We start from the raw sequence: 122,572 nt of genomic DNA, 5'->3' as shown, positions 1-122,572 counted from the left end.
AGAGTTTATGTCTGGATGAAAAATGATGATGAACCCAGGAGGAAAATGGTCAAAAGAAACTAGTGTTAGCAGAAAAAGGTGCACAATTGTCCAGAAAACAAATGACACAATTGTACAGCCTCACTCATAATTAAATAAATGCAAATAACCAAAACTACAATGACAAAGAGATAAGTTTTTTTTTTACTGATCTGATTGGCAGATAGAGATGTTTGATGACATCTAGTACCACCAGCCTGAGGGGAAAATGAGCAATCTCATAAATCACTGGTGGAAATGGACATTGGTGCATTCTTTCTGGAGGATGATTTGACAATATCTGTCAGAATTTAAAATATCCATCTCCTTTCACTAGTAATCCCTCTACCAGGAATTTATCCAATACATATAGTTGCAAATGTTTAGCAACATGTATGCACAAGGAGATTTATTGCTGCCTTGTTTTGCAGTAGCAAAAGGCTGGAAACATCCATCCTTCAAAAGAAGGGGACAAGTTAACCAACTTACTGTAAATCCATGTGGTGGAATAAGGATGACTCTGTGAGAAGAATAAGGTAGTTCTGTGTCCTCAAAAGCAAAAGAAGAAGTAGCAGTACTGTGTAACATCTTTACAAGAACCAATAAGTAGATGCATATATTGCGTGAATATATGTATTAAAACGCTTTTTCCTGGAATGAATTACAGGAAACTGTTATCAGTGGGATGGGAGATGCTGTGAAGAAAAGGAAAGCAGCTCTGACTTTCGTTTGTATCTTTTACTCATTAAATTTTTCATCTTATACATGTTTCATATGTGACATTTAAAAAACTGTCAGCTTTAGTTTCCTTTTCTCTACTTCCCCTGACTGCAATGCCCAGAGATACTTTTTACTCTGTTTTTTTTTCTATATGTATATAAGAAAGATGCAAATCTGCATCTTTGCATATGTACAGTTATAATTTTGGTTGTTCAAAAATGGGATTATATATAGTTATACAATTTTCTATTCTTTTGTATATTGTTCACATATTTCTATGTAAAGACATACTGCATAAAATTTCACACTAAGAATATACTATAACTTATTTACCCATTCTTCTATTAGGTTCCTTCCCCCCCCCCTTTTTTTTTTGCCTCTGCAGTGAATCCTACAGTGACCATCATTTTGCATAATTTACTTGTGTACGTGTGTATTTCTATAGGATCAGTTCCCCGAAGTGGAAACCTAGGTAAAAAGAACAGGAACACAGGAGGTCAAGCCAAACCATGCAAGTCATTTAAAGCCTGTGCTCCCATCACATCTTTTAACTTTCCATTGGACAAAGGCAAGTCCCATGGCCAGCCCAAAGTCAATAGCGTGGGAGAATTACACTCTGCCCACCATTCAGCCATGATAAGGATGAAGAAGGAAGGAAGACTTTCAGATATGTATATAACCTGACTTAGCTGACAGATAACTTAGAAAGGATGTCTGGTTTTGGTTTTGTCATTTTCTTTAATGATATTAATTTCTTTAGCAGATATTATTCAATGCCCCATTTATAATCCCCTTAACATTCACTTCTACGAGACAAAGTGCGGATTCTGAGCATCCACAACTCTGCCTGCGGACTTGTCTTCAGCCCAGCAAGGAGGACAAGCAGGAAGTGCTGGAATGTTAATCCCCTGGAAGCAGCTCAACCAAAAATGCAAAGGGAATCGAGGGGTCAACACTCTAGATTGCTTATGTCTCAATTGGGATGATGCAGGAATTCCTAGACAGTCTCCCAGAATCTCCCATCAGGACTGAGTGCCCATAGCAGGAAATGGTAACAGACCTGACAGTGCACTCTTTTTTTTTTTTTTTTAATTGAAGTATAGTCGATTTACAATGCTGTGTTAATTTCTGGTTTGTGGTATATATAGATATATATAGTGTATATATATACACACACACCATAGAGTACTTCTCAGCCATAAAAAAAGAATACAATAATGCCATTTGCAGCGACATGGATGGACCTGGAGATTATCATACTCAGTGAAGTAAGCCAGAAAGAGAAAGAAAAATACCATATGATACCACTCATATGTGGAATCTACAAAAAGGACAGTGCACTCCTACTGGCTTCCTTTCTCACCATCTCACTTCCCACTCCCCTGCCAGTGTTTTCCTAGGACCACCTCTCCAGCAAAGCACTTGTCCTCAAATTCTTATTGCAGGGTGTGCTTCTTGGGGAACCCAAACCTGCTCTACTCCAAATGTTCACAAATTAATCTCGTGTGGTTTGAGAATTGAGTGTAAAATTACCTAGAGCCTGTCTGTGGGAGTTCTAATTTAGTAGATCAAGGAGAAGGCACCAAAGCAGTACTTTAAAAAATATCCCAGATGATTCTGATATACTTGACCTAAAAGTCCTTTTGGAGATGACTAACTTCAAGAGAATCCTTAGCTTGCCTTGTAAGCTTGTAACGTCTTTATTTTCATTGATTATATTCATTTCATTGATTTCATTGATTGTAACTTCTGATTTTCACACTACACTATAAAAACCAACTCTTAACAAAAGACTTGGGGTAAAATGAACCAAATATCAGATGGTTCTTCTGTAGAAAAAAGACATAAAGTTCACCCTTTACCTTCCTGCCTGGCTCGCGTCCTTATGAACTCTGATCCAAGCTCACTTCTACTTCTTGCCAGTTATTTTCCAGGAATATAAATTTTATTCCCACACTATTTTGGGGAGGATTAGAAGGCTATCCAATAACTGAATCCCTTATAATAGGGTCTCTGAGTCTACCAATAATAGGAAATCTTTACCACTCCTAGGATGAAAGGGACAAGAGAGGGAATAATGTGTCCAGGGAGAATCAGAACATCTCTGCTTCATATGTCTCTGCTTTTACCAAAGGCATGACATCAGGACAGGTGTAAGGAGTTAAACTGTGGCCCCCAAAAGATATTTCAAGTCCTGATCCTTGATACCTAAAAATGTGACCTTATTCGGAAAAAGTCTTTGCAAATGTCTTCAAGGATCTCAAGATGAGATCATTCTGGATTTAGGGTGGATGCCAATGACTGGTGTCCTTAAAAGAGATCAGAGAAGGAGATTTGAAACACAGAAACACACAGGGGAAAGAGCCATGTGAAAATGGAGGCAGAGATTGGAGTGATGTGTCTACAAGTCAAGAAATTCCAAGGATCACCAGCAGTCACCAGAAGCCAGGAGAGGGGCATGAAATGCATTCTCCCTAAAAGCCTCCAAAAAGAACTAATCCTTTGACACCTTGACTTCAGACATCTAGCCTCCAGGACTGTGAGAGGGAATACATTTCTACTGTTTGAATCCACACAGGTTGTAGTAATTTTTTATGAGAGCTTTAAGAAACCGATATAGAAGGGAAGGAATGTGCTCTCCCTTCTGTTCTCTGATCTCTACCAGTGCTTCCCATTGGCCACACTCAAGTGACAAGGGGGACACAGAAGACGCAGTCTGCAGAAGAGGGCATAAAGTGTCATTTCATCTTGGGTTGGGTAGGGGTGAGGGCAAATTGAGAGTATGAGCACCGTACATGAAATAAAAACGATTATAAGCAATAATACTTTTTTTTTTTTAACGAAGTGACGAATGGAAACATAGCAGGGAGAGCTGGTAAATTGCTTCATCGTCAAAGACAGAGACCATGAAAGCTAAAGTGCATCCTTTACTGTTGGGCTGTATTAAATCACAATGGGAAAAGAGCGGAGAGCTCACCTGACCCAAGGATTTACTCATTCTGTTCGCAAAGAACCAGCCTCCCAGGCTTGCCCATCTTCACACAGTCAGCAAGTGAAAGATCGGGACCTGAATCTAGGTCAGCCAAATCCCGCTCAGCTCTCTATGTGCTGGTGGAATGTTCGCCTCATCGAGAGGTTTCTTTCAATCGAGAACCCCCACCTGGTGCTTTCATCTTCCCTGAGATTTTCACATATGTGCAGAAATAGCAGCTCTCTTTTTCAGATGGCCTCGCAAGCAGAACTCAGCACAATACCTGGGAAGCAATTGTCCCATCTTCTCAGGAGAAAGTACCGCTCCTTTCCCAGAGGACTGTGCTGTGAGGTGTCCAGAGCTACAGCTTCGGTCAGGCCTGTTTCAGGGCAGCTCCGTAGCTGCCCACGCTCTGGTTCACTGAATGAGCACATGTGCTTTAAGCATCCCATAGATACCAGGCCGTGGGGATGCAACACTGAATCAAACACAGCTCCTGCCCTTAAGGTGCTGGAAGCCTAAACAGGAGATGAGCACATTAGTGCAGGGGAAGGGGTGGTCAGTGCAGTGAGTACCTACCTCACCCAATAGAAGATTCAGGGAGGCCTCTGAGCCTCGGAGAGTGTAGAAGGCTGCTTTTTCCTCAAGCACCACAGAAGCTCATGCACAGAATTTTCCTCATTCTCCAGTGTTGTTTTTTTTTTAACAGACTTTATTTCTTAGAGCAGTTTTAGCTGATAGCAAAATTAAGCAGAAGATAGAGAGAATTCCCATATACCCTTTGTCCCTGTACATACATTACCTCTGCCACTGTCAACATCTTGCATTAGACTAGTGCATTTGTTCCAATCTAAGAACTTACAGTGACTCGTTTCTGGTACCCAACGCCCATTGTTTTCATTAGGGTTCATTCTTGGTGTATGTTCTATGGATTTTGACAAATACATAAAGGATATGCATCCATCATTATAGTATCATATAGAATAATTTCACTGCCATAAAAAACCTCTGTGCTCTGCCTGTTGACCCCTCCCTACCCCTTAACCCCTGACAACCACGGATCTTTTTACTGTTTCCACAGTTTTGCCTTTTCCCAAATGTTATGTGTTTGGGATCATTCAGGATGTTGTGTTTTCAGATTGCCTTCTTTCACTTAGTAACATGCACTTAATATCCCTCCATGTCTTTTCATGGCTTGATAGCTCATTTCTTTTTAGTGCTGTATAATATTCCATTTGTATGGATGTGCCACAGTTTATTTATCCATTCACCTGCTGATGGGCATCCTGCTTGCCTCCCAGTTTTGGCAATTATGAATAAAGCTGCTCCAAACATCCATGTGCAGATTCTTGTGTGTATATAAGTTTTCAGCTCCTTTTGGTAGATATCAAGGAATGTGATTGCTGGAATGTGTGATCAGACTGTTTAGTTTTGTAAGAAACTACCAAACTTCAAAAGTCACTATACTATGGTATATTTTTTAAATGACTGAATCTGCAGTCCAGCAATACCTATCTGAGGTCTGCTGTTAAAGACTCCAGGAAACTTCCCTGATCAGCCTCTAGTCGGAAGATGCTTCTCCTTCTGTCCTTATGTTTCATCTTTTTAGTTTGAGTCTTTGAAGCCTGTGAAAATGCAAACCCCTGTACAATTGGTAACAATCTTCATTGTCATTAATTATGTATACCTTGAATAGGAACAGACGTTCTAAGAGTGCTTTGATTAAGCAAAATGTAGTGAAGGTTAAGGGGAAGAACAACACTATGTGTAACTAACTGGTCTGTATGCTTCCTCTCCTACGAGTACTTGCTGTATCCCAGGAGAGAGATCTGTCCAGTTTAATAAGTGATAAAGCAGCCAACAGTCGGCAGGCACTAAACTGGAACTGGGCATCCAAAGGTGAAGAGGAACAGTCTGTGTCCTTGAAGAGCTCACCACCCAGGCATGTACAAACACAATTTCAGTATAACATGATAAACACTATAATCGCCAAAACCATTTATCCTTGATTTTCAAATAATCTGCCTAGTTGTCAGTGGATGTGTCAAATCATGTGTTGCAATCATTGACGCAGAAAATATGGTTTGCTCAAATAGAGGCATTAAAGCACCACAGAAGCTCAGCGGTGAGCATGACTGACTCAGCCTGGAGGGTCTGATAAGTCTTCACAGAGGAGGCAAACATTGGGGTTTAATACTCAGCAACATATGTGACCTTTCCTGGCACAGGGGAGAGACAGAAGTTTTCATGCAGACCGATCAATGTGTGCAAAGGTGTGAAGTGGGTAAGAGCAGGGTCTGTTTTGGGGACAAGCAAGTGGTTCATTGTGGCCAGAGGAAGAGGTGCCTGTGCTGGGGCAGGAGGGATGGGTGGGAAGAGACAGGATGGGCAGGCAGGAGGCAGCATGGGAAGGACTTTTACATCACGGGCAGGAAGCTGACCTTGTACAGTAGGTTCAGTAAGACAGCCATGAACCATATATGAGTTCACGAAATGAGTACCTGAAATGTGGCCAGTGCAAGTGAGGGGCAGAATTTTTTGTTTTATTTCATTTTATTCATGTAAATTAAAAAATGAAAGTAGTCTAAAGTAGAGAGAGGGAGTGATAGAGAGATGGATAGGTCAATAGATAGATAGATAGACAGACAGACTGATAGATTTTTTTATCTGATAATCTGCCTGCATGACTCTAACCCTTTCCACCTCTTTTTCTGGGTGGGGAGGGCACAACTGTGAACCTTTGCAGGTGAAGTTTGTCTTATCACTCATGCATAATATAACATGATGAGAGTTCATGTTTTTAAACGCCAAAGACATTTTTTTTTCCCCAACAAATATCTGAGCACCTAGGATGTGCTTAGTGTTAAGGAGATAAAGATGAAAAAGCGTGGTTGTTTACAGTCTGAAGGAATTCAGACACACGTTCACCAAATTCTTTTGATCACATGACTGTGTGTAAATTGTCATTGAGGAGGTAACCTAATATAAATCCATCTTAGTGATGACAGGGTTAATATATTCAAGATGAGTCATGAGTCTCTGCTGTCTTCTCGAGAGTTTGTCCATAGAGGAAATTGGATTTTAGAAAATCAAATATTTTGTCATTTTTGACTTTTAAATTGATGCCAAACATTTAGATTTTTAAAGCATTTTTCATATCCTGTCATTCAATGTGTATATTTCATGTATGTGTACGTTATTTTATATGTACATATATTCGTATTTTATGTATACATATACATATTTTATGTATATTTATTTTACATCATACATTTTATATATATAAGCTTTTCCCTACACAACCTCCTTTCTCCTTGCTTCTGTGAATATGGACATGTGGTTTAGGGAAAAAGGAAGAATTATTTGGGGACAAACACCATGAAAGCAGGATGCAAACAGATTGGTGGGAGTTCCAAAGACGGCCACTTAGGTCAAAGGACAACTCAAGGACTGGCTCTATTCCCTTGCTACTCTGGACCTTTCAAAACCTGGCAACATCAACATGACCTGGGAGCCTGTTAGAAATGCAAGATCTCAGGTCCCAACAAGACCTCCTGAATCTACCTTTTGAACAAGATACCCAGGTTATAGAATAGAGAGCCCAGAAATGAACCCACAAAATTTTCGACAAAGGAGGCAAGAATATACAATGGAATAAAGACAGTCTCTTCAGCAATGATGTTGGGAAAACTGGACAGCAGCATGTAAAGCAATGAAGCTGGAACACTCCCTTACACCATACACAAAAATAAACTAAAAATGGATCAAAGACTTAAACATAAGACAAGATACAATAAACCTCCTAGAAGAAAATACAGGTAAAACATTATCTGACATACATCTCAAAAATGTTCTCCTAGGGCAGTCTACCCAAGCAATAGAAATAAAAGCAAGAATAAACAAATGGGACCTAATGAAACTTACAAGCTTCTGCACAGCAAAGGAAGCCATAAGTAAAACAAAATGACAACCTACAGAATGGGAGATTTTTCCAAATGATGAAACCGACAAAGGCTTGATCTCCAGAATATATAAGCAGCTCATACACCTTAATAAGAAAAAAACAACCCAATCCTAAAATAGGCAGATGACCTAAACAAGCAATTTTCCAAGGAAGAAATACAAATGATCAATAGGCACATGAAAAAATGCTCTATATCACTAATTATCAGAGAAATGCAAATCAAAACTACAATGAGGTTCACCTCACACCAGGCAGAATGGCCATCATTCAAAAGTCCACAAATGACAAATGCTGGGGAGACTGTGAAGAAAAGGGAACCCTCCTACACTGCTGGTGGGAATGCAGTTTGGTGCAGCCACTGTGGAGAACAGTATGGAGATTCCTCAAAAGACTAGGAATAGATTTACCATATGACCCAGGAATCCCACTCCTGGGCATATACCAGAAGGAACCCTGCTTCAAAATGACACCTGCACCCCAATGTTCATAGCAGCACTATTTACAATAGCCAAGACATGGAAACAGCCTAAATGTCCATCAACAGATGACTGGATAAAGAAGATGTGGTATATTTATACAATGGAATACTATTCAGCCATAAAAATGACAACATAACGCCTTTTGCAGCAACATGGATGTCCCTGGAGAATGTCATTCTAAGTGAAGTAAGCCAGAAAGAGAAAGAAAAATACCATATGAGATTGCTCATATGTGGAATCTAAAAAAAAAAAAAATGAATGAACATAAATACAAAGCAGAAACAGACTCATAGACATAGAATACAAACTTGTAGTTGCCAAGGGGGCGGGGGGTGGGAAGGGACAGACTGGGAGTTCAAAATTTGTAGATACTGACCAGCATATGCAGAATAGATAAACAAGATTATACTGTATAGCACAGGGAAATATATACAAGATCTTGTGGTAGCTCACAGCAGAAAAAAAATGTGACTATGAATATACATATGTTCATGTATAACTGAAAAATTGTGCTCTACACTGGAATTTGACACAACATTGTAAAATGATTATAACTCAATAAAAAATGTTTCAAAAAAAAGAAACAAAATAATATTGGCATGAGTTGGTAAATGTTGAAACTGGGTGATGGTACGTGGATATACACTATCTACTTTTGCATTGTCTTAAAATTTCCAAAATAAAAAGTTAAAGCAAAAAAAAAAAAAAGAATATAGACATATTTGTTGAGGGGAGTTGGGGCGGGTAGCCACCATTCAATCCACTGCAGACCCTAATAAGCTGTATGGCTCTGGACAGCTGTCTATAAAATGAGAGAAGACTCAAATTTCTCATCTATCAAATGACATCTCTATTAATAATAGTGTTAATATTTTCTGACTCGGAGTCTTTTACTTGAGTGCTCTATCCCTAGGCAGAATAGGACAATGAAAGGAAAAACTATCAAGTGTGTTTTCTGTTTTTTTTTTTTTAAGTATCATCATCTTTATGGTCCACTGCCTTTATATTAATTCTCCCAGCAAATATTTGTCCAGGACACAATTCCCAGCGGAGTGTTGGACTACAGTAATAAAGGAACACTCCTATCCTCAGAGAGCTTACATTCCATGTAAGCTTATGGCCTCCCCTATTGAGGAAGAGATGCAATAAAGAAGTAACAAATGCATACTCAACCTAATTAGATAATAAGGTGATGGATGGAGGCACCTGATAGACTGACTGGGAAGGCTTCCCCAAAGATAGAACATTTATTAACATTAAGATATTAAAAATGAAGAGGAGCCAAGAATAAGGTGGTTGAAAAAACTGAAAGGAGGCTCATATGATGGGAATAGAATTTTCGAAGACTTAATGTGAAAAATGAATTATGGAGAAAAAAACTAAGAGCACACGTGAAAAAGCTGGAAGGGTTTTAGTTGACAAGATGTCATAGTGTGATGTGCGAGCCACTGAAGTCCTTATGGCCTTGGACAGCATTGGTCTCCAGCTCGGGGAAGGTGTTGGTTCTGCACTGCCCTGTGCTGCTCAGAGTGTTCCGTCTGACCACTATGTGTGGTCCAAGTAAAACTAGGTCAATTAAAGACCATCTTTGGACTGTGTCTAGTTAAAAAAGAAATCCAAATCTGACTCCTAACGACTTGAATAATGTAGATCTTTATTCTAAGTTTTCTTGAAGTTACAATACAGATGTGAATAGGGAGCATCACAGAGAAAAATTCTTCAAAATTCTCTTTAGACATCTTTTCCACACTCGTGCCAGCCTCTCAGCTTCTCTTCTCTCGACTGCTGTCCTTTCATACCATCTACCCCGATGTGAACCTTACCCCGTCACCCCCTCCAAAAAGCCAGAGCTGTCCATGTCCCCCTCCCCTCTTCCCACAGGGAGTGTATTTCCCCCTCTGACTTCTCCTCTCGTGACAAGCAGCCTACCCACCACAGGTAAACCCTCCATCTCACTGCACGTACTTTCAGATGGCCATGGAGATATCTGACAGGTCCCGTCAGCAGGACTCAGTAGCTGATTGGCTCATCACAACATACATTTATTTCATTCTCACTCTGTGTCCCAGCCTGCGCCACTCTGTGAAGCAGGCAGTGTTCTTATCCTCATTCAAAACTGGGGAAACCAAGGCTCAGAAAGCCTACATCGCTCGCCTAAATCCCCAGAGCTGGAAAAATAGCAAAGACGGGATTTGAGCCCAAGAAGTCTGACCCTGGGAACTGGACATTTCACCCCTGTGCTGGCGTGAGAGGGCGAGGGAAGTCTGTGATGATCTCCTGCGTCTCAGGTTGACTTACCGGGACTGGGTGGTGAGGCCACCAGCACAGGCAGGAAAAGTAGGTGAAAGCATGGCCTTTGGTTTTGGAGGTGGCGGGGGTAGTTGCTCCTAATTACTGTTACTCCTGTGTTAAAACTCCCCGTTTGTTTCTAAGGGCAACGTAAAAACTGCTTCTTTTCTATTTTCCTACCTTCTTTATTCTGCCTTCGTGGTAACTGTTAACTCTGACCTTTAGAAGGCAATATACCAAACTCTTCCAGAAGAAACACAAAATGATTGGCAGAGCACGCCCAAAGCAGACTCAAAATCAGAAAAGAAGCGCTGATAGCTTTATGGCTTTGCCAGGTCTATTTGGCCATTTTCCATCCTTAGCAATTAGAGTTGATGGCATGGGGGGGGGGGGTCCAATCTGGGGTTAACTGGGGTTCAGACTCTACTTGTCCAATGCGGTCTATTTGGGTAGTGCCCGCGTGCTCATGTTCCTTGAGTTTGTTAGGCTCTTGGCAGCCTCACCTATGATGGGGAGTAACCCCTGCTCCCTTCCTCTTGTGGGGAACACATGGTCCCAACCCACATCAAAATGACAATCATTGGATATTCCCCGGCTATCACAAAGGTTAACCAGGAACTTCTCCAAACAGCGCCTCTCCATGGCCAACTGTGAGCAGCTTTTGAACAAGTTTCTTATTCACAGAATCACAAGCAAGAAGGCTGCCTGCCCAGAATCAGTCTCCCCAGAGAGCAGATGCCCCTTTTGATACCACATCATCCTTGCTGGTTCTCTCCCCTGACCTCCCTCGACCTGGACCAAGGCTGCTTGTGCCCCTTATGGCACAATCACAGTTTGTTTTTCACATTCAAGTCCTGGTTTCTGAAAATACCAGAGGCCTGACTCACAAAAGAGAGACAGTTTTAGAGTCTTTTATGATCATTCTCCAGACCAAAAAAAACTGGGTTTCTGAGACACAGAAACTGAGGACCAGAAACTGAGGATTGGTGTCTTCTGCTCTGGCTCTTCCCCAAGGCTGCTTGGACTCACCAGTCTCAGACGGCAGATCTGTGTCATCAAAATAAAGTCACTGATAGTCGCATTACATCATCCGTGTAGCAGTTTTACTCTGTGGGTCCTTTGATGCTAGAAGGGGCCTCCCCTTTTGATGCCAGAGAGACTTTAGCTCTAGTTTGCTTTCTTCTGATGGATGCAAAACTCTCTCCTCCTCTGTCTACTAAGGCTGCGCTTAACATCTCTCCCACTTCACAGATGGGGAGAAAGAAACAAAGAGCCAAAGCTCGCAAACAAGGTCTTACTCAGCCCTTCCTCCTGCCTTTTCCAACAGAACTTGATGTTTCTCAGGTGTCACCCACTACTCTCCATGCATCAATCATGACTCGAGGATAGTGGCTCCAACTCTGGTCCTTATTCATTTAAGCCATCAGATCATGGTACAGCTAAGTCAGCAAATTCAGGTTGGCAGAAAGGACTTGTACCATATGCTTAGACTTGGGAGTGCCTTGTCTCTCCGTTCCTGTTGAGTGTGGGCAGAGAAACACATTGCCCCAGTTGCTGACCCCAAAGGGAATTAGCTTTAAGATGACGCTTAAACTTGATTGGCAAAGAGGCCGTTGATAACATACATAGGCCGTTGATAACATACATAAATCGTTGAAATAACCAACCATTACGGCCTATTCTACCTTTTGTAGGCTAATAAATTTGCTTATTGTTTTTGCCAGTTTATGTCAAGTTTCCTGTATTTTTTTTGCAGTCAAAGCATCCTGTACTTTAATCCTCTCCACCTCAGGAAATCCTGTCAGTCCATCATTTATTCAAGTCAGAGACTTAGGAATCATAATTTGTTTTTCCTTTTCCTGCACCATCTCCAAAATTTAGTAAGTCAGCAAGCCTACTTGTTCTAACCTCCAAAATATATTCATAACCCATCCTATACTTCCACTTCCAGTGCCTCCATCTTATTCCGTTGTCTCTCACATAAAATCTGCAATTAGCTTCTAACTCTTGTCCCATCTCCCACTCTGGCCTTCCTGCAATCTGTTATCCATGCAGAAGTCAGAATGATCTTTTTAAAACATAAGTCATGTTATTCATTGTTTGAAACTTTCTAATGGTTTCTCACTTTGAAAAAAAAACACAAATATCTCATTGATTTAGTTACAGTAAAGACTACATCACTGTAATAAAGATCTCAAAATATAGTGACTTAAAAAAGATAAAAGTTTATTTCTCTTTCACATAAGAGTCAAGGCTGGCAGGACAATTCTGCTCCACAAGGTCCTTTGAAGACCCAGGTTCGTTCCAGCTTTATGCTCCGCCCTCCCTCAAGCTAGAGTGTTGTCCTTATTTGCATGGTTGGTCTCTTGAGGGAAGGGAAAAGAGAAGAAGTTGAAGACAAGCATTTTCCCTTCAGTCAAGTGGGGTGGGTGTTGCACACACCTTGTCTGCTTATATTCCATATATTCCATTGGCAATAACTTTGGTGGCATGGCCACACCTCACAACAAAGAAGGCTCAGGAGCTCCGTGTCTGGCTAGGTGTCCAGATTAAAGTCTTTTACCAAGGAGGAAAAGGAGACTAGATTTTGGGAGGATGCCTGGCAGTGTGGCATACTTATTGTCTCCTTCAAAGCCCAAATAACCTAGTCCCTGCAGCCCTTTCATTGTCATCTCCGGCATCCTTCTTAGTTCACTCATGAGGAGCCACAGTGACTTCCTTTCTGTTTTGCAAACATCTCATCCTGAAGTCATTCCTACCTCCAGCTCCTTGCACTTGCTTTTCCTGTGCCTGGAACAGCTCAGTGCCCAGTAAGCCTCACAGTCTGAGTTCCTTCTTATCCTCCAGGATTTCATTCTGTTGATTGAAAATGTCTCCTCCTCAGAGAGCCCTTCTCTGACCACCTTTCTCATATTGTCTTACCTCTTAGTACTGGCTGTCTCTCTCCCTGGAGTCTGAGCTCCAGGAGGACCGGGGCTTATTTGTCTGACTCTCGTTTATAGACGTTACTTGGTCAAGAACATCATATAGACACGATGAACCCTTTTGAGAATAAAAGGATAAAAGGATCCTAAACAATGTCTCCCCATCTCATCCTGTGCAATTATCGCTCAGATCAAAATGTAAGACATTGCATTTGTTCCTCTTAATTTTATTCTGTTAGACATGGCCCGTTGCCCCAGCTGTAGATCTTCCTTGGGATCTGATTCTAGACCTGTTCACGGCAAGTTGGCTGCCAGCCTCCAGCACTGTGTTAATGCTCAGCGTTCCCAGCTTTAATTCATGCTGCCCTTCCGCCGCCCTGCCCCTTTCATGTGTGCTCCCACAATCTTGGCGCTTGTTTGCAAAGCAAGAACTAAGTGTCATGGGGATTAAGGAACCAGGATTCAGGAGATCTGGGTGCTAGTTCCAGTTCCTGTGGTCTTTTTAAAAATCACATCAAGAAAGTCATTCCCGTCTTTGGGGTCTCATTTTCCCATCTGTATAATAGAGCAACAATGCCTGTTATGTGTTCCTCGCAGGTTTGTTATGAATCAGATAACAGTGTACATAAACACGCCGTGGAACAATCTAAAATTGTATTGAAATGGGAGGGAGTGTTCCGGGACACAGGGCGTAAGGACAGGCGTCAGGGAGAGGCCATGAAACGAGGGACAATGGTGGGGTCAGAGGCTGTTCTCTGGAGCTCATCTCCAAAACCATCAGGCTCCCCCTCTACTTACACAATAGGGCATCTCGTCCTTTCTTCCCCTAGTTTTCATGCCAAGCATGGGGACACCTCAAAGAAGCCACCAAAAAAAAAAAAAAAATCCCTTTGTGCTAGATGACAAAATGGAGGCCTTGCTAAGAAGGAAGACTTTTTAAATTCCGTTATAACCAGTTTAACCCAAGGTCCCATCTTGGCACATATTAAAGTTCCTCAGAAATGCCAGAGAGGATTTCATTCATAACAATAAAATAAAATAAAATAAAATCTTTAAAGTATTCTTTTCATATTTCCCTCAAGATCTTACACCCCAAATCTACCTTTTGCCCCCTCTCTAAAGTCTCCTAGCTCATCTCCCCTACCTTTTTTTAATAGAGGTACTGGGGATTGAACCCAGGACCTTATGCACGCTAAGCACAAGCTCTACCACTGGGCTATACCTCCCGCCTCCTAGCTCACCTTGACCATTATCTTTTACCCTCTTCTATCCCACACTCTGTCCATTCCATGTGAATCCACCAAGCCAGACCAGGATCCTCTGGGTTCTGCCCTTGCTCATCACCTTGTTTTATATCACAAATTGCAGGCGCTGAGCTTGCTGTTCAGAATTTGATGTACACTGAAAGAAAAAGAGGTTAAGGGGTACTCAAGGGGTCCTCATAACACTTGATATTTTCTACATATCCCACTGACTTGTTGCCTTTTAGATGAAAAGAAATTGAGGCTCAGATATGGTGGAGAGGAAGGGAGCAGAGGGGACGGTCAGAGACTGAGTAGATGTCTCTAGTAACTCAGTGCCTCATCTTCCCCACCACCTGGACAGGGTGTTTTCCAGCACCCCCCACCACCGTGTTGTCCAGTCCTGATGTCTCTGTCTTATACACGTAGCTTATCATCTTTCATGGTTCTCATGAGCTTGGGGATAGGAAAGGCTAGGCTAGGTGCTGATGGAAACACACACAGCATGTGGTCCAGGGACTGGCTGCTTCCTCATGTCTCAGCCACAGCATCATCAAAAACCTCTATGGCTATAAATCCTCAGTTGGTGTGAACAGCAGAGGTTGGTGGCCAGTGGAGGGCGTCAGGTGATTCTACCTCCAAAATCTTTGGCCTCTCACCCACCACATGTAAGTGAAAACAGTCCTCATCTCCTGCCCTCCAACCACCACCCCCTGAGGCTGACATGTCACTGAGAAAGGGACCGATTTCTTGGCAAGTCCCTTCCAGAAGTTTTCCAACCTCTGCTTCAGCATTTGGCTCAGAGAAAGGCCTCAAGGAGACTGAGATCATCTGTCCTGGCTAAGCTGTGACCTGGAGACAGAAGGGTTTGGGCATATTCCACCAGCGTGGGAGTGACTGCTCTCCAGTCCTCCTGTGATCAGAGCTTTCAGCATATCGTAATCTGATCGCACTTTGGTTTAGTCAAGCCAAGATCAGAGAACTTACTGTGTACCCCGCAACCACAGTGATCTGAAGGAGACAAAAAAAAGCATACTTTCAAAGAACTTGCATTCCAGTGGGTGGACAGACACAGAAAGAGATCGTTTTGAATTAATGTGTTGAGCGCAGATACAGGATGAACACTGCCGTGGAAACATGGAACTGGGGCTCTTAGCTCAGCCTGGTGGGAGCAGGGATTCCTAGAGGATGTGACGCCCGAACTGAATCTTAAAATATGCGTGAGAAAGTGCCCAAAGGGGAGGAAGGCATTCTGCAGTAAAGGCACAGAGATGCAGAACAACGCTGTATTCAAGGGCCACACATGGTCCTGCATATGGAAGCACAGCAAAGAAACAGAAAAAAACAGAAGACAAAGTGGAAACCAGCAGTGAGGCTGCAAGAACAGGAAGGGGTTGAGCCCCACAGAGCCTGGTGTCCGTTCTAAAACACTTGACTTTGTGTCAAGGAGACTGTGGAGAGCCAGGACTGTTTTAAGCAGGGAGTGATAAAGTCAGACATCAGTCTTGCCAGGTTTCTTAATTTCAATGGAACTGTTTATTTGAGTTTTCCAATTAGGAAATATTGGCACATCTGGAATTTTACAACTGAGGGTCATCACCAAGGTGTGAAAATGGCTTGTGTGAGAGTGTCCAGGCCTCCCTCTTGGAGGAACTCTGTGTCGCTGATTTTCTTTGCCTGGATCCAGGGGCTCGGGCACCCATCCAGTTCACAGCACCCAGCCCAGTGCCCCGACGCCCTGTCCTCTGTTCAGGTCCGCGCTGCCTGCTGCCAGGCTGCCTTCTCCCACAAGCCAGAGTTAATTAAGTAGCTCCTTCTCATCCCTTACAATTCTTACAACGAGTCTCTAGGTAGACTTTTTTCTTTTTCATACTGTGAGGAGTATTTGGAGCTTTAGAAAAAAAAAAAAAAACACTGGGTCTCCTTAAGTCAAGAATTTAAAACATTTTATTTGGTTTCAGATTTCCTTGAGAGGAAAAACAAAAACACTGTGTTGATAAGTTTCTTGGCATGAGAGATGCATTTGTTTGCCAGCTCTTGAAGACTTTTCCCTCTGAAGCCCTGAGCATAGACACAAGAGCCCTCAACTAGCCTGGAGAAGAGGTTTCCTTTTGAAAATGCCCCACGGCCTGTGCTGAGTGGCAGGGATTTGGATCCTTGCGAAAATCCACCTTCGTAGTGTCGTTATTTAAATCTAAAGAATCTCTGTGGGCTGAGGAGTGCTTTCCAAGTTCTCCTCGCAGGGAGGCCTTGGACATGGTGTTCGCTTCTCTTGAGGGAACATTTCTTAATAAATGAATTTTTTTCCCCACAAGAATCTGCTGCTCTAAATTTGTTAAAATTTGCTCAATATATATATATATATTTAATTTCTGTGTCAAATGCTGGAATGAGCTCATACAACTCAATAACAGAAAAACAAACAGCCCAATCAAAAAATGGGCAGAAGACCTAAACAGACATTTCTCTGATGAAGACTTACAGGTGGCCAATGGGCACAGGAGGAGATTCTCAGCGTCCCTAATTATCAGAGTGTAAATCTGTGGCCAGATAAGTGTGAGATATTGGTTGCTGGGAAGCAATTAATACATTTTTTTGAAAAAAATATATTTAAAAAGTCATGGAATATAGTGTAAAAATGATATGTATAGATAGATACATCAGTAAACTTTCCATAGCTTGTACAAATATTTTTTGGTCAATAAATGTCCTGCCAAGCATTAGGGCTTTGAGGTGGTACAGCCCGGTTCTCCCATGACCACTGCCACATACATGTCCATACGAAGATTACAAGTCAACTGAGGGCTCTAAGGAACAAATAACTCCCTAACTGTATGATTTCCAGTAACTATGTAAGAGAACGCAGCTGGTCTGAGGCTGAGATGCCTAGTGATGGGTCTACCCAAGTGCGCCCTCCCGTGAGGGTAGGAAGCACAGGGGTGCTGGCCATCCTGAAAGCAGGAAATGAAAGAGGATGTGGGACCAGAAAAGAGACGGCGCAGTGCGTGAACACTCATCTCTACACGTGCAACTTTACAGTTGAGCTTCAGGGATGCTCAGGAATCCAATTACCTCTCCTCTCCCGCTTGTACAGAACAGAATGAAGAGGTGGGCAGGGAAGCAAAAAGTCCCCCGTTCTGTGGAACTTGGAGAGGAAAGGAGAAGACACTTTGCCCAGCATCAGGTACTTCTCTTGAAACTCTCCAGAACTTCTGACAACAAAGTAGATGGTGGGTTATCAGGGGACAGCACCGGAGGTGGGAGAGAAGAAAGAGGGGTATTAGGATAACCCAGGAAAGAGATGAAAAGTCTTAATGAAGGCAGTGTCACAGAGACAGGTTTCTGAATTTAGAATGAGCGGAGTGTAACCAAGGAGACACACGGGTATGTGGAAGGCTCTGGTGGGATTATTCACTGAATTATACAGAAAACAGCCTCCTTAGTGCCCCGGATAGGGTATTACATCGGAGGGGTGTTTAAGGCTCCATGACTATGGGAGAAGAACCCTTTAGGGTGCAGTAGTGAATGTCTGGGGGTGGTGTGCTCTGTCTGCCCAGCATCCCTTTTCCCATTTCTATTAATAACACCTCTCTTTCCTTTGGAGAAACGGTCTCATTTGTCTATTCAGTCCATCACTGAGTCTCATCTTCCTGGTCATAAAGGGGCTTGCCATCTATCTGGCCACAGTGATGAACTCAAAGACAGGCACGTGACTCAGCATGGGTCAATCACAGCCTTTCCACAGGATTGTTCCCATGAGTAAGGCCCTTCACCTATCTGGCCACGTGAGCTGGAGAATTGTGACTCTTGGACTGCTAGTCGCTATGTGCTTGCCTTGTAGAGAAGGTCTGTCCTCAGTGGGAAAAAAAGACAGACATAAAAAGACAAGAAGATGTAAATGATAGAAAGAACCTGACTACATCACAACCCAGCTCTTCCTTCAGTTCCTACAGCTCTTCTTCCATCCCATGAGCTATCCCAGGATCTTTCTGATAAACAACCTCCATCTCCTCCTTTTTTTTCCTCCCTTAAGCTAGTCTGAGCTGGCTTTCTGTCACTTGCAAGCAAAAGATTTTTGACTAATACTGCTGCAAAAGGAAAGCAACTGCAGTCAGAACTTCACTGGCTGTCTCCCTGGCATGAAGGTATGAGAAAAACTAGTTGCCTGGACCATAGCAGCAACACCAAGAGGCTATGGGGGAGAGGGGATGGTAGTAACATCCGTTATAAATGAATTGCATCCAGTTGAACAAAGGGCTTTTATAAGAACAGTGCTAAACAGAAGTTGGCATGTATCTCTCTCTGGCTTTGCTCTACTGGAGACTGAATATCTCAGGAAAAACCAAAACAAGCCAAGAAGAATACACTGGTGCTGGGCTGCTGCATAAGATATGTAAACAAAATATAAGAAAACATTACCTGAGAGCAAGGATTGTTTTTTATTAAAAAAAATTAATGTAAGAGAGTATAGAATCTTCTCTGCTTGTTTTTAAGAGACAGAGCAAGAGAGAGAGAGAGAGGGAGATTGAGTCATCTTTTTACAGCCAAAGGCCAGGGAACGGACTATTTAGATCCTCTGGTTGCACAGTTCAGTGACATAATTTTTGCTTGTTAATGGGAAACTGACTTCACTGTAACTCTGCAGCATCAGAGTCTGACCTGCCTGACTTCAGAAAGTAGTTGTATCTCAGTGGTGTTAAAAAGAACACTTAAAAATAGCTTCAAATCAAGGGAGGCATATACTTCACTTCCACTGGGTCCCAAGCAAGAAACATGAGGTTTTCCCCACGTGGTACCCATGGAAGTCTGCCCTGAAAATATAACATGGAAAGGTCTAAACTTGCAAAACATACAGAAGAACTCACCAATTCTAAATGAAGAACTCCTAATGCACTTAATTTGATTTTCCAAAAGTGAATTCATACACAGCTTTTTAAGAAAACACCCTTAAACAGTGTGAGGCACACATCTATCCAGTACTTTTGAGTCCTGGAAAGTTAGCACTAGAGGCGCGCCTTTGGATGCGTGCCACTAGATGGCGTGTCAGGCTAACTCAGTCTCCTCTGAGCAACTTGCTTGCTATCTCTACACCTCCTGCCATGTTTATTTGGTGAGTCATCTCAGGCCACCTGATAAACATTCAAGAAATGCTTAAGACCAACTCAGCAGAAAATATAACTTTCACCTAAGTGGTGTGATGAGTATTATTAAGATATCTCTGGCAAGATTTTTTCAGAGCCTGAAATCAGCCTACCTCTTTATTTCTTGAATTGAATGTATATAAAAATATGACTTTTACATTAAACAAATGAGAATCAGTAGGGTGAAAACATAAAATAGTTGATTTTCCCCCCCCACATTTGCCTAATTCTAATCCATCCTATGGGTCTAGTCCTTCCTTGCTTCTTGAATAAAATCTAGATCCATGATTTCTTTGGTCACTCTTGAATAATACATGGCTTCTGCTCATTTTTAATTAAAATGATGATTCTTTTATAATGATCAAACTCTGGACAATATGAAAGTTGAACCTTCTAGCTCTCCCCTGTTACAGGCTCATTTTAGTCTAGAAGCTTGCATTTAGAGAGAAATGCATGTACTGTCTAGTTTTTTCCCACTTAGCACTTCCATTCCTTCTTCCCTCAATCATTTATTTTTCTTGGACACAGGGTTGCTGTGTATATGTGTGTATATGTGGAATTATTATGGAGAGAAAAAGGACAGGTAAGGAGCAAGAAAGGCCTTTCTCGATGGGCATCAATTTAATATGACATTTTACCAAATAAGAATTCACAATCAAAAACTACAACACATGTAAGGAAACAAGAAACAATGAGTGAGAGTTAGTGGAAGTAACAAACTTCAAAATTAGACCCACAAAGAGTGCAGATACTGGGATTATTGGATATAAAGTATAAAATTAGCACATTTAATACATTCAAAGAAATAAGAGGGAACTGTATACAAGAGTGAAGAGCAAAACATGATTGACAATGACCATTGTAGATTTGAAAAAGAACTAAATTGAACATTTATAAATGAAAAAAGTAATTAAAATTAATTAAATTTAATTAAGTATTAATTAAAATTAAAACTTGAGGAGATTAAAGGCTACTGAAGAGAAAAGTAGTGAAAAGGAAGATAAACTTGAAGGAATTACCCAGAATAGAGCACAGAAAGAAAGAGATGAAAAATACAAAAGATGGATCAAGCAACATACAGAGTAGAATGAAAAGGTCTAACATACGTTCAATTGGAATTCTCGAAAGAGTTTAAAGAGGAGAAATATTTGATATGTGAATAGCTGAGAGTTTTCCATCACTAATGAAAAAATCCACAAGTTCAGGAAGCACAACAAATCCCAATGTGAATTAGTGAAAAGAAATTTATACCTGATCACATGTTGACTAAACCAAAAAACACTAGAAACAAGAAGAAAATCTTAAAAATAGCCAGAGGGACAAGACAGATTGTTTACAAAGGAAGGATAATTAGATTGGGAACAGGCTTTTCTAAAGCCACAATAAAAGGCAGAAGGGAGCAGAGAATTATCTTCAATGTGCTGAGAGAAATGAACTATTGATTTAAAATTGAATAGTCACTGAAATTATCTTTCAGGAATAAGAATGAAGTAAAGACTTTGTTCCAAACAAATAAAAGCTGACAGAGTCTCTTACCCATAGACCATCACTATAGAAAACTTCCTTCAAAAAGAAAGGAGAAGATTTCTAAAGCAGATCTGAAATTCAGGAAGAAAAGATGCATAGAAAAAAACACTTCGGTGATTCTAAACAAACTTTATAAGTCAAACACCATATTTTATAAAGCTGAGAAGAGAGATAGAATGAAAACCAAGGACAAAGCTGTAGTAAGTCTGGAGAAGGTAATCAGAATTAAGCTGTTTGAGTCTGTCTTGAAGTTAAATCGACGTGTGAACATTTTTAAGGTAACCACTAAAAGAAGAGAATTGAGCCCAGATGTTTCAAGCAAGGACAAATTTTCCATTCAATTAGGACCTTAAAATCTGGAACTCCCTTGAAAGGGCCTGGTGGAGATGGGAAGATTAATAGTTCTCTGGGGGTACTTATCACTTCTTTTGCTAACAAAGGTTTTAAGTTGCCTTCTCTTAATTACGACACCGTGGAATGTTTCAAATCTCTTCAGAACTTAAAATTCCCACAAATAGTTCCCTTCCTCCGTTCCCCAAGTGCCATTCCTAGCAGGCAAATGCATGTGCCCTTCTTGAAAATGAGTTAAGTACCATCCTCTGTCCAACCATCTTTCCTCCTCCTCTTCTCCTGAATGTCAGGTGGTCTGTGGAGAGTGGTGAGTGTGGCCCCAGAATCTGTCCAGGCTGTAGCTTATTAAAATCTGTAACAACATGCATTACGCTCTGCCAGGACTTGCCTCTAGTCCCACGGTACTTATTTCCTATTACAGCCCTTAAAACATTCTGAGGAGGTCATGTATTGTGTGATTTTCCTTTCCTGCTGAGGTTATTTAATGTCAGATCATGATTAAACAGTTGTGTTAAATCATGAGTTCTTGATCACAAATGTAGGTGAAAATGCTTTATTTCGTTTAAACGTTAACAACCGAATTCACTTTGTATGTTTGACCCTGAAAAAAAAATCACGGGCAACAGTGATATAAACATTTCGGTTTCGATGCCACAGACAAGGCACAAAAACAGCTGGGCAGGTGACTCTCTTGAATCAGCTTTCTGACCTTTCTTTGTCCTGCTGTTCCTTCTGTTCCCCTTTCTTTTAGTCCCACAAGGGAAATTCTCACTGGATAAGGTCTAATACCTTTGTCAATAAAGTGGCTTTTCTGAAAGCCAGGGTAAGAGGGGAGTTATGTCTGTTAGCCTCCCTGGAAGAAATGGGTCAGACTGCATTGACCTGTGCTCAGCCCCATCGAGAAACCCTAACAAAAGTGTTAACTAAATGTGGCATTGGCTCCTCTTAGTTCAACTAAAATCCCCAAACACAGTGAAGATGCCAGATAGGTCACTTCAGACAAGTCGCTCCCAAGCCCCGGAATTCTGAGCCTGGATGAATTTGCAGTTTGGCTCAGAAATTCCCCTTCAGGAAGGATTCTAAAATCTGAAGCACATTTTTATCAAAGTGTTTCCCCCTCACAGCGCGGCTAGTGAAAATGAAACTCTCCGTAAGCAGAGCTGACTCCCACTTAGAGCAGCATCTGAGGGAGCATCACTTGGGAGGACCAACAGCCAGTGTCTGTCCCTGCAGCTTCACTCCGGCGATGCAGTGAGTCAGCATCGTGTCCAGGACACTTCTCCCCAGATGTTTGGCTCATGCCTGTCCCACAGGTGTTGTAGGAATTGGCAGACAGATGCATGCTAAGGACCACAGACTCTAGACAGACAGTCAGAAGGGCTGGCTCTATCGTTTTAAAAATCATTTGACTATATAGGCAAATCACTTAGCCTTTTTCAGCCTCAGTTTTACATTCTGTTTGATGGGACCAACGCATTCACCCTGCCTCTGTCACTGGGGTTGTTGTGAACATCAAACAAGACAATGCATATGACAGGGGCCTGTAAACAGTAATACACCATAAAAACAACACAAATAATATTCTTATCACCCTCAGGCAGTGCTAGAGCGCAGACTGCTGCTTAAAGCAGTTCAACACCATCCTTACTCCACTCTGATGTTACAAGCCCCGTACTTCGAGCTTCACTGATCTGCTGCCCAGGTGAAGAGGAGGTAGGATCCTGGCAGGAAAAGACTAGGCACTTTTTTCTTTAAGTACCTGGGCCCCTATTTTGGTGGATTTGAATCTCTACCTCCTATAAATCAATTTCAACCTCCTGTAAGATTCTGGCAGCATTTGAATCTGACGTTGGAAGGGTAAATAAAATAGAGTTCTGTTATTCTTGCTGATCCCACTTTGGGTCTTAAGGCCAAAGTAGGTGTTGACCAGCCAGGCTGATCATTTGAATGCTTCAAAAAAATGATTTATTTTTGCCAATTCCCCAATGGTCTCTTCTCTTTCTATTCAGGAGCTAAGTTTTGCTCAGAATGACATCAAGGGAATGAGAAAATTACCTGTAATTTCTTGTTGTCGGATCTGAGGTTGTCACAACAGATTACTATTCTAGGGCCGGAAGCATCTAGAACTGCCTCCTGGGGAGTGTTCCTAGCGTTCCTGTCTCTCTGGTCACACAGTTCTCCCACCCCTGGACCTCGGTGAGCCAGTCACCACCGTCACAGCCAGACTGTGGGCTGCTTCATCACAGCCAGCCCCAGGGGAGTAAGAGCGACCTCCCCAGAACATTTGAAAAAAAAATTTCAAAGCCCAAGGGAGCCTCGGGACCAAGTGTTTGGGGCACACGATGGGGTGTGATCTAGAGCAGGGCTCTCCTGAAGTACATGTCAAAGGTACAAATCCTAGCTCCAGACCCACCCCATCAATCTCTAAGGCAGGGTCCAACAGTACATTTTTAACAGCAATCAAGTAATTCATATGACTAGGCAATCCTGGGAAGCACTGATCCAACAGAAAAAACTTTAGCGTCTAAAGACCTAATTAGGTCTGTGACATCACTGAAGGCAGTGATGGTTTATTTCTCCATCTATAAAGAAAAGAAGGGGCGGGTTATAACACTGTGACTTCAGCCTCTCTCAAAGGCTGCCTAAGCTCCAATTAGATTACCTGTATGAAGTCTTTCAGACTATTTAGAAATATTTCCAGATGTGGCTTTTCAGCCCAGAGAGCCTCGGGCCAGAGGGGCAGCCCCTTTCCATGCCTAGTTTGCACAGTCCCTAGCCAGGTGCATGCTAAGGACCACAGGACAGGAGCTCGTGGCCCATCATCTCTGCAAGACCTGTGCGTTAGTGAGGGTGGACATCCACCCTTGGGGCTGCAGAACTGAGCCCTGGAGAGGCAGATGGAGAGCTTCCCCGGGCACACGCTTGGGTGGCACAGCTGACAGTACCACCAGGTTCATGGCAAATATCCCCAGCTTCCTCAAGAGTTTCTGCATGGCCCAGAGAAGCAGTTCATCTACCAGGCGACACCTCCTGCCACCGGCATCCGTGCCCCCTCATCCAACCCATCCCTGACTCAGCTGTGACTCATAGGCAAACACACTCATGCCTCATCCCACCAGGCCCTCTGCCTCTCACCCCTCCCCATTCTAACTCACCTCTTCCGACTCAGACTTTTAAATACTGGCTTTTCAGATCACTGAGCATATCTTTAAATAGGATGGATGGACAAACACACACAACACTTAAATACTGAAATATACCCATTTAAATGAAAAAAAAAAAAACAACCCTTTAATTCTCTGGGTTTGTTGTAATTTATCCGTAGCGGTATTTCATCTTATATGCATAACATCTCCCAGTTCTTTCTCGGGCAGGTCTTTTTTCCCCTATTCAATTGCAGGGTCCCGATAGGCAGAGACCATGTCTTGCACAAGACTTATTTTCCATCTCAAATACAACGTAGGAAGGAAGTTAACAAGTATAAACACTTCCTGTGCAGGACACACTATTCAGGGGGAAAAGAAACAAAAGGTTGTGTTGGGAAAAGCCGGGGTGCCAACGATGGCCGGCTTTGCCTTTACTTGTCCGTTCAGCCTTATCTCCTGTCCACGTACCTAGAAATGACTGTCTTCTCTCTCGAATGGAGGCCTGGAAGTCTTGAGTGATTTATGCAGCCCTTCAGAGGACAACCTGGTCCCATCTCCCTAGGTTATTTCAGGAGCCTGTTATCATCTTTGTATTTTTTATTGTCCGTCTGTAGTTGTCTTTGGAACTGCAGGTTTCCAGTTTTAGTAATTCTCTCCTGTGGCTCCCTTCAACCTTCACCCAAATCACACATGCCCCCGGCTAATGAAGCAGTGTCTCTGGTCTCTGCAGCTGGTGCTGTGGGGCTCTTTGGTGGTAAGAAGCCTGACACGGTGCTAAGAATTGCCTAAGCAAGTTGAAATCCAAAGCTGGTGACTGAGAGATGATGCTTCAATCCTCTTAACCGTCTGAACTGCGGCCCAAACCGACACACTAGACCCAGGCCTTCAAAGGCCAGGGGCACCAGCAATTCTCAACTCAGCACCAGGGTTATGGCTTGTGTCTTCCAGCCCTTGGAAGTGCTGGCACTGGGCTGACCTGTCCTCCTGGTTCCTCTCACACAAGCCAAAGCCACTGTGATGTCCTTTGGCAATGATAACAACTCGTCCTTCTGACCCTCACCCAGCCAATTCTTTATTTCATTGCACACATGGGACTGGTTTGGAAATGCCATGGATTAAATGGACACCAGTGGAATGATCCTCTGAGAATAGGGCCTTGCTCCAGTCAGGTGGTTCTGGAGAGGACCAAGGAGATGCTGAAGAAAGCTTCTTCAGAGATCATCCATGGATCCACAGATAGAGGATGAACCGTTGCTGGGAGTGGAGGAAAAGGGAGGCCAAGCCTCATTGTCCTCCAGTGACTGGACCCAACCGTGTATCCCACCATAATAGTGTGGAGTGAAAAGTTTCAGCAGAGTCTGTTAAAGAAAGTGGAGACTGTTTGACACCGAAGGTTAGAGGGAGTCAGGGATGCCGGCCTCAACATTCAGACAAGAAGAAAAAGTCACTTTTTCCTTGAAAGGAAATGAGCAGATAAATAGGGCACCAACTTCTCATGCCTTGAGTAGGAATCAGCAATTTGGGCTGGGCTCAGCTAGGCAGTTCTTCTGTTGGGCTTGTCTGGGCTCACTCACGGGTTTGCAATCAGCTGAGACTGACAGGCTGTCAAGCAGGATTCCAGGGGGAACAGGGGCCTTTTCTCTGGGTTCACGCAGCAGGACAGCCCAGGTTCCTTCACCTGGGGGTGACCATAAGAGCAGCAAGAGAGGACAAGCCCCGTGCACGAGAATTTGTCAAGTCTCTGCTTGTTTCACATTTGTTATTGGGCCACTGGCCAAACCAAGTCCCATGGCCAATCCCAGATTCAAGGGCTCGAGAAACAAACTGTCCTTTTTGACATGAAGGGAAGTTTGTGGTCCTTTTTCACAATCTGTACAAATTACAAAGTCCAGAGAGATGTAGCTTTGGGATTTAGGCAAAATCTATCATTTGGACAAGGGTAGGAGTAGAAAGTGCTCCTTTCTGAGAAAGCAATACCCTCATCCCCCCAGAGTGTCTAGAGTGGCAGCCTGGGGGGCGCCCAGGGATGCCTGCTCCCCACTCAGGTGTCCTGGGATGGCGGGCAGAGCTGGGATGGCTGGAACCACTCAGGGTAAATGAAGTATAAAACGCACAGATGGTCCAGTGGAATCTGGGGGGGGGGGGGTGGCCGAGAATCAAAATATAATGAGATTATATATTCTTTTCCTCTTAGATTCTCTCTCAGGCTTCTCTATTTTGCATTGCTGTTTTCTCTTCTTTTTCTCCCTCTTTTCTTTCATGTGCGTATTTTAAGCATTTATCAAAAGGCACCTGATGACAACATAATCCCAGTGCAGAGGGAGGCAGGGCTTTGTGTGTGGCACCAACCCGCGGAGGGTCCAGAAGAGGGGAGGACGAGGGGAGCCCTTAACGTCCGAGACTCAGGCATCGCTGTGCCGAAAGAGAAAAAGTCGTTTGTGCTCTCAGGGTGGAAAAAGAAATGCCACTTCGACAGCTCTCTTGTTTTGTTCCAGCCACTCAAGAACTGTCATTCAGAACAGCAAATTGAAGTCATTTCCATGATTGTCCAGCAGGTCACTGTCACTGAGCTCACCAAAGGAGTGACTTCAACGTAACAACAGTCATTGACTAGTGCCTGGGAAGTGCCAGGGCTGAAAGGTATATTTTGCCTGAAGTCATCTACCACTGTCAGCAGAAGGCCTTCTAATAGTAGTCATAAATTCTTCCGTCTCTAAGCACAGCACAGGAGGTATAGAAGAGCAGGCTGTAGGCACAGGCATTTTCTGGAGCTTCACAGTCCAGAGCTAACTCCCTTTCAGAACTGGGAAAGGAATCCGGGTTTGGCTAAGGAAGGAGACGGGGCAGGATGAACTCTGTGGGTGAGAAACCCGATGTGTGCGCACGAGCTCACGCGGAGTTGTTCTCTTGGTAAGTTTCTCAAACTAGTTAGATGGGCACTGAGGTGTGGAATCAGCCCTTAAAGGCTGCTCCTGCCCTGCCCCTTGCCAAAGCAAAGATCAGCAAATCTTCCAAGGTGGTCACCAGAGAAGGTTCCGGGCCTGTTGGCTCTTGGATTTGTGTCTTGTTCCCCTGTTCCGTTTTCAGTCATCCAGAGAGATATCAGACCACAAGGGACATCCTGGTTGGAAAGTCACTCTGGGGAAGAGCAGAAAGAACCCAACATTAAACTATATGGTGGTTAAAGACACCCACCCCAACAGGATGGATAGTTGCCTGGGCAGAATCCACACCTGTTCAGAGCCTGGCACACCCTGCCTCTTAGGACAGTTCATTAGGTTTGTGACTACTGTCCCTAAGCCTCAATTGGTGCTGTAGCTAACATACATCTGATGGAGCTTAGTTCCACGGCCACAGAATCACTTCTCATCCCTTTAGAGACAACTACAATGTTGTCTTTACATTGCCTTAATAGTTCGCCTGGATGGTGCACCTGGAAACCTGACATCACCTAAAAGTGCCATTCCTACTCACAGTGCTTTTGGTCATGGCAGGTTTCTATTTAAAGAACAACAAAAGACATTTCATTGTTTTGGAGGGGTTAATAATCCTGCCAGAACCTTTTTCTGTTCATGTTCTGGCCCCATACTACACATTAAAGAAAAATGTCCTGCTTGGAGTCATGAAAAACAAAATGGCAGGAGAGGCAGGGTAATTGAGGAGGGGGCAGAAGCACCCCGGCTTGGGAGAGGCCTCCAGAGCACAGACACACTCTGGCAGCCCACAGTGGACATCTGTGACTGCTCCCCAACGTCTGAGGTCCAGAGCTCACATCTGGGGGCTGAGGCGTGGAATGGGCTGCTCTTGTGCATTAGGGAGGAAACAGCAAAGCCTAAATAAGGCCGCTTAAACAAGAGACAATTAGCAAGGACCAAAAGATTTCCTTCACATATACAGGGCGTGGCACACAGTTTACACTCAATAAAACGTCAAAGGGAAAAAGAGGTGAGCTGTGAAGAGGCGAGCTGTCCTTCATAAATGCCAATGGCTACTAACCTCCTCCGGGATGTGGATTCTTTGGGGCATCTGATGCAAGTTACAAACCCTCACGCTAAAGGGGGTGGGGGATGGAGAGGAACACACACAGGAGCACGCGGAGAACATAGCTTGTCTACACTCAGACCTCAGAAGCCCACCAAAAGGCCTGAGGTGGTAATGACCCCTACAATCCTTGATGCTAAATGCTTCTTTTTTTAAAAAAAAAAAATTTTAATATAAGTATTGTCAGTTTACAATGTTGTGTTAGTTTCTGGTGTACAGCACAGTGATTCAGATATAGATATATATATATTCCTTTTCATATTCTTTTTCATTATGGGTTATTACAAGGTACTGAATATAGTTCCCTGTGCTGTACAGTGGGACCTTGTTGTTTACCTGTTTTATATACAGTAGGTAGTATCTGCAAACCCCAAATTCCCAATTCACCCCTTAAAGCTGGTCATTAATGATCTCTAATACTCCTACAACACCTGCTACTTCTGCCGTTTCTTAACTCGCGAGGAACCCACGCTTCCTTATTTCACCTGGTCCTGGGTAGAGGCGGGTGGGGGGACAAGCCCGCGTTCCCCAAGCCGGACGACCCTGTCCCTCCACCAGGGGCCCCGCCCGGCCTGGGGCGGTGCCCTCCCGCTCTGCCCTCCCCCTTGCCCAGCCCCTCGGAGGACGCCCAGGCCTCACCGTCTTCTTGGCGGGCTCCTTCTTCCTCCTCTTCTCCGAGTTGCTGTGGTAGGGCAGGTCGCGGTCGCGGCCGCGGTCGCGGTCCCGGTCGCGGAAGGACGGGCCGCGGCTGAGCTCGAGCTCGCTGTAGGGCGGCAGCGCGTCGTCGGGCGCGTCCTCCTCGTCGCCCGGTGGCGCGGCCGCCTCGTAGGTGGCCGACGGCGACCAGGCGTAGTAGGAGGCGCTGCGCGGGCCGAGCTGCGCGCTCCGCTTGGACGGCGTCTCCAGGCTGCCGCCGCGGCTGGCGCCCTCGGGCCGCGCCTGCCGCTCCAGCCCGCCGCCGCGGTACGAGTGGTCGTACTTGGGCGCGGTGCCCGGCGTGCGGCTCACCAGGCGCGGCAGGTGCGCGTCGTCGGGCGGCCGCCGGCGCGCGGGGCTGTAGGACCAGCCGCGGTCGGCGTCGGTCAGGGGCTCCCTGCTGCGGCTGCGCTGCCCGTAGTACTCCTCCAGCGAGCCGTCCTGGTAGAAGCCCCCGTGAGCCCGCGCCTCCGAGCGCTCGAAGCGGCTCCCGCCCCGGGCCTCGTGGCTGTTGCCGTCCGTCCGGCGGGACCGCGGGCCGTAGGAGTCGGCGAAGGCCGCCAGCTCGTCCATGGAGACGGCCGGCACGCCGGTGGCGAAGTTCTTCCGGGACAGCATCTCCGATTTGGAGCGCTGCTGGCTGCGGGCAGAGGAGGCGCTGGTCAGTCTGGGTAGGGCCAGGTGCCGAACACCTGCTGGGCGGGGCGCTTGAGCGGGGATCGCAGGGCCCCCACCGTGTCTCGGGCCTCGGTCAGGAGACCGCAGCCCCAGCCTCGGCTCCGCTCTTGGCTGGATGAAACATCTCGGGCACCTCTCACGCCTCACAATCTCAAACAGCAAAGTCAAGTGTGGGAGTCACACAAACCACAAAAGTCAAAGTGCCTATCTCGTGAGTCTGTGCTAAGGATCAAAATGGGGTTGTGTGGATAAAAATACTTCGTGATGTACATGGTGCTGAAACACACGCGGCCCTTCTTCTGGTCATTAGAATGTGACCTCTGCTTGACAGCCTCATATCTCCCTCCTCACACCTTCACAGCCAGTGTGGGTGGTGTGGCCTGCAATACACATGGCCGTGGCCCACGGAGCCCCTGTGATACAGAGAGGCTCTTCCAACTTCAGAGCCCAGGGCTAAGTTACCTCTCGGGGTGGCAGGCCAGAGGGACTCTGCCATGGGTGCTTTGAGAGACAGGATATGCCTACTGTCCTTCAGGATAAAGGACAGGTGAGTGGTGAAGGTGTTATTCAGTGGGCACTGGTCACACAAAATTGGACACACATCTTGGCCCCCCACATTCATTGGCCCTGTGACTCTGGGTAAGTTCCTTAATCTGTAAGTTTCCGTTTCCCCAACTTAAAATGGGGACATTAATAGTACTTGCCTTTTAGAATTATGAGAATCAAATGTAACAGTATAATGTGTTTGGCATTTTAGCTTTCACAAAACAAACGATCAAAAGTGATGGCGATGATGGATGGGGTTTTTTAGAGGTGATAGGATAAAACATATGAGTAGGGCAGAGAAGTGTTAACAAGGTCCATTAAGGGCTCTAGAGGACCCTCTTCAGAGAGCCATGAAGGCCTTCTGCATGTGCTGTCCCAGGTGTTCCCTTGCTTAGTGGGAAAGGGATGTTCACTAGCCCATAGAGAGATGTGGCAGGATAACCTGGAAAGGCAGAGATGCTATCCCATAATAACAGCCTTAGTTTCACCCTGCCTTCAGGTCCTGCCCCCTCACGCCCAGCACCACAGCTGCCCACCACGGCCACCTTCACCTGTGCCGGAAGCTCTCCCGATCCTCTTTGTTATACTCCATGGCTGAGGGCCCCCGGCTCGTCCCACTGCCGCCTCCTATGACACCTGACCAGTAGTCGGCGTTGCTTTCCAAGTCCCCAGACACAGGGAACGGCTTGCTTCGCATCTGATGGTAAGACTGGCGGAAACCACTGTCCTCTTCATGCAGGGAGCTGAGTTCTGAGATGGTGTTGTTATCTGCAGGGACAGAAACAGATACCTGTTAGGCAGAACAGGAACTCTGTTAAGGGCTGAGACTAGTGGCTCTGGGAAACTCCCACTCAAGGGCCTCAGTCCTGGCCAGGCTGGGCTGTAGACCTGAGCTAGTGGTACTTGTGTTCTTGGCTCAGCAGGAACTGGCTCCAGCTAGAAGCCCACTTGTCTACAGAGAAGGATGCTTCCTACACACTCTATTCTTAGATCAGGAGAACAATTGTTATTGTTCCACCTAAGGCAGGCTTCCCAGAACCTGGACTCTCTACAGCTGGTCTCCTCCTAGTAACCATCATCCTTGCTCAAATGTTTTTCTTCTCCTTTAATTCTATGATAAGCCATGAGGATCCCAAGCACGTTGAGCCAAAAGGGGCAAAAAGAGAGAGAAGCCATAGATCGCAGTGCCTGCCCTATGTTGGCCAGGTCCTAGGATGGGGCCTTCAGAGCCAGTACTGCCCCCAGCTTTAGAGGCCCCCAATTCCACCCTCCTGCAGCTGTGTCCCTCCCCATAGAGCAAGGAATCCACAGGGCCAAAGGGATGTGCACACCTGGTGTCCATCCATCCCCTTTCTGGATCTCCATCCAGGAACCTGGAATATCTTCCCCTAAGGGTACCAAGTCCATTTCCAGGGCCTGAGTAGACCTCTTCTACTCCCCAAAGAGTATTCCAGGTGTATGTGGCCATGGGTGGCCAGGACAGCTGTTTGGAGGTGTGGGAAGGAAACGGGGGGTGGGGGGTGGGAGGCTGCACTTAATGGCCTATGAGCCTCCGCTTGTACTCTTGCCCCAAAATGTAAAAGATGGCAATGGTCACAGCCATCTCATTTTCTAGGGTGACCTAAGTAGCTTTTTGCAAAAGCACTTCTGGATAAGGACCAGAATCACAATCTGGAAAGGGGGAAAAAAAAAAAAAACTCTCTATTTATAAAACTTTGAAATGGATTGAATTTCACATTACTTAAAAAATAAATCTAGAAAATCTATTTGTAATGTAACTGAATCCATTTGTTTTCTAAAATCCTTTCAACTTCAAACTATTATTAAAATCAATATTTATAAGGGGTCAGGCCTGGCTATTGAGTGAGAGGTGCACCAAGAGAAGATGTGGGCAGCACAGATGTGTGTCCCAGGGCCCCTCTCCCTCTTCTCTTCCCTGTGCCCAACAGTCCTTGGAGGAGCAGAGGATTTTTGCCTCTTCCCACCCAGGAAGAGGAGGAAGGGCCTCCTCCCACAGCAGAAACACAGCCTCCTTGTCCTGTTTCACCAGGACACAGGGCTGACCAGGAACACCATTCAGATTGGTCCTACGATCAGTTCGTTTTGAATTATAATCTAATTCTAAGCCTTTTCTTCCTCCTCAGGAGAATGGACTAATTAGTGCCTATTTTAAAGGAAAATAACTCAGATACTATTGATTAATAGAATCTAGAACCTTCCTTTTCTTGTGATCCCAGTGAATCCCAATCTCTTAGGAATCCGACAGAAGAGAACTTTAAAATGCACCAAGTGTGTTTATGGAAAAATTACATTTGGCTCAGAACCTTCCTTAAGCTTCAGGGAATAGTGGACACTTTTCATTTCTTTAGATAGCAGGGCCATCTCTGACCATTTATATGATGGACTATCCAAGCTGTATGTGGCCCTAAAATTTCTGCCACAGTGGGAACATGAACATGGATGTCCCCCCCTTCACAGACACTGGGAGACCTTGTCTGTAAAGGGCCAGAAAGTCAATATTGTAGGCTTTGCAAGGATGGCTGTCACAGCTATTCAACTGTGCCACTGCAACATGAAAGGAGTCATAGATAATACAGAAGTGGTTTGGCATGGCTGTGTTCCAAGATAATTTACTTACGAAAACAGGAGGTGGAACATTTGTGCCCTAGGAGGTGTAGTTTGCTGGTCCCTGCACTGGGAGTCCAGACCCAAACTTCCCAAGAGCAACCCCCTACTTAGAAGGGACAGGCAAACGAGGATCACACTGGCCAGGAAATTCATGGGCCTGACCCTGAAACTCCCAGTTCTTGCAGAATCCAGTCCTCCTTTGCCATACCTGAAGCTCTGAGACTCACTTTCTGATGAGATCTTAAGACTGTCCCATGTCCATGGTCCACCAGAGGGTTTACTCTGCTCTTCAGGAACAGAACCTCTCAAAGTAAAGAGAACTAGGTTCCTACTTCATCTCTAGGCAGTCACTGTAGTGTCAGCCTGAGGGATCCAGGCGCTCTGGGTTCCAGTCCTGTCGCTGGCACTGAGTACTGGCACTGGCTACTTTCCCCTTCTGCCTCCCTTCCCTCCTCCATAAAATGAGGGAGGTGGATTCAGCAACCTGAGGGTCTTCCCGCTCCCACATCCTAAGGTCCTAGGAGCTGGAAGGCTGTGGTCTCGGAGCAAAACCACCACTGCAGCGGGGGTGCCATCCACAGTGGGCTCAAAAGTTGCTAGCTTAACAGAAGAGCATTGGACAGGCATCAGAGGAGCTGGGTTCTAGTCCTGATTTTTGTCACTTCAACCCTCTGGGCTCCTGTTTCCTCCTCTGTACACTGCAAAGATCGACCCAGACCATCTCTAAGTTCCCCTTGGACTCTAAGGTTCCTTGGTCATTACCTTCTGACCAGCCAGCCCTTAGAGACCACAGCAGACGGGAGACATCATGTAAAGCGGGATCCACTCTTTAGTTTTAACCCCAGTTTTGAACCTGTTCTCTGAGCTGTGAGATTCACAGGTTCCCTCCACAGGCTCTTTCTCCTTGATCCCTGACTGTCTCTGTCTCTGTCCCTTCCACGGATCCATGACAACACTGTTACAACCAGCTTGTCAAGTGCAGTGACATCTGCATTCCTGACATTCCAATCTGGAGATGGTCTTTTTATAGGCAGGGTGGTGGGAGGAGGCAGCAAGGGATACAACTCAGACAGGATGAATTTAGAACTGCAAACTGGGAGGAAGATGTTGTCCTTAATCTGAACAAAGCTCCTCTAGTCTGGGACTGTTTCCCCAACAATGCCATCCAGTCTCCCATTGGTTCCAAGGCGAGGAGGGTTCAAAGAGAGAAACATAGTGACCTCACGATCATGCCTGCCAGCATCCTCAGATAATTAGCCCATCCGTGTCAGACCTGCCCTGTGCTGCCTCTCACGACAGATGGTAATTTGGAAGCCACCCCAAAGAATCAGCTGTGTCAGCTGCAAAGTCTCCCAGGGCTGTGGGTGAGTTAAGGGTTGGGGCACTGCCACCAACAGACTCAGTAATTAAAACGTTATTTTGACAAGAGGGGCCGTCTCTCTGCTTGCCCCTCAGTCTCTGCTGCTGGGCATCTCAGAGGACGGCCGGCTGCCTTTTAACGAGATTCATCCGGCAGGCTTGCTCTTTCCCTTTCATTGATGCCGCGGGTCAGCGACTGGACTGCGGTTTGATGCTAGGGCCTTTGACGTTGGGCTTCCGCATCTTAAGTCATTATTTTGAATATATTGTAAAGGAAGTAGTAGGGAAAGGCTGTTTTAATAAAATATTTCTGACCCCAGGATTGTACAACCCCAGCAATACTGACTGCCCCGTGGAGAGACACAACAGCGACCAAGATGGTACATGACTGCTCTGTTCTTCACACCTGAAGCCCTTTTTCCTCCCCTCTGTGTACGCGAAGCTACTTTATTTAGGGTGCTGTCTCCAGCCCCCCTGCTAGTTCTGACCCCGAACGCTCAGGGCTGCCCACGTTTGGTTGACCCCAGCCACCCTCTATCATGATGCACAGATCACATAAAACTAACAGATGCTCACATCTGCCTCTCATCCTCCTGGCTGGATCAAACTGAGCCAGCTCCTTCTCGACATAGTACAGGACCTTCATGGAGTCTCTCTCTTTGTCAGCTTGGATCCGGTAACCTTTGCGGACTGTTGAGAAAAGGACAGGAAGGTGAGCTGAAAAAAATCCGGAGGAGGCTTCCATTTATTTCACCAAGTAGAAAACATGATTGCCACTTATAACAACTCTTTTTGAAATCACCCAGAAATAGCCATCTCTATGTATATTATGTAGAGCCATACCCGAGAGCCCCTTTATCAGGTGGCTCTGTTAGAATGGAGGATGACAGGTCAACAATAAAATTCTATTACAGAGTATTGTTAGTCATTTGTTCCCCCCTGCTTCCGATCTCCTGACCTCTTATAGCTCCACTTAAAGCTCATCTTCTCAAAGTTTGGGGGTGTATACTCACACTAAAAAAAAGGATGACTTTCTAGACTGAGGACACACATCACTCTACTGCTTGAGGGTCACACCTGCACCTGGAGCACATGTAACTTTAAAACAGGGACTTGACATAGGTGGCCTGAAAGCCTCTAGTCACCAGGGAGATGGTGCAAAAAACTCCATAACTAGGTGATCCATGAGCGCTAGTATTAGATTATAGGCTTTATACACATTAGTACAAAATACAATGCAAAATACATGGATTACTAAGTATGGTTCCATTTTTATTTCTTTAGCATCTTCCTTTCAGGAAAGGGAAGATCGTATTTTAGACATGATTAATGCAACCTGCTGCTACACGGTTACAGGCAGGTGTTATTTTCAGGGCTTAATAAAAAACAAAATGAAAGCATGAGAGAGAATATCATCACTCATACTGTCAGCGACAAAGGCAGTTGAAGCCTCATCTCACTTAAGCTTAGTCTAGTTCAATACCAGCCCCAAGGGTGATCAGACGTGGGCAGGTCTAATCTTCACAGAGAAAGAGAAAACAAGAAAGGAAGGAATGGGATGGGGACAGAACAATGAGGGTAACAGACAATACTCCCTGGGCAGTGAAATGTGCTAGGCACCGTGCTGAACGCTTTAGGTGGACACCGGTTCCTTACAACCATGTAAGGAAGTTACTGTTACAAGCCACATTTCATGGTTGAGGAAAGCTGGGTCTGGAGAGTTTTATAAATTGCTCAGGAATAAGTGGCAGCGCTGGGACTATGTAGTCTGACTGAAGCCGAGCTGTACGGGCATCTTGCCTTTCTGGAGTCTAGGAGCAGAGGCAGCACAGAGAGAGAGCCGAGGAAGACAAGGAAGAGCCCAGAGTAGAAGATGCTCTTAAGAGTGCTACAGGTGGTATCAACTGGGGCACCGTCCTTCCTTCCAGCCCATCAAGACTGTACAGTGAGATGGAAGCAAGTGACCGACCTCCAACCTTCTCTGTTCCCAGAGTAGGGCAAAAACCATAAAGAAGCCACACTGCATGTGCCTCTGGAGAAAATCCTGCTTTCTGCTCTCTGGTCATGTTAACCTGGCTGTGGACAGAGCCGCCCACACAAGCATGTACACGGAAGATTAAAATATCATCTTCCAGACTCTAATCACAGCCCTGGCAATGAAGACTGCAAAGACGCCCACACACCCGTTTGCAGGTGCACTGATTCTCCACATGAGAGCAGGCTGGGCAGTCCACATTCATCTCCAGTTGTGGAATTAGTTTAAAAAATTAATGAATCTTCAGCACACACTTTTTAGTGATACCTTCTCCTGGAGGTTAGATCCATAATCCTTACGCAGAAGCAATTATTAGCAGAAATGATTTTATTTATCAAGCTACACACACTCCCATCTCTGCAGAGGCGTTTACATAGTACAGACAGTTCAGTTAAAATGCAATTATCCCACGGAACTGCTATGTCTGTTCTGAGGCAGTTATGTCTGATGGATGACACCAGGGCTGGGCAGTGGGGAACAGGGCATCTTGCAGGCATGCTGCTTATCGTGGGGACTCATAAGCGGTGACCTATACAAGACTCAGGTTTCATGTCTCTAAAATGCAACTAGTACTTCTCACCTTTTAAATAAACTCATAAAGCCGAGAAGACAATTATAGAAATGAAAAAAAGAAAAGAGAAGAAAACGAGGACTAAATCAGATGGTTATTGTCCATCTTTGTGATTATTAGGGGCAGTTCAAATATTTCATCCAAAGGCTTTCTTTTTCTCAAGCTAGAAAAGTTCTCTCTCTTCTCTATCTCACTCCTAACTTACAAATCATTTACTTTAAACTTTCATCATGGCCCTTAATATTTTGCAGTTTGTTTCAAATTATTTGTATAAATGTCTAGACTTCCCAAAGATTCTTGAGGGAAAAGAATTCTTATCATTCTAGATCGGGGTCAGGCCCAGGACGGTGCTGCACACATAACAGGCACTGAAATGTTTGAGCTGAATGGGTTCGAGCCTGGGGATGGGGGTTGGGTTAATGCTTTCTTTAGAAAGAATATTTTCAGTAGAGTTTCTCTCTCTAAACTGTAAACTTTCTAAGGTCACGGACCAGCTCTTCTGTTCACTCTGCACCCTCAGCACCCAGCATAGAGCCTGGCACACTGTAAACACTCAAAACACACGTGTTTGTATGAATGAATGAATGAATGAATGAATGAAGATAAATCAAGAGTAGAAACTATATTACAAAGAATTACAAAGTAAGGCAGAGGAGGCTATGTGGTGGGTTTGTTGCAGAATTTTGACCAGGAAGGGGAAGGCTAGAATGGTAGCTTGAAAGAACAGTAAGTTTGGTTGCTTTGATTGGTGATGATTTTTTAGCAGAGCAAACTAGCCTTTTTATAGGCACTAGGGAAGACATCTGCTCTTCCTGTGGCTATGGGTTCCTCTAGGTGTTCTTACTGTGTGAAGCACTGTTGTGGCAAACAGGCAGTAATACTGAGATAAGGAGGCATGGGTATTGCTGTATGAACAATGCACCAGCTGTCCCCTGGCGGGGAGAGGTGGCTGCCACTCTAAGCAACAGCTGGGAACCGCTCCCTTAACTGCACTTGGACTGGAGCTTAGATTGCTTTCCGTGGCATTCCAACAAATGGCACTCCTCATTATGAGACAGATTTGATCATGTATGTATGGGTTCTCATGCCCCTGAAGTTACAGTATTTATTTGCAGCCTCCAATGAAGATGGCAGCTTCCCTTCTCAGTACTGGCGTTATAAAGAGCCTCCACAGGACTAGACACCTGCAGCTTTGATTTCTCAGTCACACCAGCTCATGATTTCAGAAATCTGAATCCTTGAAATTTGTCAAAAAGCACAGAAGCGGAGTATTGATATTTAGACTCTAGAGGCTTCATTCATTTGATTTCCATAGAGAAAAATCTAGGCACTTCTCCCTTTAAAAGGTTTTTTTTTGTTGGTTTTTTTAAAATCAAAGCTGTAGGTTCGATTGAGACTAACTGTCTCATTGTGGCAGAACCTGGCTTGGTCACGTATGTGCTCAGGAGCAGAGAAAGCACCAGAAAACCCTTCTTGACCTTGATCCCTCCAGGCGGATGAGACTGTTCCTTCTCTGAGCTGGCATCAGAGAACAGGCTTACCATACACTCCTCTCTGGTTTTCACTCATTTTATTTCCATTCACAAGCTCCCAGAAACCACTCTGCTGGACCGTCAACTCCTTGAGAGAAAATCTGTAGGCATTCATTACATTTTTCTTGATTTGAAAACAAATAGAATGGTGTCAGGTTGATTTTTATCTGTAATTTGTCTGAAGATCAGAGAATGCTCTGATGTGTGGTGATATTTTAATAAGAAATCTCCTCTACTACTGGCCAAAATCCAGCGTTTTTTTTGGAAAATGACTTTTTCCCTGATGATGTTTCAGCTTAGGGTCGATGGATGATTTATTTCTCCTTTCAAGTCTAGTCCAAGTCCTTTGGTTGGTGTGGCTCTTCCTACTTCGGCTCTTCTAATTTATTAGCCTTGCCAGCTTTGATTTTTTTACTGGACAGGGAATACTGGGATATTCATTTTGATGCCAAACTATAATTTCACAAATTCTTATAGTTAAAAGATTTGAGCTGATATGTTTGACCCAATTAAGGCTTCAACTATTTTTCAGCTAATGTCCCTTTTACAGCCAAATCCAACTTGTAAAATTTGCAGAAGTCTCTGAGGCAGATACCCATGGATATAGCCTTGTTCTTCCTGTCCTATCTTAAGTAAGGAAGGCTGTTTATGGAGAATGGAACAGCTGCCAGATTCCACCCCCAGGGTGACAGCAGCTCAGTTGTGGGAGAAGTGATGCTTAAAATTTGCATATTCTCTGTATACATACAGTAGGCATATATATAGACACACATATCCTTATTAGTTTGAAAAGTGACATTTCAAAACCCTACTTGCCTACTCAATTCTTTGCCAAGAATGATGAGTGAAGTCCAGGTAGATGTGAAAATAAAATAGATTCGAGCCAGGGAAGAATTGATATGGAAAGACCAGGTAAGATACAATTTCACTAATCAAGTGAGAGGTGACGGCAGCAGTGACTAGGATCGTTGAGTAGAGATGATGGAGGACAGTAAGCCAATTCAAGGTTATTCTGAGGTCCAGTCTGAAGGACTTGCTGACCCACTGGATGAGAGAAGTGAAGGAGAGAAAGAGCTGAGGAGGAAGTCCCTGCTTCTGGTTTGGGCTACTAGATGGACAATGGTGCCATCCACTGAAATAAGAAATGTGAGAGTGGGTTTGAAGGTGAAAAACAGTAGATTAATTCCATTTTCTAGATAAAGGTTGACTTTGAAATAGCTGTAAGACATCCAGGTGGAGATGTTTCAAAAGCAGTTAGATATATGGGACCGAGGAGCAGGAGAGAGGTTGGAGATACAGATTGGCAGTCATCAGCATATAGAGGATGACTGATGCTGTGGACTGGATAAGATTTCCCAGGGAGAGGACCCTGGACTAAACAGAAACACCAACATCTGGGGGATGTGCAGAGAAAAAACAGCCAGCCAATAGTGAACTAGGGAGGGAAAACTACAAAGTACAGTGTTGAGGAAGACAATGAAAGCTGGGTGCATCAGAGGTGGCAAATGCTTTTGAGAAGTCAAAGGAGGCAAGCTTTGAGAAGTATCCATTAGATTTAACAATAAGGTGATCTTGGCAAGAGCTGGTCTTCAGAGTGGTGAAAGCAATAGCAAGATGGAAGGTAGCCGAAGAGTTGGTGAGAGCAGAGGAAATGGAGACAGTATTCAAAACTCTTTCAAGATGTTCGGCTGTGAAAAGGAGAAAATGGATAGGGAAGCAGCATCAGAGGACTGTAGGGTTTTTGCAAATTGTTGTCGTGTTTTAATGGGAGAGAACTGAGCATGTTTTGAATGCTGATAGGAAGGAATCACTCAAGAGGGAAAGGCTGGAGATGAGAGGTGGGAATGGAGTGGCGTGTGGAGATTTAATAAAGAAAGAATCTTGACAAAGCTGAAGGGGATGGATCCAGAGCAGGGCAGGAGGAGACGATCTTTTACTGTAAGAGGTAACAAACAGCTCCTATAAAGAACGGGAGAAGGAATCACGGTGCCTCTTATCTCTCTCCCATTCGGTAACTAACTGGCTATACTATACATAGCTCATCAAAGATGCCTTTTCGACTGTGCAGAGTGTTCAAAAGTGTACATTGTGTACAAATGTAATCTGAAAAATTACTGTTGCTAGATGATTACCCTAAAATTGAAGTAGCATCAAAATATAAAATAGGCTAAATTTACATCTTTACAAATCAGCATTTCTTAACACATAACATTCTTTAAAAAACATTCTACATGGAACATTAGCTTAAGCCACCTTTCTTAAAGGAGAAATAGCCAAACACCATCAATAATTCTGGCCATGGGACCGTGAGGACAGAAACGTGCTGTATGAGGATCATGAAGAACTTTCTCCTTGCTAACAGAATCCTGACTGTGTTCATTTCCACGGTGAACAGGTATTTTGGCCTAAGAGATGAGTCCTGGTTGGTCCAAGACAATCTGGTTTCGGAATGGGGACGGGACACAGTTCTGGCTGATAAAACCACATGGAGAAGTCTGCTGGAAGGGGAAGAGGCTTCTGGAAAAGTTTTCCTCACTCTTGAGAAATGGAGCACAAGGAAAAAGCGTATCTTTTCCATCTCTGAATGTACTTGGCACCTGGAATGATGGCAGTCACCACGGAATCAGAAGGGGAGCCAACTCAAGAGGACAGAGGATGCGCTCAGGATGCCAGAACCAAAGATGGAAAGAACTATGTCCTTCAGCGATGTCACCTGAACTGTTCCACTAACCAACCCCAGAACTACCTCACCTTGGGATTTCTTGCTGTGTGGACTAACACTTTTTTTTTTCTTCTATTTTTCAAGCTACTTCTAATGGTAGTGGGTTAGTATGGCAGGATAGAGCCAAAATGACTGAACTGCAACAAGCAGGAACTGGGAAAAGGTTAAAAACTTGAGAGAAGAAGTATTTGCCATTCTATAAATGAGTCATTTTATTATAAGAATCCATTAAACAAAAAGTAAGGGGGAAAAGGGTTCTGGTGGGAAGGGAGGAGAAAGAAGACTGGAAAAGGAAGGGAAGCTGCAAATAGAGGATGAGACATGTCCTATTCATGTCTCCTTTGCCCACTGCATCCTTCAGGGAAATGGACTATATTGTCTTTGTCTCTCTAATTCCTGGCATGTCCTTGATCATTAACTTTTACTTCTCAGTCTGTGACTCATTGCCAATCTCAGACGTCAGAATTCTACTAATAGTTTCAGAGAGAGGGGAAAAAAAAAAAACAACCACAAATACCAATTACTCACTGAGGATATCCACTCCTTCCACGGTGGGGCACTGACAGTTCATTAAATGGGTTAGCGATTCTTCCCCACTCCCCACTGAAGGTCTCCCTCCAGGGGAGAAATTGTTTTACCAACCCCAGTGGCTCATCCACATTTAGAGATTTAAAAATCACCTCCTAAATATACTACACACACAGTTCTAACCTTTACTACTCTGGAATCCTGTTCAGATGTCTCCAGGAAAGCCACTTTTTAACATCCCTATACTCCTCTTCCCCTGCCAATAACCATGAACTCATCATGCCCTAAATGGGGCTAATCTCCATCCAAATAAACTCTCCTTACCTGTCATTTCATTTCTGTCTAGGATATGCACCGCTAGACAACTTGGACTCATCTCGAAGCCTCTGAAAGTCTAAGTCCTTGCTCTTTCAAAGTATCTCTCAGATTTACCACTCATTTCACCTCCCGTTGTTTCTATCAAAACCCAGATGCTCACACGTGCCACCTAAACCACTTCAGTCACACCTCAGCTCATGGGCTCTGTTCCCACTCTCTCCCACTTACCACCGGCCTTGTCACCGTGTCCCCTCTCCACCCAGGAATCTGCCTGTGGTGGCTCTCATTTGGTGTCCCAGCTCTTCTGGAGGGTTTTCAAGGCCCCCTCCCCCAAAATCTGGCTCCACCGTATTCTTCCACTGTCTTCCCGTCAGACAGACAAGCTGGACGCTGTCACACCCACACACTGTTCTCCTGGCTCCGGGCTGGCCTATGTGTGTCTCTGCTGCTCATTCCTTCACATTCCTCTAGGCCCAGCTCAAATCTCACCTCTCCCCTGAAGACTCTGAAAACATTCGAGCTCTTTCTCCTGTGAACTCGCACTGCCATACGCTTTAGCATCTAATTGTCCTAATAAAGGTCCATTCTCTCTCCCCGGTTGGGACATACTGCTTGATAGACAAACCATGTCCTACACTTCTAGGTGTTACTCACGGTACCTGTTACAGCCCTGAGCACCAGGTAGGGAAGACATAACTATTTATTAACTGAATGACCAACATTCAAGGGGCACCTTGCCTCTCTTCTTATCATTTTGGTTACCGAGGAGCCTGGGAAGAAAGCAAGGGGCAGCTGTGTCCTATGGCTCTTGGAAAGCCTTTCAGGAGATATCTGGTCCATCCCCAGAGTGTGGAGAATCATTGTCCAAAGAGGCATCACTGAGCTGATAGTTCTTATCAGCAAGGAACCAGAATGGAAGCCGGGCAGGAGCGAGGGGCAAGGCAGTCTGGAACGACATTTACCACTGTGGCTTCCTCCAGTGGAGTCACTTGGTGCCAGGGGAGGTGGATGCGGCTTGTCCATCAGCATGCCAGGTGAGGGGGCTCCTCCCAGGGGGACAGAGGGGATGGAGTAGGGGCCAGGGACACCGGAGACAGAGGGAGGGTACCCGGCCTTTGCTGCTTTCCCTGCTTCATACACTGTGGAGGGAGATGAAGAGCAAGAGAGATTACATTGTCCCACCCTCCACAACCCTTATGCCAAAAATCCCCGAGGATGAGCTGAAGGGAGCTCCTGGATGCATGGGTGTGTGTGTGTGTGTGTGTGTGTGTGTGTGTGTATGTGTGTGTTCTACTAGGACTGAATGGATTCATCAGAACCATCCTCCCCCACTCTCTTGGACTCCTACAGCTCTGCCAAAAGGCGATGACATAAGGCATTACAGTGTTCAGTAGTACCTGGCAACTGAGTAATTCAGTGGTGCTGCGAGCTGTCACAGCAGCCCACTGTCAACCACGCTGTCTGTAGGCTGCCTCAGCCCCTCTGGAGGAGGCCCAGCACCAGGGCTGCCTGGGGCTGCTTCCAGGAGGATCCTGAGCCTCTTCTAGACAGGCAAAGCCAGCGATGGGTTCGCACATGGCCCAGCTCTGTGAGCTCAAGCAGAGCAAGGGACCTGACTCCTCCTGGAAGCTGCTTTGTCCCTAAGGATACTAAAGATGCACGTTGTCTCTCTCTCCTTCAAGGTGTGTTTGGTTTATGGCTGGGGTGCCAACCTTAATGCCTACATGGGCTTGGCCAGGGAGGTAAAATTGTGAGTCCCCAAATGAGGACCCATTCCTTTGTGGACCATTTTGTCACAGGAGTAAATACAACTCATCTGCGGCTGAATGGGACCCAAAGGCTGCAGACTGCACACACTGTTGGTAAAAAGAGGAGCTCTCTGCACGCAAGAGGCATGACCAGAGAAGGTTTCCTCCAGCTTGGATGCCCAAAGAGAGGGCAAAAGCCTTACCCCACAGCCTCACCATCCTGAACCTGCCCTTCCTTTCATCCATAGGGTTGATGGGAATTCCAAATGCGGGGGTGAGAGGTGGAGATAAAAAGCATGGATGGTGCATGGAGGTGAGAAGGAGAACAAGAATGGTCATCTCGGGAAGCTGGGGGCTCCCAGCAGAGGAGAGTCTGGAACAATCAGCTTGTAGGGTGGAAGGGATGGCAGTGGAGAAGGCACTCGGGGTGCACAGCTGTCCGATGGAAAGGCGACATCTCTTCCGGTCGCCCTGCATCCCCACCCGTGGCTTTACTCACAGGCCTGTGGGCAGCAGCAGGAATCCGGGCAGCACGGGCAGCGGATATAGCAGCAGCAGCTGTGCGGGCAGCACTGGCACCAGCAGATCCCCACCAGGACGAAGAAGAGGAAGACTGCCAGGATCACCAGGCCGACAAACACCCACTCTGGAAGGACGCACAGACAAAGCCACACTCGAGGCGGCCCCTGCCAGGACAGGCACCCTCTTGGCAGTGTCTCCCTGTGCAAGGAGAGGGTGGGAGGGACCTGGGGGAAGAAAGCATCTCATAACAGGGCACAGAGCCCTGCAGACTCAGGAGGAACTCAGAGAGTGAGAAGCGCAGAGCCTCCCCAGGCCAGGCGGGGAGAGGAGGGAAGGTTACCGAGGTTGTACTGAGCACACAGAGTGCCTGGTACAACGTGAGGGGGAAGTTTCAGGGTCCCTTCCTGGGGAGAGGGCTTTACCTTATGGATTGTAGTGTCAGAACAAGTAGGGGACAGGAGCAGAGAGGCTCCGGCTGGGGAGAGGGGGAGCTTTGCTTGCTGAGCTGTCCAGTGGTGGTTCTGTGAATACATTATCTTTCGGAGTCAAGTTAATCATGTCACTAAAAGTGTAAGTCCTGAGAAAAAAAGTTCTCTATGTCTATGTGATCTAAATCAAAACATATTTAGGTAGTCCAAGTCCCTAACCACCCCTGTGACACCCTTCCTGTCCTCAGCATTAGGGCTGAGATCAAAACATTTGCTAGAGGAAACTAGAGACACAGGCTCAGAAAGAGAAGGTGCTGTCCCTGTGCCCTGAGAATGGTTTGGTTTGACCACACTTGGGCTGACCGTCTAGATGGCCGGCACAACCACGGACAAAAGTGGCTTGGGGCTGTGATGGCTGGCAAGGCTGACATGTGTCTATCTGACCATGTGTGTTAATTTCTGCCATTGTCACAGCTAGGCCAGAGGCAGAACATGAATCCTAATTCGTTTGCCCACCCAAAAGATCATGAGAAAGGAAACCAATTCCATGTGGCTTAGATAAAAATGACTGTGGCCCTTGAGTGACCTGTCTTGATGTCATGCTTTTGGGACTTGGCTGTAGGACCCAGTGTCCCACTGGAGGCCTGGGACAGACTGGAGTGAGCCATGATTCCCTTTCAAAGCAAAAGATTAAAGCAACTCATTTTGATTGAAAGCTGTCTACCAAACTCCCTTTGCAATCAACTTCACGTACCCATTGTTTTGTTTGAATTTTAGTTCTTAAATGTTCCTTCAATTAAATGGACATGCAGTCGGAGCTTGGGAATATGACATTTTTGTTATATAAAGGGTTTTGTGTTAATAATAATATTATTTGACCTTTAGAACATAATTTCCTCAGAGAGAAAATGAACAACTTACATTTCCTGAACATCCCTCCTCACTCATCCATCAGAAATACCTTCAGATTAACCAGGTCACCCTTTCTTTAGGGAGAAAGTGAGAAGGCCTTGTGCCTGGCTAGAATGTTCTGGAGAGCATTCTTGCGGAGGACAGTAGATAGTTGAGGGCTCTGGCCTGGGCCTTAGCAATAACATAGTAACACAATGTGGCCTGAGATAGACATGGCCTTGGGGATTAGATGAGCTGGGTGGTGTGGTGGCTACAACTTGGATCAGGCAGTCAAGGTTTAAAGACTGGCGGGTTACCTTGGAGAAACAAACAATGTTACCCATGAAAGGATTCTTGGAATCAAAGGGGAGGGAAATTCAGGCAACCAGGACCAGATATGAAAAATACAGTAACTCTTTCTTGGGACTGGGAGATACAACATCTAGTTTGAAACGGTGGAGTATAACATTGTTTTTCTTTGTGATGAACAAATGGGTACAAAACTGACATACTCTGGATAAGGAGGATCACAAAGAAATATCTATTTGTGTCCTTGGGCTAGGCATCAAGAAGAATGTTTGGCCAGCTAATGGGAAAGGACCAGGAGAATTCATGGAAGAAAAATTAGTGAAGCTCAACTGGGAAGACTCTGGATGTTTCTTAAAACTTGAACCAAGTCAAAACCAATGGTCAGGAATATTTTGTATCTCTCTTTTGTTCTCAACCATTATGCAGCTCTTAACCCTTTGGCAGAAGCCCTCCAAGGCAGGACTGAATCATACCCTCTCCTACTCCATGAGTTTGGATATGTTCTCTCCCATAGTTCATTCTTCTTTCTCTCTGAGCCTCCATCCATGATGGGCTATAGTGCCTTGTCAAATTGATGTTGGCTTATCTAGCCAGCACATTCAGCAGAAGCTACATGAGAAGACAGAGGTGTGCATTTGGCACAGGTGTCCCTGACATGTGGTCCATGGACCCCAGGGACTTGGGGGGGCCAAGAAGCCCCCGAAATTGTGTACAAAGCCATGTAGATCTGTACACGCGTACTTTCCAACAGAGGAGGGCTGCAGAGTTTTCATAAGGTTTGAAAAAAATTGTTTTGATAAAATTATAAAAAGGCAACGCAGAGTCCCATGGTTGTACACTAATAAATGGGTAAACATAAAACTTAGGGAATAAGGAATGCAGACATACAATGACTCCATTAAGGATACTTATAGCGACCTGCTGAGATACTGAGACTACCAAAGGGCCTTCATACCTCACATTGAAGGACTGGGTCCCCATTTAATTACCATTATTTTTTAGGGCCTAGTAACGGAATAAATACAATTTGAAGCCTCCTCTAATGGGCTTAGTTCATCCTAGAGAACACCACAGACATATACAGACAAATGTGCCAATACATTAATGGAGCAATTAGTAACTAATGCAGAAGCGAGACAGATGGAGTGATAGCAAATTGAGCAAATATAGAGTTAAATGACTGAATACCTGGCATAATCTCCACAGCAAAACTGGGCAAGAGATCAGCAAGCAGCCCTGTCCTGCCTGGAGGAGGTGGAAGGAAAAGAAGAAGGAAAGCGGTTACTCCAGAGGAAAACACAGCCTGAAGCCTGGCTCCGATTGGCATCACCCTACATGGTGGGGCCATTGACCCGCTCCTTGTGGTAGGAGAGACACATCGCCAAGGCTGGTCTCAGTCAAGAGAATGACCTTCTCCGTCAATCTGTGGCAGCCGTCGAAGTGAGCTCGGCACCTAAACCAGGCAGAAGCAGAAAGAGAACTTCCTCTCCAGCTATTACAGGAGGAGGAATTGTCTGCTTCAAATATGAACAACCCTGCCGGAGCAGACTGATAGATACCATCTCCACTCATTTATATATCCTACTCCACATATTTTATTGGAAAGTCAAACCCGTCTGTATCCAAACGTTCAACCTACATTTTCATACATCCAGCCACAGTCCTATGTCCATATAAAAACAAAAAGTACATATTTGGTTTTAAGTCAGAATTATCTCCCTACAAGATTCTATTTATAGCCTAAAGATATTTCAATGATTAAAGTTTTCAAAGGCAAGGAAAAGATAAAGCTAGATCAGTTACACACTCTTCGACACTCCTTCTGGCTTCTGAAATACTCTGTACATATGTATATGGTATGGCTTTTCCATATGGTACCCACAGCTGGCGTGGAATGGACCCAAGTGCCTTCTGCGTGATATGGCATAGGAACTTGAGGGCTGGTGTCAGAACAGGTGCCCCTCGGGGCTCTGAGAAGCAAAGAGCTGTGCAGGAAACAAGACACTGGAAGATGTTTAGGGAGGAGGTTAGTCCTTTTAAAAACCAGCCTGATTTATATAGAAAGAAGTGCTGAAGGTTTTCACCATGTCCTCATATCCAGGTAAATGTAAAGGCCATGATGGGTTGTCTGCCCCCCACCAGGTACCTCGGCCACAGTGCAGCCTTGCTGGTAAACAAGTTGTACCAGGAAGCAATTAGCAAACAGCCCTCCTTTCGGACTTACGATGGCAAAAGGTCACTGGGTTCCTAAGCTTGCAACTGAATCTTACTTCATTCATGGTCATGACATACGCTTCTAGAACAGCTCTGGCTGGTAGAAATATAATGTGATCCAACAGTAATTTTAGCTTTTCTAGTAAACACATTAAAATATTTTTTCAAAGATGAAAATAACTTGATATTTTTGACTTATACCAATTTAGCCAAAATATTAACACTTCAAAGGTTCAGTGGCCATAGGTCACTATCAGAAAATATAACTCCTAGGGGCTTGTTCCATGCATATAGATTTGGCTCATTTAGAAAACAATTTTTCCTAACAACAAGGTCCTACTGTAGAGCACAGGGAACTCTATTCACTATCTTGTAACAACCTATAATAAAAAAGAATATGAAAAGGAATATATACACGCATAACTGAATCAGTATGCTGTACTCCAGAAATTATGCAGTGTAAACCACCTAGACTTCAACATAAAATAAAATTTGAAAAAAAAAAAAAAAAAAGAACTTTTCCTGTTGAAGTTTGTTGAGGCGCATCAGAGAAAAAGTTACCTAATTACATGGTTTATATTTTGAGTCTAAAGGTGATGGTTGGTCACTGGTCCTCTCCTCTGTCAAACCACCCCACGGAAAAGCAGCTCTGACAAATGTCAAAGAAAAAGGAGCTCTTCCAGGACACTGTGGGGAGGACGCGGCAGCAGGGGCAAGGTGTTGGGAGTCGGGTAAAAGGGCTCTTTGCTCACTTTACTTTTTCTTGGCTCAACTATACAAGACCTGTGTGGTGTAATGTGTCCAGGTCCTGTCTCCTGCATGGGAAATGGTCCCGCATTTGAAATGCTAGTTGGGACATTCCAAGGGAAAGGAAGCATGGAGTGGGCCACTAGGCTGGCTCTGTTTTAGGTTTCGGCAAGAAGGGCTTCCTTCTTTCTGTCTTCCATCTCGTGCAGCTGACATGGTAAGAGGGGTCTGCTGTTGCAAGGTCTCTGGGAAAGACAAGTGGGAGTCAAGTGGGTCATTGGAAAAAGACAACCTGAAGGAGAGTTCTTGGGCTAGCCTTTGGCCTAAGCTTCAACAAAAGGCTAAGAGGTGCCTCTAAAATGTATGCATGGTCTAGTCCAGTTCCCTAGGATTGGAAACCAGACAGGGATTTGGGGCCAAAGTCCGAGCAAGTGATTAAGAGTATGCACTGGTCTCACGTGGAGTGTTCTCTGTACAAGTATCTCTTGGAGACTCAACAAGGCAACAGTCAGGTGGTCAAGGATTTGGGAATTTAGGATTGTGGGCATCTCTTAAAAGCATAATTAATATTAATTACCAGCCAGTAGGCAATGATCAAGAAGTCAACATACTGTGTTTTTAACAAGCTGGTTATCAGATGCTTACTTAATGGTGTTTTTTTTTTTTTAATCTGGGTAATTAGCATTTCTAAATAGCTCTCTTATTATATTAAGTAAAATGAGAAGCTTTTCTTGGGTTTACGCTCTAGTTCTCAAGCTTACCAGTGTTTTAAACATCTCTATATGTGCTGTAGCCCAAATCATTCACTTACATTTATAATAAAAATGTTATTGATGATAAAAGCTACTGGTTTGTATATACTTTCTCACGGGAGATTAGCTCTGTGTTAATCATTAATTATTTTAAAAAAAAATCCATTCAAGGAGGATACTGTGCTCACATATTACACATTCTACTGGAGAAAGCAGTGGACTAGGAGTCAGGGTACTGAAGGCAGCTTTGCCATTAGTTTACTTGGGGACTGCTGCAGGCTAGTTACTTCCTCTTTCCAGGACTCAATTTTCTCATCAGTCAAATGAAGTGGTTGAACAAAGAGGTCTATAAATAAGGAGACCATATATCTTGGTTTGTCTAGAACAGTCATGGCTTATGCCTGTTGTCCTGGTGTAATTATTAATAGCACCCCTTTTTAATTTCAAAATTGTTCTCATTTGGACAATTATTTATCTGGTCACCTGATCGATGAACATTTTCAGTTCTCAAATCCCTTGCTTAGTGATTAGCATTGTGAACTCAACTCTGTATATTTATGGGGACCAGTAGGTAATGCAGACAAGTGCAGTTGGCCAAATGTCATACAACGGGAACAGTCGGGAGCGTGGCAAATGGCAGGCTGTTTCCACAGGGGCTGCTACTACCCACCTCAAGCCAATTGTTGTCTCTCAGGAATGTGTCTTCTGGGTTGCAAATCTTCCTATTTTTCAAGATAAGCCAAACCCCAGATTTTTTCTGCGAAGTATCCTGATTTTCAAATGTTGGCAACCCATTCATATATTTTTTAAAAGTCACCAGACAAGCCGTGCAAAATACATTTGGGGGCTGTACAGAGCCCAGGGATCACATGCTTGCCACCTCTGAGGGGTATATACACACAGATATGATTGTGAATAGATGTAATACAAAGGTAGGATTTCCCCGCGGGCTGTGAAGTCACCTCGATGGTGTCCTGACACTGCTTCTACATACAGAATGTTAGCGAATGTAAGCTCTTAGGCACCTACGTTCAAATCAGAATCTGAAAACAACAGTATTACCCACCAAATTGTTAGCCCTTCTTATTTCTGGGGAGCTGGAATGGGCTTGCGGAAGAACAATGAAGGGGCTTATTTAGATTTTTTTTTTTATATGTGTAATTGAGAACGTTAAAATATGAAACATGGACAGGAGATTCACAAAGCTTGTAACTCCAATAGAAGACATACATCAAGCTTCTCGTTCTCCTAAAGCGACAGCCAATCGCTGATGCTTCAGAAGATGGTGAAGGCTTCCCACAATGCACCCGTGTAGTGTTAGCCCCGGGGTGGCGTGGGTGACAGACTTTTGCAGTAAAGTGGCTAAAATTAAATGTCTTCAGAATCGAGAACATAGTAGGAGTTTGGGGATAGCAGACAATATACCACTATGTTATGTCAACAGTAGAGAGACAGCAAAGCTCTCTGGCTTTTATACCATGACTTATATTTTCCTGAGCTAAAGACATTTTAAAAAGTGGACTTATGCTGGAATCCTCTATTTCTGAAAGTCATTTTGCTTCCAGCTTCTCGTTTTAACAGTTCCTAAGAACTGCTGTTGCCAGCTAGAAATGCTCTATCTTCTCTCCCTCTTCTATTCTGCTATGTCCAATGAAGGTCTGATCTTACAGAGTCCAAACAGTTGCAGTAAATACATTCCAGATTTCAGCAGCTCTTTACCAACACTTATGAATCACTGTCATTCTTCCAGGATTCATTTAAAGAGTGGCAATTACAAGTCACTTTAACATCTAAGAAAAGGATGGAAAACAGACCCAGCAAATGGAAGACCACATTTACTCTTGTCAAACTCCAGCTCAGAATACAAGTAGAAAATACAGTTTTCATGTAAGCACTCAAACAGTTTTCCCCAAACCTTGCAAAATCCATTACTTTTAAGAAATTTCCACATGAATAGACCAAATGAATCAGGCATACTAATAGTTTGTATACACACACACACACAAGTGCCAGTATCAAACCATGCCGTCACCAACTTCATAGCCAAAAACGTTCACATACTTTGGGTTGAATGATGAGGGAAGAAAACAATCATTGTGAATAAAACAACTTCCAGATTTTACCTCTATAATTTCCCACTTCAGCTGTTTTCTGCCATTGACACCTTGAAGTTATCCCCAACTGAACTCTTTGTGCATATTCCTGAGAACAAGCTCATTCCTGGAATGCCTCCAAGTCATTCATTCATCGTTTATTCATTCATTCAGTCAACAAAGAAGTGTATACAGTGCCAAGTGCAGATACAGAGAACAAGACATGATCCCTGTGCCTGAAAGCCTCAGGCTGGCCCATGCAGCTTGCCCAACAGTGTGAGGATGAGAACTCAGTTTTAGTCATCTGCTTCTGTGTCACAAGGCTTATCAAACTCACAGGACCTTCTTCCTGCCAAATCCAATGTCTTCATCTTTTTTTTTTTTTTTCATTTTTGACATCAGGTTCCACCAAGTCATGAGGCTGCCCCCCTAGAGACACAATCTTTACCTAGTTTCCCACTTCTCCTCTACCGTGGCATTATCTTTGCATATTTCACAACTCAGCGTGTCCTGGTGACATTTCCCCAAGGTTCTAATACCCTTTCCTAGGTTGGCCAGGCTCTCAATTCAGGACGTACTTACCTTCTGTACTAAGACAACCAGCCAATGAACTTTTCAATCCCCTGCTCTGTGCAAATCCTTACTCTGAAATATGCTCCACCAGAGCCCTGTAAGAATACTGCCCTGAGTAGGTGCCTCCTCCTCCGTGCTCCCGAGGACCACTGTCCACACCTGCATTAGAGTACTTCTCTCTCGGTGGCAGTGATTCCTTTACGTGTGCCTCCACTAGCAGGATGGAAACCCTTCTGAGGCGAGGACTGTGCTCTATGCTGCATCCCCAGAAGCCCAGCATGAGGAGGCAGCTCACCCATCAGGATGCTGAAGTTTTTCCAGAAGTAAATCCCCATTGTTTTCTATTCTGGGCTTCTGCCTGGACTTCTGATTTACTGCTCATGATAGTGCCTTTTATCCATCTCAGAAAGGAAAAAGGCTCTGAATGAGAATGTGAAGGAACCACACCTTCGTTCAGCACTATTCTAGGTACTGGAGACTGTTTAGCACCCCTGGGCTCAGGGCTCAATGCCAAGAGCATCCTCTAGTCACTGGAATATCCCCAAAGGCCATCTTGCTATCTCAGGCGATTGAAGACCCACCCCCTACACACACCCCACCCCAGCAGTTGAAAGCCATCAGGCTGGGGTATTTTTAAGGTAGTCATTACAGAGAGATACAATATGCATACAAATTTTATCCAAAAAAACTGTTTTTGTCTTGAGTCTTAAAACTTAAATCCAAGCTCTGATCATTAGTCCAAGCTTTTGAAGTGCAATGGAAGGTGCAGAAATGCTGAGTGTAGGACAAACTTGTTTTCAGATCTTAGATCTCCCACTCAGTTACCCGATGACAACAGACACCTTTTTTTAATGCCCTGGAACTTACGAAAAGGAGGGGAAACAACACTTTCTTCGTCCTTGCGATCTCACCACTACTGACAGCATAGTTATCTCCATTCATTTCTTTGAAACATACTAACTTAGAGTCCTCCTTGGGTTTGCCTGTATATTATACAAATGAACCTTCAGGATGATCCAGGATGCTTTTCTCCCCCAGCTCCTTGTGGTTCCCCCCTTTCCCCTTCTGTTTAATACACATCTGGGCTTCATCCCACTTCCAAGCCTTCCTAAGATGCCCTGGATTCATTTTCAGGAATATACTGTTTTCACCCTTGTTCTCTCAGCTCCTAACCCTCCAAAGTGTTTCTTTCGTAAGTCTTTGAAGACCACAGATATTTTTCTCCGGCCCTTTTAAGCATACAGTTGTTTCTATGGCTATTTGGAATCCCAAATAGATTGGAAATTCCCCAAGGGCACACACATCCCTGTTTTTATTCTATATTCCCATGGCAACCATGCAATTCAATAAATACGGTTTATGATTATCCATCGCAAATGTGGATATAGCCTCCCCTTCTTTTATTTATATTTGTAAACTGTATTTAAGCATGTCACGTGTGTTGTTTTTCCTTTTGTGTCCATTACATTTTAGCTCACTTTACATTATAGTGAATAATTCTGACTGTGGATTCTCTCCACAAAGTGACTCGTATTGGATCGTCTGCAATTAACTGTTAATAAGTGCTTCAGGCTTTCCAGCAGTGATCTTAAGCTCGGCCTAAGGCACTGACTTCTATTCACACAGAGTTCCAGAATCAGACTGGATTGCTAGAAAGGATTCAGAGGTCATCTAACCCATAACCCACTCCACGCTTTCCGGAACCTGAGCCTCAAGAGAGCTTAAGAATCTTACCCAAAGTCACACAGCTGACTAATAACTGAACCAGGAGTAGAACGTGTGTCTACTCACCCCCATTCCAGGATTTTTTCCCCAACATCTCACTCCCCCTCAAGCTTTGCTTAGTCTTAATTTAGAAATGTTAGAATTTGTGTTTGTGGCATTGTTGCTCTACTTACGTAATTAAAGTATAATTTTTGGATATAGGAGTGTCGGAGACGGTTAAAATTTTCAGCACCTTGTAAAGCTGTGAGCAGAAAATGATTACTGAATACATCATAACACAGTGTGTGCTAATGAAAAGGCATTCACCATGCTGCTACAAACTAACAAACAATAATAAAGAAGGTTGTGAAGCTCTCTGCCTTTGCAAAGTGCGATAGCGATCCAACCCCCTAGCCCCAGAGAGCGAACAGATACAAAGTATTATTAGTAATACAACATGCTCAGCTTGGCTTGAGATGAAACACAGAAGAGACAGCTAGGTTTGACTCCAAAGAGATGCGGAGCAGGGTGGGATTTAATGCAAGGAGGAAATTGAGTTTCTTGGTGCCCAGTGTGATTTCCTGAGCTCACTGTGCTCCATCTATCAGACTGGCACAGACATCTTAGATGCAAAGATATCAAGAATGGCTAGTCTCCTTAAACCAAAAAGGTCAGGTGGTCTGAGGCAGACATGGAGGGGCACCCAGCTTGGTAGGTCCTGGCTTGTCAGAGTTCCTGCCCCTTCCTCCGTGGCCAGCCCGGCTCCCGGTTTGAGGGGCTTCCCCCATGGTGCATTTCCCAGGGCGAACTCGGAGGCACTTTTCCCCGTGTGAACGCAAACCTGCGCACTTGAATAGCGGCAGCTGGCTTTGGAGAAAAATGCCAAGACTGTCTCCTGACCGGCTTTCAAGGGCTGCCATTCTTTCTTTCCAGGGCTGAGCCGATTTCTCGGCGACACCCACTCTCCTGCGGGCCCCCGGTGCCTCCCCTCTGCGGGGCCGGGTCCCCTCCCTCCCGCGCTCGGGCCTCGCATTTTTGTCGCCGCCGGGTCCATGGACTACAATGAGGCTGGCGGGCTGACCCAGCTGCTCCAGCGCCCGCCCGGGTAACCACGGCAACCGCAGGCTTCAGGAATGCGCACTAATTGAGGGCCGAGTTTCCTCCCACAGTGATGAGCAACAAGTGAGGCAAAAATAGTGAGGCGGGAGAAAGGCGGCGAGGGAGCTGGGGTGCGGAGGGGAGAGCAGTCCCAGCGCGGGACTGGGCGGCTGGGGATGACGGGCGGGCAAACAGTGCCTTCAAGATCTCGTTTGTCCTCTTAACAACCCGCGGCAGTTAAGAGCCTAAAAGGGCATCCTTTACCCTTCAGAAATTTTGGGGGGGGGGGGGGGTTGGGTTTGTTTGTTTGTTTGTTTGTTTAGTGGAGGTACTGGGGATTGAACTCAGGACTTCATGCATGCTAGGCATGCACTGTACCACTGAGTTATACTCTCTCCACTTACCCTTCAGAAATCTTAGCACATATTTTTCAATGAGCAACTTACACTGCAAACCACCACCTCTTAGCAGGGCCCCTTTGCTTGCTTCTAGTAAATGAATGGAGAGGTGCACGTCCCTAGGTCCCCGTGAACAGACCGCAATCTAACATCCAGGGTTCAGCAGGTGAAGGTGAGCTGAAACTCATCTGCCCCCAGCTCCCCTGGATCTTCTGTTCCCTTCAATCAAACAAAGAACCTTCAAGGTGATCATCTCTAAAGATGGAGTGACCACCATACCAGCCTGTTGTCTTGACATAAATTATTAAAAGTCTCCTCTTTTCACTCTCAGGAGTATCCTCGTTTGGATGATAAATTATAAGCTCATGCTATCTAAAGTCTTTCTAGGCCCATCCAGATCCTAATCCAAGTCTCAGATGTTCCCCAAATCCTTCCAGAGTTTATCGTATCAAATGGCCTGTATGACTTAAGCCTTGTATTCAGGTTGGGTAGTAAACACCCTGTAATTAACAGAGAAATGGGGACTTCCTACAGCAACCAAAACACAGGAACCAAAAGATAGCATGCTGGGACAGAATGCCCCAAGATCCACAAGCAGGAAGATTCCCACAGGACTGATCAGGGTCACTACTCGCAAGGCGCTGCACAGATGTCATAGAGAAAACATGAATCTATTAGTAATAGGATTGCCAATTCACAGAGGGCTCATGAAAGCCTCTGCCTATGGAATGGGCTAAAGGAAAGTCGGCTTTCTGGGAGGCGTCCCGGAACACAGCATTCCGTAAACAGGGTTCCCCTGGATTAGGGATGACACACTGGCAATGAGATGTGGGGGACAGGAAGGGGCAGGAGAAGGGAACTGACATTTACTGAGTTCGCATTATGTGCTATTCAATCCTCACAACAGGCCTTCCATGTGACTTTTATCAGCCCTCCTCCATTTTTACAGTTAAGGAGAGCAAGACTCCTCAAGATTGACTTGTCAAAGGCTATATCCTGCACTGAGTCCACGGACATCTGACCCCAGCCTATGCTCTTCACAGTGGACCTTACCCAGCATCCAGATTGACCTTTGGTCAAAATCAGGGTTTTGCAACTTTGGCGCTATTGACATTTGGGGCCAGATAATTCTTTGTTGGGGGGTAGAAGGGCTGTTCTGTGCACTGTAGGACGTACAGCAACCTCCTTGGGCTCTACCCACTGGATGCCATAGCCCCCCGCAAGGTGTGACTTCCAGAAGTGTTTCTAAACATTGCCGAATATCTCCTGGGGGGCAAAATCGGCCCCTCTTGAACATCAAATACAGTGTTCATCTTTTCTTGCACTGTTCTCTCATTGCTTCAGAAATACAAAACATATCTTTACCAAAAGATAGTAATTTTTATAGGGACAAGACAGTGTCATTTATTTACTTTGTATCCTCATTGTGCTAGGGATGTAGTATGCAAAAAAGACTAGTTAAAAGTTAAATCGTAATTTAAATATAAATCATACTTGAAGCAAAACTGATTCCATTCCACGGTGCCTATCAAAGAGCAAGGTTGCAATTCAGCAGTAGAGAGGTCTGAAGGCTGTAGGAGGCTCCCTGCAAAGAGTTGAAGGCATGATCCCTAGTCTTTGGAGCAACCACAATCCCCCTCCATTCCTCAAACAGTAGAACTGACAGCCATTAATCAGAATCAGATTCTAGTCAATGCCTGGCTGACTTTTCTGGCTTGTCCTTCTCCTCCATTCCTTCGACACATTTTTCTGGTTCTTCTCAAAACCAAGACCAACAGGGGCATCTAGGTAAGCTCAGGGCAAAGCAGCCAGGACTCAGAGAGGACGCGCTGGGAGAAAAGCCAGTGGGGCTGAGTCCTAAAAAGCTTCCTCCCCTTGGTTTCATGTCTCTCCTTTCACGGGAGCCAGTGCAGTTTGCTTGGCTCTTCTGGAAGTCTGAAGCTAGATGGGACAAGCCCGTCCTCCTAGAGGAATCAACTCCTCTTGAGGTCTTTCATGTGGAGCCAAGATAGCTGCAGTATAATCGAGTCTACAAATGAAAACGTGGGCACAGCCCAAGTCAAAGGATGCTCCAAAGGAGAAACCCTCAGATTTATGGCTAGAGTGTGGCTCTATAATTAATTCCTTCTCTCCCTTCTGCCAGGAGTAAACTTTTCTTTCTTCTCCTCCAATTCTTTCCCCCTCTTCCTCTGTTTATAAATCTTCGAGAGAAACAGCAGCAGCCACTCTCAGAGATCAAAGTTTTAGCAGGCAACAAAGACCTCCGAGGAGGCTGTTGCCATGGGAACTCTCTGAGCTGAAGCCCTCTTAATCGGCAAATCTCCTTGGTTAGCAGCACGGGCTGGGGCTGGCAAAGAGGAAGAGAAGGGGGAGGGGGAGTCTTGGCAACAAGTAGCCTTTCTAAACAGCCAGAACCAATGACATGGAGGTGGGGGTAAGATGGGATGCAGCATGGACACAGGGGTGAGCACCAGAGTATTTCTGCACAACCATAGAAACTGACTCCCATCAAATCCCTAAAGCCGGTCACAAGTTCTGAGATGTCTCCTCCCAGGAATTCCCTGGTTCCTTATTATTACGTTCTTAATGGCTTTTTAATACTAATAGGCAGAAAGGTTGATTTTAGACCAGAATAACAATTTCAGGCACAGTATTGTGAATAACTTGATTTTTCTTTAAAAATTCATGCATGCCTATTTCTCTACCTCTTCTCTGGGTAATATATTCTGTACTTCTGGGTAAGTCACAGGAGAAGATGGAAGGAAAACTAGAGGCATGACAGGAAAACAAAGGTAATTCTGTGGCATTACCTTCACAGGGAAGACTCAGTCCCAACTTAGCACCTACTCACAAGGACCTGCTGGGACAAGCCTATTTCTGGCCTCCTGGAATAGCATTGCATTTGGCCTATAAAGAAGCAGAAATTGGTGAATTCCATCAAACATGAACAGTATGTGTTTTTGGCTGCCTGGCATTCTTATCTTCTTCACTTGGAAACAAATGCCCAATTTCTTGTGAGGAAGCAATTCCTTTTCCCTCTTCCCTTCAATTCACATGGTTCGTTTGGGGCTAGTGGTACCCTACGTTCCTCTCCCAAAGAACAACTCACTCCCAACAACAGGACTTTTGCTGAAACTATGGAGAGAGGCAGTTTATCCTCCTGAGATGTAAGGTGTTAAAGACCATGGAAGCCTGGGCCTGCTGGGGGCCACGTTTGGCGCAAGTAGAGAGAGTCTTCCTAAGAATGAAACTGACACAGAGGACACAGATGATCTGAACACTGGGACTCAGACATGCCTGAAGCGAGGAATATCCCGGGACTTACCGGTTACCTAAGCCAAAACGTTCCCCTGAGCCAGTTTAAGTATCGATCCCTTGCAATCAAAAGAGTTCTGAAGAACACACAGTCAGCTCTGGATGATGAGATTTCAGGAGACATTTTCTTGTTTTGTCCTTTTCTGTTTTGTTTGGAATTTTTACAATAAACATGTACCATTTTTTCCCTAAAACAGAGGCGGTATTAAAACAAAACAAGACAGCAGTATTCGGGGCATCACCCTATAGAGAGAATTAATTCTGCAATCTGTGGATCTTTTAGATGAGGTCAGATTTATAGATTGAACTCTAAAGCCATCGTGTTTATCCTAATATCCTGAACAAGAAAACCTGTTCCATGTTGGAAGCTCATCATATACAAACTACTGTATATAAAAGAGATAAACAACAAGGACCTGTAGAGCACAGGGAACTCTATTCAATATCTTATAATAACCTATAGTGGAAAAGAACATGAAAAGGTAAATATATTCATATATATGTATTTTATATGTGTATATATTCATATATATTTTATATATATACATATGTATATATATAAAACTGAATCACTTCACTGTATACCAGAAACAAATACAACATGGTAAATCAACTATACTTTAATTAAAAACAAAAAAGTTTAAAAATAAACTTCCTTTTTTTTAGTTTATAAAAAAAAGAAAGCTCATCATCAGAGAGGGAGTCTATAATTTCCCTCTACCAACCCTAATTTCCAAAAATTGCTACTTATCATTAGGAAAATCTTCCTTAGCTTTCATTCTGAACACTCCTTAACTCATGTCCTGTTTTTCTGTTCTTGGTCCAAGGGCACAAGTGTTCTTCCAGCCATATTTCCACTGGGGCCCTTTCCCTCCTTTTTATACTTGGCCCTTAAAAAACAAGCTACCAATGAGCCATCAGAAAGAAGGGGTCAGGCCCTTATATGGTGCATAGAAAGAAACAAGAACAAGGCGAGCTGCTTTCAGATTTTAAAATAACAACTTCCCTGCTTGAGCCTTCCTGAATGGTGAGGTCCTTTTCCTGCCAGCTGGAGCTGCCCAAGGGAACTTTATTCCTATCCAAACAGTGGCATGGTTCCAGGTTATAAACAGACTGTTCCTGCCACTGATCCTAGACCAATGTCTAATCTCAGGGTGGCAGATTTCTGGACACTTCCACCTTCTGTGACTGTCTGCTGCTATGGCCCTACCATCCCAAAACATCTGTCTAAATATTTCTAAGGTAGCTGTCACCCTCATCTCAAAGCACTCAAAATACCATGTGCATTTCCAACTTCAAAATGACTCTACCTTCTGAATCATCAAAAAGAGATTAAAAGAGTGTTCAGTATAGTTTTTGTGTTTGATGCTGAATGAGCGGTTATCCTCCCATTTCCCTGAATCACAACTGCAGATACTTCTGAAACCTCTAAAAGAAGCATCCACAGTGATGTGTAGATGGCTCAGAAGTATGGGGAAGAGAGGGGTGGGTCTCGCTCAGTGGGGAGGTATGCAATCTAGACAAGAACAACTATGTCTTTGAAGTGAGGGCTGAGGTCAATGGTTATAAGCAGTTTCACAGAAATCAAATGAAAAACTAAAGCAAATCTAGGACAAGTAAAAATCATTACCTATGGCCTCAAGCAGCAACCACATTTTTTGCAAGCATGGCTTATGCAGGGGAGCATTCTATAGCTTCTTAATATAGACGGGTCATGTGGTATCAAGGAAAGAGAGGAGGCTAGGAATCAAAGCACTTGGGTTTGATCAGCGACATTTTTTTTTTTAACTAGGATAATAGTTACAAAACTTGAATGTTAATTTCTTCATTTGAAAAACAAGAAAAATAATGTCTGCTCTCCTATGTTATAAAGTTATTATAGAAAAATTTTGTGAACTCAAATTATTATCAGTGTACATTAACAACAGTAGGAGATGTAGTAATGGTATCACTTTAGTGGATATTTATTGCTTTTTCAGGCATCTCACATCCATTCTCCCCTTCTTTTTTTTTTTTTTTTTTTGTAACAGTGCCTCAGTTTCCTTTGAGGAATTAATTTTTCTCTGTATCTTGATGGACTAGCCACCAAGAGCCTCTGATCTCCCAAGGCTAAGCAGTGGACACCTGCCCAAACTGGGCCAAATGGACTCTCTTTTCCAAGACTGATTCTTGAGTGAGCAAATGTGAGATTAGAAAAAAAAAAAAAGTTGATTTTTTTAACGTCCATGGAGCCCTAAAGGCATTCTTTTAGAATTCTATGAATTCTTGCTATGTACACCTTAGAGCATCTCTGGCAGGGCAGGGACTGCGCTGTGTTCATCAAAATATTTTCACTTTCTTCCTGGGCACATACAAAATAACAGGAGTAACCTGTGTCGCTGACAGACCTGACTCCTAAAAAGTCCCACGTGATCTTCCTCACTTCCTATTTCTGTGCAGCTGGGAGCAAAGTTCTCCAATGCAGTGAGCTGAACAATGGAGAAGCCTAGACCCCAGCCCCATCGCTTGGAAGGGAGCTCCCCAGGGAAGCCTCTGAACCCACATCTGACTATGACAAGATGAAGTAATGAATTTCTGTTGTGGTAAGTCACTGACATTTAAGGGTTTGTTTGTTTGTTTTTTAACAGAAGCTAATAGGTGTTACCCGAATATATTATCCTTTTTTGGAGACTGATTTTCCAGCCTTCCTTTCAGTGTTGATATCCTTCCAACGAATTCCTTTCCTGCTTAAGTTAGCCAGCGTCTACTTCTGTTGCTTTCAGCCATAGTCCCTGATGGATCTGTTGCTTAGTAATTATTTGAATACCCAGATAAAGAATCATGACCGATGAGATTAAACCATGTTCTATCTCACTTGAGGCTGTAGACATTGATTGTATCAATACTTCAGAAGTCAACAATTATATACTTAGTATTGACTAACATTTAAGAGGCACAAAGTAAGTATTAGTTACAGATTCTGTCTATTTAACATTTTAAAACATTCACTCAAGCTCCTTTATTCTAGACACTCTGCTAGGCATCGCAGATATAAAGATGAATGAGAACTGGTCCTTGCCTCTGAAGAGTTCATGGTCCAGTGCTATTGAGAAGCTCCCAGTGTGGCAGGGGAGACCAAGACAAGGACACGTGCGGCACCAGTGTTACCACTCACATGAGGTCAAACCAGAATGTAAGGTGGATGAGGTTCTGTCCTTGGCCCTTTTCACTTTATATAATCTTCCTGGGTGACTCATCTCTTCTTTCATGGTTGTGACTACCACTCATGACTCTCAAATCTATCATCTCTAATCCCTGCTTCTCCACTGAGTTCCAGACCTATGTTTTTAATTGTCAGCAAGGCATCTCCACCTTGGTGTCCCACAGGCCTCCCATACTGCACATGTCAGCAACCAAACTCGTTCTCCTGACTCTTCAACCTGCTTCCCAACCTGCGTCCTCTATCTGGGTTGACAAAACAGTTGGTTACCCAGTTGGCCAGAAACAATGGGGTCCTTTTGACTCATCCCTCTCTCTCTCTCGTGTTTTTAATTAGTCGTCAAGATCCATCACTTCCATCTCAGAAATGTTTCTATGTTGTCCCTTCTCAGTTCATCACTCTGGTTCATAATCTCGTACCGTCTCACCCTGCAGCAGCCCCATAACCGATCCTTCTGTTCTAACCCTCCTCCCTAACAAGAGACTACCCGGTCCTAATTGTTCTGACCCTGAGATCTCATTTCATTCCTCTGCAACAGCTTCTTCACTGGCTCCCCAAAGTCTTCAGAGGAAGTGAAACGTCTTAGTCTGACATATAAGACACTTCATAACCTTGCTCCATCAACTTTTCCATCTTTACCTTCGTATCATGAGAAAGTTGAATTCTTCTTAATTTGGCATCTGATTTATCCCTTTAATTTATCTTTCCTTATTACTTGGTCATCTGAAATGCCAACCTGTTTTCTCCTCCCCATGTTGTGATCACCCTCCAAGAGGAGCTAAAGTTTCAACTTCTTCAAGCCTCCATCAGTAGCTTCTTTTCATTCTTGTGGAATTAGTCCTTTTAATCCTGACTGACTGCAGAAGACCATAGTTCATTCCCTCTGACTTCCTTGTGAGTGTGCATCACCCTGCCTGTTCTCGTAATCAACCTGTAACCCCTTTAACTCTGTCCTGAGGACTGAATTCCTGGGATGGTCAGTTTCTCTGTTATCAAGGTAGTCACATCACTCATGTTCATTTACTTTTTACTTTGAGAGTTTTAAACCTGAAATAAAGCTCAAAGATGACTTAATTGAATACCTTTTCCTATACACAAATGCCTGATACAGTAACTCATAAGAAATTATCTACCTTCTCAAGGTCATCGAAATATCACCACTCTTACTGCATCTTTAGAGAACACTTAGTGCATCTTTAGAATCTTCCCAGCTGTTAACAGTTCTTTCTTTATCCTGAGATGGACTCCCTCCCCTTGTAACGTCTACTTCTGGTCCTAGTTTTACCTGGCCACACGGAGTCAGTTTCCAGTCCCTCCTCTATACAATTTCATTTCAGGTACCTGGGGACACCTCCCAAGCTCCCTTCCCAAGTCCTCCTTCACTACACCAAATTCTCCCAGTTCCTCCAACCATTCTTCATACTAAGTTCAATGCCTGGACCAGTGGCTCATGGAGGTTGTACCTCCCAGACTGTGGACCCAGTGATCTTCCCGCTGAGGTCTGTATCTCCTGGAGGCTGACTTCAGGAATCAAGTTGCTCTTCTAGTCTCACACAGAAAGAATACTCAACAAATAGGCCGGCAGAATATAAAAACCAAATAATTAGAATTCGTAAAACTGTAACAGTATTTTGAAAAATTCCTTAAAGGGGCACCAAGACAAAGACAACTCAAAACGTTGCATTTGGAAAGTAAATATAGTGCTTTCTGCACCCAGAAAATTCTCACAGATTTCAAACTAACCCCTTTAATGAACACAACTAGTATTGCCCTAAAAAGCTTACAAGGCAAATTGACCATGCTTTGAACATTTCTAATTAATGTGGAACAGAGCAGAATTGCATGATTCTCCTCCCCAAGACTCCTGGCAGGTATCTGTTTATCTCACAGATATGCTGCTTCCACTGTGATGAGCTGATTTGTAGTGTCTCCACTTTCCCTTTACGATTCTTTTTAGAGTCACTCTGATTTCCATTATTTTCTCCCTTCATTGTTGACCTTTTTCATCTGAGCTTTCCTTTCACCCACCTTTCTGTCCTGAGGAGAGCGTCTTTGCCCAGGTTGCTTTGTACATTTCGATCCAGAGGAACGCCCTTCAGATACTTCGGCGCATCCGCAGATGACAAGGCTGTCGCTGTGTTTATTCTCCCCACATTTGCAGAACTGGGACCAAACTATTGAAAGCAGGTTTTTACCTGGCCTCCTTTTCCTCCACAGGCAATTGCTTTCTCTGCAAATGGCTGCACTGGCCAAATAACTGTGTTCACAATTAGCTAATTGCAGGCTCAATGGACCACTTGTTCCTCCAAACTTGGCCATGGGAGTTGTGCGATTAGGCAGAAATTTATCTTTTTATTCCCTTCTGATTTAGAGAGTCACAGCAGATTCCAAATCTAATTGCCGTGTATTCTTTTACAATGTCAATATAAACCTTTTTACATTTTTATTTCCTTTTGAATATTTGTCATATTTCCCATTCTTTTACAAATCACAGCAGTTATGCTTTATATATTGAACTCAAGAAATATGGATTTGAATTAAGTCAGCCCTCTAATAAGGCCCAACTATTATTATTTAAAGGGTCAATCATTAATAGCTAATTATTACTTTCATCCATTTTGTAAACTAAAAAATTAAGGCAGCAGAACCGTTGGTTTGCCAAAGTCATGACAGAGTAAAACTAAAATTCCTAAGTAGCAAATTCCATTTTCCCTCTGGGCATTGAGTTTCCCACAGAGGGTATAAATTAACCTCATCTGCCTCTGAAAGAAAGCACCCTTAAATATTCTCCCAAATTGTTATTACCTGGTTTCTTGGACACTTCAAAAAATGTAATTTCTTTTGGAAAATGGCTTCAAGGGTTTACCTTTTCTCCTACAATGAATGTCCTTTCTTTTCTTAATTTCTGTACGTTTTATTCTAATTTTCTTGTCCAACCAACAGCTACAGAGCACAAAATATGTGCTCAATTTTCAGTTTCATACAAGGAGGTCACCTCCTACTGACGTTCCTCGAATCCACAAAAGAGAAAAGTAGCTGAAAGTAATGAGTTTTCATTTATGAAGTAATTAATATTCATAAGGATTAGATTATATTTGCTTTGAGAGTAACTCAGACACTTTCAGGTTTCAAGAAATTTGCCTTCCAATTAAACACCAGTACATCTCTCCAATAGCTCTTTTCACTGGGCACCCTTTACTATCAAACGTTTATAGCCATCTTGCCTTAGGATCGTCTTAAGTGGAGATAACTGAATGGGGAAAGATTCCTGAAGTCTCAGGAGATCCTAACACACCAGCTTATCTCTCAGCTGTCTCTACCCGGCTTCAAAGGCCTCTGGCATTCTCCTCAACAATTAACATATAAAAAGATCAGGAAAGAATAAGAGCAGAGAGAAATCAGGGGTAAAGGTGCAAGTGGAAAGGCGGGGAGGAACTAAGAAAACAGAAGAAATACTCAAGACAATGCTGAACAGGGAGCTCTAGCTGCCAGGAAACAAAATCTAATAAATCCAGCTGCTGCTCATACGGAACATATTCTAAAACCGGTCTGTCTGTGCACGAAAGATAAAGACTGTGTGTGCAGCCCGCTGACACACGCAGAGGGAGAACGGTGCAAGCGGTCTAAGATGAAAATGCCGCTAAGGGGGGGCCACTTACCCAACACCAGGAGCTCCACCGAGTCCTCGTTCTTGCCCTCCAGGTCGTCAGGCGTGGTGATGACGCAGTAGTAGAGGCCGCTGTCTCCCCACATGAGTTTCCCAATTTGAAGATCTGCATCTGTTATCACAAAAAAAGGACTTGGTCCTCCACTCTGTGCTCTGAGAGGAAAACACTCAACGATGGAGGGTTGGAGGGGGCCCCCTTCCCTGTGTCTGCCGTGTTCTATTTCTTCACCTGGCTGCCAAGATGTTTGCTTTATTTAAAAACAAACAAATAAACAGCAAAACAATAAGAAAAACTAGCATCCCCAAAGTGAGAGAATTAGAGCACGACCAGAAACGGGTCTAGTCCCAGTCAGGTTTCAGGAATAGAAGACAGTTTTCAACCAGGCCTGCAGAGGCTTCTAAAAGCCAAATAAATTCCAGAATTAGTCTGGCCTCCTGGAAATGAGCTGGCTTCACAGGAGTTCTTCAAAATTCAAAGAATCAAATAGGTCACATCAAACTTTGGACCTTCTCTTGTCCAAAGCTTTTAGGGAGCAGGAGAAAATGTGGAATTGGTGCAAAACTACCTGGGGCTTGGGCCATAGCATCTACCTGCAACTTGCACACAGACATCCCTTCCCCCGGCAGAGGAACTTCTTAGAGAAGTCTGCTTTCTGCATTAGAGAAAGGGCAATAAAGGCTGATGTCAAGAAGTAAGGTATTTAAGAAAGCTTTCACTACGCCCATTTCTATTCAGTTCTAATAATAAATTCCTCAGACTGGAGGCCAGGCTCGGGGAAGACTACTTGCAAAGCTCATCTCTGTGTCTTCTCTAGATATTACAACCCTCCACCCTTCCTCCCCACACCATCCCATTAAAGCCATTGGCTAGGTTTCTTGATGCTCTATGTCCTATAAAATCAAAGTGTTGAGGGATTGAAAGGTGCAAGGCTGACATCCTCTTGCATCTGGGGAGAATGGAACCAACCTCCCTCTCATTCCCTAGATTCAAAACAGAAGCATTATTACCATGAACAATCGTGATCTCTCTGCCCCTGTAGAAATCTCCCAGGGTCACGGTTGAGCCCTGTTTGGAAGCTACCACTCGGACAGTCCTCCTGCTGTCTAAACAGTCCAAGTAGGGGTCCCATTCCAGGTTTCTTTTGCTGAGAGACTGGGCCCGGGGAGAGGACATGCCCAAGGATTCCCCCATGCGATCCTGGCAGTAGGACTTGAACTTCCACTGGACGACGGCAGGCTGATGGGAGGACGTGGAGAAGTGGCAGCGAAGCACAGTGGGCTGGAAGAGCATGGCCACCTTCTTCTTGTCAGGCACTGTGACCTGAAGGCCCTCGGCCATGGCTGCAAAATAGAATGAACATGTCCAGATGGCATCCGTATCCTGGACCTCACCTCAACTGTCCACCTTACCTCCCCAACCTGTTCCTCCCCTTGTTTTCTCCATTACAACTCAGAGCATCAACATCTACCTGATTGCCTTGGCCAGAAAGCTGCCCTAACTCCCAATATCCAAATGGTCGCAAAGTCATGTCGACTTGATCTCTTAGCATCTTTAATACTTCCTTCCTCCTCTTTAACCCCACTACCACTGCTTTTGTGTAAACCCTCTTCATTTCTTGCTTATAACTTTGCAATAACCTCTTGTCTGGTCTCCCTGCCTGCAGCTGCCCATATGCAGCCCATTCCCCTTGCTATAAGTTCAGGTTACCTTTCTAAACCTGACTGTTATTGCTCTCCTTCTTTAAACCCTTTGCTCAGCCTCCATGGTCTTCGGGAAAAAAACCCAAAGTTCTTGGCAAGGCATATAAGGTGCTCCAACATCCGCTTCCTCCTCAGCCTCACTTCTTGCAGCACCTCTACTTGCGCACCAGCCTCCAAGGATACCAAACTAAGAGGCTCCCCAAGTGGGATGTGCTATCTCACTTCTCTAGGTCTTGGCACAAGAATGTTCCTTGTTTACAGAATGCTTTTTCCTCACTTCTCTCCCTGGGAAACTCTTTTCCATCTTTCAACATGTAGCTCAAAAGCTTCTTGTAAAGTCTTCTCTGACCGATCAATCCATTTGTCACTTCCTCCTCTGTACCATCAATACCCCCAGCATTCTCCTCCAGACATTAACCATAATAATTTGGCAAGTACTTATTTTCATGCCTCCATCAGACTTGTCAGGTCAGGTAAGGAAGATGTCTTATCTTGCTGTCTTGGCTTGTGGAGCCCATAGCTACTCAAAAAATATGTGATAAATGAGGACAATGAAGCCAGGAAGTATGACTTCGGGAGGAAGTGACTTCCCTTCCAGCTGGTGAACGAGCAAAGGGGACAGAGATTAAGGGGGAAAGAAGGCTTTGAGAGACACGGAGAATGTCTGATCAAAGGTAGTAGACTAAGTTCAAAAGCTTTGAAGGGCAAACCAAAAAAGGAAGCGGGGGGGGGGGTAGGTAGGGAGAGTCTAGAAAGCAGATGAGAAGTTCAAGTGGTGAAAAGATCAATTTGAGGCTTGGTGTCCAAGAAAGAGGGAAATTTCAGTGAATGAAAGACCAGGGAAGTGTCTGAGAGGCAAAAGCCTTCTATGAACTCGATGGTAAGACCCAGAAATTCCAAGCAAAGGGAATGGTGAATGGGAGAGTTAAGAGTTTCTAGCTTGATCTGACATTAGAAGCAGAAGTAGAATGATGACGAGAGGCAGAAAAAAGGGATGTGAATAGAAAGACATGATAAATTCAGGAGCCTGCCAAGTCAGCTTCAGGTAGCCTGAGGCAAAGCGTTTCACCCTAGAATCGCAGGTGGACTTAAGATATACAAGAAAGGACTAGTTTCCATGGGGGGGGGGGGGCTTTTTATTACTGCCCGTGTTCATAATGACATCCTGCAAAGCAAACTCGCTCTGACAGCCCAAACACGCACTTATACATGAATATCTCTTTATAGCAGCACCCCTGACAAGGGCAAGATACCATATTTGTACTCACGTCTTCTGATCTCCAGACCCGTGCCACTCTTCAGTGAAAGCACTATGAAAAACTAGGTTCTAATCCCTGTTAGGAAGAAAAAAGGCTTCTGCATTCTATGGAACGGGGAAGCGAACGCAACAGAGTGTTTAAGATTTAGTGTTCTGGACCTACCTGCTCAATAGCTACTATGGAATAAATGAAGGAATGAGTGAGTGAATGAATGACTATTAATATGGGGATTTCTAGGACTGTGCAGAGCAAACGGGTTAAATGACTCACAAACAGCACAGTGTAGTAAAACAGTTGGCATCAAGCAGACATGGCTTTGACTCTCCTCTGGCCATGTACTAATGGTGAAGCCTTAATGGAGCCTCTTCAGTAACCCTCACCTGTAAAATGAGCCTCATATTCCTTACTCACCAGAGCTGATAACACATGTTACCTCACTGGGCGCCTGCAGAGAGTGGACTCCATAGCAGAGGACTGTGACCATGACCAGTGGAGGGCGGATCTCAAATATGAATCCTCTTGTACCTTCCCTGCCTTTCCCCTCACCTCCCAAGATGAAACTCTTGAATCTCAGTGATCATCCACCACCAGTAGGTTTGATTACAGCCGCATTATGTAGCTCACCCCATCAAGGGGCAAATAATGAGTTTTCATTTGGAAGCTCAGAGAAGAACCCCAGTTCCCAGGCTCCACTGCTTCCATTCACCACCCCTCAAATGTTGATGTGGCTGTTTTCATTCTCCCCAACTCACTTGGAAGAGAAGACATTTTTTTTTTTTTGCATTAAATTCTACTGCATTAATTTTAAACCTTGTCATTTGTCTTCAAATCCTTATCCACACACATTTTCCAGGTAACAAAAATGAGACAGGGGGGTGAAATGACTTCACATAGCAGTGGTTGAGGCTGGATAACCAATCACAGGCACTGTTCCAAGGACAAAGCTGTGGAACTGACTAAATCACCTTTCTGCTCTGCTCCCTGCCTGTTCAGGCTCCGCACGAGAATCACATTTCCCAGCCCTTCTAGGATAAATGAAACCAGCAAAGGAGGCAGATGCAGCACAGAAGTGATGCAGGGAGGGCTTGTTTGGGTTATTTTGAGACAGTTAAGTATGCAGTTTTGTTCATCAGATGATTAGAAAGAATAACCTCCTTCTCAGCTCTGTTCTCTGTTAATGAGATTAGCCACTTGACCAAGCCACTGGACTCCCTTAATTATTATTTTTTTTATTGTGGACTCCCTTAATTATTAATAGAGTTTAGTCAATTTGCAGCTCCTTCTATGATATACATGTAAGCTCATACTCCAAAGAATACATTTTCAGAAACATCTGCCTTTTGATAGCATGACAGTTAAAGGCATGGCTTTAGCATGAGTCCTAAGTCAGAACCTAAGCCCTACCACTTCCTAGCTGCATGACCAGGCAAATGACTCAGCCCTGGTGAGTGTCAGTTTCCTTACTGGTAAAAACAGAATAATAGTAACTGTCTCATGGAACTGCCTGAGGGCTAAATAAGATTTTATCCTAAATACTTAGTATAATAGTGGCATACAGTAAGCACTCAATACAGGTAGTTGCTGCTGCTGTCAAGAACAGTCTGTTGACTTCTCTGAAGCCATGAACCTAGAGCTCGGTGAGCACAGATAACAAGGTGTAAGATGCTGAGTGTATAGAGGGCAGAATGGGCAGAAACTGCACACGAATGCTACAGCAGATAACTAGTTCAACAGCAAACCTGCCCATGTGTGGGCGTCACTGCACAATCACACATGCACCTCCCGGAAGTCAGAAATAGAGGGTACCCCTGTGTGTGCGCACAGGCATCGGCATGCAGACGTGTACAGGCAAAATGGAAGCCCTAGGGACCGACACTCAGGATAGCTCTAGAGAGCTGGAGAGGATAGAACTAGGAATTTCAAGGAAACATCAGTATATTGGATCTTTGAGGACCGTAAGAGTGAAGAGTTAGAGAGAAAGCTGAAAATACCAATGCCTGCCTTAGCTCTATAAACCTCAAACTATAGGACAAACGCCACCCAGTTCCCAAGCCTGCCCTAGCCAAGCCTATTAGGAACCCTGTTCCCACTGGAGGGTGAGGTCTAGAATTGCTCTTCTGGCCCTAACCCTGGATTCCAGGGGAGGGCTGCGGTTCCCTAGACCCACTGGGCTGCATGTCTTTCCCAGAAGCTATGTTTATGTTACACTTAGACTGTGTTTCCATCCGGTTTTGCAATCTGTTGGGACCAAAGGCTTGTCCTGAGTTCTGGTCTGCTCGCCTGGGCCCTGATACAAGCCCTTTTTCCTGAAGATTAGTTTTTGTTTCCGACATCCTCACACGTGACTGATCTATACCTGAACCTGTGGTGCTGCTGTCCAGTCACTGCAAAAACTACCTCTCATGGGACCCTACTCCTACCCCAGATCAAGCCCCCCATGGACACTGAGATTTGGCTGGGAACACCCTCCTTCTGACTCCAGTTCTCAAGGGATCTGCCCTGGGACTAGGTTAATGTCCTGAGCTTGCATCCCACCTCTTATCAGCTTTTTGTTTTTCTATGTCACCACTTGTTAGATGCCAAAAACATAGTACTTCTTATGCTACAGTCTATACGAGCTAATAAGAATATCTTTGAATGCCAGGTAAATAAACTAAACATTTTCAGCCTCTTTGTAAATGGTCACCTGTGCGTTCAACCTAAGAAATCTTACTCTCCCATGATTCCAACTACCAGTTATGTCTCTGACCCCCAGCTCCATGAAACCTCACCTGCATGTTTAACAGATACTTCAAACTAAGCATAGCGAAACTTCATTCACCACCTTCTCTTTTCCTGCCTCAACTCTTGCTTAGAAAACCAGCCTTCCTGTCTCCCTAGCTCTTTTGCCAGTACACCCTCTGTCCTATCACCCCAGAAAGAAATCGTAGCTTTGATCATTTCCTCTCCGTCTCTAACCAGCTTCAGTTGGTCACTAATTCTTAATCTCGCTCAAATTTGACCTTCTCTGTTTCCACTGTCACTCCCAGTGGGAATAAATCCGGTTTCTATTCCTTCTACTAGGTAACAATTATGAAATGCTTACTGTATGTTAGAAATTGTGTTAAGCACCATTTATATAGCATCTTAATAAATTCTCTCCAAAAATCCTATGAAGTAGGTATTATCATTACAACCATTTTACAGATGAACAAACTGATTTTCAGAGAATGTATGTATTGTGCCTAACATCTCAGTGTTAGCAAGTGACAGATTTGAACCCAGGCTTGCAGCTCCAAAGCTCTATCGCTTTACGCAAGTCCTCATTATCTCCCGGGTTTTATGACAGCCTCCTCAGTGGTCTCCCAACTTCCAGCCCAACTCTCCCCATTTTTTCTATCTAGAATATTCTTTTTCAAAGGACATAGTCAATCACGGCAGTCCCCTGCTTAAAGGCCTCCAATGAGGAGTCATTTTATTGTTCCAGGATAAAACCCAAATGCCTTGACGTGGGATGTAGAGCCTTCTCCATGATTTAGCCCCATGCACGGTTCAGGCATACCAAGACGTTTTCCATTCTTTAACTATAAAAATATGTTATCCCCTCCACCTGGGGAAACACCAGGCATGTAACTGAGGAGTTGGAGTTTCTGGGAGAGAGACAGAGAAGCACTGGGTGTGGGTCCCACACACACATGAGCACGTGCTGGCACAAGGGGGAGACTGGGACTCGGAGTCCAGGCACTGGTGACACCATAAGGGTCTTGCGTTTTGAAGCTCTTACAAAGACATTTACAGAGGTATGGAAAGAACCCATGTTTCCTCCCACAAAATAAAGCAAGTCTCCCAACAAACTGGAAGGAGACTGCTTAGAGAAGAAAGCAAAAGACAGAAAAAGAAGTGACGTGAAATAAGGGATCCTATGATGTAGAACACATTTGTACAAGTGAGGATTCCTGACTGAAAGAAGCACTGGCTGGCATACAGAAGACTGGAGATTATAGTGGCTTTCTGGGTTTGCAGAGGAGGGGCCACCATTCTTAGACCACCAGACCACTCTTTCCCTTTTTATTGTGCCCCTGATCCTCAGGAAAATTGTCCCTGACTATCTAACTCAAATTCATTCAAAAACATGTTTTAAAATATGATGGTAAGTTCTAGGAAGATAGATTTAAAAGACCAGTCTCTGATCTTGAGAAATTCAATATAAATTTGGTTTCTAACTCTAAGGTCCTTGAAGGCAAGGACAAGGATTTGGCTGACTTTGTATCCCCAGTATACAGCAAGGCCATAAAATACAGCTGAAGCTCACAAAATGTGGAATGAATCAATGAATGAATGAACAAATGAACACGTGAATCTGAAGGGTCTTTCTTAGCAGGTGGTCCTCAGTGCAGAGAACAGATTCTGGCCAATAAGGAGGAAATCTGCTTAAAAGTGGAGTGATGAGTGACAGCTCAGTGCAGCAGCCCCGCTCTCAGCTAGTCACCAGGGGTACCCAGCCACCCAGCCAGAGAGGATCAGCCCCAAGTGCAGACAAGGCCTCCCAGCATGTGGCAAAATAAGTTCCTGCCCCAATTCTCATATAAAGAAAAGGATTCTATACATGACGAATTGTGTTCCTGCAAGGATAACAAAAGCAGTGTCTACAGCAATGCTGTTCTTATTTTAGCACTTTCATTTCGTTCAAAGCAAGTCCCTTTTCCCCATTAGTTGTAAGCTATTCCTGCCAGCATCTTTGAGAGACAGATCCATAAGCACAGCCCCATTTTAAAGAAACAAAGATTGCTGCTAAAGATTATGGAAAATTATCATCAACACAGACAGGCATCTTCAGAAATAAGGCTCACCCATCCCTTAACTCCTCAAGTCCCAGAAGTGGGATCTGACTTCAAAACTGCCCATTCACCAGCATATCTTGGCTTTCAGACTCCTAAGTTTTTTCCTCATTCAGTATGACAATACACATCTTCCTTTTCCTGTCTTTAAGTTAGATCTTTAAGAAATTCATCTTTTTTTTTGTCTTCACATTTTTCACATACTTTCCCAATTTCCTAAGACATTGTTTTAGGAACAGTTGATGGGCAGGTTTTCTAAGTGTAGGAGATAAACAAGGGGTGTCCAAGCATCTCTAGTAGGTTTGCTCCACAGTGTGTCTATCCCTTAGTAGCACTGTCAGCATGGGAGCAAAGCATTCTGGGAAATTCTGACCCACAGGCTCTGTTTTTAAAGACAAAGAAAACACAGCTTGAATCTTTTTCCCCCCACCAGTAGATACTATTCATCTTCTTGATATACTTGGGTTAAAAAATAAATAAAATTTAAAAAACCTTGACCAAGAAGAGTAGGCATTCCCTTGGTGTTTGCCCATTTTCTAAGCCTCGTTCTCCAGCTGGCCTATTGGTCCTGTAGGTCAATCAAGTTCCTGCCAATAAATTCCTTTCCAGCTTAACCTGGGCAGAATCAGTTTCTCTCTGGTACTTGTGCACACAGAGCTTGCCATCCATTAAGCATTACACTCTGTGTGTCCAATGGATCCATGCTTTCCCATTCTCTGCCACCACTGCACAGATGAAAGCCACAAACATATCTCCTTTCTGTCCGATTTGCCTCATCTTCCAGAGATCTGAGATGAGCTCATGGGTAATGTCTAGCTGGCTTACATGCTGTTCCAGTGGGACCAAAGCAGTACTAAAAGAGGTCAGTCTCTACCCTGCAGCGCAGAGGTACTTTGGAAGCTGTCCTGATTCATTCAGATGGGTCAGTCTCTTAGGATGGGCTAGCCATTTGGACAGAGAAGAGTTCCCATAAGAAAGCCCTTATGTACTTTCATCAACTTGTTACCTGTATTTCCAGTATCTCTCACTTGAGCTCCAGACCCAAATAGCTTCATTCTCCATCTGGATGTTACACAAGCACCCCAAACCCTTCTTTTAGTAACAGAACTTCCCAGGTTTTAATCTGGCCGGCCAAGCCAGCCATATATTACCATTTCCTAGCTTCTCCTGCAGCTAATTGTGGCCATGAGACAAGATTCAAGACATAAGTATGGGTGGAGAAGAGGTATGTATTCCAGGTCACCTCTCTAAAAACAAACTACTTGCCCTGGCCCTCTGCTTTCCTTGCTCCCAGTGGCTGAAAAGTGCCTGTCCCTGGAGCAGTCTTGGGAGCAGCATACTGGGAATGGTAGACTCTGTCCCACTCGACCTCTACTGTTACAGGAGAGAGACAAAAACTACGTTGTGTGAGTTCCTATATTTTAGGGTCTCTTTGTTACAGCATCTCATGCTATACTCTAACTAACAGATGCAAAATACTGAACCTGTATCTCCCTCCTTTACATGTTTCTCCTCCTGTATTAGTTCATGTCCACAAACGGCATCCCCGGCAATCCCAAGCCAGAAACCCTAAAGGTAACTTTGACACTCCTTTCTTTCAACCTCCACATCCAACCAAGCCAGGACCACTTCCTTTATCTTTTGTCACTCCATCCACTTCTTTCATTCCCACTGCACGATAGGAGCTCAGGATCTCATCATGTCTTGTCTCTCTTTCTGTAATGGTCTTCTAGCTGGTTTTTGCTGCAAGTCTGCCTATGTCTAATCTACCCTCCACATTGAGGTCCAAATGATGTTTCTAAAATGCACATCTGACCACAGCACTCCCTTGCTCTCATCCTTTTAAAGACTCCCTCTAGGCAGTTCAAGAGTACAAGGGCTCATTTCAGATGAGATGGGGTCACTCTCTTCCATTCCTCCTGCAGCACTAAATTCTCCAACCATACTAAAATATTTGTAATTTTCGGAAAACAACATGTCCTCCCTTAATTCATAGCTTTTGCACATGCTGTTTCCTCTGTAAATTTCCCTTCCTCCATCCCACCCTTTCCCTAGTAACTCCTATGTATACTTCCGGTTTCCTCAGCTATCACTTCCTGTAGAAGCTTCTTCTGGCTCTTAACTGTGGTCATAGAACCCTAGAGAATCACATCACCTTGCCTAAGAATTTCCTATTTAATCATCTCTCTCTGCCGTTAATAACAAGCTGTCTCCCACAGGATTTTAAAGACTCTGATGCATAATAGGTACTCAATACATTTGTTGAATGGTTTAAGTCAGTTGATAGATTGTTTTATTTGTTCCCAATTAGTTTTCCTGCCCTCCTCTTACATTGTTCCCTGGAGACAGGATACACTTATCGCTCCATAGACTATGGGCTTGGCCATATGACCTGCTTTGGCCAATGGAATGTGAGTGCATGTGCCACAAGATTTGTCCCAGCAGAAGCTTAAAAGTCATTTGTGTGGCTTGGCTCTGTGCCCTGCCCCTACCCACCTTAAGACTTCTGCCATGAGAACAGCATGCCCAGATAGTGGCTGCTCCTTCATCCTGGGTCTTGGAATAAGAAGACATTTGGAACTGAGCCAAGTCCACTAATTCCAGCCAGTTCACAACTGACCTGCAACTGACTGCAGCTCTCATGTAAATGAGCAAGTAAATGTATGGTGTTGTGAGCTATTGAGACTTGGGGTTGCCTATTGCTGCATCAAAATGCTGACTAATATTCCTATTTGGGGCTCAAAACAGCTTCCTATGTGCCAAATATTGTGCTAGGAGTTATACATAATTTCATTTTAATTATCACGACAACCCTAGAACTGAAGTTAGCTTCCTCATTTTAAAGTTGAAGAAATTAAGGTAAAAGATTAAGCTAGCATGCAAATCCAGGTCAGTTTGAGCTCAATCCCTCTCCTCCGACTGCCTCCTGATGAGTCAAAGGCCTGGGAGGAAGGACAGTGCAGGATCCCGGCTGAGTGTGAAGGTTCTACTCCTAATTCAGAGCACCACGTCCCGCCGGGCTCCAGACGCTGCAGGAGAACAGGGAAGCAGCGTGTTCTTCTGAGCTCTTCCTTGTTTCTTGGCCCCTAAAGAACTCTAGTCATCCAAAATGCCTTCTTTTATTTTCAGAAAGCCAGAAGCTATCTTGAAGACCGAGATTTTAAGCAGACGTATGCCGCAGCTACATCCTGCGGGGCTCCTGGCTACACGGCACCAGCCCCTCATCCCAGATGGGCTCTAACATGCCAGCAGTATCTGCTGTCACAGGGTCACATCCGCCGCTCCCTCGTGCCTCGCTGGAGCACTCCTCATTCACTCCTTTCCTGTAGATCTCAGGATTAAATTAGAAATACCAAATGCTATTCCTTCTCACTTTTTCCTGCAACATTTCCTTGAGTTCTATGAGCTAGGAGCCTCACTACCCAATGCCCCATAGTAGACACCATGTATGTTCACTTAAATCAGGAGTTCTAGTTTGACCCACCTTAACCAGAAAATAACGTTTCCCTTGGATTCAGGCATTTGAAACTACCAAGTCATATATTAGTCAGTGCACAACTTCTTACTATTTTAACCAATAAGATGCCATAGACTTGGACAAGTCCCTCTGAGCCTTGTTCTTCTCGTGTAAAGGTGGGTAATATCAGCCTTACTTAAAGAAGGACCAAAAGGGGTAATGTACATGAACTGCCATTTAACACATAGAAAAGCATTATAGCATGCAAATAAGCAAGAACAACAGTCAGATCATAACTATCTTTATATTTCTGATTGACGGAAGGTTGGCATAAGGGCTAAAATAGTTGAAAGGAGTGAAGAGGTGTGTCCTGCAACAAAAATCTAAGACTAGAACGGACATTCTAGGGCTATGTTGACTAGAGTAGAATCCATCCCATCTGGCCCAGAGCACTTGCCTTGCTATGACAGTCCCCAGTATGACTGCACTTCATTGTTCACAGTGGACCCTGTCCTGTCCACCAAGCACTGCATATATATATGCATGCACACACAGTGGAATATTATTCAGCCAAAAAAAGAGTGAAATCTTGCCATTTGCAACAACATGGATAGACTTTGAGGCCATTATGTTAAGTGAAATAAGACAAAGAAAGACAAATACTGTATGAACTCACTAATATGTGGAATCCTAAAAAAGAAACAAAAAAAACAAGGTCATAGATACAGAGAACAGACTGGTGGTTGCCAGAGATGGAGGGTGGGGGGAATGGGTGAAGAGGGTCAAAGGATATTAACTTCCAGTTATAAAATGAATAAGTCCTGAGGATATAATTTACAGCGTGGTGGCTATAGTTGATAATACTGTGCTGCATATTTGAAAGTTGCTAACAGAATAAACGTTGAAAGTTATCACATGAAAAAAAATTTGTAACTGTGTAATGATGGATGTTAACTGGATTTACTGTGGTGATCATTTCACAATATATACATGGAATCATGTGGTACACCTAAAACTAATACAATGTGATATGCCAATTTTATCTCAAGTAAAAATAGTAAAATAAAATTACATGTCAAAAGGAGAAAAAACAGATTAAAAGACTCAGATCCCATGGATATACAGTTAATTTGTGGAGAAGATGGGACTAGAACCCAGTCCTCAACCCCCAGGTCAGGGTTCTTCCACTAACCAAGTCCTGGTACTAACACTACTAACATGGTGCTAAGCACCAGGTACTTGCACAAAGACCGCAGCATAGAACTAGCACAGTGTTGCGCTAGGACTAATCCCCAAGGCTGTATAAACTAGACACTCAGTAGAATCATGTGAGTCTAAAATCTAAAGAGTGATGGAGGTAGTGAAACAACCCCCCTCTCCTGGTCCAGAGACATGCATCCAGGCTGAGGATGGTGGGGAGTGGAAAAAGCTGAGAGAAAGTACTGAAAGAAGATGCTCCGGTATGAAAAAGGTCTCTTCCACCAGGGAAAGTAAAACAGACAAGGGAGGGAAGTGGAAAGGTACATAGGACAGGAAAGGAGATAATGACAGTTGAGCTGTCAGGAATCCCTAAAAGCAACTCTTCCTTCTCCAGGACCAATCACACTTTCTCTCTCCATACCCAAGCCCATCCCCACATGGTCACCAGGCATCTACCTGAATGCAAACCAAAGTAGGTAACAACCATTCCTGGATGCCTCCCTTCTTGCTGCAGGCTGGGCGAGGAGGCACTCTGAGGCACCTACAATACTGAGCACAGATCTCCGTGACCACGTCCCCAGGGGGTACTCCGTAACTGTGTTCACAGTTCCATCTCTGGTGTCTCCCCTTCCAGATTATGAGCTCCCGGAAGGCAGGGCTGTCTTATTTACCCCAGTGCGATGCCTGCATGTGGCAGTAACTCAGCAGCTGCCTGTGCATGAACAAATGTCTTAACTCAGCCATCACCTCCTCCGAGAGTTCGTTTCAGAGCTGCTCCACTCCTACCCCAGGTTCGGGGTGGGTGTGCCTGGTCCACATTCTCGCAGCACCTCTGTGCCTCTTGTGGTTCTTATCACAGGATGTTTTACCTCCTTATCAAAATTACCTGAAAACTCTTTTGAGTCAGACTAGACTGACACCTCTTTGAAGGCAAGGAATATGACTTTTCTCTCTTTATTCTCAGCACCTATCATAATGCTTGGAAACCAGAGGAATTTCCTAGACAAGCATTATGATAGGTACTGAGAAGGAATTTACTAGATGCTTGTAGAAAGGATGAATAAATGAACGGATACAACCAGAAGGGTACCAAAAGGAATGCTAATAGAGCAAGCACTCTTCATCACAGAGAGACCCAAAAGACCCATCTCCAGGAAAATGCCCCTCCTGCTCTCAGAGTGTGTGCCCGGAGTGTCGCTGCGGCGTTTCTCACAGCCTCTGCTGCCAGGAAGGGATGAGACGCCATCCGTATTCAGGAACAAAGACAAAGTGAACCCTCCTCAAGTCTTACTGCTAGATGGCACCTGTTGCTAAAATAGCAGCTGGTGAGCATTCTGTTTTGTTCAAAGCAACAAGGACAACGACAACAACAACACAATCTATTATGGGAAGCAGCATCACAATGACAATAAGAAATCATGAGGCTAAATATACAGCAGAAAGCAATACAGAATTTTTGCAATGAAAGACGAGGAAGGAGCTGCTGGAGCCTGAGGGTGGGGGGAAACTGAAGTGTTGATTAGAAATTGCTCAGCCTGCATTAAAAGAGAGAAACAAGAAGAGGGGGAGGGGAGGGGAGAGGGAGAAAAAGAGAGAAGGGGGAGGAGAGAGAAAGGGAGGGAGATGGAGAATGAATGTGTTTTTTCCCTGGCTCTCTGACTCATTTTTAATCTGTCCTTTCCTTCCTCCCTCCCTTTCTACCACCCCCTCAAGAGAGAATTCATTGATTGGGCTGGACTAAAATGTCTTACCTTTCCTCTCCTGGTTGCTCTGTGAATGATGAGAGTGAATCCATCTCAGCCTTGACTGCTCCTGTCTCCTCCCCACCTCCCCCTCCCCCGCCGCCATTGTTAGAGCCTCTACTTTGCTGAGGCTGAGAGGCCCGGCCACGGTAGAATGAGGGGGACACGGAAATTGGGACCAGGGAATGCCAGTGGGTGATCAGTGGGATCTCTGGAGCCAGCCCCACTTGCAGAGCGTGGAAGTCCCAGCCATCTGACAGCTGAGATGGCCCTGATAACAAACCTGTTGCCGGGCTCCCAGGTAGGAGGAGCAACCCCTCCAGGAGTGGATGGAAGAAGGCACAGACAAGGCAGCAGCTCCCCTCCAAACAAAAACCCACCCCCACAACACAAAACCCAGAGAGGCAGCCTCGGACAGTGCAAACAGGACTGGCCTGGGGTTGGGGGAGAACTGGGTTCTAATCCCTGCTCCAGCACAAACTTGCTGTGTGCATACTACTTTCTCTGAGCCACCATTTGCATAGACTGAGAGGGCTGAATGAGATGGTCCCTTTCAGGGATACAAGTCCATTTCACAAAAAGCTGTTAGCCATCTAGCAAGGGCTATTATGTTCCTCTTCTGCCCGACTCCCTGCAAATCCCTAGGGGGCTTTCCTTTGGGTACACCCCAGAGTGTCTGGCAGAGCACCTCTGACTCAGGGACACCCCCCCCCCCACCCAGACGCCTGGCTGACTTCTGGGAGGCGGTGATACAGGCTTAAGGCCACAGTTCCCCACAAATACGGTAACTGAGAAGTAGAGGCGAATTAAGGACGTTCCGAATCAGTGAGGGTGGAAGTGGAAGGCACTGGGAGGCCAGGGGAGTGGGGAGGCATGGATCAGCCAAGCCCTGAAATTAGAGATGATTCATATTTGAATAATGTGGGAGGGATGAACTCAGAGCAGCCAAGAGAAGAGGCTAACTCAGCTTAGCGCCCCCCTCAAAACACCTAAACCTAGCAGGGGGCAAGAGCCAGCGTTAGGGGCCCTTCATTTGAAATAGGAGGAAAAAAACTGAGGCAATTGATAATTTTATTCTGAAGCTAAGGGAAATAATGTTTTTGCGTTTCTGCTTAAATATATTTTATCTTCTTTCAATCACTTGCCTTCGATATTTTAAATTAGTTCCTTTTTCCCTACTGACTTGATTTTTCCCAATCTTCTGGTTGGTGCCCCCAAAGGGGAGAAAACTTTATTCGGGGTACTACTTTGCATTTTCTCTCCTGCCCCTCACTGCCCTATTTCTGTCCTCACCACCTTTCTGCTCCTTTGTTCTTCTCTTCCATCACTTGGTTTCCACCTTGTTGCCTCAGACCCAGTCCAAACTACCTAGCTCTTCCTAACCCCTCCACCACCACCCGAGAGGACTGCTTTGTGAATCTCTCAGGACTGCCCACCCTGCCAGGCCTCCTATCTCTCAACCTCGCGGAGCGTCTTGTGGGATGGTGTACTAGGAATCGGAGCCTTTCCAGCCCTCAGGAGGGAGGGGAGAAAGTTCACCAAAACAGGAGGGGGAAACACGAAGGTCCCAGCCAGAGCAAGTGACTCTAATGTTAAGGGAAGACCTACCTTCTGAATATCTCTTCAAATTATCTTTATCAGGGGGTGTTTCCATCTGTTTATTGGGGAGAGGAAAGCTCTTCTCTATGGGACCACTCCGCAAACGGTACCAAATGAGAGAGCAGGGTCCGAAACTCCACAGCCAATCAAGCCTCCAGCCCCATCTCCTTCCTCATCCTTGTTCCCCTGCACCCCTGAGAGTCACAGGAAAATGCCCCTGGGGCTCCCGGCTTCTCCAGGGAAGATATTAAGGAGACAGTTCTCTACCTTCAACATCCAGAAAACCAGTTCTCTTAATGAGTCTCCTGAGCTTTCATTTTTTCCCAACCAGGCTCTTCCCAGGACTCACATCATTACAAAGTCAGGATAAAACAGAGGAAGAACCGTTGTGTGGAAGGGGAAATGCACATTCGAAAGAACAATCTCATATCTCGACTGAGTCAAAACACCTGCATCTCGAGCCGTCTCACTTGCAATCGGGCTTCTCTCCGCCTCCCCCATCATTCTATAACACACACACACACACACTCACACACACACATACACTCACACACACAGAGCCCCCTCCCCCACTTACCACCAGCCTGCTAAGCAGCTGTAAACGCGATGGTGGGGGAACTGGGGGTGGGGAGGGGTGAGAACAGTACCAGTACAGGAATACATATAAAGTTATTCAGCTTGGGAGAAAATGCCTCTTACCTGTGAGCCAGAAGAGAGCAACCCACGCCAGCAGGACCCGGTCCATTTTGCCCAACTTCCCATCCAGATTCAGGAGTGAGGGAAGTGGGAAGCGGCAGAGATGGGAGGATCTAGGTAACCGAGTGGCGGAGGCGGCGGCGGAGCTGCGGCTGCGGGCGCGAGCGGGGGCCCCCGGAGTCCCTGGGCGCCTCCGCCCGCCGGGCTGGCCGCGCAGGCGGGGCCGGGGGCCGGCCGCGCCGCTGGCCGCACGCGCGCGGCCGCGGGCTCCCGAGGTCCGCGCGGCGCTCGGCGGCGCCTTCCCCGCCGGCTGGCGCACCCGCACGCCCGGCAGCGCGGCCGGCCGAGCGCCTTCTCGCCGCAGAGCGCGCCGCGCGGGGGAGCTCGGCCGCCGCCGCCGCCGCCTCCTCCTCCTCGCCCCGCCGCCCGCCGCCCCGGGGCTTCCAAAGTTTCTCGGTCACGTGCGCGCCCCTGCGGCCCGGAGGTCAGCGCGCAGTGACAAAGTACACGGGGGAGAGGGGGCGCGGGGGCGGTGCCCGGCGGGCTGCGCGGCTTCTCTCAGCCAAGCGAGCGTTCGGGACCGAGCCAGAAGCGCGCCTGGGGACTCGAGGAGGGGGAGTCTGGGTATGCACGTGGCTGCGGCCATCTGAACTGGGAGAGAGGGACAGAGCTGCAAGGGTGGGGACCTGTAGGGACTTGGCATGACTTGTCAGCAAGTCCGCTGGGCGACTGTGTGTGCTTTGCTTTAAGCCCCCACCCCCACCCCAATTCCCGCCGCTCCGCCCCCTTCCCTGTTTGATGGTGGAAGGAACCAAGAGGCCCCCGCAGAACTGGAAAATGTAGGCGGGAATCCCGCGTCCTAACTTTCTCCCGTTGAAACGTTGTGAGGTAGGATAAGGGCACACGGCTCTTTAGCAGAAAATACGTAAAACTGGAATGAAGTGAACAATTAGATGGCTTACATTTGTCCAACACTTACTCGCTTTTTGGTCTTGGTGCATTTGTCTAACACTTTACAGTTTGCAGGGCTCATACACACGGATTACTTAACATTTTTTTAAAAAAGGATTTGTCTTGTTTGTGTAGGAAAGGATTCTAAATGTATGTGTTTCATGACAACCAAGGCTACAAAGACGAGAAGACTTCCTGCCATTAAGAAGCCTCATCTTGGGTCCAAGGAGAGGGAGGAAGGTCAGACCATTAAACATGGAAACAGAGCAAGTGCAATAATGGAGATATGGAGAAAATGCCCTCGGAACATGAAGGAAGGAACAGTTTAGTGAAGGGGGTGGGGGGGGAGTGGGCAACACCACAACAAAGAAGGGGTAACATCTCAATGGGCATTTGCAGACTAGGCAAGATTTGGGCTGTTCAGGGATGGTTGGTGGACCGGGGGCAGGGCAGGAGGAATTCTGGGCAGAGGAAAGAAAGGAGACAAGGCAGAAAGGCATAAAATTCCTCCGAAAACAGAGTGGTTCTAGGCTTCAGGAGAGTCCCTGGAGAGAAAGACTCCACACACTTAGAAATGAGTGTACGTATACATGAAACGGGGATGAGATAGGAATATCAGAAACGGTGAGAACTGACTCAGGACAGTGGTCTTTCATGGTTGCCTGACATCTGAATTCCCTTCTTATTTTTAAGGAACTTATTTTAAGGAACTGCGGAAGCCAAAAAGTCTAGAACCATCTCCCTGATCGCAGCAGCTGAAGTACAGGCCCGGGTCCCGGGCATGGCCAGCGACCCTCTCACTCAGAGCTTTCTGAATTGGGAGGATGTGATGCAGGAAGCAGAGAAAGCAGGGAATCGGTTCAGCCACTAAGGGGGCAGAGGCATCCGGTGTCCATGGCCGGCAGTGGTAGAGTTCCAGCCAGCAGACTACTCTGAGGTGTGATTTTGGCTGTGCTCTTCCTTGTGTAGCCTCTCCGGGTTCCAGCCCATTTTCCACATCTGGCTCTTCAGCCCTCCTGGCAATTCGGTGAGCCACCCAGTATCCTCTCATAAATTCCCTGTGCTTATTTTGGCCAGAGATGATTTCTGATGCTTGCAGTTAAGAACACTGACTAATATGCTTTGTGAGAGAGATCTGGAGGATTATTTTCCTTCATATACAAAAGTAAATATATACGTACATGCATAAATGAATAAAAATAGACAATAGAAATAAAAGAGGTACCTGACATTTGTAGGTTTCCTACTAGGGTCTGCACACACAGCCCTAGATGTTTTACAAGCTTTCTCATTTAATCCTAATGAGCAAACTCAGGTCCAGAGAATTTAACTTCTCTAAGACCAGGTGGCTAGTAAGTGGCAGACGGAGGATTTGAATCGAGGTTTTTTTTTTGACTCCAAAGCACATCCCCTTTGCACTATTAAAGGAACATCTAGGCCAGAGAGTTGATAGGATGATGCATTGCATTGTCTACAAATTATTTGCACACATTTACCATACGTGTGTGTATAGGCACAGGCACACTGCATGAGAGTTTGAATAGTGTTTAATATCTAAACATACATAATGATGCTGTCTTATGCAAAACTTGATGTGAGAGCTAAGAAATTGGGAATGGGAGCTGGACTGAGCAAAGGGAACCTGGATATACACGGAAAGTAGAGAGTGAAAGCCCACAGAAATGAGCTTTGAATGTGTGCCTGGAGTTTGTGCCTCTGTACGTAGGCAAGGAGTCAGGGCACTTGGGGAAGAGCTTGTGCCAGAGTGAATCACAGAACGCAAGGGTCTTGTCCATCACCCCAGGAATTTGTTTTCTGTGGAGCACTCCACGTGACTATCTTCTAGCAAGAGAAGTGCAGTTGGTCAGCATCTTCCTGAGTGGGTGGGGCCTGGGCCATCCCTAAGGAGATACTAAGTTGGGCCAAATCACGTGTATGCCCCTCCCCAACGCACATGTTATTACCAAGGTGATGGAGGATGAAGAGAAACTTCAAGGGTACACCTAATGATTCAAAACATGCAGCCTAAAGAATGGAGGAAGGAGGAGAGTGGGACAGTGGTGTTAGTTTGCTGTGTTGGTGGTGGTAGCAGGATATGACCCCAGAACCCTGGTGCTCTTCCAAGTGTGGTTTTTGAACTTCTGGCATCAGAATCACATCAAAGTCTTTGCTTAAATGCAGATTACCTGCTCTACAAAAAAACCCTATAAGATCAGAAGCTCCTGGTGGGGCTTGGAAATCTGCATTTTAACTGCCTTACTCAAGTGCTTCTGAAGCTCGCTCATGTTTAAGAAGCACTACCTAATCACTTTTTTCTTTTCCCGGGAAGTTGTCGAATTGATGCTTGCGATTCAGATCCGGTTAAGCTCCAGTTGTCCATTATCCTGGCCAAATAGGACAGAACCCCTATAGAGATGAATTTTTCACCGCCAAGAGAAGGGGCTGGGTCCCCGACACTTCAAACTTCCTCCTGCAAACAGAGATGGCAGCGTGTAGGACTGTGTGGGACCAGATCAGGACTCCCAGGAAGCCACCGCTGGAATTGTGTATGATGGGGAGAAAGTGGGGACTAACAGGCTGCTCCGCCAAAGCTGTACCCTTTAGAACAGAATTAGGACATGGAGAAAAGAGAAGTGAACCACCGCAAGGAGACATGCTGGTAGCTGGTAGCAACCACAGAGTTATAAATATAATGCAGCTGAATCCTCTCTAAAACATGATTTCATTGCAGGCACATAGGCATGCATGCACATGAATTCTGCTGAACGTAGGTCTTTTTAAAGCACACAGATAATATCCCATTTCTCCTTCTCCTCTCTGATCTCAACTTCCAGGAGGAATCTATGAGATGTGATTTTAAAACAGATTCCATGCTTCTTATCGAGGTTTTGCTCATCTTTCCTTCCCTTGTACTACCTTTTCAGGTTGTTATCTTCTCCATCCCCTATATCTTCAAAACCACCTTCAATGAATTATGATTTTTAAAAAAAATCTAATCTACTGTAGAGCATAGGGAACTATATTCAATATCTTATAATAACCTACATGGAAAAGAATCTGAAAAAATATATATGTGGAGATATATATATATATAACTGAAACACTTTACTGTACACCCAAAACATTGTAAATCAACTATATTTCAATACAAAAAGAAATCTAAAGTGAGAAACTAAAAATAAATAAATAAGTAAATAAATAAATAAATAAATACTGGTGACTCGAGGCACCTTGTACTCAAAACTGGAAACATTTTCAAGCCCTTTCCTATTGAAAAATAAATTGTTTCATTAAGAAAATGCTTTAAAGAAAGGAAATGCAAATATAAAGTGCGTGATGCCAAAAAACATTTTTTTAAGCTATACTGCCAAGAACCATGGTAAGTATATAATAAGTAAAAGATCGGGAGAATGTGCTGAAAATTCAACGTACTTGAAGCAGATTTAACTCAAGAGCCTGCTGTCTCAGGCTTCAAATCAAGCTGCGGTGGTGCGGGGTGCAGGATTAGGTGATGTCTGCTGGTCGCATTCCGAAGCCAGGCTCCTGCCAACAGTGGGCAGCCTCCACCTGAGTTAGGGCTCCAACAACGCTTTCCCCACAGGTCCATCCAAGGATGAGGTGCAGAAAAAAGGAGCAGGACATCAAATTATATGTAGAGCATGGTCTCAAATATGGAAAATGCATTTAAATAGGAGACAATGGAAAAAACAAAAGAGTAACTGGTTAATTTGGGTAGGATGGTCATTCGGTTGTTATTTTCTTCTTCAGATTTCTGTATGCTCTAGTGTTTCTACAGTGTAGAAACAGTTGCTGGACAAAAGATACAGCTGGGCCACAACTTAATCTCTGGGACATCCCTGGAGGAAGGAAAGAGTCAGCAAGAAGGGGTGACAGGTGTTTTGTCAAGCCTGTATCTTTAGCCAGTTACAAAGCCCCCAAATGTACACCTGCTCTCATCCTGTCTCAATTGTGAGCTGTTAATCAAGTTAATTATGAGCAGTTAAAGCCCTGGGAGCCCTTACTGACTGACAGTTAAACCTATAATTTCTTTGTGAGTTACAGAGCCAAAGATGAAGTAAGGCTGCTGTGTCTCCAGTTTTTGCTTTTGTTTCTGTTCTGTTTCAGTGTTAGCATCCCTTGGAAACCAGAACAGCATCAACAGCCCCCTAGATGAGCAGCAGAGCAAATTCTAGTGGTCAGGCAGCATCTTGTAGCCCAAAGTGGGAAGGAAGAAGGAAGTCTGTCTTGCTGTATTTTATCAAGGCTTTGCGTGCTAGGTCTTGGTGATTAAGCCAGAAGCATTGTCCTAGAGGCCTTTTCCACTGGCACAGGTCAAAGATGAAGCCCAAAGAAGGGAAGTTAGCCAGAATAAGTATGTCACCCAAAGACCTCACCCCCAGAAAACTGGCAGGTAAGGGAGCTGGAACAACAGAGCCAAAACACTGAGCATCGTGAAAGGAAGCCGCTCAAACAACAGAAGGGTCATTTGTGGGCCCTTGAAAGCTTGTGTTAAAGCACAGCAGCTTTGACCTTCGTGTTGGAGTCGTGGGGCGAGGCTTTCTCATAGAATTGCTAATTCTGTACCCCTACTCCAGTTCTGAGTGGGGGCCCTATGCACAGAGATCAATCTGTATTTTTTGTCTAATTAATTACAAACCGTTTCAGGGCCTTCTTCCCTTTTCCTCATCTTCTTCCCTGAATTCATTCATTTATTCCACATGCATTCATTGAGCACCTACTATATTTTAGACACTCTGCTGTTTAGAAGTTCAGGGTGAGTAGGATTTCAAAGATGAATGAGTCACAGCCTCTTCTGTCAGTTTACAGTTGAGTTGTAGCCGTGTGCGTGTGTGTGTGTGTGTGTGTGTGTGTGTTGGGGTGAGGGAGAGACAGATATAGCCTTTAAATCTGATAGGGTGACAGGGCCTATATTAGGACATGCACCAGGGATGGTGGGAGAACAAAGGGGGAGGGGTCAGTTACCCATCGGGAGTGCTGGAGAGAGATGTCTTCATGAAAAGGTGACCCCTGAGCTAAGTCTTAAACACGATCTGGGCAGAATTTCTAACAGCAGAAGTGGAGCAGGAGGCAGTGCAGATGCACAAGCAGCGGGCCAAGGTGAGAGCGGGGCCTGCTGCCAGGAGTATGAGTCAGCAAGGAGGCTGGGAAGGTAGGCTGAGGTCAGACCAAGGGGAGCCAGGCTACCAGGTCTGGGCTTAATGCTGCCGGCAGTGGAGCACCCATAGGGTGTCTAAGCAGAAGAACAAGATCACATGTGTATTTCCGCCAAGTTATGGTGGTCACAGGGTGTAGGATGTATTGGTGGAAAGAGAGACAACAGGCAGAGGCCTCTTCCATGGGGGAACTCGTTACAAGAACCCAAGAAGGGACATGCACCAAGACTGAGCTATGGGGTGGCAGGAATTTGAAGCAGACAGATGTGAGAGGGACATTACAGGGAGACACAAGAAGTAGAATCCACGTGACCTAACAAAGTTTGCATGGGGATAGTCTGAGCAAGCAGGAGGACTCAACTGGACTTCAGGTTGAGTTACTCAAGAACGTGGTGTGCATTCAGGCACTATCTAGAGAGGGTGGGGAACTTGGGAATTCCCTTTTCTTTCTGCAGAGCACTGGGTAGTAAACATCCTTGAGCATCTCTAATGAACAGCTTGGACTACTAGTGTAAAGAAGCAGGGATCTCAGAGGCCAGAGCCACTCATGGGGAATGTGCACCCTGAGGAAGTCATTTTACTGCTCTGAGCCTCAGTTTCCCATTCTGCAAAATGGGGAGGATCATAGAGTCTATGTCATAAGGGTTGTTATGAAGAAGAGAGATAACCCTTATGCTGTGTTTAGCACAAAGTCTGACACAGTAGCTTTCAATGAATGTTAGCAATTATCACTATTAGCACAGGTTGGAGGATGCATTCTAACTATACTGTCAGGGGCTTAACTTAAGGTAGCATCAGGAGAAAAATAGCATGAGAAAAAACATTTTCACAACATTAAAATGCTGTGTCTCCTTGGGTGGTTTCATAACACTCTGCTGAAAATCACACCTCATACTTAATATTAAAAAAAAAAAAAAAAAGTAGAAGCCACCCAAATTTCCAGTGGCTTCTCACCCATTTAGATTGAAATCCAAAATCCTTACAGTGGCCTTGTAAGCCCTATGTGATTTGGCCCAAGCTCCCTCTCCAGTATCCTCTCTGCTCTCCCCCTTGCTCAATTCACAGCTACAGACTTTCTTTGCTGTTCCTCAAATATCCCTGACAGATACCAACATTGGAATCTTTGCACTTGCTGTTCCCTTCGCCTGGGATGCTCTTTGCCCGACACCTTCATGGTTTGCTTCCTCACTTCCTTAAACTGTTTGCTTAAACTTCCTTTCCTCAAATAGGGCCATTTCTGACCACCCTAAAACTACACCTTCCATCAGTCCCCATTCTCTTATCCTGAATTATTTTTCTTCATTGGACTTACTGTCCAATGAAATGTTCAGACATCTTATTATATACATAGTTGTTTATTTCTTTATTGCCTGCCTTCCTCATTATAAGCTTTTTTTTAATCTTATTATTGTGCCTAAAATAGAGCCCAGCATTGAATAGACCCATTATTATTATTATTATTATCATCATCACCATCATCCCTTTTTTTAGTGGAGGTACTGGGGATTGAACCCATGCTTTGCATGCACTCTACCACTGAGCTATCCCCCCCACCCCGCCCAGTAGCCTCTTAATATTTATTGAATGAATGAAGCACTTCCTCTTGGAAACTCTTCTCTTAATTTCCCTGGTTTTCTCCCTGCTTCTCTGGACATTCCTTCTTGCTTACCTTTACTCAGTTTTCTTTTTCTAACTGACTTCTAAATTCTGGTGTTCTTCAGGACTCCATCTTGGATCCTTTTTTTCCTCTTCACTCTCACCCTAGGCAATCTCATCCAATTCCATAAATTTAAATACCAGCTCTATGTGGCTTACTTCCAAGTTCTAGCTCTAGCCCAGAACTCCAGACTTAGATAGCCAATTGCCTGCTTGACATCTCCCCTTGAATGTATAATAGGCATTTCAAAATGAACATGTCCATGACTGAAGTCTTGACCCCTCCCCTGCCCTCTGCCATGCACACCCCAATCAAAACTTGCCACCGTCTAGAATTTCTGAATAGGAAGATTAATGTGGTTGGAAAGTTGGAAACATTGTTCTGTTTATGTAGGATTTACCATATGATCCAGCAATCCCACTCTTGGGCATATATCCAGAGAAAAATATAATTTGAAAAGACACACGTACCCCAATGTTCACAGCAGCACTATTTACAATAGTCAAGACATGGAAACAATCCAAATGTCCATCGACAGATGATTGGCTAAAGAAAATGTGATATATACATACAATGGAATACTACTCAGCCATGAAAAAGAATAAAATAATACCATTTGCAGCAACATGGATGGAACTGGAGATTGTCATTCTAACTGAAGTAAGCCAAAAAGAGAAAGAAAAATACCATATGATATTGCTTATATGTGGAATCTAAAAAAAGACACAAATAAACATATTCACAAAATAGAAACAGACTCACAGACATACAGAACAAACTTATGGTTACTGGGGGTAATGGGAGTAGGAAGGGATAAATTGGGAGTTTGAAATTTGCAGATACTAACTAGTATACATAAAACAGATAAACAAGTTTATACTGTATAGCACAGGGATCTATATTCAACATCTTGTAGTAACCTATAATGAAAAAGAATATGAAAATGAATATATGTATGTATTTGTATGACTGAAACATTATGCTGTGCACAACAAATCAACACAACATTGTAAACTGACGATACTTCAATAAAAAAGAATGCAAAAAAGTTGGTGAAAAAAGTGATCTTAAATTGTAAACCATATAATGACACTTTTCAAAAACCCTTACATGATCACCCACATCCTTAGAGTAATACTTGATCCCTGACACTGCCATGCCCAGATCCCTGCAGATCACTGCATCCTCAGCATGCACCATTCTCCACCTGACTGCATATACTTCAGCAACACCAACCAGTCTTCCCTCTGTTCTGAGGATTCACCAAGCTCTTTATTGTGTTGAGGCCTCATCATGTGCTGTTCCTTTGTCTGGAATGCTCTTCTTTCAACTCTTCACATGACTAGCTCCATACCTTTGCATCCTTTCTCATTTTAAGTGGCACCTCCTCAGAGATGTTTGCCTCTGATCACCTACATAAACATTGAGTAGTTAAATGCAAATATTATTTTAAGTTTTTAACACAAGATAAAGTAATCTCAGCCAAGATGGAGTAATAGGAGATGAATTTATCCAACAGCCTGAATTAACTAAAAAACTGGCCAAAATATATGAATCAATGTTTTCAGACAGTGGATATCAGGGAGCAGAGGTGAGTAATCCCTGAAAGAACAGAAACAAATAGGGTGAAGAACCAGAAAAGAGAGAGCAGCCCAAAGGAAGAGCTCTGAAAATCTGCTGAGGATCTCCCTTAGAGCTCCTGCTGAATACTGCTCACTGCATGTGTGGGAGGAAACTACACAGTGCCAGGGAAAGAACAACCTGAAAGGATTAGAAGGAACAATCCTTGAAATTCACACAAGGCTAGAAATAGTCTGTGTTTCCGTTAGCCAAAGTGGAAAAACCTCCAAATTCATGGGTTGTCAGGCAGAGTACTCAGAAGGATGTTATACCAGTGGAGAAAATCAGTCCTAAAGGTTGCTCTGATTCTAAATAACAAAACATAAAAGCAAACCTCAAAAGGAGAAAAAACTAGACTCAGATTGTTTCCAAATAACATAACAGAAAACACAAAACTATTTATAAGAATACAAAAATATGCAGCATTCAACAGGGTAAAATTTACAGCTTGCATCCAATCAAGTGTTACCAGGCTTACAAAGAAGCTGGACAAAATACAACCCGTAACAAGGAGAAAAATCAGCCAGTAGAAACAGACCCAGAAATGACACAGGTGATGGAATGAGTAGACAACGACATTGAGTAGTTATTTAACTATATTCCACATTATAACTACATTCTATGTCAAAGAAGGTAAAGGACAAGCAGATCATGTTAAGTAGAAATATGGATGATATAAAAAAGACTTAAATCAAATTCTAGAGATGAAAACTAAATGATCTGATACACACACACACCACTGGATGGGATTAGTAGCAAATTAGACATTTCAGAAGAAAAGATTAGTAAACATGAAGAAATGGCAATAGAAACTGCAAAATGAAACACAGAGGACAAAGGCTGAAGGAAAAAATGAACAGAGCATCAGTGAACTGTAAGACAACTCCAAGCAGCCTAAGAGGGTGGTGAAGAACCTTTTGGGGATGGCTTACGTTCATTATCTTGATAGCAGTGATGGTTTCACAGCTGTACACATATGTTAAACCTCATCAGGTTGTATGCTTTAGAAATCTGTGTTTAATTTACTGTCTGTCCTTACTATCTCAACATTGGTACAGAAAAGCAATCTGGAACTAAAATCCCAGATTGGTATCAGCATGGGAGATGGAAGTGGGGTAGTGGAGGGGTAGGTTGGGATACTAAGTGAGAAGAAATAATACTTTTCTAAGCTTCTTGTCTATTTGGGAAGAGTGGCTATAGATACCTATTAACTGTATGAGTTGTTATAAAAATATGTTTTAAAACAAGTATGTTAAAAATATGAGTAGCCACTGAATGAAGCTAAGTAGAATGCATAACTTGAAACCAGTGGAAGAAAAAGTAAGAAAAAATGCTGATCAATCCAACTAAAGCAGAAAATTGAAAAATATCTTATTTTCCTAGAAAGATAGTAAATAGAAATTTAAAATACTTGAATGAAGCTGTTTATTCAAGAAATGAGAAAAAGAACCACAAAATAGCCTGAAATAAGTAGAAAGAGAGAGTCCATAAACTTCAAGCAGAAATGGAAAGGAAAAGGAAAACTGTAAAGTTCATCAATAAAACCCAAACTTTGTAATAAACTTTAATGAAAAGGAATATGAAATTGAATATATATATATACACACACATACACATGACTGGGACATTATGCTGCCCACCAGAAATTGACATATTGTAACTGACTATACTTCAATTAAAACTTGTTTTTTTAAAGATCAATAAAATAAACTTTTTAAGAGGGATGTATAAAGAGGGAGTATTACATATTAAGTAGGGGAAAAGATTAAGTATTAAGAAGGAAAGTATTAAGAGTGAAAAAGATGGAAGGAATAAATAACATTAGGAATGAAAAGTAAGGGTATTAGAATATATATTTAAAATTATGATTTATAAGCAAATATTATAATTATTTCAGCAATAATTATAAGCAAATATCATAATTTTAGGCCAATAAATTTTTGTTTTTAAAATCAACTTTATTGAAGTATAGTTACCCACCATAAAATGCACACCTTTTAAGTGTATTAATAGAGGAGTTTTGACAACCATACGCCACCTCTAACCACCACCACCACACTCAAGATATAAAATAGTTCTACCAACCAGAAGGTTCTCTTGTCAGTTCTCAGTCAGTCCTCTCCCCACTACCTCTTGCCCCCAGGTAACTGCTGATCTGATTTCTGTAATGATAGTTTTGTCTTTTCTTGAGTTTTGTATAAATTGAATCATACCGTACCCACCCTTTTATGTATGACTTTTTTTAATTCAACAAAATTATCTTGAAATTCATCCATGTTGAATATCAACAGTTCAATGCATTTCATTCCTGAGTAGTAGTCTACTATGGATATACCATAATTTTTTAAATCAATTTATCTCAGTGAATATTTGGGTTGTCCAGTTTAGGGCTCTTATAAATAGAGCTATGAAAATTCATATACAAGTCTACGTGTGGATATATATTTTCATTTCTACTAAATGAGTGGAAGTTCTGGGTCCTATGGTAAACATATATTTAACTTTATAAGAAACTGCCATGCAACTGTCTTACCACTAATGTATGAAAGTTCTAGTTGTGCCACATCCTTGCTAACATTTTATACCAATATATTTGAAAACTTAAATGAAACCATTTTCTAAAAAGGTATGAATTACCAAAATTGGCTAAAGGAAAGCTAAGAAACTTGAAAAGACTAATAACCATACAAAATATTCAGATGGTAATCAAAGATCAACCTGACCCTCCAAAGATAAACTGGGATCAAAGAGTTTTTTTACTAGTAAGTTTCTACCAAACTGTCAAAGAATAGATAATTTCATCAGTTGTTCAAAGCAAACAGAGAAAAAGATGGCAGCTCATTTTATGAGGCTATCACAATGCCAATACCAATATTTTGTAAGGATAACCCGCCCCAAAATTTGTAATTCAATATCACTTCAATCAAGGAAGCAGAAACCCCGTATTAAGTATGCTTTAAAAAATAAGCAATGCCTCATGATCAAAAAGAGGTTATTAATAGTAAAAATGGTAGGATGCATCAACATTAGAAAAATCTAGCAATATCATTTAATATATTAATCAATTAAAGGATAAAACTATATGGTCATCTGAAAAGATGCACCTAGAGCATATAATTAAATTTCAGCTCCTGTTCTTAATTTTAAAATGTATACAAACAACATGTATACACATACTTACTAAACTGAACACAGATGGGAATTTCTCTCGGAAGCACTTATAATTGGAAAATCCAAGAGAATCAACTGGCACTATTTGAACCAATTTGAGAGTTCAGCAGGGTGACTAAATACACAGAATTAACCCTAAATCAATGCCTTCCCTGCACATCGGCAGTAACTAATAAAAAAATATAATGGGAAAAAGGTTTTCACAATAGCTCCAAATATATTCTATGAATAAAACTAAGAAAAAAAGAACCAGATCCTTTATGAGGAAATCTATAAAACTTTATTCAAGAACATTATTTTAAATCTCAGCCTCTTACTGTATGTGTTTCCTTCCTTACACTTACTAAAAAATTGCATTTAAAAAAATATTTTGAAACGATAATAAATGTTATTTAAGAACGGGGGAAAACCAAACCAAGTCATATTGGTTGATTCACCTGTTTTTGTCATTTTACCCTCCCCATTAGAATGTAAACTTCTTGAAGAAAAAGATCTTGTTTGTCGTGTTTCTTACTCTGCCCTCCCACCCAATACCCTTCACAACGGTCAGCACAGAGTTGGCCCCTTACAGTTACAAAACATGGGAGAAACCGTAAGCACTTGCTAGTCCTCTTCCTCTCTACCTACTTTGATGCATATTACGCAACAATGTACAAAAATTGCTCCAAGCCTTCCACGTGACAACACCCGCCAACGACTCATCCCAGCCAATCAGAATGCTTCACATCTGTGACCTCGCTCCCCCTCCACCCCACCCCCACAGCCGCACGCGGGGGCATCTTCCTGTCTCAGGCTGTTTTTCTCCCTGCGAGGCCAGTGCGGCTGCGCACCGCACCGTGATTGGCTGAGAACTGCAGGACCTGCGCGCGCAGGCCGCCGCCTCGGTTACTAAGGGCGGGAGCCCGGCGAGGGCGTCGGCGGCTGGTTCTGTTTCAGGGCCGCGTCGAGGCCTGGCCGTGCTCGCCATGCCGAACCGCAGGGCCACCCGCAATGCCTACTATTTCTTCGTGCAGGAGAGGATCCCCGAACTACGGCGGAGAGGCCTGCCCGTGTCTCGTGTCGCTGATGCCATCCCTTATTGCTCCGCTGACTGGGCGGTAAGGCTGGAGGCGGGTGAACCTGGGCGGGCAGTTGGGCATGTGGGAGGCCGAGGCGGGAGGGCGAGAGTCCTCGAGGAGGCCAGTGACCCCTGGGCCCCTGCTGGAGGGAGAGGGAGCCCTCCGTTCCCGGCCCAGGGCAAACCGACTCCAGAACCACCTCGGTGTAAGGATCAGGCATCTACCCGCGGGCCCAGGGCACTAGGTCCTCACTGCTGCTTCTCTTCTTGTCTCCCCCTAATATCTCCCCAAGCTTCTGAGGGAGGAGGAAAAGGAGAAATACGCAGAAATGGCTCGAGAGTGGAGGGCTGCCCAGGGGAAGGACTCTTGGCCTTCAGAGAAGCAGGTAAAGTAGCCAGAGAAGAGCAGCCACCTGCTTGGCACAGAGGCATGTTCAGTAAATGCTGGATGAGTGAATGGGTGAATGTCAAGGGTAGACGACTGGGTGATTTGGGTGAGTGCAAAGAAGAGTTTTCCTTTTCTTCCCCCCTTGCTGTCAGAATGCCTGCTAAAAAACCACCAGGCTCCAGAGCTAGGGTACGCATTGGTACCATTTGGTGGTGAAGGCCAGGGAAAAATCCCATTAGGAAACCTGCAGCCAATAAACCGTGATCAGCAGTGGGAGTGTTGGTATTTAGGGTTTGTACTGGATGACCTCTGAGGGTTTCTTTCAACTCTTTTATGATTTAAGAACCTTTTTTCAGATGTTTAAAAGTAATTTGTCCCATTCTCTTTTTAAATGACACCTGGAATCAGGCCAGTTACTGTGTTTAAAACATTGAAATAAGATTTGTGGATGTTGGTGAATGTGTGCCTTATAGGTAAGAGTTGAATAAAGTGGGAAACTTTTTGTATAGCAGAATGTTAAAACTATTAAGTCAAATGTGTTGTTGCTAGGTATCAAGGAAAAGCAGGTAATTGTGAAGGACCCCCCACTCCGGCCCCATGTTCTTTCCATTATTACATAGTACAATTCTATTCTTATTTTAAACTGGTAACATTGGATTGAAATTCAGGAGTGCTTTATTTTACGTGTGAGAGATTTTTTTTTTTTTGTGGATTTATGTTTGAGTGAAAGCTCTAATAGTTGAATTTTTACTTATACTTGTGAGCTTAATTTTGTTCTTCTCACTACAGTTTCTTTTAAGGAATTTACAATTTCCCCTTAAATGAAAGCCATGTTGTATATACACCTTACGGAGACTTGGAGTCAGCACAGTCTGGTTTTTACTTTAAGTGAAAAACAAACAATATTAGAGTGCTTTGGCAAATGATGTTCTTTTGGCCGCTGGACAGGCACATATTGTGTGACTCCATAGGATTAGTTTTAGGTTATCAGCAGTGGGCAAATGACTTTCAGCAATCATTGGACTGGTTATTTACCACTAAGTCTTTTGATTCAAAATATTTATAGATTTTACTATTGTCTGCCTTTGGGTATTGGTGTCATTGACAATTATGTATTTATATACTTCTTAGGTTGTTTTGGCCTGAAGAGGTTACCAAAGTAATCTATGGGCTGTTTTGCAGTTATTTTTGCTGAATTTAATGCTTATAAAGTGCCCAACAAGAGTTTAAGTACGTGGTCAATCATTACCTTTCTCTTTAGAAACCTGTTTCCACCCCACTGAGGAAACCAGGCATGCTTGTACCAAAGCCGAATGTTTCACCGCCAGATATGTCAAGCTTGTCTCTAAAAAGTGATCAAGGTAGAGTGTAAAATATTCTGCTTAGATAAACTTGGGTACCTAAAGTACTATGGTAAATTGATCAGTAAACATGCATTCTATTCATTTTGATCCTGCATTTCAAAGTAATTGACTGCAGGTGGTTGAACATGATGGCGATAAAGTTGTAAAAGATAAGGTAACATACATTTGTTGAAGTAACACTGGAGAATTTCTTTACAAAAATCTGATCTCTTGGTTTCTATCATTTCATGTGTTATTAAACATACTTTTTGGATTTAAGTGTTTATAGCTAGACACTTAACATACATTTGTTATAAAGGTAGAGATAAATTGAGCTAGCCTAGAAAAAAACGTAGCTAATAAGAGTCCTTGCTATTCCTTCTGGCTGTTTTTCATTAATCGTGTTCTGGCTTGGCTGAAGATGAATAAATTCTTAAATGTGGCCAATCCTAGTGAAGAAGATCCTTCTTACATTCTTCTATTTCTTTCTTCCTTTAGAGAATATGTAAGTGGTCTTGTGTATATTGGTAAAAAGGAGAGTGAACTAAATTGTCCATAGTTTATATCATAGAGTTTTTCTTCACTGATTCTACTTGATTTTACTTTCCAAATCCTTATATTTCCTGAATATGGGTCACAGCTTTTCTTCAGTCATTATTGAGATTCAGGGCTTATGTAGAGCTGGCTGTACGTTTGAATAATGTTGTCACTTCATGCAAAGAGTGGTTACTACTTTAATCCTTGATAAGTGTAATTATAAAAAATCTATCCATTTATCTGGTACAGCTGATTTGTTTCTTTTTTCCAGCTTATTTAGGAATATAGGAACACAGGAAAAAAGGTTCTAAAATTTTTTGCTTTTGTCAGAGGGGTAAATTTGAGATGCTCATCTGTTCATGTTGTCTATTTTTTTTTTTAGCTCTCCTTGGAGGCATTTTTTATTTTTTGAACATTTTTAGCCATGGTGAGCTACCTCCTCATTGTGAACAGCGCTTCCTCCCTTGTGAAATCGGCTGTGTTAAATATTCTCTCCAAGAAGGCATTATGGCAGATTTCCACAGTTTTATAAATCCTGGTAAGTAGCCAGTTAGAGTAGATGCTAGAGTTTTAAAAGTTGTTTTTTTATCTTAACCTTATTTGATGATAGTATTTTTCTTAAAAGCTGTTGCGCAGCTGAGTTCTTAAAATGTAACGACTTCATAATAATTGGATGAAAAATTATTAAGTGTTGACACAGTTTTTGGTTTAGGCTTTTAACCTCAAGTAAACATTAGAGTTGGGTGGACAGAATGCCTGAAGAATGTGTAGCTTGCTACTTGCTTATCAGCAGCCTTACATCTTCGAATTTTCTAAAAGCTTTTTATACCTCTGTTCTTTCTTTACCTCGACAGTCACTAGTTTTTAACTTGCTATTATTGCTTCATAACCTTGAGCAAAGTATTTATCCTGAAAACCTATTAATTCCTCTGTAAAATGGAGATAATGCCTATTGGAGGGCTGTTCTAAGGAATGCATGAGAACGTCTGGAAATAGCCTGGTGTGTAATAGCTCTGGGATGTTCTCACTGTTTCTTCTTCCTACCGCTCCACCCCACTGAAAGCAATTAGGAATGAAGACATAGGATTCGGTTCAGTTCCCAAGTGGATAGATAGTAGTTAAGGGAGCATATACCTTTAAAGGTAAGTGGGAGGAATATACAGGGAGAAGACTAAAGGAGAAGTGGTTGGGGAAAGAAGAATTTAATCTTTAGGTTTACCAGTCACTTTAAAATTCACTAGGACAGCCCAGCACTTTTCCTTGTTTTGAGGTAACAGAAAAACAAATTTTCCGACTTACACTTACTGAGAGTTGCTACTTAGGACACATCAAATAGATACTTTTTTCTGTATGTATGTAAAACATTAAAAAGGTAGAATTTGGAGACTTTTCTCCTCTGAGAAATACATAAATACTTTGCTCTATCAAGGGCCTCATGGCCTGTTCATGGACCCCTGGCTAAGACTCCTTTAGCCCAGATTTTCTTCACCTGGTATTTCTTGCTCTGTGAGGAATAACTTTTTAAAGTAGCTTAGACAGTTTGGCAAGCTTTTTGATAGTCATCATATTATCAAAGTTTAAAAAAAAATCCTCTATGACGGTTAATCTTCTATAATTTTGCATAGCAGTAACAGTTACCTATGTTATGATTTGGTCAGCCTATGGAATATTACTGTAGCACAACCAGAAAGCTTCCAGATTTCTGCTTCTCTCAAAATATTTTGTATTACAGGTGAAATTCCACGAGGATTTCGATTTCATTGTCAGGCTGCAAGTAAGTATAAAGGAATGGGGTAGAATATAGGCACTGAATGTGTGCGTACCTGGTTAAGACACTGCTTTAAACAGACACATAAAACATTGATTGGGGAAGAATAACTTTAAGTATTGTTGGAGAATCTTTATAGAAGTGGTAGACAGTGTATGTGATCCTGAAAAACTGTAAAATTAGATAGACTGATAGGATAATATCCCTTTTCCCTTTATGAGGATTGTGTTTTTATTTTCTGTTTGTATCCTTTGGCCTGAAGATCAGTGGCTTTTACTGGCCAGGTACTTAGGTCTTTTAAGAGTTATCAGAGTGTCTAGATTTAGGGCCATTCACAGGAATGTCCATTCAAAAGTAAGGGGGGAAAACTTGATGCTTCCTTCCTTCAAAACTAATAGGGTAGTGTTAAACAGACAAAATAGCTATGAATTAACTTCTCAGACGAGGAAAACACGTTTCTATTTTAAGTATCTTGCAGCCAAAGGTTGTGACCGTTTATACTTAGGCTCTTGAACTCTTCTGGAACCTAGATTTCATCCAGTTTCTTGTTCGATTAAAGTGGAAATCATGATAATACGTTTGCTTTTTTAATTTTAATTGTCTTTTTTTCTTAAAAAAAAAAAGTAGAAGTGTTTGAAAGTAGAAATAGGTTTTTCAAATCTGCCATAACAAGCAGCTGTTTGTAATATTTATAATACTGTTTTTTAATAAATGAGAATATTTTACACTCATTTTTGGTCATGTCCTTTGAGTTTTTTCCAGTCTCAGTGAAAAATATGTACTAGTCCTTTTTTTGTCTTGAGATCAGGGCAGTAGGCTTTGGAGCAAGGACTTTAAGGTAGTTTTTTGTTTTGTTTTTTTCAGTAGGTCCCTTTATGTAGCTTTGAGTGAAAAAATTATAGAAGAAAAATTTTGTTGTAACTTTCAGGTGTGAACCTAGTTGATCTCCCCAAGTGGTACATTGTTTGAGGTTATTTGACTAAATAGGTGGTAGTAAAAAACCAAAAACAGAAACTTAGCTGTTGAACTAATTTCACATTTTCACTTAAGCTCTGTTTCTGATTTGTTCATCTCCTGAGTACACTGGAATCCTTCTGTCCCAGACACTCATTTGTGAGAATGTCCCCTTACTGTTTCTTGTTTGGGTTCTGATTAAATTTTTTTAAATCCCTTATTTTTTAAAGGCTTATTTTTTTTACAATCTTTTCAAATTAACTGATTAACAGAAAGTGTGGTTCTTAAAAACAAACCTATTAAGGACTCTAGGAATGTTTTCTTGAGTTATTTTTCAAACTAATTAAAACTGAGCACAATGTTTTTCATTCAGGAAACTTATGGTCCTTGGAGCTCACCAGTTTAAGCATGTCTTAAATTGCCAATTTGATACCCCTGGGAAATGTGCCAGTTAAATAAGATAAATGACTGTATTAAAGTGACAGCTATGTTGACATAATAACTGAAAATGGCTCGGCTAGTGTAATCAAGCTGATGCTTAGGAAAAGACCGTGCTCCATACCGTCACACACTGAAGCAAATTTACATGTGGGTACAATTTGATTAGTAGCTAAGAAATGTGTGTGTAGATCTTTCAAATGCTTCTGTGCTATTCTGGCCTTTTATGATGTATGTGTAAGTGAAATCAAGTGAATGCTTCATGGGCATTATGGTTTAGCACATTAGAATCGAAGAATTTCAAAAGGTTGGAAGAGATTTTGATACGGACCCCATTGATTCCTTGCTCCCCCCCAATTCGTTCCTCTGAAGGGGACTTCGGGTTCTTGATGAGTGTGTTGCGGGTAGGAGGTTTGGGCCCTTCTCATTCTCCCCCACTTCTCCAGAGGAGGCTCTGCTTTTATCCATTTTACTAGTTAATGATTTTGAGAGAGAAGTTCTGCTTTCAAACAAGCGGAGCCTTGAAAACTGCTTTCAGCTTCCTGTACAAAAAGTCTATCAGCTTTTTGAATGAAGCTTCAGACACAATAAAGAGTATAACATTCACTTAAGATATAAAGGTATAAAGAATGTTAATAAACAGCAGTGCACCTGCCAGTCAGCTGAAGAAATAGCACACTGCCGTTATCATTGAAGGGCCTCTGATTGCTCCCTCATTGTATCGCCCCTCTTAAGAGAACCACTATTCTGAATTGTGTCTTCCTTTGTTTTACGAATAAATTTACTATAAATACGTATTTAAATAGTATATTTACTTTTCCTTGTTTGAACTTTTATATAACTTAACGTGTATATTTCTTCACCTGTTTTTTTTTAACTGATCAGTGTCTTTTCCCCATTTCTCTATTGGATTGTTTGTCATCTTTATTGGTTTATGGAAGTTTATTATATATATATGTTTTTATTGATTAATTGTGTATAGATACCTATTTTCAGTCTGCCTTGCGTCTTTTACTCGCTATTCTTAATGAATAAAGGTTTTTAGTTTAGTAAATGAATCTTCTTTCATGGTTTATGGGGTTTTTTGTCTTACTTAAGAATTCCATTCTACCTGAAGGCCATGAAGACATATTTTCTTCTAAAGTTTTTTCATATCCAGGTTCTTATTCCACCTGGAATTGACTTGTGCATGATGTAAGGTAGAGATATAGTTTGATTTTTTTTTCCCTTGTGGACAGTCAGTTGTCTCAGCATCACTTATGAATGATCAGTTTGTTCCCCAATATATAGTGCCACCTGTATCATACCTCATTTCTGTTGGTGCATGAGTCTTTTTGATATCTTCTGTTCTATTGGTCGGCTTGTTTTTTGGTGCCCGTATCATATTGTTAAACACAATATTTTTATAATATTTGCTTGACTTTGTTCTTTTGGAATATTATGGCTATTCTTGGCCCTTTGCTATTCCACATACAATTGAGAATCATTTTATCATGTTTCACACAAAAAGCCTTGTGGAGATTTAGAACCTCAGGATTTGGAATCCCTGGATTCAAGTCTCAGGATTTTGAATCATCTTCAAGTCTTTAGGTCATTTTGGAGAGAACTGACAGCTTCATGATATTCTGTACGTGAACACGGGGCTACTCTTTTATTTTTTAAATCTGTAATGCTTTACAATGAAGTCTTATAAATTTCTCCTTAATGATCTCAATATCTTATTAGTTACAGCTTATCATTTTTGTTGCTATTGTAAATGATATCTCTTAAAATTATATTTTCTGTTTACATTTGTATTTTGGTTTTATCCCACCTTTGATATAAAGTCTGAGTTTTTAGTAAATTCCTTATATAATCACATCTGTGAAATGATTTTTTTCTAACCTATGTCTTTTATTTAAAAAATTTGAAACTTGTTTTGTGCTAATGTGCTGGCTAAGTACTCTAGTTTCTAATGTTTCACCAGTGAGTATGCTGTTTACTGTAGTTTTTTCTTTGTCTTATTTTTAGTATATACTCTTTGTCAGAATAAAGTCCCCTTCTGTTCCTAGTTTGCCTGGAGGTATCAGTTGCACATTTTGATGAATTCTCTTTCTGTATCTTGGATTTGTGTCTTTCATAGTGTTAAACCTAACCTTACATTCCAGAAACAAATCCAGATTGGTCATTGTATAACTGAAATAAATTGCTGAATTTGGTTTACAAATATTTTGCTTTAAGATTTGTGCATTCATGTTAAAGACAGGCTAGTCTTAATTTTGTTATCAAGATTAATTTTGCTATCCTAAAATGGATTGGGGATTGTATTTTCAGTTTTTGAGTTTACATTTGGTTCTTTTTTATGATGATCCTGTTGAAATTATCAGTATATTTTATTTCATTGAACATAATAAGCCTCATTATTTTAAAGCCTTATGTCTGATAACCCTATTACAGGGATCTTCTTTTTGAATATATTTTTATAATCTGTGGGTTATCTTGATGTTTAATCAAGTTTTCAGCTCTTCATGTGACTGGTTATTTTTGAGTGCTGAACAGTACGTATGAAAACTTGTTATTCCTCTCCAAAGATATATGATTGTTTCTGGCAGAAAGCTAGAGTGTCTAGCCATCTCGGGTTGCTTTAATCCAATTTCAGAAATTGAGATAATTTAAAATTGAGTTCAGATTTATGAGAGTCAGTCTATTGCTAGTTGATCTTTACGTTAGAAAAAAAAAGAGGAGGAAGGTGGACAGATTACCACTAAAGAATCATCAGTAAAATTTACACCTGACTTCATAGCATAAACAGTGGAGGCCAGAAGACAATTGGATATTTTTTAATTTATAAATTTTATATATACACAAGTAATGCTTTAAATTCTTACTAGCTCTAGGTCTGCTGAAAACTTCTCAGTTTCTTGGCCTCTATATTTTCTCTTGTAGAATTGGTAAATGCTCAAATCACCAACAAACCCAAATGCCAGATTCAACTCTCTAGGATTTCTTCCTTTCTAAGATCTGGGCCCATAATCCGTCATTTCACCCCTGCAGTGCTTTCAAGTGGGTGTTTCATATGTTCAGCTTTTCCCAGTCTGTCATTATCAGAAGTTGAACTCTTCCTATATTCTTTTTTATGGTTTACAATTTTATGCTGAAATTCGTAATTTGATCTCATCAAATATATTTACTATTTAAAAATCTGTGTCCTATATAACTTCAGCATCTGGAATACCTTTAGATCTCTATCAACTTTGTTTTGATTCTCAATCTTGTTTCTTTGTGTACCTGGTTATTCATATACATTATTTGAAAAAAAAAAGATTTAAGTTAATTTGAGGCTTATAATTTTCTCTTCTTCAGAGAGGATATATGTTTGCTTTTTTAAGACACCTTGGGTCTCACAAACCAGGGCCCAGATCTGTCAGAGGCACACTTCTCAGCCATTAAACTTCCTCTTCTGGAACCAGCAAATGACTCCAGGGGGAAAATTGTCCCAAAAGCTGGGCGCACCTCTCTGGGTTTCTGTATTTTCTTGCATCTTGATCTAGTAATTCCTTGCTGCTCTAGGTGCTCTTGATATCCTTAAGCATTTTAAATTTTTGTGGGAAGGTTAGTCTGAATTGCTTGGTCCAGTTCTTACTGGGAGTGGAAATACTCATCTTATCAACCATTTAAAAAGCAGTCATTACTATTAAAGTCTCCAGCCTTGTTAATAAACCATCCATGAAAGGTCACATAGGAACAGTGAAAACACAGTATAGGCTCGATCACCTAACAGACCTGGGTTTGAGTCCGGACTCCACTATTAGCCAGCTGTTAACTTGCTGCTGACTTCTGTGGCTCTCAGTGGTCTCTTCTCCCGTATGTGTGTATTACCTACCTCATCAGATTATGGGATAAAGTATGTCAAGTACCTAACCATACCAGGCTTGGTACAAGTGCTTAGATACGAGTTACCCACTACTCCCTTCCTACCCCTACTTCTGTAACTACTTCATAATGTTTGTCTTGGTCACATTTTTAACTCCTACCTCCTGTTTATTTCCTTCAGGTGATTCTAGTCACAAGATTCCTATTTCAAACTTTGAATCTGGGCATGACCAGGCAACTGTGTTACAAAACCTTTATAGATTTATTCATCCAAACCCAGGGAACTGGCCACCCATCTACTGCAAGGTAATTTCAATGTATGAATTTCTTTTAAGGCATCCACTTAGAAACCAAAAGATCTATGAAAGATACCCAAAGAAAGACCTTTTGTCTGTGTATTAGCTGTGTCTGTTAAAACATGTTCATTCTTAGTTCTTTGAATGCAGTTAGGGGTAATGCCTTTCCTTCTAAATTTCTCTGGTATTGGAGGTATTTTGAAGACTGCAAAAACTGAATATGTTTCAATTTTGTCAGGTCTCATGTTTTTAGTTCCTCTTTCTGAAATATCTTCAATATCTTTTTTACCCTGAAGGATGGTTTTCTAGTCTGTATACCTGTCCTTCAAGGGAAGAATGCTATTTATTCAAATTCGTTTTTGTAGCAGTCCCTTGATCATCTTTTTATAATCTTTATTCTTTGTTTTGTCTAAATTATTCTAGGCTAGGTGTCATAAAATTGAGTTTTAACCTTACTGTTTATTAGTGTCACCATGAACACAAAATTACCGTATTTATCTTTTTCTGAACATATGTTTCTTCATTTGCCTACCGTAAGTCTCACTTGCTGTTCATAAAGTATGTTAACATTGCTTCATGAACATAACTGGTTATTAACAGCAGTGGTCTTTTCTGGTGTATGTTGCTCTTTTTCACAGTTCTCATTTAGTTGTCACAAACTCCTTAGTCTCTCCCTTCCCACCCAACGCCTAGCCCGCCCTCCCCTCCCCTATATTCAATATTTCATAATAACGCAGTTTGAAAGGACTGCATTAATTAAAAGTAACTCAGGATGGGAGAAAATACAAGTAAATTATTTTTCCTTTTCCAGTCTGATGATAGAGCTAGAGTCAACTGGTGTTTGAAGCATATGGAGAAATCATCAGGTAAGTAATACTGGGTCACTGCTCAGGTGCAGTTTAATGTCTGTATTTGTTTTCATGTTGATGTACACATTCTGTGTACCTAGGACTCACTAATTGTGTGTTTCTGTTTACCAATGGAAGAAGTCAGGCAAGAGCTAGAACTCCTCACTGTAGAGGATCTTGTAGTGGGGATCTACCAGCAAAAGTTTCTGAAGGAGCCTTCCAAGACCTGGGTTCGGAGCCTCCTCGATGTGGCCATGTGGGATTATTCCAGCAACACAAGGTATTTACAGTGATTTGGTGATAGTGATGTTGACTTCTTTTCTGGACTGAGAAAATACGGTAGGATTAGTTTTTACCTTTTTAGGCAGTATTTTCCTATGAAACTTTGGAATCATTGTATTTTCTTGAACATAAGATTTCATTGATTGTAAGTTACACTGTTACTTTGTCTGTCACTAAAAACAAAAAACAAACTACCAAATAAACTGACAGTGCTTTATCACTTAGAATTTCTATACTGATGAAAGACTATTTTATATTTATATAGATGTTTTACTACATAGAATTCTTGTACTTACAAGAACTATATAAGTGAAATAAATTGGAAATTTTTTTTATTTTGAAATAATTTCAGGCTTACAGAAAAGTTGTAAGACTAGTACAAGAAAGTTACAGATACTATTCTCTTAGATTTCCGAGTTGTTAATATTTTAATACATTTTCTTTATATCTTTCTTTATACACACACAAACTTTTTTCTCAACCACTTGAGAGTAAGTTGCTGTCACAATGCCTTTTTACCCCTAAATGTCAGTGTGTGGTTCCTAAGAACAAGAACATAAATGTATGTATTTAATAAATAAATATATATATAGCCACAATACCATTATCAAAACAGGATATTGCCATTGATACAATACTACTATCTAATCTAAAGGCCATATTCATATTTTGCTATTGTTCCACTAATGTCTTTTATAGCAAAAAAAAAAATCTTTTTTTATTTTTAAGTGTTTAGTAGAGTGAATTTTCTCTTAAACGTGGCTTGCAGTGCATCCCATAAGTTGTTGACTTAATATTTTGTCATTTAAAAAAAATTTACAGTTTCAACTCTCTTTAACCCAAGAGATAATATGAGGCTTTTAAATGTCCGAATGGAAAGCCTTTCTGGTTTCTGTTAGTAAATTCTAGTATCTTTGCATTGTGATCAAAGTATTATTTATAACATTTCTGCCTTATGAAGTTATAGTGCTCTATAGTTTTTTGCTAATTTAATGTATAATCAATTTTTGTGAATGTTTTGTGGAAATGTGAGAAGAGAAGAATATGTATTGTTTATTATCAGGGTGCAGAGTTTGGATAAGTATCCATAAGATCTACCGTTTTATGTCTAAACTGCCTTATCTCTTCACTTACATTTTGTCTACTTGACCTGTCTTATATGGAGAGTGGTGTAAAGTCTCATTACTGCTGTTTCTGTCTGTCTCATTATATCGCCTGTAGTTGTAAGCTGGTTGCTGTGTTATCTGATGCCTTTACAGAAAAAGTTTGCTGAATCTTGATCTAGTAGATTGACCCAGGGCTCTTGGGAACAGTTGTCCTTGTGTGCTTGCATGTTGAAAACTTTTCTGTTGGTTTACATTTTATTTCCTTGAGTTTCTAGAAAATGACTACTACACTGTTGTTATTGCTTTGTGTTGCTTTTTAGAAGTTTGGACATTTAATTCTCTTGACCTTTTAAGTTATTTGATCTTTTACCTTGAGACCTTAAGAATATTTTTTCATCTTTAAAGTCTAATCGTTTTACTAGGCTATTTCTCTGAGTATATTATTGCAGGGCAGTTTTTCCACGTGTTTGGTGGGCTCTTTTAGTATGCAGTGTCAGATCTTATTTCTGGAAATTTTTCTTAGATTGCAGTTTAATTGTTCCATTAACTTTTTCTTCTGTATAGCACAGGGAACTATACTCAATATCTCATAATAACCTTTAATGAAAAAGAATTTGAACATGAATATATGTATGTATATGCACGACTGGGACATTGTGCTGTACACCAGAAATTGACACATTGTAACTGTACTTCAATATTAAAAAAAAAAAAAAGACTTGTTTTAAAAAAACTTTTTTGTGTGTTAAATTATAAATCTTAATCTTTGAGCAATAGTGTCAGTTTTTCTTAAATAATTCAACTTAAGTAAGCTAAAAACCTGGCATATAAAACCCATAAGCAATGCTACTTCAGTTAGATCAGGAGATTAAAGTCTTTTTTTTTGTGCAGGTGCAAGTGGCATGAAGAAAATGACATTCTCTTCTGTGCTTTAGCTGTCTGCAAGAAAATCGCGTAAGTTGGAGAAAGGAGTTTCTTCTTAATACTGTTTTGCATTGAATACTTTGCCACTTTGCTTGCTGTTGCTTTGGCAATTGGGGTGAATCAATGTTCACCTCTGTTTCCACAATTCTCTTTTAAAACAAAGGGTTTTTTTTTATCATATTACTTTTATTATTCTGCCCATCTCACTGCTTAATCAGGGATAGTTGCCACCTGAGCAGTTGGCTGAGCCTTCAGAAGCACTTGTTGAAATTTTTTCCTTCTAGGATTCTTGTAGGAAAGTGAAATTCCCTCCTCTCATGAAGAACAGCCCTTCCTTGTGAAGGTGCTCAAACAATATAGACCCTTTTCTTCTCATTTTTTAGTGAAAGCACCTGCAGCCTCAGATCTGTGGGATAAGCTCCCACGGATGGTTGCTTTTGAGGGTGAATAAGTGTTTTGACAGCTTTAGCCCTATTTCTGGTGTTGCCTCTCCCTGCCTTAGCTGTGTGAAAATTCTGCCCATCTTTACCCTCATCCTGTTCCCTTATAATGAATCTGAAATTCTGTTTGGTAGTCAGAGTACTGCTTACCAGGAATGACCAATTTTATGATAATTACTACTGTCTATTCCCATTTCTTCTCCAAATCTTTAAATTTCTTTTTTCCCCTAATTTAGGACAGTATCTCTCACATGCTTTCTCTTTATGTTAGAAAATTTTTAGATGTGAATGCTTTAGAATAAATTAAATGAGATTCTGATAATGAACATTTTAAATTTCCTTTTAAAGGTATTGCATCAGTAACTCCCTGGCCACTCTCTTTGGGATCCAGCTCACAGAGGCTCATGTACCACTTCAAGATTATGAGGCCAGCAATAGTGTGACACCCAAAATGGTTGTACTGGATGCAGGGCGTTACCAGGTAAGAAGCTGACTTTTAGGAGCTACTCATCTCTTACGTCCTGCTCAGTATGGTCCTGGTGAGCAGCAGCTAAAGATTAGGCCTTTGTTTGGCTCTCTTTTCTCTTAGACATTTTTTTTTTAATCCTTCGTGGAATGTCAAGCAGTTCTTAATCCAGTTGATGCTTGCATAAAATCCTTTTCCTTCCTAGTATGTTGATATCCCACTATATTTGACAGAGTTTTAAGAAAATTAAAGCTGGCAATTAGTGTTTATGCAAAACACATCCAAACATTTATTCCAAAAACTTAATGATACAAATATTTAAAATATCTACTTCAAAAATGTGTAAGACCTGATTCAGGATTTGATTAGAAGCTGGCTAGTGTCCCGACCACCTCTCTCCCCTCCTTGCTGTTTCCTTACTTTTAGGCCTCTCTACACTACTGAGAGCACAGCAGTTAAGAATATGGGCTCTTGAGTCAGAATTCGTGAATTTCACTGCAGGCTCTGCTGTGTGACTCTGTGCAAGTTATTTGAACTTTCTGTCCTTATCTGTATAATGGGAATAATAAGGACTAGTGTTGTAGGATTAAATACAGCAGTTTATGAAAGTACTAAGAACTCTGTCTTATTATTAAATCTGTCTTATTATTCATAATAAATGAATGTTGCTATTACTTTAAAATAGTTAATAAAACTATACTAATGAAAAGGGAACCCCAGAATGGTTGTTTGGTACGAATAACTATTAGGATCAATCTCAAAGGTATTACTTACGCTTAGCTAAAGCAGCAGTCTCAAGTTTATATACTGGATGATTCCATTTATATGGCATTCTTGAAAATACAAGTGAAACTAATGAACAGATCCGTGGTTCCCAAGGGTGAGGGGTTGGGGGCAGGCATGACTGTACAAGGATCGCACAAGGAAGGTTTTTGAGGCAGTAACATGCCTCTGTATCCCTATTACAATGGTGGTTTCATGAATCTCTTCATTTGTTAAAACTCATAGAAGTGTGCATCCCCCAAAAGTCCATCTTACTCTATGGTAATTTAAAGAAATAAAAAAGTTCCATTTAGTCTCTGGGCAAGACTCTTCCTCTCCTCTCTACTCTGTTAACCTTTAACTCAGTGGTTCTTGACCACAGCCTGCTTTGTGTCCTTCAGGGGACATTTAGCAACATTTGGAGACATTTTTGGTTGTCGTAACTGGGAAGGGAGTCCTACTGGTATCCAGTAGGTAGATTCCAGGGATCCTGCTGAACATCTGACAGTGTGCAGGACAGCTTCCCAGACTAAGTATTAGTCTAAAATGTCAGTGGTACCCAGTGGGTAAAGTCCACCTTAGCCCCATCATCACCATCTGTGTTGAGACCACCAGAATTAGTCTCGTTGTCCCCCTTTTCATTGTTGCATCAGTCACTGTGGAAGCTCAGGATACCTAATCCTCAGTCGTCTCCTAGACTCATCTTGTTTGGTCGATTTTGCTTTTGACCCCTCCCCAACTCCTAAGAAACTTTCCTCTGGGTCTTCTCAACTTCACTTGCCAGCAGAATCTCAGATCTCTTCCGCCTTTTCTCTGGAAGGTTTCTTTACCCCCTTGGCTCTAATTGAAATGTGGCCGTCCGCTAAAGATGCTGCTTCCCTGTTAGCCCTTTTAAATGGCGACATCTTTTTTTTTTTTTTTCTCATTTATCATAGGTCTAGTTTTGAGGTATTTGTCGTTGTTTAATATTGTTGTCTCCAGACTTCCTCCTACCTTCTCCCTAAAATCCCTAGTCTTTGAATCTCATGCCATTCAGGCATTAAGACCTCATAACCCCTTTTTGGCATCAGTAGGCCCCTGAATTGGTTGCCATCATTCTTACAGCAACACCAAGCCAGGAGATCAAACAGTATTCCCATCAGAGTTCTTGATTTCAGTTTCCCCACAGGTAATCCTTCCAACTGCCTGACCTCTCAGCTCCTTGACTCCTGCCATACATTAAGTACCCCCTCCCTTTTTCCCACTGCGCCCCAGCGGCACCTCCTCCCTCATGTCAACTTCAAGCATCCAACTACCATTGTCTCTCTCCCTGTGCCAACAGTCCTTTGATCTCTACTGGGACCTTCAATTCATTGTATGCCTCCACTGTTCTGTGCTCCTTTACAGGGTCACTGCATTGCACAGCTCCAGGGGTGCCATGCACACGTGGACGGTGCTGCAGCCTTGTGTCTGTCAATTCCATTGGCCCTTCATTCTTCATCATACTTGGTTGATAGACGCTAACACTGATTAAAGTTAACTCTTCACCTGCTCTATTCCTATACATGTGAAGTTAACTGGGGCTCAAAAGAAACTCCCATACTGACTGGTATTAGATATTCATCACCACCAACTTCAAGTGAGCCTCAGCATTGCCTGGCTGTGTCCATTTCTCTAGTTTAACGAACCTCCCCCTCTCCTAGACAGTTATTTCCCACCTTCTCTCACTTCGGACTTCCGTCACCTCTTCTTCACCCTTATTCTAGCGATGCTCTTGCCCCCTTGCCCCCTCCCTGTCTGAGAGAATAGAAGCAGTGAGGAGGGTTTCCACACATTGCTGCCGTTGCACCGTCCGTATACTCTGCTTTTACTCCTGCTTTAACGTATGAATTGTCTGTGTTTCTATTTAAGACCAGTCCTTTTATTTATATATTAGGTCCCATTCTCTTACCTATCTGAGGGCGTGGCTCCAATAATTCCCTCCTCTTCTCCTGCATCATCGGGGTTTCTCTCTGTTCTGAATTGTTCTTGTCAGCAAACATGCTATAATGTCATATTTAAAAATAACCCTTTCTTGACCCTGTAATTCCCCCTCAGGGATTACTCTCTGCTCTCCTTTACAGCAATACTCTTCAAAAGTTGATCAGACATTGGGAAAGTGGGTGTTAGTTTGCATTTTAAGAGTGATCTGAAATTGAAGTAGATGATCCAATAATAAGAAATAAACGTGTTTTCCCCTGGTATTTTCTGTTACTTACAGAAGCTAAGGGTTAAGAGCCCAGGATTCTCTCGTTTCAGCTCTTCTGATCAGGAACAAAGATCAAACGCACCCACTGGTAAGCATCTTATATTTAATAAGAATTCACCTCAAAGAGTTTAGGGTCTTTTTACAGTCCCAGGGTATGGTACTTAAACAGATTCTCTAAATTGGCTTTGGAACATAAGGATCTTGTTGACTTGGGAGTCTCACTTGGCATAAACACCTTAAACAACTTGGATATGTACATTTTTGTATCACCTTGATATAATTTAACTTACTCTTGAGACTTCTCTTCAGGGCATTTAAAATAAAACTTGTTACTTTTATGGCAGCAATAGTTTTATAGTTTTGATGGGAAAATTTTAAAAATGTGAAATTTCAGGTGGTCCCTGAAGAACCTCAGCTAAGGTTTCCAGGACTAAAAACAAAAAAAAATTCGTGTTGAACCTTTCCACCTTTACTCTAAGAATTACCTCCCCTGTTGATGACCTGTTTAATCGTGGCTTAGTGAAAGCCTGCAGCAGGGTGAGTCAGCTGAAGGACCTCTTTATCACACAGCTGTAAAATTGCCGCATTTCTCCTATTTTCAATATCCTAGGTGACTGCCCATCTGGGGTGAAAGCTTCTGGCCGAAACAGCAGTGTTCGGGGAAGAGGGATTACCCGCTTACTAGAGAGCATCTCCAATTCCTCCAGCAATATCCACAAACTCTCCAGCTGCGAGACTTCTCTCTCACCTCACATGTCCCAAAAAGATGGATACAAATCTTTCTCTTCCTTATCTTAATGATGGTACTTTTTTCAATTTCTGGGAAAATAACGGGCCCAACTTCCCTTCTGACTACAGTCATATTAAACAGATCACATCAACGATAAATGTCACTATTATAAAAGCTACTTAATTTGTAAGGAAATTCTGTTTCATAGATTAAAAATAATTGTGGTTGGAGAAGATCTTGCCATTTTTGCTTTTTTTTTTCTTGAGGGCTTATTCTACTTCCTGACTGTATAATGGGAATGCAATTAAAGTTTTGAGTCCTATAAGAATTAAACTGACATTTTCAGAGTTGTGCTTTTGGGAATGTTGTATTTTGATAATCTTTTCCTCCACAATAAAGGTATTGAATATCTGTTATGAAAGGTTTTAAAATAGTTCTAATGTATTACTTTCCATTATGAAATGTGGAACTGTACCCTTGAGACCTGCAGCTTTTTTCATTGCAGCTATCGAAGAAAATTAGCTTTAACAAAAATAAAGTTTTGCTACTTAAAGTCTTTGAATATGCTGACTTTGGCAAAAGTCATTTGAAGGATAAGTCAAAATGAGATTATGTAATTTCCCCCAAATCACATGGCTAGATAGTGACTAGATTCCAGGTCCACTTGACCACAGAGCTCTTTGCATTATACCAAGCAGATATATATTGAGTCAAGTATTTGCCCTGTTTATGCCTGACTTAAACTGGCTCATATTCTCCACTTAGACTGTTACATAGCCCTGGAGTAGGGAAAGATGTAGTAACCCTTTTTACTTGGAACCACAGCCAAGACCACACACACACATGGCAGTGGTAGAGACAGTATTCTGAGTTAGGTCTGTTTGACCCAAAACCCTGGTCCCTCTAGGGAATGTAGGGAATCACGTAGTGTCTGTCATGAGACTCTGGTTTTCTTAATACCCATATTCTTCTTTATTAATTATTGTTACCTATTTAGTGAAATCCTTAATAACCACTCTGAGGAAGGAGTGTTACTTGAGTTCATGACATACCTTTCCTCAGTTAACAGACTGTGAGGTGCCCATATTTCTCTATGAAAAAAGTATTCAGTAAATGTTAGAATGAGTAATTGCCATTGCAAGTAATAGAGATGCCAGAATTTTAAATCGTCATCAAATGGTAAAGTATTCCATGAGTAAAGGAGCCCACCGTAAATTGATAGTAAAAAAAAAAAAAAATCTGTGTTATACTATTAAATACTACATATTCCGTTAGGAGAGGGGAGAACACATAGCTTTAAATAATATATTAGAAGAAAAGGGCTAAAAATGAAGCAACTAAATACTCAAGAAGTTAGAATAAACCCATGAAAAGTAGAAGTAAGGAGAAAATAAAGAGTAAACATCAATGAAATAGAAAACAAAAATACAATAGTGAGCTTCAACAAAGCCCAGGCTGGCTCTTTGAAAAGACTATTAATACAGACTTACAATTCTGATGAGAGGAAGCAGGCAAAAAAGAAGGCACAAACAATATTAGGAACATAAAGGGAGGCCTAAATCCAGACCAGCAGAAGCTAAAAGACATGAAATGATACTGGGAATATTCTATACCAAGAAATTTGAAAATCTAGATGAACTAGAAACAAATTCCTAGGAAAATGTAATTCAGTAGAAGTGCCTTAAGAAGACATAGAAAGCCTACAATCTCTGGTAGCGGAAAAAATTGAAACATTAGTTTAAAACATTCTTAAGAATAAAATGCAGGGCCACATGGTTGAACATGTGAATTCTACTAAACTTTCAAGGAATGTATCATTCCAAATGTATTTTTAAAACAAAAACAGTCTGTGTCCAAGTTGGGTTTATTCAGGAGAGCACAAGTGATTTAGCAGAGGGGAGGGTGTAGCCCAGTGGTAGAGTGCATGCCTAGCATGCACAAGGTCCTGAATTCAAGCCCCAGTACCTCCATTATATGAACAGATGAATGTCTAATTATCTCCCCCGCAAAAATTAATTTTAAAAATAATAAATTTAAAAAGTGATTTAGCATTAGAAAAATCTATGAATGTCATTCATCACATTAATAGGTTCAAAGAAGAAAAGCATATTATCATTAGAACAGATGGAGAATGAAGCATTTGACAAAATTCAATACCCATTCATGATAAAAACTCAAGCAAACTAGAAATAGAGTTTAGAACTTCCTTAGCCTGATGAAAAACATCTACAAAACTACAGTGAATATTATTCTAAATGGAGAAACTTTAAAAAGCGTTTCCTTTAAAATGGGGAAGAAGACAAAAAAAAGTCCTCCATTACTGCTTCTATTCAGCATTGCACTGGAGTTCCTAGCAAGCACAATATAAGAAAGAAAATAAAAGGGCAAGATTTGGAAAGGAATAAATAAAATTGTCATTATTCACAGATATGATTGCATAAAAGCTCAAAGGAATCTACAGATAAAAAGTAGAAATAATACAAGTTTAGCTGGCTATAAGGTCAATATAAATTATCAAATACATTTCTGTACATCGGCAACAGTTTCGAAAACATTTTTTTAAAGGAAGAGGAAAAAAGCATTTACAATAGCACAGAACTGTGAGGTACCTAAGAATAAATCTGACCAAAAAACTTATGAGACCTATATGCAGAAAGTAATAAAACTTTAGTGAAAAATGTGAGACCTAAATAGAGTTCCTAGAATATTGAGATACAGTTTTTCTATCTATAAAAAGACTCAGTATTAAAAAGATTTTCATTCTCCCTGGACTGATGTGTAGATTAATGCAATTTCAATTAAAATCCCCATCCTTGTTTTTGTGGGACTTCACGAGCTAATTCTAGGAAGATAGAGACAAAGAAAACGCCGGAGACACCTACAGAAGAAGAACATTGTAAGAGGGATGGGACTTGCTTTGCCAGGTCTTTAATTTACTATAAAGCTTATTATTAATGATAATTCAGATTGTGAGATACTAAAGTAAGGATAGCCAATTAACGAATGGTACAGAATCAGAAGACCCATGCATTTATGAACCTGATACATGACCAAGGTAACATTTCAGACCTCTGGGACTATTTAGAAAATTGTTCAGAAACAATTAGCTGATAAATGCACAAAGGAAAAAAGTTGAAATTAGTTCCCCACCTTATTCATAAAAAGTAATTCCACTTGATCTAAGGATTTAAATATGAAAAGGAAACTTTTTATACTTTAGAAGGAAAATGTATAATAATACCTTTGAGGTTATAAGGATTTTTGAACACATAATAATACAAAAAGTTGACTATAAAAGAAACTTGCTAGATGTGGCTATATTAATTTTAAGAAATTGTGTTCATTAAAATAAAAAAACACAGAATGTGAAAAGACAAGCCACAAACTGGAAATTATAAGCACAGAATCCAGATAGCAATTGCCTCTGGGGACGGAGAGTGAGAAACTAGAGGCATGTATGTGTCAAATATTACATTTAAAGGGACAGTAAAGAGCAGATTTTAATAGAGGCTTTTTGGTGACTAAAGCAATAAACACTGAAATAGCAAGTTTCTTTCTCTCAAGTTATGATATCTCAATCTTTCTTTAAGACAGTTTATACTAGTTGATACGGAAAGGGCTAGAGTTAGCTACCTGAGACTTTTCTTCTATTGTGGAAAATAAAGGCAGGAGAGCTCTGAGTGCGAGCTGTGTCAGTAAATTAGAAGTCTCTATCAGCCGCTTGAGTTGAAACTTTGTGTCCTTACTTAGCTTTAGGAAAAAAACAAAACAAAATTTTCAGCCCAGCCCCAGTTGGATGCCACCTTGGGAATTTATTCACCCACCGCATCACAGTTTGAGGAATCTAAAAAGTCCATTTCTCCACTTGAGATGACAGGCAAGGATGGCAATTTAAATGAATTTGGCTTCCCGGGAGCTGAGAGGCAAGTCTGCCAGCAGAGTCCAAAGAGCATCTACCAATGTACTAGAATTTGCTAAAAATAACACACATTTTCTCTCTCCTGCTGGCACACAATACTGTTAAACACAACTACTTTCAACACCGGAACAGCTCACAAAGGAGGGTAATGAGCGCTTAAAAAGTCTCTGAACTAGGAACATCAGACCCCTGACTTTTACCAGATGCTATCAGCGCTCTATCCAAACTCTTCAAATTTTCAGGAACCTGCTTTTAACCAGAAAAAAACTTGCTGGAGACCAAAGTGCTGCCAGTCACGACTTGAACTTGGAGATTAGTGTATTCATTCCAGTTCCATTTAAGTATATTAAAAAAAAAAAATTCAAGCATACTCCTGCCTAAATTTCCACCAGCCTTGTCTTTCTAGCCAAACTAGAACATAATCTCATCCCTGCCTCTCTTAGGACACACCTAACACTTTCTATCTTGTAGTAAAGTAGTGTATGTACATTTTGTCTCCTCAACTTCAGGATAAAAAGACATTCCTTTTTGTTATTTTCACTACTATTTTTTGGAGAAGGTACTATACTTGCGTACCAATTCAGAAGATACAAAGGATACACGGTAATCCCTACGCATGACGTGCAAGACACCACTGTTCCCCACGTACCCGGTGCTTTTCCCCAGGGGCAACCAATGTTGCCAGTTTCTTGGGTGCCCTTCCAAACAACTTTACATCTCACAGAAACATACCAAACGTGCATGCATTCATACAGTCTTTAACCTCTCTTTCAAAGCTAGAAATGATCACATACTGTCCTACATCTTTTTTTCCCCACCTGATGTATCTTGGAACACTTTCCATATCATTCTAGATGTTTTTTAACAGGTGCCTGTATTTACACGTCCATGTAGCAACACAATATCCTGTATGGTGTGGCTTATCCCTGTTCAGAGTCAGTTAAGTTGCTTCTTACCTTTTCTACAAAAGCTGCAGTGAATATCCTTGTACGTACATGTGTGATTTTGCACATACTCAAGTACATAAGTGTGCCTGTTTCCCCACACTCTCACCGCATATTATGTTACCAAACTTGGATTTTCTCCAGTGTAGTAGTTAAAAATGGGATTGCAGCATAATTTAAATTCCATTTCTCTTACTATGAGTGAGGCTGAGGATATTTTATATGCTTAAGAGCAATTTATATTTCCTTTTCCTTTAACCAAGTGCTCTTGTCCTTTGTCCACTATGCTATTGAGTTATTTTTATCATGATTTCTCAGAAGCCCTTTATCCATGACAGGAGCTGCAAATATTTTATCAGAGCTTGTTGCATATCTTTTATCTTTACTAATTGTTTTGCCACGCTGAAATTTTTATCTTTAGGTTGATCAGATTTATCCTTCTTTTATGTTTGGGGATTTATATACATTTAGAAATGCCTGCCCCATGCTGAGATGAAAAGTAAACGTATATATACCATGCTTACTTCTCAGACTTCAAGATTAATATTGTTTGATATTTTAATTTTTGATTCATCTGAATTGTATCCTGATGACAGTGTGAGACAGAGACTCGGATTGTATTTTTTTCCCAGATGGTTAACTAGTTTCTCCACATCATTCATTAATTCATATTTCTACACTAATTTTTCTACACTATTGTAATCTTTCATATCATAAATTCCTAGGTATGTTTAGGTCTAATTCCTGACTTTCTGTTCTACTCTATTCATGTCTTCTTCTGCCTTGTTTTACTTTAAGCTTTACAACAAGTTTTTAATACCTGGTATGGCAAAGGAAGAGCTTCATTCATGTTTTAACCCAACCTCTACCCTTCCTCAAGGTCAAATTTGTTCATTTCATTTGTCTACATATTAATTAATTCATTTACTTACTATTCAAACATTAAATGCCTTATAAATATCTGGGACTATGCCAGGTGCAGGAGAGAAAGAGATGAGCAGCAGTCCCTACTCTTAGGGAGTTCACGGAAAAATGGGCATGTAGATGGTACCCAACCAATGTTCAATGAACGTCAAATATCCATAGTGTTAGTGATCCAGAGTGAGAGCCCTGAGGCAGATAGTCTCCATTCAGATCTGACCTCCACCGTTTACTGGCTGTATGGCCTTGGGCAAATTATTTAACTCTCATCTGAAAGTGCAGATAATAACACCTTATAGGGTTGTTATGAGGACTAAAAGATTTAACATACTTAGAAGATTCTTGGCACCATGTAAATTCTAGGTAAGACAACCTCACCCTGATCTCCCAGGCCTTCAGAGATCTCTGAATGCTCTGATAAGATGACTTCTCCCTGGCCTGCTCATCCCTGGTTGGCAGGAATGTCATCGTGGCCCAAGAACCTGCCACTCCCTCACGCCCGTCTTCAAGACCATCTGCCATGAGATGACTGGACCTGTCTCACTGCCGTCTATTCCTGATTACATCAGCCACCTCCCACTCCCATCCCCAACCCTGTCCCCAAACAGCAGACTATTCAGTCACCCCTCTTCTGCCGCACTGGAATCCCCATACAGCTCTGCCCATTTCTTTCTGCCCCCATCTCCCAGCCAGCCCCGTCTCTTAAAGTCCTCCCACTGGGCCCTCTGGAGCTTGAGGGCAGTGGTGGCTGCCCGTCCCTACACACCTTGTTGGAGCACTCCTTCCCCTTCAGGTTATTCCCCTCCACTGCTGGCTGCTTCTCATACCCCCAGGCCTCGAGGTGAGGTGGGTGCCCCCTGGCTCCTCATTGCTCCTTAAATACCATTTCCCACCTCCCCCTCCTCTTCCCTAAAACCTAAACCCTAAGAATCTCCAGACTTGAGCGTCCCCTGGATAGACTGTCACCCACTACCCCTCCTTGTTGCTGTCATCTGCCCCAGCAGAGCCCTCCCACTCATTCTCTGACCATTTTAGCTATGGGCTCACCGTCGCACTCTCCAGGGCTACTTCTGCCATGGTTCCTGGTGGCTTCGGTCTCCATGGAGATGATCTTTTCAAGTCCTGATGTCTCTGTTCTTTGACATCCTCTCACCAGTTAACTCATCCTTTATCCCTCTTTGACTACCACTGTCCTAGTCATTAGCCAGGTCCTTATTATTACCGATAACACAACCCCACCACACATTCCAAGAGTTCTACGCTCTACTCACCACCTCACATTGTATGTGTGTGAGTGTGTGTGAGTGTGTGTGTGTGTGAGGTTTTTTTGGGGCAATACTTCGTGCAAGTTGCTGCACATCATTGCTGGGAAAATTAAGTGCTGCCTGTATGACCTCCCTGGGAGGGGACAGCTGTAAGTTTGTCCTTTATGTGCCGTTTTCTATTGCTGATTTTAGTCTGTATTGTTTCATTGTAGTAAACAGTAGTTGTGAGTACAAAAACTTTGCTGAGTTCTGTTGAGTCCTTTTAGAGAATCATTGAACCTGGTTGGTTTTGGGATCCCAGACTACAGTCAGACTACAACTCATCACTAGATAGAACAAAAAAAATGTATCTTTAAGATCTAAATACCTCATGATTCATACTGATATTCCAAATGAAGTACAGGTCTACTGGCTCTCACTTAAACTCATTCATCTTGCATTTGTATCTCCTTTCAACCAAGCCAAAAATAGGTGGTTCTCAATGATACCAAAAAATCACTTCTCTTTAATCAACACAGCAATCTCAGAATAGCAATACCAAACCTACCACCAAGAATATGACTACTGAGAATGACTTAAGGGTTTTGTTTGTTTGTTTTGCTGTTATTTTTGTCCTTAGGGTTGATCTCAGTGGAAATATATGATCAAATTACTGTTTTTAAAGTCATTTATAGATAAACAACAAGTTTATACTGTATAGCACAGGGAACTATATTCAATATCTTGTAGTAACTTATGGTGAAAAAGAATATGAAAAGAATATATGTATGTTCATGTATGACTGAAGCATTGTGCTGTACACCAGAAATTGACACAACATTGTAAAGTGACCATACTTCAATAAAAAAAAATACAAAAAATAAAATAAAGTCATTTAAAATAACTTCTTTCTGAGCAATTATGCTGTTAACTGAATACACATATAAATATTTTATTTTTGACTTTTAGGAATTATGTTTTTATTTAAAATATTTTTATTTTTAAAAAATATTTAAAATATTTTTAAAATATTTATGCTTCTAAAGACAAACCTTTAGAATATTCAAAAATTCCTCTCTCTCCCCTTTTATATTTAACCATTTAAAATTTTTTATTATTCTTTTATTGGTTTTTTTTACATGAACAAACACATACATGGGTATCTATATACTAACTATATATCTAAGTAGATGTCTAGATGTAGATATAGATGTATTCACATCTTCCCTTTCTTATATAAATGGTAGCATACTGTATGTGTTCTTCACTTTGCTTTTTCCGCTTAACGATAGGCCCTAGAGATCACCGCATGGTAGCATTCCCTTTTACACTGTATTGTGTTTCGCTGTGCAGCTGAAGCTGTTTATTTAACTGTTTTCCTCTTGATTCAGCTTCTTGCCAGGCTTTTGTTGTTGCAAATAGTGCTGTACAAGTGCCCTGTTCACACATGTTGCCATATTTTTCTTAGTATGTTTTCAAGACAGTGTTGTAAAATCTAGATTCTTAAAATAGAAATTTCCAGTGTGATTGCTGAGTTAAATGATAAATGCACATATAATTTTACTAAATACTTGCCAACTTCTCCTCCATCAGGGCCATTTGGCCGCTGTGCATTTCTACCAGCTACTGTGCATTCAAGTGCTAGTTTCACCGTAGCCTTGCCCGTGAAGCATGTGGCCCAAATTTTGGATTTTTGCTGGTCTTAACAGGTGGGAAATTGTATCTCAGTGTAGTTTTAATTTACATTTATCTCATTATGAGTGATGCTGAGCATCTTTTCACATGGTTAAGGGTAATGTTCATGCTTTTACTGAGCATTGTCAATTTATTTCTCTATGTACCCATCAGACTCTTCTCTATATTTCAAATTATTACCTTATCTTTCTGCTAACTAACAGAGCCTCACATTCTAGCAAGAACAATAAACACCAAAGGACCCTCAGGTCCTAGCGTAACTGCAGTTGGAGAGTGGTACAGGGATCACGGAGAATCACAGACG

The 122,572-nt window shown here is 42.7% G+C and overlaps 2 protein-coding genes and 1 long non-coding RNA gene across 6 annotated transcripts; 2 read left to right on the top strand and 1 right to left on the bottom strand.

The window, feature by feature from the left end:
• Window positions 1–22,162: 22,162 nt before the first annotated feature.
• Window positions 22,163–83,211, bottom strand: ILDR2 (immunoglobulin like domain containing receptor 2). Of its 3 annotated transcripts, XM_014567042.2 has the most exons (10): window positions 82,558–83,209; window positions 67,092–67,424; window positions 66,076–66,195; window positions 47,512–47,568; window positions 44,673–44,819; window positions 43,388–43,564; window positions 35,296–35,409; window positions 31,284–31,500; window positions 29,452–30,148; window positions 22,163–27,909 (listed from the first exon to the last, which is right to left on the bottom strand). In XM_014567042.2, exons 1-10 carry the CDS (start codon window positions 82,601–82,603, stop codon window positions 27,874–27,876), a joined length of 1,944 nt encoding a protein of 647 aa, XP_014422528.2. In that variant the 5' UTR covers window positions 82,604–83,209; the 3' UTR covers window positions 22,163–27,873. The 3 variants fall into 3 exon arrangements, with proteins under 3 accessions (XP_014422528.2, XP_032319706.1, XP_032319707.1); XM_032463815.1 differs by lacking the exon at window positions 47,512–47,568 and having other exon boundaries at window positions 82,558–83,206; XM_032463816.1 differs by lacking the exons at window positions 43,388–43,564; window positions 44,673–44,819; window positions 47,512–47,568 and having other exon boundaries at window positions 82,558–83,211.
• Window positions 82,918–86,533, top strand: LOC116658662. Of its 2 annotated transcripts, none has more exons than XR_004313894.1 (3): window positions 82,918–83,038; window positions 83,641–83,745; window positions 84,199–86,533. It is a non-coding gene; the product is annotated as an uncharacterized LOC116658662 (long non-coding RNA). The 2 variants fall into 2 exon arrangements; XR_004313893.1 differs by lacking the exon at window positions 82,918–83,038 and adding an exon at window positions 83,079–83,178.
• Window positions 86,534–96,025: 9,492 nt separating this feature from the next.
• Window positions 96,026–113,972, top strand: MAEL (maelstrom spermatogenic transposon silencer). The gene is made up of 12 exons (XM_006193963.2): window positions 96,026–96,224; window positions 96,478–96,570; window positions 97,834–97,933; window positions 98,835–98,990; window positions 100,185–100,226; window positions 105,646–105,770; window positions 106,572–106,626; window positions 106,747–106,888; window positions 108,888–108,950; window positions 109,709–109,841; window positions 112,828–112,903; window positions 113,426–113,972. The coding sequence occupies exons 1-12, from the start codon at window positions 96,093–96,095 to the stop codon at window positions 113,611–113,613; spliced, it is 1,305 nt and encodes a 434-aa protein (XP_006194025.1). The 5' UTR covers window positions 96,026–96,092; the 3' UTR covers window positions 113,614–113,972.
• Window positions 113,973–122,572: the final 8,600 nt, after the last annotated feature.

Source organism: Camelus ferus, chromosome 21, assembly GCF_009834535.1.
Source record: "Camelus ferus isolate YT-003-E chromosome 21, BCGSAC_Cfer_1.0, whole genome shotgun sequence".
Classification (NCBI taxonomy): Eukaryota; Metazoa; Chordata; class Mammalia; order Artiodactyla; family Camelidae; genus Camelus; species Camelus ferus.
The sequence above is the reverse complement of the archived record's forward strand: the minus strand, read 5'-3'. Positions and strand labels throughout refer to the sequence as shown.

What these genes read in the sequence shown, in the direction of transcription:
- ILDR2 (XM_014567042.2), bottom strand. Translation starts at nt 82,603, where the DNA reads ATGGACCGGGTCCTGCTGGCGTGGGTTGCTCTCTTCTGGCTCACAG. An exon ending in CAGGAGGATGAGAGGCAGAT is followed by an intron (nt 31,501 to 35,295) that starts GTGAGCATCTGT and finishes CTGTCCCTGCAG; the next exon opens with ATAACAACACCATCTCAGAA. An exon ending in CGGGAGAGCTTCCGGCACAG is followed by an intron (nt 30,149 to 31,283) that starts GTGAAGGTGGCC and finishes CTCTGCCCGCAG; the next exon opens with CCAGCAGCGCTCCAAATCGG.
- MAEL (XM_006193963.2), top strand. Translation starts at nt 96,093, where the DNA reads ATGCCGAACCGCAGGGCCACCCGCAATGCCTACTATTTCTTCGTGCAG. An exon ending in ATTTCATTGTCAGGCTGCAA is followed by an intron (nt 100,227 to 105,645) that starts GTAAGTATAAAG and finishes TATTTCCTTCAG; the next exon opens with GTGATTCTAGTCACAAGATT. An exon ending in GCATATGGAGAAATCATCAG is followed by an intron (nt 106,627 to 106,746) that starts GTAAGTAATACT and finishes TACCAATGGAAG; the next exon opens with AAGTCAGGCAAGAGCTAGAA.